The following is a 121,896-nucleotide window of genomic DNA, read 5'->3' as shown; positions in this document are numbered from 1 at the left end:
AAGGGCAGAAAGTTCCAGGTACCAAACCCAACCCCCGATGCCACTGGAAACAAAAAGCTTCCCAGCCCCCTTAGTCAGCAAACGCGTGGCCTTATGGTTACTAGGCCCCACGCACTCCTTGTATGCAGACCATAAACTTGGCACCTTCTGTTTCCCTTGCAATCAGTGTCCGTCTTATTTCAATCGGCTAATAAGACGAGAACCCGAGTGGCGTTCTGTTACAGTCCCACTTAATCATTGTATGTGAGCCACAAAGACTATGGCTAGAAAAGCCATATTAAGCAATTCGTTGCACCACAGGCCACCCCCTGGCTCTTTTGCCCATTGGCCCTTTCATGCTTGAAGGATTAACTTCTCCCTCCCAAACATTTTATCAGTCCAAAAACAGTCATTAACAATTAGTCCTTCAGTACAGCAAAGAGTCCTAAGATTGAGTAGCAGCCATTTGCGCCTGCTGCAGGTGTCCATCTGATCTGGTCAGGTTCTCCAAAAGTTATCTCGGCTTCACCCTTCCTGGTGTCTGATAAAATTTAACTGAGAGAATATTGATTATTCTCTTGTTTGAGCCTCATGAGGTATCAGCATAGCAAAACCTTTAGGGACTTTAGGTTTGGCCACTGTACTCCAGTCCAGCAGTGCCTCCCCTTTAGTCCACTCTTTCACAGTTACTGCTTCTACAATTACAGTTTTTACAATCACAGTTAACTCTGGTAACAATCATTACTCACAGCTGAATCATATAATCCTATCAGTATCTCCCCCCCACCCCCTTCCCAGACACACAGGAAAAGAGGAATCTATTCATTGAGGAGTTTCCTTGTCCCCCTTATTTAATGTAAGCACACTCATGAAAGCATGTAAGCCAGCCAGCCACTTCATGCGTTTAGCTTCCCCTGTTTTAGGTAGCCAATTTCTAAATTGCCCATTCCTATCAAACCAGTACTCTGAGGAGACCAGCATATTCCTTGGTCTTGAAGGATCTTCTGTTCCAGTTAGAACTTTGAGCATCTGCATCCATAAGCAAAGTCCAGACCAGAGCAAGCCAACAGACTGCAGTTTACACCAGCTCACGGTGTCAAACATCTTCCTCTTCAGTTGTGTTTTGGTCAGCTCATCTTTAGCCATTTAAGCTAGCTCACAATGGGTAGTAGGCTCTGGAGTTCACACACACTTCTCAGCACTTGAAGACCAGCCAGCCTCTCCTCTTTTTCTCACATCCCTACCTCCCTGGGCTGGGTCAACGGGTGCTAATGAAACATGTCAAATCTCAGCCTGTCTCATCATCACCGCACGCACTTCCCCCGCTTCAACTCATCTGGTGGCCCCAGGTGGTCACCTCAAGCCAGTTTATTAGGCTGTCTACTTGCCAGCTCCCTTTAACTTCTAGTCATGGAAAGGGATTTTTCTGATTGCGCTGATGTTTCCTGCCTGAATGCATCCAAAGGCCAACTGCTTGCTCAAAATTCAACAAACAAAATAGTCACTTTTTTTTTTTCCTGCAGGTCCTTCCTTTAAATGCAAATTTCTTCATCTTCCAACAGTTCTGGGTGGAACTGCATGTCTTTTCAAATGCGAATTATGGGTGGGGCTCAGGTTTAGGACCTAAGCCCCCACTCTATATGCAGGGCTACTGGCTCGAAACAAAAAGCTTATGTTTCTTCTGGCAAATACTAGTTCCTCTTTTAGCATATCCAATCAAGTATTGGCTGAAGGCAGAGTTATGTGCTCTCTGTAATCTATAATACCCAACATTCATTTCTATCATACATTTAGGTCTATTTTACAATACTACGTAGAAGAAACATTCACTATCCATAGCATTCAGATAAACACATAACCCTTTTTAAAAAAACATTCCAGTTGCATCTTTCCCACCTCTTGACTATCTTCCCATTCATATGCATATGGCCTCGGGTGAAACCAGTAGACCCTGGCCCTCCATCAATCATTCCATTTAACCAGGCTGGCCCTTGCCCTGAGCCACTCTAAATGCAGGTTTTCTCCCCTCAGGTCCAGCAAAACATCTCTTACTTTCCTTTCAGCCATCGCAGATAGCAATAACCAAAGTAATCACCCAAGAATCAGAAGTTTCACTTTCTAAGCCCTCTCAATCCTTCTCTTCCTAAATTCCATGCTTCCATGAGTATGGAGCCATTGCAATGATTCCCAGTCTTGATACCAACTGTAAAAATGGCCCGAGGGACAGTGTCTGACCTCCTTTAACTTCACAAGGGGGTGGGAGAATCAAGATCAACAGCCCAAGGCTGATTCCTATGAGCTGGAGGTCAGACGTGCTTCCACCCTCTAAGCTTTTCACCAATTCTCATAACAACCATCCCTCCCACGGCACTCTACTTTGCTGAGTTCAATAACTCATTGCAGTGGCCACACAGAATTCATAGACAATACTCATGATTATGGAGTTTAATTAGGGAAGTAACAGGTTACGATTCAGGTTCAGGAAAGCTCATGATACAGTTCTTGATCAGGACAGCCTCTTTTCAGCTGTGTCTGCAGACACACCTCTCTCTTGTCCTTGGACCTCAGTGGATCCTCAGCCCGGCCTCTGCCCTGCTCTGGCAAGTGTTATAAATCTTTTTCAGTTCTACTGATAAGTGCCCAGAAGCACCCCACTCCACCCATAAGCCTCAGCCCGAAGGTGCTCAACTGTAGCTGCGTGGGTTGAAAACCTAACTCTACTATGTGTCCAGAGGCATCCCACTCCACCAGCAAGACTCCTGCCCAAAGGTGCTTACGCTTCTCACTCCGTGGGCCTCTGCTGCCACCATTTCTCTGCCACCACTTCTCTCCATCTTCAGTGTTACAGCTCTCTCTCTTGGTCTCCTGGTTCCAGTAGCTTCCTAGCTTAGGAATCCTGGGTCTAAACAGCATGTTCCACTCCTGGTTCTTCTTTCTTGGTGGTGGTTAGAACTTCTCCTCCCACCTCTGGGATGGCTTATTTTAAGCCTAGTGGGAAGGAAAAACTGACCAATCCCTTTGTTAGGGTTCCATATACCTTATTTCCATAGTCCCACTCAATCATTACATGTGAGTTGCAAAGACTATGGCTAGAAGGGCCATATTAATTCATTATGCCGCAGTTGGTGATGTGTTCAGCTTCTTTTGGTATCTCCTTTTTGTGTCTGGTCTTCAGCACTATTTCTAAGGCATCTAGAATCGGAGTGTATGGTTCCAGGATTGTGCTTGTTGCTATAGCGTGCGCTTCTAATGTGTATCAGAAAGACATTTTAATACTCAATCATTGCCTAAATATGTTTTTAAGAACGGCCCATTGGAGAGTAAAGGCAGCAAAAAATATGTACAGGAACATGGACAGTAGAAAAAAAATCAGCTACTTCTGGATAACAATCTACTGTGTTACATCCTACAAGATTAAGTGAATGTGCAGTACATGGTATGAAAATAGCATATTCATTACATTCTAAAATTTTTTGTTGCATGCCTTTATAACACCCTGACATATTTGCGGCATTGTCATAGGACTGGCCTCTGCACTTAGAAAAATCAATTTTGCAAAGTTCACGTAAATAGTGAGGTAGTTGATTTGCAATTTCCTCATCAGTATGAGTTTTTAAGCTAGTAAATGAGATAACTCACTTGACAGGTTTTCCATCTGTTGGAGATACATGTCTAAAACACTACTTAGCTGACCTGTATGAGGAAGATCAGGAGTGAAATCTACAGACAAACTGAAATATCGAGCTATACTTGTTTCCAGAAACCCTGGTGGTGCAGTGGTTAAGAGCTATAGCTTCTAACCAAAAGGTCGGCAGTTCAAATCCGCCAAGTGCTCCTTGGAAGCCCTACGGGGCAGTTCTACTCAGTCCTTCGGGTCAAGTTGATGGCAACGGGCATTTTTTTTTTTTTTAATACTTGTTTCACTTATGTATCACTTATGAAGTTTATTAATTCTTCACACAATTTTTTAGATATACAAGTTTGGTTGCCCTTTCCTGTGTTACCATATTTGGAGATGTGACCTGCTAAAAATGGATCAAACTGAGCAACAACTTCAAATAAACAAAAAAAAATTCCATTTTCTGAGGGCCCAAACATTTCATTTCTTCCTTGAAAAAGATAGTTCACATTCAGCAATTGTTATGACAGCAACAACGTGTTGCAAAACAGCTTTCCAATACTGATGTCCTTCATTAACTTGTCTGTTTCCAGTTCATGAGTTAAGCCGAAATCATGTCTTCAGCTTAAATATGACAACATACAATTTGTGAATTGAACTATTTTCATGTTTATCAATCACATTCGAGTTGTGCCAATCACTAAATCCATCCCTAGCAAACTGAGAATTAGATTGTTCAGGACAGAATAATTTGCAAACAAAACAACACACAGAGCCAACTCATGGAGAATACAGTAGCCACTTCCTTTTATAATTTTCACCATTAGCTTTGCACCCTAGAAATATATTATGACTACAGAACCTTGTTTGTTTACCATTCAGAAATTTTTGACATGAATTTTCAAATGGTCCACTGTGATGTTGGCAATCACTTGGCCCTCTTTTGATCCAATAATGTACATCATTAGAACAAAAATTATCCACAAAGCAGGCTCTGTATTTCTGTTGTTTATGGTGTCTGCAGATGTGACAACTTCAGATTCTAAAATAGCTTCATTTTCTACACCATTATTAATTTTTTTTACTACAGCAAGAAATGGTTGCAGAATTTGGAATAAATTCTGTTATAATTGTATTGCTATTAGTAATTTCAGCACTATCAGTACCAGCACAATGATTTGTACCATTAAACTTGAGCGTTCAATAGAAGATACCTCTTCTGATTCATTATGTTTTAAAAAGGAAGTTAATTTTTGGATTATCATTAGGGATTTGCAAATCCTTTTCTTTTTATTTTCTTTGAGCTTTCATTTTTGCACTCCGCTTAGTTGTTGACATCTCATTGTACCTGAATATAAAACTATGTCACTTTTTAAATTTCGTTCTACTGTTGGAAATAAATTTGAACAATTGAAAATAAATAAAATTTACAAAATAGAATTTATATTCGAATTTGAATATTAACAAAGGTTTCTATTTGAAAATTAGTAAGTAAAAATAATTTGGAACATGTAATTTTGTTCTTCAGGTCTGAGATAGTCAAAAGAAACAGTACTTGCGAGGCAGTCAGAAATAATTTCATTCCTTTGTCATACGATGTTTATTGGCGGGCCCTTCTCAGCTCTCCACGAGTGTTTTTCATCTTGAAATAATACTTAAAACCTTACACACTCCTTTTCCATTCTTTGGATGCTGTATCTTCATAGTTCATTGGACTACTGCTGATACCCAACAGGGGTGAAAGCAATTGCAAAGAGCATGATACAAATACAAGGGTATGTTCAACCTGAAGATGAGTTTTGGTTTGCTTTGTGCAGAATAGGACCAGATGGGTCACGAGTCGTGTGACTATAGTGCCACTGGTGTGTTCTTATGTGGTCGATGATACTTGCTTGTAAGGTTATACCTGATTAGTCAGAAATGAAAAGGAAAATATAATTGTTATCATATACAAAATTTATAAAATGTACATCTTATTTCTTTGTGGAATTTTTCCACTCCTGTATTCGGAGATATGTGCATAATTGATGCAACAATAGCAGCACTTCTCGACAAGCAAGTTTGTTTTTCGAGTCATAACAATATTAATCAATTTCTCAAAAGAAAGTCAGTCTGAAGGGAAATGGAAAAGAAAATACATTTGTATAACTTTTATTATCTAAGTACCCATTTAATTTATTTCCTTGAGGAGTTGTTCAATTTTCTTATATAAAAATATGTAAGTATTCTGATAAAATATAAGTGTAATGCTTTGATAAATGCCTTTAGTTGCTTTCTTGGAAGACAAATTTAGAAACACATTGTTATGAAACAGAAACATATTTTGCACAACAAGTACTGACTTTTGCATCATTTTAATGTGCCTAATAACTTGTTTATTGGCATATATAGAATAATATCAAGCACTATGTCCTGTGCAAGACAATAAAAAATGAAACCCACTCGATACATAAATTAAACTTTTCATGTTAGATAAATATTAATATTTCCAGTATTTTTGGATGTTTGCCATGCTAGTATTATATTATTACCCATGTTGGTATAATATTAAATGTATGCTAGGTTGTGTCCATGTGTATGCCAAACATATTTTAAAGTTAAAGTTATAAATATTATTGTTTATAAAACTTAGGACATAACTCTGCACATAAATGCTGTATAGTTTAAAAGTAACTTGATTGAATTCATTACAATGGCCAATTTATTCAAGCTCCCTTGCTTTTAAATGTCATCTGGGACTTGAGTTCCCACTGGTTATTTCCCATGATGTGTGCAAGAGCATACCCTTGTGTTTGTATCATGGCAAAGAGCACTGCTGGTCCTCCTGGCTGGAGTTACTGGATCAGCAGACATGGATGTACCAGACAGTTCTCTTGAAATAGATTATAGACCTGTTATCTATTAATGTAATCTGTCCTTGACCAGTAACTGCTCATGTTAGATCCAGTTGCATATTAGGTGAATGTAGTAAGAGACTCGACAGCTCACCCCCACCTCTAGTTTATTCGAAAGAAATAGTATATTCCCAAGAGACCCACCTAGATAAGGAGTTTCAATTATACAAGAGGGGACTGTAGGAGACAGATATCAATAAGCATTGAAGTGGTAGGGGCCTCATAGCTTAATTAAACAACCTTGCACATGGGTGCCTTCATGATCTTGCATGAACTTTATTTCCAGTTGGCACATTCTCAGGTACTGGAGCTGGTATCAGTTTCATTTAGTGCCCTGCCAGTTCCCTTCCACTGTGGTGCTCACTTTTTCTTTGTGTTCTGTCTGCCTGGCATTTATGGGTCTTTGCTTTGGACAACTGGTGCACTTGTTTTGTTGATGCCCCAAGCATGTGCTTACCTTGCTTATTGGGTAATCCTTCCTGCTCCCATGGCACTACTTCTCTGCTGGGTTCAGTAATTCATTGCAATGGCCACACCGAACTCACAGACCATGCTGGCAGTTATACGGTTTATAGGGAAGTAATAGGTTACAATTCAGGATCAGGAATGACTCAGGATACAGTTCTTTGGTCAGGACAGCTTCTCAGCCATGTTGTAGGCAGGCCTCTTTCTTTTTTGGCTCTTAGCCCCTTGGCCCCTTGGCACAGCCTCTGCCCTGCTCAAGCAAGTGTTACAAAGCTCTTTAGCTCCACCAGTAAGTGCCTGGAGGGGTCCCATTCTGCCAGTAAGCGTCCTGCCCGAAGGCATTCAGCTCTCTCGCTCCATGGGTCAGCAAGCCCACTGTAGCCAACTTGCTCCGTGGGCCAGGAAGCCTACTGTGCCATTTTATACCAGTCTCCTGGTTCTGCTGCCACTGATTCTCTGCTGCTGCTTCTCACTGTCTCGTGCTATCTCTGGTGTTACAGCTCTCTCTTTCTGTCTCCTGGGTCTAGGAAGTTCTCAACACAGGGACCTTGGGTCCAAAGGACACACTCTATTCTCAGATCATCTTTCTTGGTGGTAGCGAGGTCCCCTCCCTGCTCTGGGATTGGCTGTCTTTTAAGCCTAGTGGATGGCAAAACTGACAAAATCCCTTTGTTAAGGTTCTATGCACCTTATTTGCATGGCCCCACCCCCACAGGGGTTCCATACATTTTATGTGCATTATTAGCAAGCTGTCCAATTCCTTTGATGGTCTACAAACACTTTTTTTGCATAGTCCCTACCCAATCATTGTGTAGGAGTCACAAGATCATGGCAAGAAAGGCCTTATAAAAGCAATTCATCATACTGTACTGCCCCGTAGGGCTTTCTAGGCTGTAATCTTTGTGGTATTCAACTGTGTTGATCATAACAAATTATGGATAACATTGCAAAGAATAGGAATTCCAGAACACTTAATCGTGTTCATGAGAAAACTGTGCATAGATCGAGAGGCAGTTGTTCGAACAGAACAAGGGGGTATGGCATGGCTTAAAGTCAGGAAAGGTGTGCGTCAGGGTTGTATCCTTTCACCATACCTATTCAGTCTGTATGCTGAGCAAATAATCTAAGAAACTGGACTATATGAAGAAGAACAGGCATCAGGATTGGAGGAAGATTCATTAACAACCTGCAATATGCAGATGACACAGTCTTGCTTGCTGAAAGTGAAGAGGGCTTGAAGCACTTACTGATGAATATCAAAGGCTACAGCCTTCAATATGAATTACACCTCAACATAAAGAAAACAAAAATCCTCACAACTGGACCAATAAGCCACATCATGTTAAACAGAGAAAAGATTGAGGTTGTCAAGGATTTCATTTTACTTGGATCCATAATCAACAGTCATGGAGGCAGCAGTCAAGAAATCAAAAGACACGTTGCATTGGGCAAACCTGCTGCAAAAGAGTGTTAAAAAGCAAAAATGTCACCTTGAAGACTAAGGTGCACCTGACCCAAGCCATAGTGTTTTCAATCACCTCTTATGCACGTGAAAGGTGGACGATGAATAAGGAAGACTGAAGAAGAATTGACGCTTTTGAATTGTTTGCGAAGAATATTGAATATACACCATGGACTGCCAAGAGAACAAACAAATCTGTCTTGGAAGAAGTACAACCAGAATGCTCCTTAGAAGCAAGGATGGCAAGACGATGTTTCATATACCTTGGACGTGTTGTCGGAGGGATCGGTGCCTGGAGAAGGACATCATGCTTGGTAAAGTAGAGGGTCAGCAAAAAAGAGGAAGACCCTCAATGAGATGGATTGGCACAGTGGCTGCAACAATGAGCTTAAGCATAACAATGATTGTGAGGATGGTGCAGGACCGGGCAGTGTTTTGTTCTGTTGTACACAAGGTTGCTATGAGTTGGAACTGACTCGATGGCACCTAAAAACAACAACTATCTTTGTGGGAGCAGATCACCAGATCTTTTTCCCATGGAACTACTGGGTTGGTTTGAATCACCAACTTTTGGGTTCGCAGTTGAGCGCTTAACCATTGAGCCACCAGTGCTCCTATTTTCTCCTTCTGCCACAGTAATAAAATCATTAACTGGACTGGTGCTTCCCAGAATAAAGAGCACTCTTCCCACATTTGTTGCATTTAAGCATGGCCATGCGGCATTAGCTCAATGGAGTTGTTTGCATGCAGGGAAAGAGACGAAGAAAGCACTTACAATTACAGTGAAACCTGTGAGAGCCAAACTCCACAGGACTGCCTTGTTTTTCAGGGTCTTGAAATTTTCAGCCTTTGACTGGGTGCAGTCTTACCACTTTTCTAGAGCTTGTTTTAGTGGAAAATATTAGAGTTTTCCTTCTCTGACTGGTTTCTGCCTTACACAGGTTCAGGCTTTCACAGGTTTTTCTGTACAAGATTTCTAAAGTAAATGCTGTAAGAGAGAGAAGGGGCGGAGGAAGTCTCTTTTCCTTTTTGCAGCAGGAAAAACTACATATACATATTTTTTGCTTTTCGATTTGTATTTACCCTTACACCAGCTATGAGTTTAAATGGCTCTCTAGAACCCATTACATCCAAAAAAGCTGGGCCCATTCTGCCTTACTCAAATCATAATCAAAAGTCTCACCTAATGACTTTTGTGCCTAATTATGGATGAAGATAGGATGATGATCTTAGGGGTTTTGTTATTGTTGTTCTTGGGGAGGGTTTTTTTTTTTCTTTTGAGGATCATAATGGGAGACAACATCTTTTCCCTTTTGGAGTCTCTTGAAGGTCTTAATCTCAGAATGGCCCTTGTGAAACTGGACCAACGGGTCCATGCCCAGTGTGCAAGAAGCCAAACTCTCAGACTCTGGTTTTGAGAGGGAGAATTTATTTTGCAGGCTAGAAAGTGGGAACTCTGAGGTATTGACCTCAGATTGACTTCCCTGATCCTTGTAAGCAATTTACAATTTATACTTACACATATTCATTTAAGAGTGGGGGAAAATGGTGGGCAGGATCAGAAAGTTTTAACTATTCACAGTTTCTACCGATTATTTATTATGAGGTGGGGCTAAGACTTGGGATGGAAGTGGCGGATGGACCCTCTGCTTTTGAAATGGGCTTGACTACTGCTGTTGATGTATTTCCAGTGATTTTGGTTTCTTGGCGTGAGTCTTTGGTTTCCTTGACATAAGCTCTCTTGCATTATTGAGCATGCATGGCAGCCTGAGGTCATCTGTCAGTCATCTTTGTCTGTTCTGTGCATGTCTGACCATTCTGCGCCCGTTAGATCTGAATTCATCCGGGGCTCTCTAGAGAGTCTGCAAAACAACTTGAGGGAAATGAGTGAGGTGGTGGAGGAGGTAACTAGAAGTGGTGAAGTACTAATTAGTTAGGTGTCTTCAGCCTGTAGGGTCCCTTAACACTTGGTTATCTCCTATTTTAAATAGCTTTCAACCTTCATACAAACACACACACTTTACCAGGATACTCTGCTTTATTGTCTTTATAGAAGCATATAGCACTCTCTGAGATAATTGTATATGTTTGTTTATTGCCTGTCCCTTAGCACAGAGGCTTCATGAGTACTGCTGTATCCCCAGAACCTAAAATGGTGCCTTGCCACCATTTGCATGTCTAAAAAAATTTTGTTGAATGAATGAACTTCAGAAGTAGGCAGCTAGGAACCTAGGAAGGAATGAAATGGGAGAAACAAAGGGAAATCATGGAGAAGCTAGAAATTTGCCCCTCTCCCCACCACCTCCACAACAAAATCTAAAAAGAGAATGATTTGAACTTTGATGGTGGCATATATAGTTGAGACATCAGCAGGAGACTTCCTGCCTCTCAGAAACGGGCTCAAATCCCTAATTACAGTGGGTCTATTCTCCCTGCCCATGTTTGTAAATTCTTAGGTGTTTCCTGCCCTAAGCCCTTCCACTACCATCACCTAGGCTCTTCATGTGCAAAAAACTATACCATTTAGCCTTAAGTCTCATATAAAAAGTGTTTTTTCTCCAATTTGTACCAAAGATCCAGTCTAAGCAATTTTTCTTTCTTTTTGGGGGGAGAATCTTTACTGAAGATGTGGGTTACAGGGAGTGCTCACTTCTTGAATTGGCCTTGCAATCTCCTTCTGCCAGGTGAATTCCTCTTCGGGTTTCCTGCAAGGCTGTTGTGTGGGCTTTCCCTGGGGCTCTGTCCCTTCACTCCAGCAGCATATCAAAGACGAATACCTTGTTTTCCCTAAAATAAATGCTGGTGAATAGTAATTACTTGAATGATCATGTCCCTTAGAGTAATAAGGCAAATATATGTAGGAAAAAAATTTTTGCTTCAGTGGAATGCTATGCATTGTTTAGTACACAACTTTCCAGAGTATTTGATTCTGATTCACTGCCTTTGAACTATTCTTCAACTCTGTACATTGTAGGTGACTGATAACAATGCAAATAATTATTGCCCATATACACGGGCAATAAACTCCCGTCAAATGGGAGGACAACTGTCCCCAGTGGTACCACCAAAGAAAAAAGCCAGTTTTTGCAGCCATTTGCAAATTCGTTTCAGTATTCCTGTTGTGTGTGTGTTTTACTTCTTTGAATTGATTGTAACCTCTTTTCTGGCTCCCTCATTTACCTAATGAGTTGAATAAAATTTTGCTAAGCACTCATTTTATATCTGCATGAGAGACATGATTTTACCTTTTTTCGAAAATCATCTTTTTTAAATGTGTAGGTCAGGGTTCTGGGGCAGAAATGGTAGCACACTCAAAGAAGAAATAAAGAATGTTTGATGAAGGGACTATTTACAGGGGTGTGGGCAGAATTCAGCAGCATGGGATGGTAAAGCACCCCATTAGCAACACAGGGAAACTGTTACCTGCTCCAGGGATCAGAGGGCAAAGGGAGGGAGCTGTTACTGGACCCTCGCAGGAGCCACACCTGTGGGAGAGGAGACCTTACTAGAACTGTGGCCACACTTGGAAGAACACAATCATGGCTTTTCCTCTCGTCCTGAACCGCATGAAGCCAGAGGGTGAGCAGATAGAGTGACACCATCCAACCTCCTGGGGCACAGACTCCGGCAAAGAAGAGAAGAGAATGTACTGATTTAGGAAATAACATTGGAGTCATTATTCTCTCCTTCAGCATAGAGAATGTGACCCAGCTAGAGCTGGATTCACAAGGACTCACAAGGAAACATCAACTGGGCCCTGAGATACAAAGACAATAGCTAGGACAATCTTGGAAAATATCTTTTAGTGAAACTTTCACAAAAACCAATCAAACAGAACACAAAAGACTTCCATTCTTATCTTTTTCTATTAGCATTTAGTGAATAGAAAATTTGTTGGACCAGTGAAGACCCTCCTGACTGTCATTACTGAAACCTGTAAATTAAGAAAGATGATTCAAAATGTAGAATCACGTTGATCTAACAGTTTTTAGCGAATCGGTGAAAAGGGAAATGTTCAATGATTTTACCAACTTGTGATGTTAATATATGCTGATGATTCTGTAACATTGGGGCAGATGTGGCTCTGGCAGCATGCTAGTCTGTCCTCCCACTTCTGCTTATTCTGTGACCTTACTTGGATTTGGGCAGACATTAGCTCTGGCAGCATGCTTGTTCCCTTCCCACTTTTGCCTTTTTGAATATATGTTGAATAGAACTTTCTTTTTTGTTTTACTAAACTTTGTGATTTTTTTTTCCTACAACAGTATCTAGAGGGGCAAATAGAGAGCAGCCAGCACAGCTAGCATAGACTCCTTGCTGTATCTAGTGTTAAAGAGAGGAACTGATAGCAGGTATCTTGCTTTGATTTTGAGGTTTTCTTTCTCACAAAGGAAACCCTCGTGGCGTAGTGGTTAAGTGCTACAGCTGCTAACCCAAGGGTCGGCAGTTCAAATCTGCCAGGCACTCCTTGGCAACTCTACAGGGCAGTTCTACTCTGTCCTATAGGGTCGCTATGAGTCGGAATCGACTCGATGGCACTAGGTTTTTGGTTTTTACTCACAAAACCAAATATTCACTTTAAAGAAATTCCTGACCAAAGTTAATTTGCCAGCAGCCTTTCTTTTACCCAGAGTTGCAAATCCTTCTTTCCTGTTCAAAGAAGCCAGGCTTACTAAACTTGAATTTCAAAAGACATGGGTGGGTGGAAGGGCAGAGACTATCTTGTGAACCATACCAACTGATCTCAGTAAAAGGAGGAGGGCAGGGTTCAACCAGTCACGTTAAGATTAGCAAATGGTTGATCTGCTATGTATTTTTTTCTCTCTCCTATTCTATTTATAAGCCTCATTGTACTTTAAGCCGTTTGCTTTTTCTGGAATCAAAATTGTCTCTCTATAAAACCAAAGCCAAACCTCTTGTCGTCAAGTCAAGTCCGACTCATAGCGACCCTTTAGGACAGAGTAGAGCTGCCCCATAGGGTTTCCAAGGGGTGGCTGGTGGATTTCAACTGCCGACCTTTTGGTTAGCAGCCATAGCTCTTGACCACTGCACCACTGGGGCTCTGGTCCTCCTATACGCATATTGAATAACTGCTCAGGATAAACTTTATGTTCAAATTCTGTTGAGTTTCGATTATTTTTAACACTAGCTTGTTCTCCATTGCTTTTCTTACTTTTTTTGGTCAGACCGGCCCAACATGGATCATGAATTCTCAGTGAATTTAGAGGTCTGGCTCAAGTATGCTATATAAAGACGCCTTTATAGAGCCTGAGAAACAGAGTTTTTAATTCTCCTGAAATCCAGATTTCTGGGGTTGGGGGAGTTGGGGTGTGTCGTAGGGAAAAAACATCACTAAGTTTAGTAAAGGAAAAAGAAAGTTTTATTCAATATATATTCAAAAAGGCAAAAGTGGGAAGTGGACAAGCATGCTGCCCGAGTCCAAGGAAATATTACAGAATAAGCAAGAATGCTCCTTAGAAGCAAGGATGGCAAGACTGTGTCTTACATACTTTGGACATGTTGTCAGGAGGGATCTGTCCCTGGGGAAGGACATCATGCTTGGTAAAGTACAGGGTCAGCGAAAAAGAGGAAGACCCTCAATGAGGTGGATTGACACAGTGGCTGCAACAATGGGCTCAGGCATAATGACGATTTTAAGGATGGCTCAGGACCAGGCAGCATTTCGTTCTGCTGTGCGTAGGGTTGCTATGAGTCAGAACCGACTAGACGGCACCTAAGAAGAACAAGAAGCAAGAATAGAAAAAGACAAGCATGCTGCCAGAGGGACTACATAGGATTATATACATCCCTACAGAAGCAGACTGTGACATCTTTCTTCTGCAGAGCTGCTCATGGTTTCGAGTCGCCAACCTTTCAGTTAACAGCCAATTGCTTTAACCACTTCGCCACCAGAGCTGTCAAATTACATCATCGCAAAACTGCTAAACCACTGAGAATCATAGCCCAGCCAAGGTGATACATAACCTTAACCATCACAGCCAGGGTTACTCTTACCTAACACCTCAGCATTTGTTACTGCCAAACGTATGTCGTTAACATGTAAAATAGTTGGATAGTAGATTTATTACTAGTGTTATGAATGTGAAATGCTGGATAACGAGATAATAAGTGAGGGGTAGGTGTAAGCTTCAAATCAATTTATATTATTGGCTTAATATTATTTGATTTAACAAGCCTTAGAATATGATTATACTTTATATCTACATAGTTAAATAATATATCCATTTAGTAAAATTGTCCATGGTTCTCTCCAACTTCTGGACTCTAAGCCTTTGACCAAGAAGCAAATAGTTGATGCCATTCTATACACGTATGTATCTACTCATTCTCTGCATATTGGGTGGAAACTCTGTGAATATATTTGGAGAAAAGAAAAAATACTTCATAAAACAACTGATTTACTAAAATAAATCTCAAGTTTTCTGTTGGGCCTTCATACTTCCACCCAAGTCACTGTTCAGCTGAGCACCTTGACATGTGTAGACTGTAGCAGAGATGCGAATAGAGGATGAAGGAGATGAATAATGCTGTACATAGCATTTATTGGGGAATAGAACAGCTATAGCTGGGCAGCACTAGATAAAAATACCAAGTGCTCTGAGGTACAAGCAGAGAGAGGGGTCTATATAGAGAGAGAACAAAGGAAAGGCAGTGGGTTAATGATTGATAAAATCAGCTTGGGTTTGAACTCCTTTAAAATGTAAATGTTGGGCACTTGGCTAGGAAGGGGTGGGTTACCACCTGGGTAAGTGGCACCAGCCAGTTTGATTATACACATTCTTCCTAGGAACAAATTGTTTACATCCTGACACACTCTTCCTATATGGTTTACATCCTGACCTTTTGTTTCCTGAGAAGGCACCTTGGCCCCATCATTCTTGGTCTGACATGAGCGCCTCCAGTTGGAAACTTTTCAGTTTACAAAGTGCTTTTTGCAGCCCATCCCAGCAACTACCTAGACTTTAGTTTCCAAGTGGTCAGTGTTTCCCCTTCAAACTAAACAGTTTGCCTGACTAATAAAGCCTAAAAAAGAATTTCATTCTTTCTACTTATAATATTTTTATACAACCCAAGACCTGGCCACCATACAAAATTGTTATCCTATACCAGTAACTGCTGGGCTTACATATATTCTTTATTTGATAAATTTCACACCCACCATTAAGTAATTTTTTTTCATCTGAGCCATACAAGGAAATCCCTGGATAGAGCAAATGGTTAAGTGCTTGACTACTAGCTGAAAGGTTGGCAGTTTGAACCTACCCAGAGGTGCCTTGGAAGACAGGCCTGGCAACTGCTTCCGAAAGGCCACAGCCTTGAAAATCCTATGAAGCAGTTGTACTCTGTGCTTATGGGGTTGCCATGAGTAGGAATCTACTCAAAGGCAACTAACGACAGACAAGACTTACCAAAGCACTGGGGCTGGGTACATGGGGGGAGCAGCATGTAGGACATATGGAAGGGACAGAAGTGGTTTTCACTATAGACTGTAGCCTTTGCAGCTCTGCCTTTGGGACTAATCAATATTAGAAATTGTCTTGTCCTGTGTTCACAACTTGGACCCCTGGCAGCACAGTGGTTAAGAGCTCAGCTGCTAAACAAAAGGTCGGTGGTTCTATTCCACCAGCCGCTCCTTGGAAACTCTATGAGGCAGTTCTACTCTGTCCTATAGGGTCCCTACGGGTCAGAATCGACTTGACACCAACAGGTTTGGTTTTTAGGTCTTGGTGTTCACTATTTAGAGGCCTGCCTGGAAGAAGTAGAGAGCCAGACTGTGTTCCTTAGCTAGTTAAAAGAGCAGGGCAGTTAAAGAAGAGGGATCCTTTAAACACATTGCTGACCATGCCAGGAATGCCTGCGGATAAAGCTTCCAGGTGGGCTGATCTCCTAGCACTGAAGTCGCTGTGATATTACTTAGGGCCACATCCCGCAGTGCTTATATACTATGGTTTGGCAAGGGTCGGCTCCTGAAGCTTTCTGGGTCTGTTTCTTCACCTATAAAATGTAGCGCTTGCAGCAGCGATAATGGTGCGTGAAAGGGGAGCGATGCTCTCTTCTTGAGCATTTTGGCTGCGGCTGGGAAGGCAGAGACAGCAAGAAGGTGGGATTTGTTACAAAAGGGCGTGGGAACGGGCGCACAACACCGTAAGTCAAGCGCCACGGCGACAGGCAGGCCTTCCGGCCTGGCGAATGAGAGGGGCCAGGGACCTGGCGAGGCTCCCGCCTCAGGCCTTAGTCCTCACGCGCGCCGGGTCCCTGCGGCCGGCCCAGCCCGGAGGAACCCGCCGCGGGCCGGGAAGCGGGCCGCCCTCGCGCGCGCCCTCCCTGCCTCCCTAGCTCACGGAGTCCGCCCCACAGGCAGGGGGCCGGGCTTCGGCGCAGGGGCGGTGCTTGCGCGCGCCCTCCCCGCCTATCTCCCCGCCTCCCTCGCTCACTGGTTCCCGCCCCGCGGGGCAGGGGGCTGGGCTCCGGCGAGGGGGCGGTGGCCGCGGAGGTGACAGCCGCTCCCCACCCCAGCAGCCCGCCACGTCCCTCACGTAGCGCGGGGCTGAGCTGCAGAGCGGCGACCTGGCTCCCAGGACTGCCGCTCCTCCAGCCGGCTCGGCATGCAGCTGGCGCGGCTGCTGCGGGGCGCCGCCTCGGCCGGGCCGGGACCCGGGCTGCGCGCCTCCCGGCCCAGAGCCAGCCGCAGCCTCACCTCGGACTCGGGCTCTGGCCCTGCGGCCGAAAGCAGCGTTCCGGGCCAAGTGGACTTCTATGCGCGCTTCTCGCCGTCCCCACTCTCCATGAAGCAGTTCCTAGACTTCGGTGAGTGCGGCCCGGGCCTCCGGCCTTTGTGCGCCGCCGGGGGCGGGGAGCTGCCGCCCCTGACCCCCTCTCGCCTTAGGCACACCCGTCCTCTGTCGTTTTCTCCCCTAGCGGAACCTTGGACGCTTCCTTCCTCCCTCGCGGAGCCGTAAGCTCAGGTGCAGGCCCTTGCTGCCCGGGTAAATAACTGGGGGTGTGTGGCTTTTACTGTGTATCGTTGAAAAACAAACCAGAAGGACCAAAGGCGGAATGACCTCCCGCCTTTCAGCGCAAGTGTACAGATGTGCGTACTGGGCCAGGCCCTTTCCGAAGAGCTGAGCTGCGGGGAGAGGCGAGTGCACGGACACCCCGGGAATCGTGTACGAAATCTGCAGAGCACCATACATGCTCAGTTTTGCATATGTGACTGCGTAAAATTAGCGTGATGATAGGGAATGCAGGTTATATAACTGGCCCTGTGTTTCATAAAATGTTTTTTTCAACAGTGTCTTAGGAGTGTTTCCACGAACAGCAGATTCATTTAATCAGCAATAAATAAGCCTTGAGCACGTGTAAAGTGCGTGAGTACAAGATGCAGTGGGGTTTACCACATATCACTCCTGTGAAAGCGACCCTGCTCAGATGGACGCTTTCTTATTTTCTCTAGAAAACATACAACGGATAGAGGAAGGAACTGCAAAGTTAGGCATTTAACGTTTGACTTTCCTTTTGGGGGCAGTGAACGTGGGTAGAAAAAAGTTGTGCACTGTGAGTACTGTTAGGTCACTGACCTATCACTAGAGGGCTTGAAAGATACTAGCAGGGCTGGCAACTTTATCTTAACAAACAAACCAACCAACCCATTGCCTCAATTCTGACTCATAGTGACCCTGTAGGACAGAACAGAATTGCCCCATAGGGTTACTGGGGCTGTAAATCTTTACGGAAGCAGACTGCCACATCTTTCTCCCTCAGAGTGGATGGTGGACGGAATCCAGGATATTTTGGTTAGTAGCTGAGTGCTTTAACCACTGTGCCACCAGGGCACCTTTATCTTAAAACTGGTTTACAGTGGCAGGCTTTTTAAGCTCAAAGCCCTTTGTTTTGTTTTTACTTTAAAATGGCACTAGTATGCTTAATGGGTGAATTTGACCTTGTTCACAAGTATGTGTTTACACTTGCCACAAGAAAATGTTTTACTTTAATACCATAATTGCCATCTCCAATCTAGTTTTTGCTAAGGGTACCCCTGCTGAAAGAGCAAAATTAAATTAGTGAGTTGAAGTGTATTATTGAAAGAATATGACTTTTCAGTTGACTTTAAATGGAGTTGCTTGCCCAAGGACGCTCTACAGATGTTCTGCTTAGAATCCTGATATGTGAATGGAAAAGGGCAGTCTGCTCTGCAGGAACCTGACAATTGAATTAGACCTGCTGGAGATTAGGTAGCTACAATCTTGAAAATGGTTGCTGAATAGGCCTTGATGTTTTTTGCTTTCTGTTACTTGAAAGGCCCTCTACCTTTACTCTCTGCTTGTGGTGATTTTGTTGTTTGATGTCGAGTGGATTCTCACTCATAGGGACCTTATAGGACAGAGTAGAATTGCCCCATAGGGTTTCCAAAGAGTGACAAGTGGATTTGAACTGCCAACCTTTTGGTTAGGAGCCATAGCTCTTAACCACTGTGCCACAACCTGGGAAACCCTATGGGGCAGTTCTACTCTGTCCTGTAGGGTAGCTATGAGCCAGAATTGACTCGACAGCAATTGTTTTTTTTAAACCTTTTCGGGAGTCAGGTCTTTTCTCTCGTGGACCTGCTGGTGGATTCAAACTGCCAACCTTTTGGTTAGCAGTTGAGCATTTAACCATTGTGCCAATAGAGGGGCTCCTTGGTGATTAATATAGGGGTTCCATATGGAAATGAATGAATCTTCCTATGCACATGTCAAAATTTTCTGGTTTCTTAGACATTTATTCACTTTTTATAAACCTGGAGTTAGGAAGCAGATTTTCAAAATGATAGCAGGTTATATAGGCTAGGCTTTTTGATGTTCTACTGTTAATTAGACTGAGCCTTGGTCAGACTTGCAATGGTTAGGGAGATATTTTAAGGATGCTCAAGAAGTAAAAGCAACAGGAAAGTGTCTTAATTGCTCTGTAGAGGCATTGGAATTCCAGAATTTGGAAGGTTCTTCTGGATACCTCAGAACTCTAAGGGCTGTTATCTTCTCTCCCTGCCTCCCCCTCCACCCCAGCAATGGGTACCTTTTGCCTCCTATTCTGTGCCCTATCATTATGATGATTCTGCCTCTCGGGCCCTGCCAGATAACTTCCTCTTTCTTTCTGCCCGCCTTGTGGCTTCAGCTGCCTGTTTTGACTTACTGCTTTTCCTACCATGTTTGGTTTCAGGATCTGTGGATGCTTGTGAAAAGACCTCATTTATGTTTCTGCGGCAAGAGTTGCCTGTTAGATTGGCAAACATAATGAAAGAAATAAGTCTCCTTCCAGATAATCTTCTCAGGACGCCATCAGTTCAATTAGTACAAAGCTGGTAAGAGTCCCATCTTGTGTTTGCAATTTCGATGGAATTGTGGGCTTTACTCAGCTTTAAAGCCAATGCTTTTTTACTCTACCAGTTGCCATCAAGTCAACTCTGACACACGGTGACCCCATGTGTGTCGGAGTAGAACCTGTGGTCCATGGGATTTTCAATGACTGACTTTTCTGAAGTAGATTGCCTGGCCTTTCTTCTGGGATGCCTCTGGGTGGACTCAAACACCTAACCTTTTGGTTAGCAGCTGAGTGTATTAGCCCTTTGCACCACCCAGGAACTCCTGAGTTTAAGTCATGGATTTGTCACTTCTTAGCGTGACCTGGGTATATTACACTGCTCTCTAGCCTCAGTTTCCTCTGCTCTAGAATGGGGACTAAGTATCTCTCTGTAAATACCAAATGAGCTCACGCATGCTTGGCCAATGTTGGGGTCCACCCTGACCTCTTCTCTTTTGCACCTCAGATTTGTGTGGTTTTCTCCTCACACATGCGCAAACCAGCTTTGATATCTTTCCCAAAAAGTGACTGAAGAGGTGTTAAGGGTGTGCCTGTGTATGTGGCAATCATTGTTATCAGTGGTAATGATATTAATTCAAAAGTGTTAGTTCTTTCAAGTACTGTAAATTTCAAATGAAAGAGTTGGGTAGAGTTAAGCCTTAAAAGGAAAAAATTTAGCTGCAAGGTATTTCTCAGTTATGAGTCTTGGAGCGCCTAGTTTTCCTTTTGTAGGCGTTATAGTTTATGAGAGAAACTGATCTTCTTTAAAATAAAAAGTGATATAAGGATGACTTCTGTATATATGATAATCAGATACTATCTAGTCCAAGTATGGAACAGTTATAAATTTAGTTTAAGTAAGAGGCATTTGTTTAAGAATAGTGGAATATAAAGGAGAAAATATACTTTTCTATGGAAGCGTATTTCTGTTTTTTAAAAAATTCTTCATTAATGAAGAACTGATGTGAACTGTGAACTTCCACTTAAAGCACAATAAAAAAAAATCTTCATTAAAAATAGAATATGCTACTTTTTGAAGTCTAGTCTGTGCCTACCTAGCACGTTAGAGATACTCAAGTGTGTCTTGAGTGTAGTGCAGTTTTTCTTGCCAATGAAGAGAAAATTAAGGGTTAACAATACCAGAATCACTTGTACTTAACTTTGGAGTGCAGTGAAGCATTTTGTTATTTAGGGACAGCCTTCTGCTCCAAAACAAGGATTTACAGATTTTTAAACACTTTCATCACCACCCGAACACAGTGGTTGAGTGCATTGTTGCCATCCGAAAGGTCAGTGGTTGGAATCTACCAGCTGCTCCTTGGGAGAAAGATGTGGCAGTCTGCTTCCGTAAAGATTACAGCCTTGGAAACCTTATGAGACGGTTCTCCTCTGCCCTATAGGGTTGCAATGGGTTGGAATCAACTCAATGGCAACGGGTTTGGTTGGTATTACCTCCTGGGTCCTGGATGGTTGCTAAGTTAGGGCAGTTGTAGATAAAGCACCAAAAGAAGAGCAGACCATGCACTGCTGATGAAGGTACCCGCTAACCCACTGCCGTCGAGTTGATTCCAACTCATAGCGACCCTACAGGACAGAGTAGGACTGCCCCTTAGAGTTTCCAAGGAGCACCTGGTGGATTAGAACCACTGACCTTTTGGTTAGCAGCCGTAGCTCTTACCCACTATGCCACCAGGGTTTCCACTGAATGATAGTGGGTGATTTTAGCCCAGGCCCTGCACTGCCGTTATACCTGGCTTCATTACCTTGAGAAAGTCATTTGGCCTCTCTTCCTCATTTTGGTCATTCCTTAACAGGTGCTTTGCTACCTTGAATTATTCAGTCAGTTAAAACCTACATTTTCATGCCTTTAGTTTTTGCACAGCTCTGTTTAAAAGAACGACATGGTAGATAGCAGACTTTCAGTAAATATTTGTTGATTAGACATAAACATCTAAAATTAAGATTTTAAAGCAAAGACATTTAAGTTAGCCTCCTAGAGCAGGGTAGGGTGTCTCCTTCTTTTACCAAGACTGAGACAGCTTAAGTCATTTGCCCAAGATCATTTGGATTTGGTGATAGATTCAGTTCTTACAATGCCTAGTACTCCTACTGTAATGTACAGGTATGACTAAAATAAAATTTAAAACTATTTTTGGGTATAGAACTTAAAAATAGGGTGATTTTTGACTCGTAGGGACCCCACGTGACAGAGTAGAGCTGCCTCCTAAGGTTTCTAGGCTGTAATCTGCACAGGGAGAAGCTCTAGTGGCAAATGGTGAGTGATTGGCTGCGAACCCAAAGGCCTAGTTTGAACCCACCTGAGGCTCTGTAGGAGAAAAGACCTGGCAATCAGCTCGCATAAAGATTACAGCCTAGGAAACCCTATGAGGCAGCTCTACTCTGTCCTGTAGGGTCGCTATGAGTAAGCATTGACTTGACGACACACAACAACAATGGTACACAGCAACAACAGATCTTTACAGGGACAGACAGGTCTTACTCCCATGGGGCCACTGGGTAGGTTCCAACTGCCAACCTTTTAGTTAGCAGCTGAATGCTTAACCATTGGACTGCCAGGGCTCCTTTAAAAAACAAGCAGTAGGACATCTTAAAATTCTTAAATCAAATTTGACGTATGCTTTGAAGAGAAAATATGCGCCTTCTGTGTGCCAGTCACTTTGCTGGAATGTGAGTGGGTATAAAAATCCTACATTAACCATAATTTGTAGCAGTATCCTAAATTAAGAAATGTTAAATAGATTTTCAACATTTTCACAATATCGAACTTGCAGGATGTAAAAGAGCAAACTTACCCTTTTGATTTACGTTTTAGGTATATCCAGAGTCTTCAGGAGCTTCTTGATTTTAAGGACAAAAGCGCTGAAGATGCTAAAACTATTTATGAGTAAGTACAATATTTTGACCCTATCCTGAAAAGAATTTTTATACCCATTAAATATCATGTAAAAAAAGTAAATGCAGTAAGCTTAAACCTACTTTTGCTTCACTTTAAGGAAATTGATTACCTTTTAGTTTCTCTCTACTCTAAAACATATGTTAGTATAAAACCAAACCCAAGCACATTGCAGTTGAGTTGATTCTGACTCACAGTGACCCTATAGGACAGAGTAGAACTGCCCCATAGAGTTTCCAAGGAGCAGCTGGTAGATTTGAACTGCCGACTTTTTGGTTAGCAGCCAAACGCTTAACCACTGCTCCACCAGGGCCTGTGTGGTGATATACATATCTATTAACAAACGGCTAGCACGGCCAAGGCAAGTAACGTGAATCAATAAGTTGGGCTGGGTATAAGAAATGCTTCATGTTCCTCTTTAAGAAAAAACACAGTTCAAGTGTGATAATCAGTGGAAATCTAGATGTGGCCTCTGTCACTTGGACAATAGGAGAATGGTGGGGACTGTTTACTTGGAGAGCTGCTGTCTTAGGTTTCTGTTACACGTTTCTTTCTTTCTTTAACTCTCTTTAAAGATGATAGCAGTACTTTTAAACATGATTAAATAAAAGTATCGGTTAGAAGATTTTGGTCTGGAAATAACACCATTCATCAAGAATTTACTCTGTGCCTAGGTATTGAGCAGACTACTTTTTATGAGCAATGTCATTTAGTCTTTAAAACAACTCTACTGAGATAATGTTGTTTGTGCACAAAGAGGTTAAGTAACTTAAGGTCCTGTAGCTAGCAGGTGGTAGAATCAGGATTTGACCCAAGCAGTCTTACTTAAAACTATACACTTTGCTTTAGAACCTTCTGAAAAGGGGTTAGTCATTCAGAGCTAAATCTAGAAAATAGGGTGAGCAATCAAGCTTTTTTGTTTTTAAAGAGATAAATAAAGGGGGTGACTGGAATGGTAAGTTACTTGTTTTTGAGGAGTTTTGTTGTTCGTAGTTTGGTCTAACAGTTTGCTTTTAAGGCTGATTACAAGCTAGGAATTTAAAAAGTGTTTGAAGCAGAGGAAGCATCCTTGAAATAAGTTAATAATACTCAAGGCGATTATTTTGAATGGGAAAGCACTCATTTGGAAGTGTAAATTCTGGTGGTTATGTTAGAAGATTGGTTTTGTTACTTCATAATTGAAACTCCTTTCCTCTTATATTTAACTGTCTAAATTAACCAGGCAACAATGTCTTTTAAATGATAGACATAGGAAGCCTGAATGATTTGAAAGTTTTCCTTTTAATACAACTGTCTACTTTTCCTCTCCCATTTTGTAAACCCATAGGATAAATGAAATCAGAGTTCTTTTCTAATTTTTCTCTTGAGTTCTCTCTTTGAACTCTAGGGAATAGTCCCAAAGGCAGACAGATTTTATTTGCTAATTCACTTTCATTCCTTACGGAACCTGTGTTCCCTGGAAGCAAGTGCGCTGTCTTCCCTTATGCTGAATGTCCCTGGAATACCATCCTCATAGTGCTCAGATGACCTGAGTTGATAGTCGTTAAGAAAACCCTTAACATATATTTTATGACCTGAAATATGTAAGTGTAGGAAAACATGAACTGATGCTTCTTTTGCTGAACTAGGAATTTCTTTGTCTTGTGTAGCTGGTTAAACTTATTTTTCAGTATTAAATTCACTTGTTAAAATATTTGGCCATTTTGACAGCCAGGTTTGTTTAGCTTTACAGACACTGTGATACGGATCAGGAACCGACACAATGACGTCATCCCCACAATGGCCCAGGGTGTGGTCGAGTATAAGGAGAGCTTCGGGGTGGATCCTGTCACCAGCCAGAATGTGCAGTACTTTCTGGATCGTTTCTACATGAGTCGTATTTCAATTAGAATGTTACTCAATCAGCACTGTAAGTGTCAGAGAGTCAAGAGAAGAACCTAAATAAAATGTGTTGGTACATTTTAAATTTATTTTTAAAACTTCTTTTTATGGGGAGTGTTTAGTTTTACTTTTTTTGCATGTTAGGAAAAGTAAATATCTATATATATGGTATTTTTATTGAATGTAAAATTCTATGTTTATGCATAAGGAAAATACTCTTTCTGCTATTTGGCACCATTCAGAGAAATAGTAGTCAAACCTGGAAAAGGGCGTTAGGTACCTAATTGCTTTTTATTTTTTGTTTTTTGATAGCTTTGTTGTTTGGTGGAAAAGGCAAAGGAAGTCCATCTCATCGAAAACACATTGGAAGCATAAATCCACACTGCAACGTAGTTGAAGTCATTAAAGGTAAACAGTTAAGTTTCTCCTTTCAGAAAGAATGCAAAAATTAAAATTAATTGTTATTTCTTGCTATTAAAATAACTATATCATGAGATAGAATGTTAAGAGTAAATATGTGGATTGTTTGAAAATAACTTTGTAACCTACCTGTGTGTTATACATAGGATGAAAGATTTTGATACAATATTTTGTTAGGCAGAGTATGGTGATACTGTCGAGGAGATCTTTTTCATTTTAGAAAGTTCAAGTCCCCCTTCTAGCTCCCTATGATAGGAGCCATAATTCATACCACTTTGTTGTGTTCTTCCACACAATTTTGTGTTTATACTGTAATACGCACATAATTTTTCTTGGTCTTTCATTGTTTTTATATAGTGGGATACTCTATGTGTATTTTCTGTAAGTTTACAGACATTGTACCATGGTAGTACACCTGGAGATATCCTGTCTTAGGCTAGGTTTTCTAGAGAAGTGTACCAGTGAAATGTGTGTGTGTGTACATACATATACACAGAGAGAGAGATTTGTCTCAAGGAAATAGCTCATGTGGGTGGTAGAGGCTGGCAAGTCCTAAGTCTGTGAATCACATGTCAGTCTGGAGGCTTCTCCTGACTCATGTAGCTTCAGGGGCTGATGAACCCAAGAGCAGCAGGTCAGACGGCAGATCGCTGGCTCACAGGCTGCAGGAGGCTGACAAATCCCAAGATCAGCAGTAAGCTTCTAGCTCAAGTCCCGAGAACAGGAGGTCAGATTGTGAGGAGCTGGATGCGGGATCCAGAGTGAGAGCCTTGCTGGAACATCCATTTATAAACTGGAGGCAGGCCACACCCTCGAGGAAACTCCCTTTCAACTGAGTGACTGCTCATTGCAGATCTCATCATGGAGTTGATTATATCATTATATAACTGCCAAATTACATCATAACTGCCATATCACTGAGAATCATGGCCCAGCCAAGTTGACATACGATCTTAACTGTCATAGCCCACTACTTGTCAACTTGGCACCTGTACACATCTCCTTAAACCATACATAATCTCTAAATAAAGAGAATTATAAAGTCATACTTGTGCTTAACATGATACAACTAACATGCTTATAACTGAAAATGCACTAGCCCCATTTACAACTTACATTTTATAAGTGAAGAAAACAAAAATATTTAATGCACACTGTAAAAATGGCATGGAGGCAGTGTCTGACCTCCTCTAACCCTACAAGGAGGAAGGAGAATCAAAATCAACAGCACAAGGCTTACTTCCATTAGGCAGAGGCCAGACAAGCTTCCACTCTCCGCTGTCTTTATTAATTCTGACAGCAACCGTTCCTCACATAGCACTCTACTTCTCTGCTGGGTCTGATAATTTGTTGCAATGGCCACACAGAACTCAAAGACCATACTCATGATTATGGGGTTTATTATAAGGAAAGTAACAGTTAAAATTCAGACTCAAGAATACTCAGGATATAGTTCTTTCATCAGGACAGCCTGTCCCCGAGCTGTGCTTGCAGGCATGCCTCTCCCTGGACCTCAGTCTCTGCTCAAAGGCACCTTCAGCTTTCTCTCTCCGTTGGCCAGGAAGCCCAAGATGCCATCTCCTGCTGCCAGGTCTTGGCTGTTGAGTCTCTCCTGCCACTGCTTCTCACTGTCTTCAAGCCTACAGCTTGTTCTCTCTCCTGGTTCCCTGCTTTTAGGAGCTTCTTAGCGCAGGGATCTCGGGTCCAAAGGACACAATTTCTGCTCCTGGCTGTTCTTCCTTGGTGGTGATAGGATCCTTCTCTCTGCCCTGGAATTGGCTGTCTTTTAAGGGAAAACTGGCCAGTGCCCTTGGTGGGTCACAGTTACCTTATCACACAGTTCCATCCAGTCACCTGAATGGGAGTTATAAGACTATAGCTAGAAAGGCCACACAAATGTAACTAATTGCACCACACAAACATATAACAAAGACACACACATAACAATGAGAGTCCTCGTTTCTGCAACTGGTCGTGTCATCAGAGCTGGTATTTAGAACTACCTTCTTCTACCACCCATTCCGTATTCCCTTTACCCTCAGCAAGTACCTCAGTTGGTCATGGTTCTTTGCCAGATGGGGTGACCCACACCTTTATTCCTGAAGGGTCTGGACCATTAGTAGTCATGTTGGAATTGAATTGCTATAGTTTTCCAATGACTTTAATCACAGGGTGTGGTAGTAGTAAGAGACACCCTAAGGGATCTCCTGTATCCCAGACATACTCTTCTTTACCTCCATTATGTAGTATCCATCCAATTTCCTCTTGATAATCAAGGTGAATCACACTAGCCAACGTGGTAGCTCCCTTCTTTGCCTGTTGATCCCGAGGCATGAGGAGCTGAAAGTGGCCAGGTGGCATTCTTAACTTGCAGTTACATGGAATCGGTGATGTGTGTCCAGATGGGAACATTCCTCCGTTTGGAACTAAGACCTCTAGACTCACAGAGCATAGGGTCTCAGGAACAAGAAGCAAAAATGTTGTGAGTAGGTCACTAGGGTAATAGTGAGTGGTGCCACTTCCATTGCTACCCCTTGATTCCTGGACCCATGAATCCTGGCTGTAGGAGAAACAGCACCATATATCGGATACAGGTTAAGAGCATATATAGCCTCCTGGAGAACACTGCCCCGACACTGTAAGGTATTGCCACCTAGCCAGTGCTGTAATTGTGTCTTTAGAAGGCCATTCCATCATTTTATCAAGCCAGCTGCTTCAGGATTACGGGGAACATGGTAAGACCAGTGAATTCCATGAATATAGGCCTATTGCCACACTTCCTTTGCCGTGAAGTGAGTCCCTTGATCCCAAGGAGATGATGTGTGGGACAACGTGATGGTGGATAAGGCATTCTCTGAGTCCACAATGATAGTTTTGCCGGAAGTATTGCATGCAGAAAAGGCAAATCCATATCCAGAGCAAGTGTCTGTCTCAGTAAGAATGAAACACTGCCCTTTCCATGATGGAAGCAGTCCAGTGTAATCAACTTGCCTCCAGGTTGCTGGCTGATCACCTCAAGGAATAGTGCCATATTGGGGACTCAGTGTTGGTCTCTGCTGCTGGCCATTTGGGCACTCAGCTGTAGCCAAGTTGGCCTTGGTGAGTGGAAGTCCATGTTGCTGAACTTATGCATAACCTCCATCCCTTCCACTGTTTCCACTTTGTTTATGAGCCCATTAGGCAATGACAGAATGGCTGGGTAAAGGATGACTGGTTTCCACAGAACTGTCATCCTATCCATTGATTGTTAAAATCCTCCTCTGCCGAGGTCACCCCTTGGTGAGCATTCACATGAGACACAAATATCTTCACTTCTTTGGTCCATTCAGAGAGGTCAGTCCACATACCTCTTTCCCATACCTCCTTTTCACCAATTTTTTAATTATGTTCCTTCAAAGTTCCTGACCATCCAGCCAAACCATTGGCCACAGCCCATGAATCTGAATACAGTCATACACCGCGCCATTTCTCCTTCCAAGCAAAGTGAACACCAGGTGCACTGCTCGAAGTTCTACCCATTGGGATGATTTCCCTTTACCACTGTCCTTCAGGGATGTCCCAGAAAAGGGTTGTAGTACTGCTGCTGTCTACCTTCTAGTGATGCCTGCATATCATGCAGAACCACCTGTAAACCAGGCATGAATTTTCTTTTCCTCAGTCAGCTGATCATAAGGCACTCCCCATGAGGCCATAGGTGCAGACTGAGAGAGGACGGGTAATGTGAGAGGAGACCATGGGCACTTGGGCCACTTCCTCATGCAACTTACTTGTGCCTTCAGGTCCTGCTTGGACCCGATCTTGTATATACTACTTACATTTAATAGCGGAGTGCTGCTGTGTATGTCCAAATTTATGACTCTGTGGGTTAGGCAACACTCAGTTCATGATGGGCTGTTCAGGCTGCATGGTGACTTGGGAGCCCATGGTTAAGCGTTCAGCCTCTACTAAGGCCCAGTAGCAAGTCAAGAGCTGTTTCTCAAAAGGAGAGTAGTTATCTGCAGAGGATGGTAGGGCTTTGCTCTAAATTCCTAAGGGTCTGTGTTGTGATTCACCAATAGGGGCCTGTCAAAGACTCCAGACAGCATCTCCATTTGCCACAGGCACATCAAGCACCATTGGATCAACTGGATCATATGGCCCAAGTGGCAGGGTGGCTTGCACAGCAGCCTGAACCTGTTGCAGAGCCTTTTCTTGTTCCGGGCTGCACTCAAAACTAGCAGCTTTTTGAGTCATTTGATAAATAGGCCAGAGTACCACAACCAAATGAGGAATATGCTACATTGAAAATCCTTTTTAGTTGTAGGAGGGGTCAGATGGAACAACTTAGAAGGAATATCTTGACATGCCCCATGCCACTGGACCCCTAGAAATTTCACTGAGGTGGAAGGTGCCTGAATTTTGTCAGGTTAATTTCCCACCCTCTAGCATACAAATGTCTTACCAATAAGTCTAGAGTCATTGATACTTCTTCCTTGCCAGGGCTAATCAGTATAATGTCATCAATGTAAGACCGGTGTGACATCTTGTGGAAGGGAAAGCAGTCAGTGTACCTGCGGACTAAATTATGATATAGGGTTGTAGAGTCGATATACCTCTGAGGTAGGACAGTATTGCTGGTCTTCCCAGCTGAAGGCAGATTGCTTCTGGTGGTCCTTTGAAAGAGGTATGGAGGAAAAGGCATTAGCCAGATCAATAGCTGCATACCACGTACCGGGAGATGTATTAATTTGCTCAGCAATGAGACTACATCTGGAACAGCAGCTGCAGTTGGGGTCACCACCTGGTTAAGTTTTCAATAACCCGCTGTCATTCTCCAGGAACCATTTGCTTTTTATGTATGCCACATAGGTGAGTTGAACGGGGATGTGGTGGGAATTACCACCCCTGCATCCTTCAAGTCCTTGATGGTAACAGTAATCTCTGTAATCCCTCCAGGACTGTGGTATTGCTTTTTGTTTACTATTTTCCTAGGTAGTGCAGGTTGTTCTCATGGCTTCCACTTGGTTTTTTCTACCGTAATAGCCAGTACTGCACATGTCAGAGATCCAATATGCGGGTTTTGCTAGTTGCTGAGTATGTCTATTCTAATTACGTATTCTGGAACTTGGGAAATCATTATAGGATGGATTCAGGGACTCACTGTAAGACAAGCATGACCTAAGACCCCATTAATAGCCTGACCTCCACATGCCTCCACTCTGACTGGTGGGCCACAGTGACATTTTGGGTCTCCTGGAATTAGCGTCACTTCAGAGCCATTATCCGGTAATCTCCGAAAAGTCTGATTATTTCCTTTTCCCCAGTGAATAGTCACTCTTGTAAAAGGCTGTAGATCCCTTTGGGAAGGCTGGGAGAAAGGTAGACAGTATAAATTTTTGGAAGTGCAGTGGGGTCTTTTCTCAAGGGGACCCAGGCCCCCGTTCATTCAAGGGGTCGTGAGTCTGGAAACTGGCTCAAGTCTGGGAATTGACTGAGGGGCCGTGACTATTCTGGCAATTCAAGCTAGACTGTCGTTCACTTGACCAGAATTCTTCCGCTTGTACAAATCAAGCAAGTATTTGGTAGATTTTCCATCTCTTTCACTCCTAGGGATACCATGAATAAGTAGCCAATGCCTAAGCCCATATGAGTCAGATTATTTTGATTACTGCCTTGACTCTGCTGCCCATTATGGTAACCATGCTCATCTTTGTTGATTAAGTGCTGCCGCTTGGCCCCTACCACCATGGGGTCCAATCAGCCCCATTGTAGTTAGGTGTCTTAATACAGTTAGGACTGTATTAAGTCAAATCTGACTTAAATATAAAATAACAACAATAGCAGTCTTTAAGGATCGTGAGGCTCCCTTCACAAGTTTGTTCCTTACAGTTGTGGTAAAAGGTGTGTCCACTGGGCACTGTGAGTCTGGGTCTGTGAGTCTAATCTGATAAATCCACCCTAACATGCCAATTTCCCTAAGCCTTGGAATACCTTCTACAGTATACAAAGGCAGGTCTGGCACTTCAACTTGATTTAGTGTAGGCCACTGCTTAATCTATGCTTTAACAAACCAATCAAATAAACTATTAGAGCATTTTCTAACCTCTTGAGTGGAAACATCAAATGAAGGATCTGTGCTTATTAGACCCTGTCATGGATTGAATTGTGTCCCCCCAAAATACGTGCCATGATTCCCAGTATTGTGTGGTTGTCCTCCATTTTGTGATTGTAAGTGTATGTTAAAGAGGATTAGAGTGTGATTGTAACACCTTTACAAAGGTCACATCTATGATCCAACGTGAAAGGCGTTTCCCTGGAGTGTGGCCCTACCACCTTTTATCTTACAAGAGATAGAAGGAAAGAGAAACAAGCAGAGGGGGGAACCTCATACCACCAAGAAAGCAGTGCTGGGTGCAGAGCACATCCTTTGAACCCAGAGTTCCTACACGGAGAAGCTCCTAGTCCAGGGGAAGATTGGTGAAAAGGACCTTCCTCCAGAGAAAGAAAGCCTTCCCCTGGAGCTGACTACCCTGAATTTAGACTTTTAGCCTATTAGACTGTGAGAAAATAAATTTCTCTTTGTTAAAGCCATCCACTTGTGGTATTTCTATTATAGCAGCACTAGATAACTAAGACAGGCCCATATCAGTAAACTCAGGCTGATCTAACTTTATCTTCTTTGTACCATTATCCCACACCCTTAATAGCCATTGCCTCACATCCCAGATTTCTCTTTGTTTATATTAGGAAAGTCAAGCAGTTCTTTTGGATTGTCATGGACCTCCTCCTGGGTCTAACTTTGTACTTTACCTTTTGGGGCTTACCCGGATTTAAGTCTGGTTATAGATCTGGAAGCAAAAATGGGTGGTGGAGATGTGATCTGAGAACATTCAGCATTGTCTTGTAAGGTGTCTGCCTTAGGCGATGCCCTAGGCAATGACTCAGGCAAAGGCTCTTCAGACATAGCTGGGTTAATCTCAGCTTAATCTCAGATGGGGATGGAGGGGGTGATGGTTTTACTGAGGAGGGCGGCTTAGCAGACAAAGGTGGAGTAAACTCTTCAGATGGGAGTGAAAGGGCTAGTTCTGTTGGCAAGAGTGCTTCAACAGAATTTAGGGGCTCAGTGTCCCCAACTTCCGGATTATCTGTCCATGTCACCATTCCAAGTTTCAGGATCTCATTCCTTCCCAATGGATGCCCTCACTTTAACTTAAGACAGCATTCAATGTTGGGAATTCAGTTGACATTATAATTCAGCCACTCTTATGATAAGACTCTGGGTTTGGTTTTTGGCAATATCAGCTCTGTTACTACAAGAAATAAGGCTTTCTTTCAAGGCACAAGTGGCAACTTTGAGGTCATTTATGTGCTGCTTGAGCTTTGACTCTGAAGCCCTGAGCTCATCTCTTTCTTTTACCGCTTTCTAGTGAAAGTAGGACCAACCAACCAGCTTCCTTATACTTGTCATAGCAAATCTCATCATGGAGTTGATTACATCATTATATAACTGCCAAATATCATTATAACCGCCAAATCACTGAGAATCATGGCCCAGCCAAGTTGACACATAACCTTAACCGTCACATATCCCAAGTTTTTGAATAGCTGTATATATCATAATGTATTAATCCATCCTCCCATTGATGCACACTTGGATTGTTTTAATTTTTTTCTATTAGTAACAAAACTGCAGTGAATATTCTTAGGTATGTGCTGACTTTGGCTTGTATTTTGGAATGCAAGATTCTTAGAAATTTAACATTTTAAATGCATTTAAAATTTTTTATACCTCCAAAAAAGCAACAAACAATGGATAAGAGTACTTGTTTCTTAAACCCTCACCAACTCTGAATGTTATCAATCACGTTTTTCCCAATCTGATTAAAAAAAAAAAAATCTGATAGAGAAGAAAAATCTGGTATCTTATTGTTTTGGTTTTCATTGCTTTGCATTTAATGAAATTGAGCAGCTTTTTACCTGTTTATTGGCCATATTTTTCCTTCTATTAGTTGCCTGTCACATCTTTTGCCTATTTCCTATTTGATTACCTGTCTACTTCTGTTTGATTTTATGGAAGCCCTCTTATAGTATGCATATTATGTTTTTTGTTACACATTGTAAATATTTTTTTCAGACTACTGTTTTTACTTTGTTTAAGGTACCCTTTTCTATACAGATGTTTTAAATTTTTTCTGTAGTCGTTATCTGTCATTCTTCCTCTAGGACTGTTGGGTTTTGTCGTGTCACACTTAGACCTCCCCCAAACCAAGGTTAATAAAATATGTTTTCTTCCATAGAGTTTAAAAATTCACTTGTCAATATTATTGCCATCATAATGGATGAAATGGAGCTAAATTTATTTAATGCTTTTTTTTTGATTCACACTAGACGGCTATGAAAATGCTAGGCGTCTATGTGATTTGTACTACATTAACTCTCCTGAACTGGAACTTGGTGAACTAAATGGTAAGCCTGATGTCATCTTTTTCTTAATGATTAGTGTTATTTTTAGCTGACAGGAAATGATAAGTTAGATTTGTTTTAATAGAAAACTTTTTTTTTTTTATTTATCAGTTTCTTTATTGGATATAAAGGTGGAAGGAGAGCAATCATGTAAAAATAAAATAACTCAGGTATTTAGCAGGATTCTTTCTGAAAAAAAAATTTAGCGTTTTTCTGCCTTATTTTATTTTTAATTGATAACTTTGATACTTTGCTTATTTTTTATTTTCTGGTTTGTCTTAGAAAAAAATGATGCCAAGAAAATTTCGTTTGACTTTAGTATGCATTTCAGTAATGTAAAGTTTACTGTTTAAAATTTCTACTTCCTGAGTAGTAAGTCATTTTTCACTGTTGAAGAAGTAAAAAGACTGGGAGTGTAAAAGAGGAAACATGCTCATTTACTTGAGAACCTCTGTTTCTCTCTGGTTTTCTTTTTACCCTGACCAGTACTTTTCAAACAAAAGGGCTTAGATGCCTTGGGAGGAGATTAATAAGTCCCCCTGTTTTCCCTAGAAGTAGTGCAGTTTGGTAGAGGGAAAACCATTTCCTAAGTTAAGAAGAAGTTGGGAAGAAAAAAATTAAATAGGCTGTTACTAAGGCTTATTTTAAGGAGCCCTGGTGGTACAGTGTAACCAGCGCTTGGCTATTAACTGAAAGGCCAGCTGTTTGAATCCACCAGCTGCTCCACGGGAAAAAGATGTGGCAGGCTACTTCTGTAAAAATTACAGCCCTGGAAACTTAGGGGGCAGTTCTACTCTGACGTATAGGATCGCTGTGAGTCAGAATCGACTCGACAGCAACAGATAATCCTTACTCTGGACTTTAGAGTGGGGAATCAGTGGACATGTCGTTATCCAATTGAAAATAGAATTGCTTGGTTTTTTTAAAAAACCATATTAACTCTTAATCCATGATGTTGCCATTCAGTAAATAAGAATCACAATGCACAGGTGGTAGTTTGGAAGCCTGAACTGCTGTGGGGCCGGCGGTTGGTCCATGTTCCCAAGGGGCAGTTGATGCAGGGTTGACTCTGATTTATTGGTTGAATTGGAATTCTAAGGCATGGTGAGTCTTAATTACTTTGCTCTACTAGAGGTTCTGTTGTGCTCCCATTAAATGTTTGAATGTAGAATTTATGCTCCTTGGTAAATTGATGCAAGCTCAAATTTTTAAATTCAGATCTGCAGCCATAGAAATGTCTGAAATAAAATAGACAAAGTTTTGCATGGGTGAAACATTTAGAAAATGTATTTTTTGAACTTATTTATTTGGGAGCTCTGCCAGTGCTTGACTGCTAACCCGAAAAGTTGGCAGTTTGAACCTATCCAGCGGCTCTGTGAGAGAAAGACCTGTCAATCTGCTTCCTATTGGGCAGTTTTACTCTGTCACATGGAGTCAAAAATCAACTTAATGGCACCCAACAACAACGACATGTAAACTGGTCTATGAATTGGTCTATGAAATTTAGAGACTTCCTTTAACATTTCCTTTTGAAAAGTAAAAGTCTGACTGTAAGATTGAGTGTCCTTTAAAAAAGAATCACCTGTGGTAGAGAAGCATGAAAGGAGTGGGTTGGTTAGACTGTTACGCAGGATTGCAAGAAATGACTGCAGTTTTCATGTTATCGCTGTCAGTTATAAATCTTTATGAGTGTGGGGTTCAAACACTAATACAGTGAAGAGTAAGTGGGGTGGCAGTTCTCCCCCAAACCATACAGTCCTCCATAGTAAATGTTTTCTTTTCATCACAACACAGTTTATTCTTAAAAATGCTTTAAGCACATCTCTCTGTTCTTTCATATTTTTCTCTTCTGCTCTGTAGCAAAATCACCAGGACAACCAATACAAGTGGTTTATGTACCATCCCATCTCTATCACATGGTGTTTGAACTTTTCAAGGTTTGTAAAATAGTATTACATAACCTTTACCAGTCCTTTCCCGAGGTTAGGAATCTGCTCTAAAAGCTGAATACGCCACTGGGTTCTCTGATTTCATTGAAAGATGACCATCGTTTCATGCGCAGTATCATGTCACATTGCTGGAGATCAGCCTTTTACCAGCCCTGATGGGTGGCTCAGAGTAGTGGTAAACTCAGACTTTGAAGTCCAAAAGACATGGGTTTGAATCTCAGCTGTGCCACTTACTAGCTGTGTGACCTTGGGCAAGTCACTCAACCTCTCTGAGCCTCTGTTTCCTCTTCTGTAAAATGAGGTTAATACCACCTAGGATTGTTAGGGAGATTGGGAATAACATACATGTGAATACATGACAGCATATTAAAGGTGCTCAATAAAGTTATAATTTATATTTTTATAAAAAAAAATATTTAGAAGAATGATTCTCAGCTTTCTGCTTTTAAAGAACCAGAGTCCCACTGTTATATGACACTTGATGGTAGACAGGGAAATGGGGGGTGAGAAGTGGTACTGGTCCACTCTGGCTGAAAACAGTTACTCTATGGTCTCTCTCCAGTAACTCTTTCTTCACCAAGCAGGAAGTTAGAAAAGAGGCAGCCCTCAGTCTAGTGATAAAGAAAAACAAACTAAAACAGAAAAACTGACTGAATATCTCAGAACAGCATATGAGTGATCCCATTTGTTAAGCAAGGGTTCAAAAATGCTTTTTTGTTCCAGGAGAGCCAGAATGTATGTAACAACTTAGGAATTTTTTTTTCTATCTGAATTGTTAAGTAAATAGTGCTTGGCACTTCAAGGAATCAAATGATTTTTTTCCTTGAAATTTCAGCCACATACAACATTTTGTGCCCTCTGATGCTTAAGAAAGAAGTATTACCATGTTATATAACATTTTATATAATATCAGTAATAATGGCTTTCCTTTAGAACCTAATCTTAAACCACCTTTTGGAGACACGGTGGGACCTCTTAGGGATAATCACCCCTGATTGGTGTGCCAGGGCCACAGACCCTTATTTCTAAATTCAGTCCTATCTTGCTTTTTTAGTTATATCTAGTCTTTATCAATTTCTTCTCCAATGCTACCTGTCATGTTGGTAAATAGCATTGTGTATCTTGTATCCTTTAGAAATTGATCAAAAGAGCTTTACAAAATAAATATCCTTTGTTTCAAACTAGTAGTAAATTTGATTAGTTACTACATGATAATAAGGCCATTGTTGTTAATAATATATGAAAAAAGATTTTCCTTAGAAATTAGTGACAATTAAAATGGTTTTTGTAAAGAGAAAAGAAACTGCTTTCGAAAGTAAGCCATGGTTTGCCCATTATCTCCTAAAACGGTCAAATGGTTTGGACCGAATTTTCTGCTCTGATGTAAAGTAGTTAAAGGTGTTGACAAGTCTGGTTTTTGAAAGTATGCATAAGTTAGTTAGAATCTTTAAATCAAAATATCTCCCAGATTCCTCATAATTGGCTCATTAATTTTTTTTTTAAAGTAACTCTTTAAATATGAGTTACTTAAAAAAAAAAAAGCGGGGGGGGGAAACCTTGGTGGTATAGTGGTTAAGTGCTGTGGCTGCTAACCAAAAGGTCAGCAGTTCGAATCTGCCAGGCGCTCCTTGGAAACTCTATGGGGCAGTTCTACTCTGTCCTGTAGGGTTGCTATGAGCGAGAATTGACTCGACAGCAGTGGGTTTGCTTTTTTCTTTAAATATGGTTATAAGAAGTGTGATTCTTTGGCATATTCCCAAAGCATTAGGAGTTTTAAAAAATTCAAACAGTGCATATCTACTTTTTGAAAGTATAATTAGTTTATCTTTTTTAATTTTTCTTATTCAAAGTTGTATTTTAAATGTAACCCTAATGTATTTCAGAATGCAATGAGAGCAACTATGGAGTACCATGCCGACAAAGGTGTTTACCCTCCTATTCAAGTTCTCGTCACACTTGGTAATGAGGATTTGACTGTGAAGGTAAATGCCTTTTTACAGAATTTATGTGTAGGCATGCAAGAATAACTGTGTACATAATTTCTAAAGGATGTAATAACTCCTTCAGGAAAGAAATCCTATAGCTATTAGGAAATAAGCACATGGCTTCATTTATCTGACAGATTATGGAATTCTCTTGAGTCTGTTTTTATTCTGGTCCTAATCCAGGGGATTCAAGTTTAAGTAATCCTGGAGATAGACAATTTAGTAGTAATTGTGAATATCCACTTTGATAAGATCTAAAATATTTTGGTACTTGCAGTGTTATGTAGATAATACATAATTTATGCCTGAATATTTTCTTCTTTTTGATGCTATTGTAAATGGAGTTGTTTTCTTAATTTCATTGTGGATTGTTTATTGCTAGGGTATAGAAAGACAGCTAGATTTTGTCTGTTGATTTTGTATCCTGCAACCTTGTTGAACTCCTTTAGTAACTCTCGTCATTTTTTTGTGGATTCCGTAGGATTTCCTACATACATTATGTCGCTGCAGATAGAAATAATTTTACTACTTCCTTTCTAATCTGGGTGCCTTTTTTATTTTTTCTTTTAATTGCCCTGGTTTGAACTCCAGTACAGTCTTGATTGGAAGTGACAAGGGCTGATATCCTTGCCGTTTTTCTGATCTTGGGGAAAGAACTTTCAGTCTTCCACCATTAAGTCTGACGTTAACCGTCATTTTTTCATTAGATACTCTTTATCAGGTTGAGAAGTTGCCATCTATTCCTAGATTGTTGAGGATTTTTATCATAAAAAAATGTTGGATTTTGTCAAATGCTTTTTCTGCATCTATTGAGATGGTCCTGTGGTTTTTGCCCTTTATTCTATTAATATGTAGTATTAAATTGATTCATTTTTGTGTGTTGAACCAACCTGACATCTTGTGATACATCTCACTTTTTATATGATTTATTTTTGTTTGTTGAGGATTTTTGCGTCTATATTCACAGGGGATATTAATTTGTGCTTTTCTTGTGATGTCTTTGTCTTGTTTGGTATCAGGGTATACTGGCTTCATATAGTGAGTTGGAAAATGTTCTCTCCTCTTCTGTTTTTGGAAGAGTTTGTGAAAGATTGTATTAATTCTTGTTTAAGCATTTGGTAAACTTTTCTAGTAAAGTTATCTGAGCCTGAGCTTTTCTTTGTGACAATTTTTTGATTTATAATTCAATTTCTTGATTTTTATAGGTCTTTTCAGATTGTCTGTTTCTTCCTGAGTCAGTTTCAGTAGTTGGTGTCTTTCAAGGAATTTAACCATTTCATCTCTGTGATGAAACTTGTTGGCATGTAATTGTCCACAGTATTTCTTATAAAGTTTATTATTTTTGTAAGGTTGGTGGTAATGTCCCATTTTATTTCCTGGTTTTAGTAATTTAGCCTTCTCTCTCCTTGGTCAGTGGCTAAAGGTTAGTTAATTTTGTTACATCATTTCAAAGAACAAACTTTTTTTTTTCCAGCAGTAAAGAGTGCTATAACTGATATTAATCACTGCCACAGATGCAGAAGGGAATTTTTTTGTTGGGCTTTAGGTGAAGGTTTACAGAACAAACTAGTTTCTCATTAAACAGTACAAATATTGTCTTATGACATTGGGTAACAATCCCACGACATGTCAACACTTCCCTTCTCAACCTTCGGTCCCCTTTTACCAGCTTTCCTGTCCCCTCCTGCCTTCTAGTCCTTGTCCCAGGGCTGGTGTGCTCCTTTAGCCTCATTTTGTTTTTGTCCAGTCTTTGGCGGAAGGGTGAACCTCAGGAGTGACTTCATTGCTGAACTGAAAGCATGTCTGGGGGCCGTACTTTCTGGGTTTCTCCAGTCTCTGTGAGGCCAGCAAGTCTGGTCTTTCTTCTTCTTTTTTTTTTTTTTTTAATAATTTTTATTGTGCTCTAAGTGAAAGTTTACAAATCAAGTCAGTCTCTCACACAAAAACCCGTATACACCTTGCTACACACTCCCAATTACTCTCTCCCTAATAAGACAGCCTGCTCTCTCCCTCTGCTCTCCGTTTTTGTGTCCTTTTCACCAGCTTCTAACCCCCTCCACCCTCTCATCTCCCCTCCAGGCAGGAGATGCTAACATAATCTCAAGTGTCCACCTGATCCAAGAAGCTCATTCCTCACCAGCATCCCTCTCCAACTCACTGTCCAGTCTAATCCATGTCTGAAGAGTTGGCTTCGGGAATGGTTCCTGTCCTGGGCCAACAGAAGGTCTGGTGGCCATGACCACTGGGATCCTTCCAGGCTCAGTCAGACCATCAAGTCTGGTCTTATGAGAATTTGGGGTCTGCATCCCACTGCTCTCCTGCTCCCTCAGGGGTTCCCTGTTGTGCTCCCTGTCAGGGCAGTCATCGGTTGTGGCCGGGCACCATCAAGTTCTTCTGGTCTCAGGATGATGTAGTCGCTGGTTCATGTGGCCCTTTCTGTCTCCTGGGCTCGTGATCACCTTGTGTCCTTGGTGAAAGAATAAACTTTTGATTTGAATTGATTTTTTTTCCCTCTTATTGTTTTCCTATTGTGTATTTCATTAATTTCCACTCTATATTATTTTCTTTCTTCTGCTTGCTTTGGGTTTACTTAGTTCTTTTTCTAATTTCTTAAGGTGAAGCTTAGATTATTGATTTGAAAAAAATTTTTAAATATAGATATTAAAAAAAAAATCTGTTGCTGTCAAGTCAATACTGACTCATAGAGACCCCATAGGACACAGTAGAACTGCCTCACAGGGCTTCCAAGGAGCGGCTGGTGGATTTGAACTGCCAATCTTTTTGGTTAGCAGCCAAACACTTAGCCACTGTGCAGTTATTTACAGCTATAAATTTTCCTCTAAGCACTGCTTTCTCTGTGTCCAATAAGTTTCATATGTTGTATTTTCTTTTTCATTCATCTCAAAGTATTTTCTAACTTACCTTGTGAATTCTTCTTTAACCCGTTAGTTATTCAGGATTGTGTTGTTTAATTCCCACATATTTGTGAATTTACCAAATTTCCATCAGTTACTGATTTCTAAGTTCACCTATTGTGGTTGTAGAACATACTTTGTATGATTTCAGTCCCTTTACTTTTATTAAGACTTATTTTATGGCCCAACGTATCATTTATTCTGGAGAGTGTTTCATGCATGCTTGAGTAAAGTGTATTCTGCTGTTGTTGGGTGGAGTGTTGTTAGGAGATAGCTGTTAGGTCTTGTGGGTTTATATTGTTGTTCGAGTCTCTGTTTTTTTTTTTTTCTTTGGATCTTCTGTCTCATCATATGCATTATATTTTCTTGAGGTATTGACCTTTTATCCTTATAAACTGTCCTTCATTGTCTCTAGTAACAATTTGATTTGCAGAATATTTTGTCTGGTACTAGTGAAACCACTTCAGCTTTCTTTTGATTTCTATTGTCATATTGTATCTTTTTCCATCCTTTTACCTTCAGCCTTTTTCTGTTCATCTCTTTTAGCTATTCATTTACAAGAATGAGGCATATGTAAATAAATATACAGTAATACCATCTGTTTGCTGAAGAAAACAATGTAAATGCTTTACTTTTTCAGCCCAGAGCCTAATGTTTGTTTTTTGGTTAGTTGTGTCAGCTATGACCCATTAAGGTTTACTTTATTCAAAGTAAGTCCTTATGCCTTCTGCTTTGGGATTTAAGTTGTGCTGTCACATGCTGGTCCGCAGCTGCTTTTGAAGACCTGAGGCCATCCATCATCAGCATGTGTATCAAGGTTCTCTGAGTAGAGATTCATTCTGTGTTCGTGGACATGCTTGGGTTAGTGCTAGGGGACTTCTCTATTTGATGTAAAGAAAGGGTGTTGAACAGAACTGTCTAGAAGTCTCAAAAAAAAATTGCTCCCTTTGTTAGGCTCTGCCCGTACCCTTTCATCTTCCTCTTCATGTCCGAAGTCCCGTGAATGTACCACCCTTGTTGTCTTTCTTTACATGTTAAATGCATACTTCACTGTTCTTCAGTAGAGCTTTCATCCCCGTCACTTATCCTATGCTTACAGGATCAAGGCCTGGATATTGTCCCGCGTTCTTTTAGCTTATTCAAATTATTGACTTTTTTTGTTTTGTTTCGTTTAACCTTTTGTCCCTCTTCTAAAAGAATCCTGTCAATGAGTTGTTTTTTCTGTCTAACAACTCTGCTGCTCTTTCAGATTTTGTGTTTGGTTTGTATGTAGTAAATAGCATTAGTCGATACAATTTTTTTTTTTTTTAAATCGAAATTTAAATGTTTTGGTTCAGTAGCTGTTGGTGACTTTGCAAACTTGATGGTGAAATAGCTGTGGGTGAGAGGCTTCAAGAATCCTGAGTGAGTACAGGGTTAGTAAATTCTTGGCTTCAGTGCTGTCATCAAGTAGTGGTTCCTTTTCCCAGGGCCTAAAATTAACACAGATTAGCCCAGAGAGTTCAGTGCTGTGGGGAACAGGAAGTTTGGGATGGCACATCTTGGTTGGGTGACATTAGGAAGTGGTGATCTTATGCACTAAAGAGAAAAATTCTGTTCTTCAGCCTTCCTTCTGACATTACTCCCCACCGCCCTACCTTTTTCATAATCTCTTTTCTTTTCCTTGACACAGGCTTTATGGTCTCATGATTCTAGATTACTTTACTCTCCAAATTCTCTTCATCAGATACTTCTTGTTTCATTTTCACATCTCTCTCAATCTATTTGTCATCAAGGGGCCATTCCTTTGGCTTTCTTCTTGAAATGTATATAGTTTTGGAAACTAAACTTCTATTACTTCCTTCTTTTGTTTTCCTAAATAACTCCTATCCTCTGGTGTAAGACCATTGGTTATAACTCTCTTGGAAACTCTTTTGACCACTTTACGAGTGCCTTTAAAATCCATCAATTCCATTTTTTGTATTTTTGGCTGCAAAGCGAAGGAAGTACCTTGATCAGTTTTTAACTGTATTCCTGTGGCTTAGTTGGCCCCTTCACCTGTTGTAAGATGATACTTCTCACAGTCCCTTCTGCTCAGTTCATCTGCTTTTCTTGTACTTGCCTGTGGCTGGAAATCTCTTCTTGTTTCATACTGCTGAATTGCTATAGTCTTTGTAGCTGAAAGGTTAAAACCAGGAAATATTTATTCATGTCTACCTTTTATCCTAATACCTATTCTAGTATGTTGATTACTTAATTAATGCTTACAGAACACCTACACTTCTTATCTGTTACCACCAAGTGTGCTGCAGAGCATTGAGTTAAAGGATGAATAATTAACAAGTTGACAGATCTCAGAAAATGGCCAAAACTCTGTTTATTCATCTTACTAAAATAAATGTTTTTACAGGACTTTGAATACAAAGCCAAGAACAATTTCAAGCATAATACTACATGTAATTTCTTAATAAAGTGCTTATATCCATATGTATGGAAACCCTGCTGGCTAAGTTAAGAGTTCGGCCGAAAGGTCAGCAGTTTGAATTCATCAGGCGCTCCTTGGAAACCCTGTGGGGCAGCTCTGCTCTGTCCTGTAGGGTCACTATGAATTGGAATTGATTCAATGGCAACGGGTTTGGTTTGGTTTTTGGTTTATACTTGTGTACTGCAATCACTTAATTGTAGATATAGTATAGGCAAGTCTTCAAATGGTATTTCAAAGCAGATTTTCATTTTCAAATGAAAATAACTATATAATTTCAACTATAAAAGTAATGATATATGCATACTGCAAAGATTTTTTAAGAATCTAAAAACAATTGTAAACCATTCAGCGTGTTGACTTGGTATAGTACATATCCGTCAGAGCTGCTTTTATCTATCTCTGAGTCTGTATTTATATGTTAAAAGCAGATTTGTTTGTATATGACTACTACACTAATGCTATAGATAGTAGCATCAATTTAGATTTTGTCACAAAGCAAAATGAATATAAAAATGTAAATAAGAATGTAAGCTATGCAGTAAAAAAAAAAAAAAATTTTTTTTTTTTTTTGGAAAATAAGTCCCTGTTAACTGTGAAGGAAAACAGAATAAAAATAATCTGTGAATAAAATACTAACTTTATTACTAAATCTACCATATGATTATTTAAATTGGAAAGTGACATAAGAAAAGTATAAAGTCTTAATATACCTCACAAGCTTACCAGAAAGTTGTCTGGGCATCAATGCTGTGAAATTGCTTGTAGATGAGACTGTAAAACACAATGAAATGGTCCTGTTTTCCTCCTTGAAAATGACAATTATACTGTTTTTTTTCCCTCCATAATTAATTGTGAAAAAAGTCTGAAAACTGAAAGAAAAGAAAATCACCCAAAATTCCATAGACGATGAAAGCATTTCAGACATTTTTTAAAAAATTTTTATTGAGCTTCAAGTGAACGTTTACAAATCAAGTCAGTCTGTCACATGTAAGTTTATATACACCTTACTCCATACTCCCACTTTCTCTCCCCCTAATGAGTCAGCCCTTCCAGTCTCTCCTTTCGTGACAATTTCGCCAGCTTCCAACCCTCTCTACCCTCCCATCCCCCCTCCAGACAGGAGATGCCAACACAGTCTCAAGTGTCCACCTGATACAAATAGCTCACTTCTCGTCAGCATCGCTCTCCTACCCACTGCCCAGTCCCTTCCATGTCTGATGAGTTGTCAGACATTTTTTAATGGTATAATTTTAATAAAATTAGAACATTGTAAATGCTTCTTTGTAACTTGCTTTTTGCTGCTTTGACGATATTTTGTGGCTGTCTCTCCTGCCAGTACATAAGTTCTATGTAATGTTTAATAGCAAAACAGCATTCTATTTTGGAGTTATTTAACGAATCCCTTTTTTATTTAGGTTGTTATCCAGGTTAGCTACTCTAAATAGTGCTGTGATGGATATTCTCTTGCACACTTTTCTGATTATTAGGATAAGTTTCTTGAAGTAAAATTGTTTAATCAAAGGGTGCATTTGAAATTTGATACTATTTGCCAAACTGACTACCAGAAGGAAAAACAATTGTTCCATCCAAGAGAGGCCTACTTGCTGACCGTGCTGTTCATGGAACTGCAGTCAATGGACAAAGGCCCAGCATTTAATTTGTGTTCCGATGGAGTTTACTGTATATTAGAATTCACATATGAAGGAGGTGTGTAAGATCTGTCAGTGAGAGGAAGTTTATGCTCGCAACTTGGATTGCACAGTACAGCTTTTACAGAACACTACTCTCTAGCTCTAGGTAATCCCTGAAGCTCTGCATATGCGTTCACTGCGTATGGGGCTTGGTCATAGTGACCATTGTTTCTTGCTTTAGATGAGTGATCGTGGAGGTGGTGTTCCCCTGAGGAAAATTGACAGACTCTTCAACTACATGTATTCAACTGCGCCCCGGCCTCGTGTCGAGACGTCCCGAGCAGTGCCGCTGGTACGTGATCAAGAAATAACCAAATGTGGAGGGGAGATAAGAGGGTAGAGGGGGTTAGAAGCTGGCGATATGGACACGAAAAGAGAGAGTGGAGGGAGGGAGCAGGCTGTCTCATTAGGGGGAGAGTAATTGGGAGTAGCAAGGCGTATATAAGTTTTTTTGTGAGAGACTGACTTGATTTGTAAACTTTCACTTAAAGCACAAAAAAAAAAAAAAAAGAAATAATCAAATATGTTTTTGTGAATTTTCTTCACTGAGATCTGGCTGCCAAACAGATCATTAAGCCATTGTGTAGGGTGGTCCACAAGGAAGAAGGAATCTATTAGAAACAACATTTCCTTCATTTAAAACAGCCTGTGGAAGATATATATATATATATATATTTTTTTTTTTTTTTAATTGAAAAGGGCACAAGACAAAAAGTATTTGTCTTGGAGTTCTTGTTGCCAGGCTTGATAGTGATATATCAGTGGTTTTCACGTAGTAAAGTACATTTTGATATGCTATTAATAATGTGAAGAAAAAGTCACAGGTTTTACTAGTATTTGGTTAACCCTGAATTAATTTTCCGTGTTGATTTTTTTCCCTTGAGTATTCGTAATTTAATTAGAAAGATCTCATATTCTAGATACTGAAAAAAGACTAGAGCTCTGAGCAGTTTAATCACCAGCTTGAAATGGCTCAAATTATTATCTTTTTGATTTTTTTTTAATTGATCTTAACCACTGTATCAGGTATAATTAGATCAGTTTCTGAATTGACCCTGTCTTTTATCCCACACCACCCAAAGAACACTTTGCCAAATCCCTGTCCTGTAATCCTGGACAGGATGTTGTCTTCTAGCCATACCAAGACTTTATCAGGGCAGTCCACTCTCATCAAGCCAGCTATTTTTGGCTTATGGGGCATGTAGTTAGATCAGTAAATTCTGTGGACATGAGTTCAATTTCCATTTCTTTTGCCACAGACTGTATCCTCTGGTTGTGAGCAATATGTATAGGATACTGGGGCACAGACACAGCATTCTGTAAGTCCATGAGTAGTGATACTGGCAGAAGTGCTACAGGCACGAAGGCAATTTCATCTTCAGAATATTTGTCTGTTGTTGGAGGACAAAGCACTGTCCCCTCTGATGGGAGTGGTGCAGCATAATCAGTCTTTTGCCAAGTAGCCGGCAGGTTCCTCTGGGAGTAGGTGCCATGTTGGGAGTTCAGCATTGGCCTCTGCTGTTGGCAGGTTGGGCACCTGGCCACGGTGGTAGCCAGATCAGCCTTAGTGAGGGTAAGACTGTTGTGGAGTTTTTGTGGAGACTCCTTCCTGCTGCCATGACCATTTTGTAAGTGTACTCAGTAAGCAAGCACTGGGATAACTAGAGGAAGGCTGCCTGACATCCACAGGAGTGATCATCTTGTCCACCTGATTATTGAGTGCTTCCAGGTGGATGCCTTCTGGTGGCCATTTACATGGGACAGAGTATCTTTACACTCTAAGCCCATTCAAAGCAGACTGACTATCCACATCTCTCCCAGATCTCCTTGTCATGTTACCCAGTTTTGCTCTTTCCAAGTCCCTGGCCAGTCAACATGTTTGCCCTGTCCATGAACGAGTATAGGTGTAATACCTCAGGTTCTGCCCACTAGCAGGGTTTACTTTCACCCCATCTTTCAGGCCAACTCCTGAGAGGTGTTGTGGAAGAGCAATCTACTTTTGTCTGGTGTGGCATACTGTATAGGTCCATCAGTGGACCAGGTCCATGCTGTTTTTCCTTCTCTGTTATTAGCCATAGGAGGATTCCCAAAGGTGTGGTTGAGGGAGAGCAGCGATAAAGTAGGTCAGGAGCCGTGGGGGCCCGAGCTACCTGCTTGTGCAGCTTTCTTGGGGCCACTTCTGGAACTGGTTAATCTATCAGGGTCCCAACAGGAAAGAAGTGGCTCACTCAAATTGTAATAATTCAAAAACAAACAAACAAACACGTTGCTATTGAGTCGATTTCGACTCATAGTGACCCTATAGGACAGAGTAGAACTGTCCTGTACAATTTCCAACGATCGCCTGGTGGATTTGAGCTGCCGACCTTTAGGTTAGCAGCTGTAGCTCTTAACCACTATGGCACTAGGGTTTCCAGGAGAAGGAGGAGAAGTTAGAATCCAGAAGAAAAGAAAGTTGTAAATCCCCTGCTTTCTCTCAGTGGGCCCACTTAGCCCAAGGCAACCTCCCAGGGAAGGAGCCAAGGGAACCAGTACCCTGACTTTCTCCCTCTCTCAGCTCCTGCTAGGCTCCATTGGCTGAACCCACTGGAAGAAGAGTGCATGATAATTCATTGATGTAATCCATTCAGGTTAGCTCCCTGGGCAGGGAGAAGTATGGAGAATAGGCAGTGGATTTGGAGGGACAAATGGCAACTCTGGTTAGAAAAGTCAAGTACTAAATGCTGGAGATTCGTCATGCCAAAGCCTGGATTTGAACCCTAGAACTCTGACTCCTGAGCCCATACAAGCTCTTAACTAACATGCTGTGTGCAATGTCTTTGAACATATACCTTGGTAATAAAAACCATTTTATATCTTGTCTAAACGCTTTGCTTAGTATTAAAGAAATGATAGGATTTGTACAGGTAAAGAAGGAAGCCATCCCAGATACTGGGGGAACAAGATAAACAAAGACACAGAAATAAGAAATAATACATGGTTGAGGAACTTAAAAGCAGCAGATTTAGTTCTGCTGAACTGAAAAGTAGGAGGTAGAGAGCAGATCTTGTAGGGCCTTGAAAGCCCTTGTTAGAAACATGGATTTTTATCTCCAAGGCAATGCATTGCAAGGGGGAAAAAGTGATACAGCTGTGCTCTGTAGGTATCTTCTTCCAGATTTAGGACGCAAGTGGAAATTCATGGTACGAAGCCATGAGATGTATTTGTTAGGCCACTACAAGTCTTTTCCACTCTTGCTCCTGAAAGAGTGAACATGTTTTATATAATATTGTTAAAAGCAGTATTGGGATAGTCTAGAACAGGCCATTGAGGAGAAGCAACATGCTTTTTCTAGAGCACCACAAGTCATTTATAGAAAACAGAAGAACGGAGAGTTCTGAATGACCACGGGAGAGACAATGAAGCTTCAGCTTCATTACTGGTGGGTCGGGCTGGAAAGGGGCAGTAATACTTAGATGTTAAGGGATCTCTTAGTTGTTGGCTCTGATAACCCTGGGACACTCACTGGCATTGGCTGAAAGTAGTGAAGTATCACAAAGTATGGTTTTCTGAATACAACTTTGTTTTTCTTATCAAACAGGCTGGTTTTGGTTATGGATTGCCCATCTCTCGTCTTTATGCACAGTACTTCCAAGGAGACCTAAAGCTGTATTCCCTTGAGGGCTATGGCACAGATGCAGTTATCTACATTAAGGTATGACGGTAGTCTTCTTGATTTCATGATTTTTCTTTTGATTATAGGAAAAGATGCCAGTGTTTAACAGTCAGTGAGAACTTACACCTACTTGATGCAATTTAAATATCAGAATATTACAGTTGCTTCACATATGATCTCATCTATTTTGACAGATGATCCCCATCAGTATGGGGAAACTTTCTTATCAGACGTGATCAGGACTATGGTTAATAGGAGGAAAAAATGAGTTAAAGGAGGGAATCATAAAGTTATATATCTTACAATTTTAATTTTAACATAAAACATAATTGAGCATTCATCCACCAATCTTTTGTGGTATCACCAAGGCCTTTCTTTGTATGTGGGTCTGCAGATTGGAGTTTCACATTGTCTTTCTTGCAGAAGCCATACTTACAATGCATCATGTATGGTTTCCAGTTTTGGTTTCTTTAAACACAAACAACCAAGCGCAGAGTTTGTGTTGAATATTTATACAACCCTTCACATATGTCTTCTGACTCTAATTTTATGCAGTTTTATATCAGTTTCCTTCATGAGTCTTTCCAAAGCACTCATCTTAGTTTCCATAGAATCAACACCTCCCCCCACACCCACTTTTTGTACTTTGTTTATGTAATATTTGGTGAAATTTTGTAATTACAATATTAGATTGCATAATTGCATAAACCGATTTAGGGACAAGCACAGGTGATTCTTGGTAAGCCTAAAGCTCACCTGGTGGGAGCAGAGGCACTTAACATGTTAGCCTGGAACATCTGGTGTGTTTTTTAGTGGTCGGTGCCTTTTAGAGAGATGGAGAACCACTGGGCCCCATCAATCCACTTTAGTTAAGTGGTGGGCTGTTCAGAGCTTCCACTGTTAGTGCCAGTATTTGGCGACTTTAGTTTCCTGTTTTGGCCACTAGATGGCACCTATTTTATAGTAAATGCTTAAGAATTTATACTGGAAAAATAAATTTATCTGAAAAGGCAATAAGTTCTTTCTAGATAAGTTTTTTTTCCCATATCAATTGTGAGGCACTTAGAAAGGGCAACATGGAGGCAGTGTTTTTACCACCAAATGTAACATTTTTTTTATTGAGTCTAGGTTGAAGGGTTCTGGAATATTTAAAGAGAATATATAGGTGAAAGTTTTTTAGTTCCATTTGGGAAAAATAGAAGACAAGAGGTCACAGAATCATTAAAATCGTCAGTATTGAAGACCGACCTTAGTATTATCAAAATGAAGTTTCTAGTTCAGCATTCCCTATGTCTTGGGACATGCTTGTGGCTTGAAGTTGAAAATTCTACTCAAAGAAAAGTCCTAACTTTAAGAAGATAATGGGAAACAATAGTTTATCTCTGGTAAATTGAAGGTTCCAGTCACTTATAGGAAACTGACATGAAAGAGTGAATTAATGGTAATGAAATGTTAGAAATAAAATTATGTATGATACAGAAATCAGAGGTGCTGTGACTGGAATGGGTAGCTTCCATAATAGGAGTAGACGACACAGGATCAAACCCGAGACCCAGAAGTGCTCATGCAGGAGCTAAGATGCCTTAGACGTAGTTTTGTATTTATTGATAATATTGTCATGATGAGTTTAAAGGAAGTACAGTGACTATACTGAAAAAAATTTTTTTTCTACCAAATAATTGAAATTATAGATTTCATTAAATGATTGCACAGTTATATATACTAAGGTGCATATGTCAATTTGTATAGTTCCACACTTTAGCAGACTTTTTCAGTTAATCAACCAGCTTTTGTTCTGGGTCAGGTTTTTTAAGAGTTGTCTACTATACCTATTTAGAAATTTCAATCCAGCAGCTTCCGGGCTGGCTGGGGAATTATTGCAAGCAATTACTCAGTCAACACATATACCAAGCAGTGCCATAGATTTAGTAAATAATGTGTTTCAAATGTGTATACTTCTTAAAAATGTAGGTAGATGCTGTTGTGATTAATGAAATACAAACCCAATGCATTATTATTTAATTTGTAGTAACTTTTGTGCCGCTGTGTATTTTCTCAAATAACGGATTTTTTTAAATGCCAAATTTAAGTCCTGCTCGTTTTTTCAGGCTCTGTCAACAGAATCAATAGAAAGACTCCCAGTGTACAACAAAGCTGCCTGGAAGCATTACAACACCAACCATGAGGCTGATGACTGGTGCGTTCCAAGCAGAGAACCGAAAGACATGACAACGTTTCGCAGTGCCTAGGTACATCTGGGACACCTGGAAAATCCAAACATGAATTTTGTACAAAATTTGGAAGGGATGGTGTTCAGAACTGCATTAGACCAAATACTTCACATGTCATTTGCATAATTAACTGTTTGGGTAGAGTAAATGGAAACTGAATTCCATTTATGCCTGTTAAACTTCCTAAAGGATAAAATTGTGCCTGTTTTACACTTATATTTTCACAGTTAGCTGAGCATATTTTTAAACAACTGTGTTTGGGCCCACTTTCCTCTTTATGGTTGACTTCAGAAGCATGGAAGTTTTTGGGTTTTTACAGGAAGCTATGTAGTTTTTAAAAATACTTTTCATGTATGTCTCCTACAAACATTTTCTTAATAAAACTGACTAGCTAGCCATTGTTCTGCGATTTGGAGGAGTTTTGCCAATGACAACTGTAATAAGATGGTCTTTATGGACCAGTGACTGACTATGAGTAAAGCAGAACACAGGTGCCCTGTAAGTGTAGAACCTGCTACCTTTCAGCGTCTGCACACACTGTCTTAGCTCTGAAGTTAATTTATCATCTCAAAAATTTTCTTGGAAAGAATTGTGATGAGTAAACTCTGTGGGACTAAGCCAAGGTCACAGGCAGTCTACTCCCAGTGTGCATGAGGTTAATGCAAGGGGACATTTTGATCTTAAAAACAAGCAAACTAGCAACTACTAAAATTCTAGAGATGGTATGGAGGATGGAGCAGTGAACCCTAAACAAATTGGTTATTGAAATTACCTGGGGGAACTTTTGAGAAACAGTTTTTTCCAGATCCTACCCCAGACGTACTGAGTTAGAGCCTCTAGGGCTGGAACCTGGGAATCCCAAGTTTTCAAAAGTTTCTTAGGTGAGCCTGATGCCTAGCTTAGTTAGGAAACTGTTCTTTTAAAGTAAATAGTGATACCGCGTTCACTAAAGTAACAGACAGTTGTTTGAGTTTTGGTTTCTGCCTATTTACAGGTCAGATTTCTAGACTAGAGGAGAAAGAATCTGAATCTCAGGACTGGTGCAATTAAAAGATAAAGCATCAGATTAGAAGGAGAACAAAATGACTGTAGGATAATAGATAACTGAAGGATCCGAACCATAAATGCTTACGCCCTGACATAAGAACATATATTTTATCAAAATATCCAGACTTAGCTACTAGGAAAAAGTCAACTTGGGTTCATCACAACAATCCTTTACATTTGTATGGTAATTTATAGTTTACAAATACTTTGATATATAGTAACTGTCTTGGTCTTCAAAACAATGAGAATCAGAGCAGGGGGTATTACCCTGGTTTTAAGACTCACAGTTTGGCCCAAAGTTGCGAGGAATCTGAGCTCGGGCCCAAGCTATGTCTGTGTACCACTTGATCAACTGCAGCGTCTGGGAGACTGTGGCGTTAGGAGACTGTTTTTAGTCATACCTCATCTTGTTTTAAGCGACAGGGACATTTAAAAGTTAAATCTTAAATGTTTAAAGTACAACTGCCACTTACACGGGAAAGCTTTATTAATCTGGAAAATGCATTAAGTTAGAACACCTCATTCTTGAAAAGATTATGTAAAATTAACAAATCTATATACATTTATGGAAACCCTGGTGGTATAGTGGTTAAGAGTTCGGCTCTTAACCAAAAGGTCGGCAGTTCGAATCCACTTAGGTGCTCCTTGGAAGCCCTGTGGGCAGCTCTGCTCTGTCCTGAAGGGTTGGCATGAGTTGGAATCAACTCAAAGGCAACAGGTTTGGTTTTTTATGGTTATATATGTTCGTAGGATGGAGGGGATGTGGAAGGGCAGTTGGTCCAGTGCCCTCATTTGATAGATGGGGATCCTGAGATGGTGGGTTATGTGGCTTGCCTGGGGCATTTTAGCTAGTCTGACCAAATGCCGGAAAAAGGGGTATCTTACCTAACCTATTCTTCCCTAATTGTTGATTTTGTGAATAATAATAGAATATGTTAATGGGTGATTTGTATTAGTTTAATGTGTTTCTATTTTTTAACTTTAAATTACACTTGTATTGACAAAATATTTTAGAATCCTTTGAATCAAAGTATTCACTTTTTTCATAAACGAGACATTTGTACAACTGACAGAAAATTGATGTTCTTACTTATGTAACACTCCCTCTCCCGCAAGATTTAAAAAATGTTTCCCCTTTATTTAAGAGCTAAGAAATGGTATTTTCAAAGGAAAAGTATTTCCTTTAGCTTCTTTTTAATGTATAATGGATTTTTTGTTATTATGGTAATGGACAGATTACACACAAAATATTTGGGGGAACTTTCTCCTAGTTGATTTTAAATCATTGTGCTACCTGAAAAGATTTTTAGGTTCTTATGTGAGCTCTTTTCTCCACCAGCATCAATCAATGCATCGAAGGATAAGAAGGATAAGAAATGGATACTAAGCGATTTTTATGATCTGAGCAGTTAATGTATGTGCCAACATTTTTTAGGAGGGGATAGCAAACACATTCTGCCCTATACTTAAAATACGATCTTTAGCTATTTTCACACTTAATACCGATAACTTTCTTGCACTGAAATTTTTACATGAAGATGTTGAAATGGAGTCCACAATGTTATTTGATAAAATGTTTTCTGTATGGCAATAAACTGAAAACACAGATCAACCCTTATTTTGAAAATAAATTGGATCAATTTAGGTTTTTTAAAAATATGTCTTTTAAATAAAAGTCTTTTCCATCATTAAGGCTCAACATTTTGTAAATATTCAAAAAGTTGTAGCTAGGTGGCTTGCACTAAATTTCACTACCTTCAATAGAGGAAGGATTTGGAACTTGGATTTTCACTGTGTCTATTCTAATGGTGAAAGCAAGAGGTGAAGTTTGTATGGTTTGACTTATTTTAGACGGTCATTATCCAAACACACCATAGATTATTTATTGCATAAATGAATATATTATGTTGTGTGATTTTGAAAGGTTATATTTAATGTACTCTTTTGAATAACTTCCCAGAATATAAATAGCTGTAGGAAAGGTCTTGAATCGACTCGAAGGGCAGTGGGTTTGGTTATTTTGGTTTTAGGAAAGGTCTTAATTGAACCATCATTAGCTTTTGCTTTTACTAGTTAAGTGTCAGAACTCAACTCCTCTAGCCAGAGGTAGACCCCATCCTATTTCTAATAGATGGGATATAGGCACCATAGCTTCCCTTCGTTGTTAAAGCCAACAAGTTCCATAACAGAACTCCAGAGGTAGAGAAATGGGGAAACAATTAGTGTTATGGACCTGCTGTGGCTCTGTGAATGGCTAATCAGAGAGGAAGCAAATCAGTCAACCTGTGTCTTTAGGCTGGGTTCTACACACGCACGCACACGCGCACACACACACATGCGAAGAGAGAGAGAGAGCATGGTATTTATATCAAGGAAATGGCTCACGTGGTTGTAAACACTGGAAAGTCCCCAGTCCATGGGTCAGGTGTCAGGCTGGAGGCTTCTCCTGACTCACATAGCTGCAGGAGCTGATGATCCAAGATTGGCAGGTCAGATGGCAGACTGTATAGGCTAAAGTCCCCAGAACTGGAGATCTGATAAAGATGAGCAAGATGCAGGATCCAGAGCAAGCAAACCCCGTGAGCTTTGCCGGAAAGTCCGTATATTTTGGAGGCAGGTGACACCACCCAGGAAACTCCCTTTCAACTGATTGGCTGCTCATAGCAGATCTCATCATGGAGATGATTACATCATGACATCACTGTGAAACTACATCGTAACTGCCAAACCACTGAGAATCATGGCCCAGCCAAGCTGACACAACCTTACCCATCAGAGCCAGTTTCAGTTTATGTCTTCAATTGCTGTGACAGATGTGAAATTTCAACAGATGGGTAATCAGGCTTGAGTTAGCTGGTTTGCAAACATGGCTTTTGCTGGAGGAATGTTTCACCATACGTGATTGGCTTCTGGCCCTGATAATTAATTTTCTTACAGTCAACCCTGTGCACTTGAAAAATGCTATAACTGATGCTGTGTGAAGGATTTTATGTACGTAAGAAAAAACAAAAACATCTTGCCACTGGTTTGCTTAGTTACTTAGTCACGTAGCTACTTAACCTAGAGACCCTGTGCTTATTTTGTTAGATTTGTATGTATTCCATTTTTGGTAACATTTATAAATATTCTTTTTAAAAATAAGTTTTGGTTGCCAGTAGAGTCTTTTGTTCTATTTACATGTGTGGAAAGAAAAATTAAACATATCCTACTGCCTGCTTTTTTACAGATTCTTCACATTTCTTTGGCAGTCGTGAAACAGATTTTTTAATAGTAAAAGACAAGATTGCCAGTTTTTGATGCAAAACTTAAGTCTTGATTTCAATTGGAAAAGCTGCTATTTATAGTGGGGAATAGTGACAGCTGTCTTTTACTTTGTTAAATTAGAGATTCTTGAGCAAACTCCCCCCCAGGAAGAAAAAAAAACCCTACAATTTCTACCCTAATAAGGAGCCCTGGTGGTGCAATGGCTGAGCGCTTGGATGCCAATTGGAATATCGACAGTTTGAACCCACCAGCTTCTTCGAGATCTGCTCCCATGAAGATTACAGCCTAGACACTACTGGGGTAGTTCTACTCTGTCCTGTGGGGTGGCTATGGGCCAGAAGCTACTCAGCACACAAGCATAACAATCACAATAAGATAAATCAGGAACTTCCTTCCGAGTGTTGTCTTCATTTAGGAGTTACTTTCTGAAAACCTGAGCGTGCACTTCCTGCAGCTGTCCCATAGAATATTGCCAGAAATTTCGTAGTTGTGAATTGAAGTGAAATGTTACCATGTGCTTACACTAAAGATGCTGACAATTTCCTTTAGGGAACATAGTTTATGAGACCAAAACAGTTCAAAGAATTTTAACTCAGATCAAGTCACAGTGTTCTTACCACGGTTTTGTACTTATGTGTCAGAGTATTGTATGAAAACATCTAATTATTTGTCCGAAATTTACTCCCCAAAATGGAGTTCAACAAAGTATATAGCTGAAGTAGAATGGGAGAGAAAAAATTAATGTCACTTATTTCACTGTATTACATTATAAAAATTATAGATAAAAAATCACCATATAAATATGAACTATTTATATTCACCTCTTTATTCTCAGTAATTCTCATAACTCTAGGAATATAATACACACATGTTCAGTAAATGAATAAGGAATTTAGTAACTGTCTTTTCTCAAATGATGTCTCAAACAAAAATGAATCAATACAATAAAGAAAACTGAATAGTAAACACAAGAAAAACTAGCAAAATAATAAAATACAGAAGAGAGAAGTTAAAGGAGTGGCAAAACAACTGTACTTTCAAGTATACAGAAAGAAAAGTGAACACTCGCTGTATTAGGGAAGAAGATGAAGAAAGCCACAGCGGGGGCAGCAAAAGCTGCGGCAGCTCTTCAAGGGAGTCTGTATAGTTTGAATCTGAAGAGATACTTCCAGACAAACCTTGAGCAAGACAAACCAGAAAAAAGGCTCGAATGAACAACGTTTAGATCAAAAAGGAGGCATAACTACAGACATTAAAAATAATCCTAAGAATACCACAAACTTCATGATAATTAATTTTATAAGTAGAAGAAATCGATAAATTTCTAGGAAAACAAGGATTACCAGTATTTAAGAGTTTGTGACCATTTAAGAGTTTTAAATGTGAACATCAAGAAATTAGATAATTCTTACCTTACAGAAGCTATTTCAGAGAATAGAAAAGACATTAAACTACCCCACCCATTTCATGAAGTTAGGAAAATCTTGAAGCTAAATCTGAGCAAGGATATTATGAAAAATTTATATACCAATCTCACAAATATAGATGAAAAATCACCAGTAAAATATTGGCAAATTGAATGTAACAGTGTAAAAACCCGGCAGGGTCTTTCCTAGGAATGTGAGAATGTTTTAATATCTGAAAAACATATATAATTTATTGTATTACAGACTAGAAAGAGAAACAGCATATGTTCACCTCAACAAAAAAACATATGATCGCCTTAACTTACTGTTTTGGAGTATACCAAACCCGTTGCTGTCAGGTCAATCCGGACTCATAGTGGCCCTATAGGACAGAGTAGAACTGCCCCAAAGCATTCTCAAGGAGCAGCTGGTGAATTTGAACTGCCGGCCTTTTGGTTAGCAGCTGAGCTCTTAACCACTGTGCCACCAGGGCTCCGTTTGGGGTATAGCTCAGTTGTAATTATAAGTGCTTAACTCACTGACCAACCAAACCATTGCTAGATGTTATAATAATCCTTGGACAGTGGCAGCCAGATGTAAGACATATATACTGGGATTGTCTGCTGCGTTGGGTCCAAGTCAGCACTGCCTTGGAAAATTTGAATAATACTATGTCCGGAGCTGAAGGAAGTTTCTCTTCACCATTTGCCACGTGTTGTAAAAATATCATTCCAGGTGAAAGTTACTAGCTTCCTGGAGATTCCTCTTTCTAACTCTGCTCCAATACTTTGAAACATTTATATCCTTAGTGTATGTAACAGTATCAGTTGCTGATTCAATTCTGGCTCGTGGTGATGCAGTGTGTGTCAGGGAAGAACGGTGCTTTATAGGGTTTCCAATGACTGATTTTTCAGAGGTAGATTGCCAGGTCTTTCTTCTGAGGTGCCTCTGGGCAGACTCCACCGAATTGGTAAAGCAGCTGGAGGAAAGGAACATCAAGAAATTGATAATTTCTATCTCAGAGAATAGAAAATAGGATAAAACACACAAACAAAAAACCTGTTGCTGTTGGGTCGATTCCGACTCGTGGGAGCCCTATAGGACGGAGTAGAACTGGCCCGCGGGGTTTCCAAGGAGTGCCTCGTGGATTCAAACTGCTGACCTTTTGCTTAGCAGCTGAACTCTTAACCACTGTGCCACCAGGGCCCCAGAAAAGAGGATACCAAAAAAAAAAAAACCAAACCCAGTGCCATCGAGTGGATTCCAACTCATAGCGACCCTAGAGGACAGAGTAGAACTGCCCCAAAGAGTTTCCAAGGAGCACCTGGCGGACTCGAACTGCCGACCCTTTGGTTAGCAGCTGTAGCACTTAACCACTACACCACCAGGGTTTCTCAGAAAAAAGGATAGGAAGGTCCAATGTCTTTGTGTTTGTGCATACATAAAAGGGCTTAATGTTTTTGACAAGTGCATTTGTTTGATAAAGTCTAGCTTTTGTTGCTGTGGACTGGCAAATCCTCTTCATCCTGGGGAGAAGATCCCTTTCTCACCAAAACCAACCCTCAGTGACCCATGAAAGCAACCAGCAGGGACAAATACCAATTAGGAGCCATTGGGTGATTGCTTATTTTCTGTGGTGCACAGCTGACTTTGATTGTTGCTCTTGGATCAGGATATGTCTTGACCAGGGGGAAGGTATGGTTTCCTTTTTTTTTTTCTCCACTTTTAAAAAAATTGAGATGGAATTTAAGCAGCATCAAATTAACCATTTTAAGGTGGCATTTAGCACAGTCACAATGTTGTACAACCACCACGTCTATCTTGTCCCAAAACTATCTCACCACCCGGAAAGGAAACCTGCACTCATTAAATACTGGTAGTTTCTTTATCATGCCAGTTTTGTACCATCGTGTGGCGTATTATTTCCGGGAACTTATCCTGGAGTCTTTTTTTCCAGTAATGTAATTATGTAAGGGTGATATTATAAACAGGAAAGTCTATAGAAACAGTTTGAGCCTAAATTAGCTTTTGGGTACACTGTCTTCAAAGAAATGTTTTAAACCAGCCAAAGATGAACATCAACATACTCATATTTTGAGTCCATTTATAATGAAAAATCTAAAATAGCAAGTGCTTTGGTTTTTTTTTTTCTGCCAGTTTGGAAATAGAATCAAGCAATAGTGACAGTATAATTGGATAAGTTATATACATAGTTCTTTCCCACATCCCTGCTGTTCACACTTGAAGACATAGTTCAAACCAGCCAAGGATCATGGCTTCAACGTGCCTACAGTTGTTCTGCCACTCCAGGCCCGGCCTCAGACCGAAATGAGACTTGCTGTTACCCCGAGACAAGCCAACTCTCACTGTGTTGGCAAAGCCACCACTGCAGCTCTGGGTGTCACATCCTGCCACAGTGTGTGTCCTTTCTCAGTACTGGGATGGAGTGGGATGGGCAGGGGCAGGTGTGTGATGGTGAGCCCGAAACTACAGCACCAGAAAGGTGGCTGGCCAAGCTCTGGGTGGAAGCCGATTCTGTGTCTGGCTGTAGCATGGCCGGCCCTAGGGGAGCAGGTCCTGCAGCAGCAGCAGCAGCAGGGGCCTCAAGGAATCAGCAGGCAGTGGGGGAAGGAATAGGAGCAGTGGGTGAGGGACCCTCCAGGAACACAACAATAAGTGACAACCGATTTGGAGTCTATAGCTTTCAGTTCAGAACAGCCCACCGCATCTAGTGTATTACACACTCCACTCTCAGGCAACTTTCCCACCCTTGATGTTTCTGCATATAACAATAGTGCTTTTCATAGCTTATTCTGGACAAAATCTAACCCCAACTCAAAATAGCCAGGGGTTCCTACTTTAGGATCTGATAGTGTTGACTCCACTCTCAGGCAACTTTCTCCGTCCTTCATATTCCTCCTTATAATAACAATGCTTTTCCCAGCTCATTTTGTGAAGTCCTGGGCCAGATTTTAAAAAACATACTTGAGTAGAGCTGGTATAAATCAAACACTGATTTTACCATATCGTAATTATCCAGGCCACAATTTTAAAAAATGCGCATTTTCTTACAGAGAAAAGAGTATTTTTCTAAATAGTGCAGTTGGAAAGTTCATAATGACTCCTATGGTATACATTTTACTGGACTAAACTAATAAGCATCATAACATTTCTGTTCAGAAGATCTACCATTATACATTAACATTTGAATGAATGCATTCATTACAGACTCAGGATAGCAATTTCCAGATTCAGAGCTAATGTGCTTCCTGGCTAAAGCTGAAACTCTTAAGAGCAATTAACTAACTCATAAATTAATGGTGTTTAGACATCAGCCTCTAGAACTAAAGGAGATAATGTATGTAAAACACTTAGCACATTTCCTGCCATATAGTAACTACTCAATAAATGATAGCCATTAGTAGTAGTAGTAGTATAAATTGATGTCATGAGGTTTTCTACATTAATTACTGCCATGAGTAAATTAAAAAAAAAAAAATGTTTTTAAACCATGAGTAAGGTTTCTTAAATCCAATCTTAAATCCAGGGTCCTAGGCCATGGAAATGTTTTCATACTGCCATAAATCCAGCCACAGCTCTACCAGTTCCATGCACGATTCAAAAATTTAGTAATAGTCTTTCTTCCTAGTGGAAAATAAAGGCTATAGCTTGTGTTTAAATAAAACCTTTGCTACAGGAACATTGTATCAATTGAGTCCTTCTGGAAGCAGATGCTGAGACAGATTTAGGAGTGCAAAAGTTTTATCGGGGGTGTCTTAGTTATCTGGTGCTGCTATAACAGAAATACCATAAGTGAAACAGAAATTTATTTTCTCACAGTTTAGGAGGCTACAAGTCCTAATTCAGGGCTCTGGTTCTAGGGGAAGACTTTCTCTTTGTGTCAGCCCTGCATGAAGGCCCTTGTCTCTTCTGAGTTTCTGCCCCTGGGTGATATTCATGTGGCTTGGCATTTCTCTTTCCCCATCTCTGCTTCTCTCACTTCCTTGCTTAATCTCTTTTATATTTCAAAAGAGATTGATTTAAGAAATACTCTACACTAATCCTGTCTCATTAACATAACAAAGACAACCTATTCCCAGATGGGATTATAACCACAGGCATACAAATTAGGATTTACGATAAGTATTTTTGGGGGCACAATTCAGTCCATAACATTCCATCCTTTGACACCCCAAAATTCATGTCCTTGCCACATACAAAACACATTCATCCCATCATATCATCCCAAAAGGCTTAAATCAACTCCAAATCCAAAATCTCATTTTCTGAATCATCTAATTCAAATATGGATGAGGCTTCAGGCCTATTCCACCCTGGGACAAAATTCCTCTTCATCTGTGAACCTGTGAAATCTAAAATAAAAGTTATCTGTTTCTAAAGCACAATGGTGGAATTGGAACAAGGTAGACATTTCCATTACACATGAAGAAAGTGGAAGGAAAGAAGGGATAACGGGCAACAAGCAACCCAGCAGAACAAATTACATTAGCTCTCAAGTCCTGAAGATAATCCTCTGTCCTCTGAGATCATCTGGGCAACGGCCCTGCCCTCCAGATTCTGAGTGTTAGCTATGCCCTTGGCCCTGGGTTTCAGCTCTGCCTTCCAGGCCTACTGGGAAGGCAACTCCACTCTCTTGACTTTGTGTGGCCCCATTCTCCTAGTCCATCTGAGTGGCAACCCCACCTCTCAGTCCTGGCAGGCTCCGTTCGTATGTCCCTTGGGCATGGCAGCCTGCCTCCTCAGCTTTGGATGGTGGCCCCATCCCCTTGGCACACCTTAACATCAGTCCTGCACTCTGGAATCGAGTTGGTGAAGATTCGACTCTTTGAAATCTAGGAGGCTGTGGCCTCACCGTTTGAGGTCCAGGAGACCATGTCCCCACCCTTTGAAATCGAGAAGGCCTGGCCTCCCATGCTCCTTCCAATTGTTCTGCTGTTCTCTGAGCTGCTCCAGGGATGGTCTTTTTCTTTTCTTGGAGGATAACAGATGTAGTTCCTTTGGCCTGTTTCCTGTCTGTGGTCCAAGAGGTGGACAGCATTCTTTCCTTTCGTTTTTTCTCTGTCCCCTTCAGTCTAAACTGATGGGTTTTCTTTGGTGATCGTTGGTTAGATCCAGCATTCCCAGGCTTAAATCTCTTTAACAAAAGATCGTGTAGCTACGTCCTTGGTAAAAATTATAGGACACATGTCCTTAGTTTGTACAAGAGAATTTTCCAAATCTTTAAGTTCTGTTTTTCTTTTGCACAGTTTGTTTTTTAAGTCCATCTCTTTCGTCTCGCATTTAACAATCAGTGGCAAGAAGAAACCATGTGGCCTCAAGTCCTACACTCCTCCAGAGCTGACAGAGAGAGAAAGCTTTTCCCTAGAGCCGGCACCCTGAATTCGGACTTGTAGCCTTCTAAACTGTGAGAAAATAAATTTCTGTTTTTTAAAGCCACCCACTTGTGGTATTTGTGTCATAGCAGCACCAGATAACCAAGACGGGGGTAACTAGAACAAAACCTAGAGATACAAGGGGGAAGAATTAGGACTGAGCAGAGAGATCCTCTAGGCTTTTGGTGATTCGGTGGTAGAATTCCTGCCTCTCACGTGAGAGACCTGGCTTTGATTTCCTGCCAGTGCGCCTCATGCACAGCCACCACCCATTTGTCAGTGCAGGCTTGTGGGCTGCTATGATGCTGAACAGGTGTCAACAGAGCTTTCAGACCAAGATGGGCTAGGAAGAAGGGCCTAGCAATCCACTTCTGAAAATCAGCCAATGAAAACTCTGTGGCTTACAATGGATCAACTGATTAATGGGGGTGACTCTGGACTGGGCAATGTTTTGTTCCATTGTGCATGGGGTTGCCATAAGTCGGGGGTGTCTTGTTTCAAGGGCAACAACAATGACAACAACAGGGAGAGCCTCAGACCATGATGTAGATTTAACAAAGTCTTGGCCAATCCAGTGAGGCATGAGAATTGCCCATGAGAATCTGCACTTGAGACAGAAGTGGCTGGTATCTTCACCAAGCTGTCATTGGCTGGGGCTACCCTGGAAGAGTGTGGCCGTGGGTGGAAAGTCGAAGCGTGGCCTGAAGGCACTAACAGCTGGAGGTTGTCAGATAATTGCCCTCTTTGTAGAGAAAGGGTAAATTCTTTTCTTGAAGGCAGATCTGAACAGCACACCTCTATGGTTTCTTTAGAAGAACTGCAGAAATAGAAATAAAAATTCCGAATTGACTTTTTTGCTATCAGTGACTTCTTTACCTACTGTCCTCCTATCTATTCTGTCTTACAGGGTTGCTATGAGTCAGAATGAATTCGAAGTCAGTGGGTTTGGTTTTTAAAAAAAAAAAAGGAAATGGGTTTTTAATGGTTTTAGACTCTTATGAGAAGTGTGGTTTTAGAATCATGCTTCTCTGGAACACCTACAAGCTAAAACTGTGTAATAATAATCTATTTATACTTTAGAAAATTTAGAAAAAATTTCATAAAGCTTTAGGTAATTTTCTTAATCTTGTTTTTTTTCCTATTAATTTTTCACAAATATTGTACCTGATACAACATATCTGCTTACAAGTGTTAGTAGACAGCGGTGACAGGAACACTCAGTGTGGTATTTACACTTTACTAGGAATCATTTCTGTTCTTGGACATGATTTGTGGATGTGATTTTTACTATATATTTGCAGTAGGGAGTCTCTGGGTAGTGCAGACAGTGAATGAGCTCAGTTTGAAGTTCAAGTCCATCCAGAGGCACTTTGGAAGAAGGGCCTGGTGATCTACCTCCAAAAAAATCAGCCATTGAAAAACCTGTGGGGTTAGAGCTGACTCATTGGCAACTATAAAAACAACAACAAAAGAAAAAACAAAACTTATAGCAGTCATTTGCTGTTAGAAAAAATTGTTGCTAATCTAGATAGGTCCAATATTTCACGTTGTTTTGAAAACTGTTAGCATTCTGAAAACAGTAGCACTATCTGAGTTATTCAACCACTAGAACAAAATTTAGAACGCTGCCGACATTAAAACTAAGTAACAGAAGCAGAGTACTGCTTCCCCAAAGATAACTAATATACAAAATCATCTTTAGGCTAATTACATGAATTTTTAAAAAATTAAATCAATCATGCAAAAGAATCATGATTTAGCTATCAATCATTTACACTAAAAAAAAAAAAAACTAAAGCAGCTATATAATGAAAATTTATTAAATGACAATGTTGGGAAAGTAGGGCTTGTGGTTTCCTTGTGGCTAAATATCTTTCATAAGTTAACAAGTCCATTCTCTTAAGTCTTATTTTGTTATATGAGGATTTACTCATTTATTCAACATTTATGGAGTATATACTCTGGAAGAGTCTCTGTGGGTATGCAGCTATGAACAGGCTTTTCTCAGAAGAAAAAAAATGTATATCCAAATCTCATATAAATAAGTGTATAACCTCCTTAGCAATAAAAAAAATGCAAATTATTATATACTCTATAATGCAAGCCCACATTATATATACTATTTTATATCCACTAGATTAAAAATCTAACAAAACCAATGGTACGAATGTGAATCAGTGTGAACTCTCCTATTTTATGGCACCTGTGTAAATTTTACAATCGCTTTCAAAACTGATTTGGTATTTTCTCATAAAGGTACACATTGACGTACCCTATGACTTAAAATTCCTGCATACATAACCTAAGTGTAAGAACGCTTATAGCAGCACTTTTTGTAATAGCAAAAACAACTGAAAATATCCCAAGAATTCAATGACAACAGATAAATTTTGATATAGTCTATTTATTATGTGAAATAATATACAGCCACAAAAATCACTGAAGTACAGCTACCAACAACATAATGTTGAATGAGAAAGCAGTTCCCAGAAGACTGCATGATACTGTCTCTGGAAACTCCAAATGAAACCAAACAATACTGTATGTGGTTTAGCCATGTGTAAAACTACTTTTTGTTAAAGTGAGGGGATGATGAATACAAAACTCAGGCTACTGGTTATACTGATGGGATAGAGAAGAGCACGTAGGTGGATGCAAATTATTGCTAAAGTTGAAGGTTTTGTGCTGGATGGCAGGTTACGGTTGTCCATCATATTATGCTACATAATTGCATATATGCCATATATATTAGTGTGTGCCTTCTTGGATAGCGTATTTCTGCGTCTACATTGGTTAATGGTAGAACTGACACCAGAGTACCATCTCCCAGGCTGGTGAGCTTGGAAAGTCCCCTTAAAAACAAGTGTATAGAGACCGAAGTTTATTAGTGTTTACCAAGAGTGGCAGGAGGGAGAGGGGGAAGGAGGACTCAACATTTAGGGTACAGTGAGCTTCTGTTAATGGTGATGCAAAAATCTGGAAACAGATAAGGGTGATGGTTCAACAACATGATGAATGTAAGTTAATGTCACTCAACTGTCGTGAAGAATGTTGAAATGGCAAATATTTTGCTACATATATATTTTCCACAATTAAAAAATGGCAATTTTTTTGTTATATATATTTTACTACAATAAAAAGTGATTAAAAAGTACAAAAAGAAAAGAAAAACAATACAATAAAAAACCCATTGCGGTCAAGTGGATTCCGACTCGTAGCGACCCTTTAGAACAGAGTAGAACTGCCCCACGGGGATTCCAAGGAGTGCCTGGTGGATTCGAACTGCCGATCTTTTTGTTAGCAGCCGTAGCTCTTAACCACTACACCACCAGTGTTTCATATACTATATTTTTCCCACTAAGGTTTTTTTTTCTTCTTTTTTAGTTAATAAAAATAATGCTTGGTTATTATAAAAATTCAAACAATACTGAAGGGTATTAAATAAAAATAAAAATTTCCCCTCTGCACTGCTCAAATTCCACAATTTTATTCTCCAGAAGTAACGGCTGTTAGTACTCATTTGTGCTTTATTCCTGGCAATTTCTATGTATGTAAAAACATATATATTTATATATACACACCAAACATAACATTTTAAAAAGAAAACACAAAACATATTTGCCTATACATATCCTTCAACAACTTATTCTTTTACTTAATAATGTTTTTTTTCATGTCAGTACTTAATACTTTTAGGGGTTAGTGGAGCCCTGGTGGTGCAGTGGTTAAGAGCATAGCTGCTAACCAAAAGGTTGGCAGTTTGAATCCACCATCCCCTCCTTGAAAACCCCATGGGGCAGTTACACTCTGGCCTGCAGGGTTGCTATGAGTCAGAATCAACTCGATGGCTGTTTTTTTTTTTTAATTATGGTTTTCCATTGTAATGGATATGTCATAATTTAACTTAAACAGTCACTTGATGACAGGTGTTTAGGTTACTGCCAGTACAACAGAACATTACTTGAGACTCTACATCAGTTTTAGCAGAGGCTTTCAAGTCTCAAACAAAAGGTGCCAACTACTCCTGCACTCTAAGGCGAGCTGCTAGAGAACTTAAAGTCAGACTTGCAAAGGAGGTTTCCATAAACTGGCTTGGGACCCTGGAACCACCGTCCATCTTAAGATGTAAAATTATTGTGGTTACAAGACTGAAAAACCCCCCCAAAACTAAAACCTCAGAGTGAGATGAGATTAGAAAAAAAAAAAAAAGCTGAAGACAAAGAGGTCCTTTTTAGTCTGCTCAAAAGAAGATGGCCAAGAAGATATTGGTCCAATGTTTGGGTAGGTGGAATGAGGGCAACAAATAATACAGTAGAGGTCAAAACACTCTATTCCTACTTTGCTTCACTTTCATAATCATTACCAGCCATGAAAAGGGCAGAAGTAAAATTGTTATGAGAGAACTGAAGCCGAAGATTAGTGAAGAAAAGTACAATCATGTTACCAAGAAGCTTTAAAATAATTTATCTCCAAACGTGGAAAAGTTATGTTTGAAGCAGAAGTGTGAATTCTCAAGCTACAAACTCAGATGTGCAAATACCTTCGACTGGAGTTCCTGGAAACAGACCCAAGTTGAGAAGTGAGTCAGAAAATGTACTGGGGAGAGCTCTCGGGAGATACACCTGGAAGGAACTGAGGAGGCAGGATTGGGCAAAGCAAGTGTGCGTATCCTGCAAATGTGGTTGCAACTGAGTTCTCAGCCAATCCTTCTGAGAGTTCTGGAACTGGGATGGACCTTCAGAGTTGTCTCATATTAAGGCAAAGAGGGCTGGACCATATTAACCCTCCATCAGCCGGTCATTGGACACAGGAGGGACATAACCTTGGGTGAAGCAGTTCCCTGTCTGCAGCTGCTAGTATTCCCAGCAGCTGTGGATTAGATACATTGACCCTAAAGAGGGAATCTGGGTGATGTACCACTGTATCCACTACAATGGGTAATGATTTTTTTTTTTCTTTCCAAAAAAAACTAGTTGAACTTGAATCTATTCCAACTCATGGTGACCTCAGAGTAGAACTGTGCTCTGTAGGGTTTTCACCAGGCCTTTCTTTGAAGATGCCTCTAGGTAGACTCGAACCTCCAACCTTTTGGTTAGCAGTCAAGTCCTTTAACCATTTGCACCACCCAGGAACTCCTTTTTCTTTCCAGTATTTATTAATTTCTGTTTTTAGCCCTCATCTTAGCATGACTTCCACCACTTTTGTGCTATTCGGGCTCATGGAAAACCATTTTTCTATTGCCTAAATTGCACTGGGGAAGAGTAGGGATTTGTGAGATTATTTTGGATTACCTAGATACATCATCTGGAGCCCTGGTGGCGCAATAGTTAAGCATCCGGCTGCTAACCTGTTCGAATCCACCAGATATATCATCTAGACACTTCTACTCATTCTGGACAGGAGAAAACCCTCAAGTCTTGCCTCTTTCCCACATCCTCTTCTATTCTTGAATTTCTAAGCATATCGAGGGTTTCATCTTTTTCCTCCCCGAATCTGAGTAAATTTATGTAGCTCAACAGACCAGGAGTGGAGATGAGGGGAAGCGAGGGGTATGACAGGATCAGGAAAAGCAGACTCTGTTAATAACATAGTTTTTCCTCATCTAATTTTTATGACCTGAGTTCTCTCTGGGCCCTGGTTTCTTAAGTACAAAGGCAAAACCTTAGAAACTTAAACAGCCTTTTCTTTGCTTTTCTGCTGTAAGAACCATTCCCTGAGGCAATGAATGCATTGACTAAATGAATAGTGGGCAGAGACTGAGTAAAAGAAATTCAGGGAATTAAATATTAGGTAATATCTTCAAATATTATCCTGCCACAATGACATCCAAGGATACACACAGGATTTGTGGATGAGATCAATGAAACTTTGTAATATTCTTTGATGGTTCATGGAGAAGGGAAATAAATCAGATGATCAAAGGGGAAAGTCTTAATTTTTTTTTTTTTTTTAAGCAGTAAGAAAGAGGATGCTGTGAACTGTAGACTGGCAACCTGATGTTCTGCATAGGGAACATTCCAGACAAAACTTATTGTCTTAGTAATTTAGTGCTGCTGTAACAGAAATAGCATAAGTGGATGGCTTTGTGGTGGTTGTTGTTAGGTGCTGTTGAGTCAGTTCTGACTCATAGTGACCCTATGTAGAACAGAACAAAACGCTGCCTGGTCCTGAGCCATCCTCCCAATTGTTGTTATACTTGAGCCCGTTCTTGCAGCCACTGTGTCAGTCCATCTCATTGAGATTCTTCCTCTTTTTCACTGACCCTCTACTATACCAAGCATGATGCCTTTCCCTATGGACTGGTCTCTCCTGAAAACATGTCCGAAGTATGTGAGATGAAGTCTTGCCATCCTTCTAAGGAGCATTCTTTGTGTACTTCTTCCAAGACGGATTTGTTTGTTCTGCTGGCAATCTGTAGTATATTCAATATTCTTCACCAACACCATAATTCAAAGGCATCAATTCTTCTTTATTGTTCAGCTTTCGCATGCATATGCACTGATTGAAAACACTATGGCTTGGATCAGGTACACTTTAGTCCTCAAGGTGACATCCTTGCTTTTTAATACTTTAAAGAGGCCTTTAATCTTCATCAATAAGTGCTTCAAGTCCTCTTCACTTTCTGCAAGCAAGATTGTGACATCTGCATATTGCAGGTTGTTAATGGGTCTTTCTCCAACCCTGATGCCATGTTCTTCTTCGTATAGTCCAGCTTCTCTGATTATTTACTCAGCAAACAGATTGAATAAGTATGGTGAAATGATACTACACCTCACACGCTTTTCCTGATTTTAAACTACGCAGTATCCCCTTGTTCTGCTTGAACAACTGCCTCCTTGGTCTGTGTATATACACGTTCCACATGAGCACAATGAAGTGTTCTGGAATTCCTATTCTTAGGAAATGTTATCCATAATTTGTTATGATCCACACAGTCGAATGTCTTTGCACAGTCAATAAAACACAGGTAAACATCTTTCTGGTATTCTCTGCTTTCAGCCAAGAACCATCTGACATCAGCAATGATATCCCTGGTTCCAAGACCTGTTCTGAATCTGGCTTTAATCTCTGTCAGCTCCTTGTCGATGTACTGCTGCAACCGCTTTTGAATGATCTTCAGCAAAATTTTACTTGTGTGTGACATTAATGATATTGGTCAATAATTTCCACATTTAACAAACAGGGATTTATTCTCCCACAGTGTAGGAGGTTAGAAGTCCAAATTCAGAGTGCTGGCTCTAGGGGAAGGCTTTCTTTCTCTGCTGGCTCTGGGGGCAGGTCCTTGTTCCTTGGCTCCTTGGTGTCTTCATGTGGCATGGCATCTATCTTCTATCTCTGCTTGCTAGCTTACCTTTAATCTCTTTTATATCTCAAAAGAGATTGACTCAAGACATATGCCACACTAAACCTGCCACATTAAGATAGCAAAGACAATCTGTTTCCAAATGGGATTATAACCACAGGCACAGGTTAGGATTTACAACACATATTTTTGGAGGACACAATTCAATCCATAACATTTATCTTATTTCTTTTTTCAGTACTTTGCCTTGTATAGGTAAAGTCTGTTGAAATAGTTTATCTGGGGTTTCAGCAAATAATTTGACAATCCCCTGAGTTATCATTATAAATAAGATGCAAAAATGGGGACTATAAAACAGACAGGCTGGTAGATTTGTAACTGAACGAACAACTATGTCCAAAGAACTCTGGTTAATGGTTGACCAATGATTGCCTGGAATGCAACCAAAGTAAAGTGGTCAAGATAGAGGTGGGTATGGAAACTATGACACACAAGGCAAGTTGGACCAAATGAGAACATAAAGTCTGAAGAAGAAGAGTCTCAGGCAAACCATTTTAATCTGAAAATTGTAGGCTGATTCTGCATGGCTCAATGGAAAAAACAAACAAAAAACCTAGGACAAATTTCTGATAATTAGAATTTGTCTCAAAGCAAACATTAAAAAAAAAAAAAAAGAAATATTGTGGGCAATAATAAATTGTTTTGGGTTTTAGATTTATTCAAACTGAGCCTGGAGAACTATGTAGTGGGTGTGTGGTGTCAGGAAGGAGATGCATCCATTCAGCGAACACGTATTGAGTGCTTACGCTGCACTCACAGAGAAATAGAGAGCGAGACTAGATGACTTCTGAGAGCTCCTGCAGTGCTGAGCAGCTAGGGTTCTACTCTTAAAGAATGCAAGTGCTAAACCAAAACCAAATGAGTTGTCACTTTTTTTCCTATAAAGGTAGCTTATATGATTTACAGAAAAACTAGTGATTCAGAAGGAGTTTTATAGAAGCCTGTGAACATACTCAGTCAATTTTATGGCTCATGACTGGTAATATTAATGGAAGCACTAATAAAACTTACGACTCGTTGTACTAAAACACCTAAGCATGGACTCATAAATCGTATTTCAACAGGATTTGTTAAGGGAGGCTTTTTTTTTTTTCTTTGTGATTTAACACAGAGTAGATTTTATATTAACTTTCCCACAGGAAACCTGTAAACCTCAGTATAGTCCGAAGACTGACGTTTAACCATGCTGTTTCAAAGATGGGGACAGCGTAGTGCAATGGTGAAGCGTTTGGCTGCTAACCAAAATGTCGGCCGCTTGAATCCACTAGCTGTGCCTCGGAAACCCAGTTCTGCCCTGTCCTGCAGGGCTGCTATGAGTTGGAGTTGACTCGATGGCAATGGGTTCTTTTTTTTTTTGTTTGAAAGATAAAAAATTACAAAAGTGGGAAAAAATGTAACATCGTAGATTTATATCCACTTGGTGGCATAAGCCTACAGAAAGCTGTTCATCAGGTACTCCCAATTTAAGGTTAAGCAGATTGATTTTTTTCCCTTTCAACTCTACCAAGATTCTAGACCAAAGTTTGATGAGGAATTAAAACTCATACTAGCTTTGGTGGCAACTGTTGTTTTGCCAGCTTCACTACTTTCTCCTGCTTTCTGGTGTTAGAGCCCTTCTGTTCCACTCAGCAACTACTCCTTCCATTACCTGATGGAGCTGTCAATCATAAGACCCCCCGCCCTCCGCCCGCTGCTACTACCACCATCAGTGGGGTGTGATTCAGGCTGGTCAATCAGAGTCTCTCATCCTTCCGAACAGTGACTGACCAGGGTGAGCATCTGACCCGCACAGATCCAGAATTCTGTTTCAGGAATTATTGGAGATGCAGGCAGGCAATATTTCCTTCTGTTATACATAAGGGGGCTGTAAGTCAGAGCAGGCTCGATAGGAACTAACAACAAGAAGGTTGGGGAAGGAGCTTACCTCCTGTGATCACAGGCTGTGAAGGCCGTTTGAGGAGAATCCACCAGGCGCTCCTTGGAAACCAAATGGGGCAGTTCTACTCTGTCCTATAAGGTGGCTGTGAGTTGGAATCGACTGGATGGCAAAGGGTTTGTTTGTTTGTTTTTGGTGGCCCAAAGGGTTAAGTGATTCATTGCTAACTGAGAGGCTGGAAGTTAAAACCCACCAGTGGCTTCTCAGGAAAAAGACTGGTTATCAGCTTGTGTAAAGATTACAACCTAGAAAATTTTATGGTGCAGTTCTACTTTGTCACTTGGGGTTGCTATGAGTTGAAACCATGGCACCCAACAACAACTATAAAACCTATTTAAACCTGGTGATGCTGGAGTCCCATTCTTCCCACCCCAAGCAGAAAGCATCCCTGGGAGTAAACCAGTACAGAGGAAAGCAGAGCCAAGGAATGGAAAGCGAGAGACAGAGTCCTGATGACACCCTTTGAGTCCCAGGATCCTGCTGTACTGGATCCGTCTGAAGCCCTGGACATTGTAGATTCATGGACAACGAATTCCTCTCTTAAACTGCTTTGAGTTCAATTCTGTCACTTGTACCCCCAAAAGTCCTAATTAATTAGCCATGCAGAGTTAATTTTATGTTGTAAATAAAATAGCTTAACCCTACTATATTTTCTGATCATTATTGTCAAAAAGCTAGTAAACCAGTATAAGAAGTCTCTCTCTCTTTTTTTTAAATAAATTATTTATTTTATTTTGTGTTGTTGAGAATATACACAGAGAATATAAAACATACCAATTTAAGTTTCTACGTGTACATTTCAGTGACATTGATTACATTCTAAGAGGTCTTTTTATTGGCAGTTTAGAAAGAACTGAACATTTAGTTACTGGTTTCATTTACTTATTTTAGAAAAACAACCTATTCAAACAGACTGCTTAGAAAAGTACAATGTTGAGCACCAAAGCTGTCCTGGGATTTGAGCTTCTTTTCTAAGTTAAAATGAGTTGGTCATCGCGACAGATCGCATTTTTTGAAAATGGTTGCACCAATATATTTATCCTATCACATATACTCTTTATGTACTCTAACACTCCTACCAAGAGACGGAATCTAGATTCTCTTTCCTTGAATCTGGACGGGGGCTGTGACAGCCCGAATCAGTGGGGTGTGGTGGGAGTGATGCTATGTGACTTCTGAGGTCAGGTTATAAATAGGACACAGGTTCAGCCTGGCTTTCTCCGGATACTTGTCCTTGGAACCAGCTACAACATGGTGTGTAAATTCCAACTAGCCCACATGGAAAGAAGTGACCACATGGAGAGGTTCCTGTGTAGAGGAACTGAGGGCCCCCTCTGACAGCCAGCATCAACCTCCAGACACGTGAGTGAACAAGCCTTCAGTTGGTTTCATCTTGAGCCTTTGTGTCTTCCAGCTGAGGCCCCAGCGACAAGCCATTCCCTCTGTACCTTGCCTGAATTTCTATGATGGTTACTTTTATGTGTCAATTTGGCAGAGCAACAGTGCCCAGTTGATAAATTAAACACTAATTAGGTGTTGCTGTGAAGCAGGTGTGGACCATCCAATAGGCAAGGAAACCCAGTGCTTACCTTGCTTACCAGATCATCTGTAGTGAACAATTTCATATTTTTTTTAACCATATCAAAGATTCTGCTTCCAGATATGGCGGGTGTCTGTCTCTCTCCCAACCCCACAGTACCTTCCTACAGAATCAAAGCCTCTTTTCAAACTTACAATCCCTAACAGGGGCTGATGACCCAGTAAGCAAGGTAAGCATGGGCTTACTTGTGCTTACTGACATGTACTGAACAATTTTTTTTTTATTGTACATTAGATGAAGGTTTACAGAACAAACTAGATTCTCATTAAATAGTATACATATGGTTTTATGACATTGGTTAATAACCCCACAACATGTCAACACTCTCCCTTCTCGACCTTGGGTTTCCTATTACCAGCTTTCCTGTCTTCTCCTGCATTCTAGTCCTTGCCCCTGGGCTGGTGTGTCCCTTTAGTCTCGTTTTGTTTCATGGGCCTCTCTAATCTTTAGATGGAGGGTGAATGTCAGGAGTAACTTTATTACTAAGCTAAATTGGTGTCCAGGGACCACACTCTCAGGGTTTCTCCAGTCTCTGTCAGGCCAGTAAGTTTGGTCTTTTTTTGTGAGTTAGAATTTTTTTCTACATTTTTCTCCAGCTCTGTCCAGGACCCTCTATTGTGATCCCTGTCAGAGCAGTCAGTGGTGGTAGCTGGGTACCATCTAGTTGTACTGGACTCAGTCTGGTTGAAGCTGTGGTAGATGTGGTCCATTAGTCCTTTGGACTAATCTCTCCCTTATGTCTTTAGTTTTCTTCATTCTCTCTTGCTCTCTAAGAGGTGAGACCAGTGGAATATCTTGGATAGCCACTCACAGGCTTTTAAGACCCCAGATGCTACACACCAAAGTAGAATGTAGAACATTTTCTTTATAAGCTGTGTTATGCCAGTTGAGCTAGATGTTCCCCAAGACCATCCCTACAACCCTCAGCCTGGCAATTCGGTCCCTCAGGGAGTTTGGATGTGTCTGTGGAGCTTCCATAACCTTGCCTTGTACAAGTTGTGCTGGCTTCCCCAGTATTGTGCACTGTCTTATCCTTCACGAAAGTTACCACTTGTCTATTTAGTGTTTTTCCATCCCTACCCCTCCCCTCCCTTGTAACCACCAAAGGTTGTTTCTGTTTGTGTGTAAACCTTTCATGGATTTTTATAGTACTGGTCTCATACAATATTTGTCCTTTGTGATTGATTGATTTCACTCAGCATGATGCCCTCCAGATTCATCCATGTTGTGAGATGCTTCGCAGATTCATCATTTTTCTTTATCGTTGCATTGCACTCCATTACGTGTATGCACCATAGTTTGTTTATCCATCCATCTGTTGATGGGCATCTAGGTTGTTTCCATCATTTTGTTATTGTGAACAATGCTGCAACAAACATGGGTGTGTATATGTCTATTCATGTGACGACTCTTATTTCTCGAGAATATATTCCTAGGAGTAGGATTGCAGGATCTTAAGGTATTTATATTTCTAGCTTTCTAAGGAAGCAACCATATCGTTTTTCAAAATGGCTGTATCATTTTGCATTCCCACCAGCAGTGCATAAGAGATCCAATCTTCCCACAGCCTCTCCAACATTTGTTATTTTCTGTTTTTTTGATTCATGCCAGTAATGCTGGGGTGAGATGGTATCTCATTGTGGTTTTGATTTGCATTTCTCTAATGGCTAGTGATGGAGCATTTCCTCATGTGTCTGTTGGCTGCTTGAATGTCTTCTTTGGTCAAGTGTCTGTTCATTTCCTTTGCCCATTTTTTAATTGTATTATTTGTTTTTTTGTTGTGGAGGTGTTGGATTTTCTTGTAGATTTTAGAGATTAGACCTTTGTCTGATTTGTAATAGTCAAAATTTTTTTTCCCAGTCTGTAATTTCTCTTTTTACTCTTTTGGTGAAGTCTTTTGATGAGCATGTTGTTGTTGTTGTTAGGTGCCATCGAGTGGTTCTGACTCATGGTGACCCTATGCACAACGGAACAAAACATTGCCCGGTCCTGCCCCATCCTCACAATCGTTGCTATGCTTGAGCCCATTGTTGCAGCCACTGTGTCAATCCATCTCATTGAGGGTCTTCCTCTTTTTTGCTGACCCTCTACTTTACCAAGCATGATGTCCTTCTCCAGGGATGGATCCCTCCTGACAATATGTCCAAAGTATGTGAGATGTAATCTCACCATTCTTGTACCTAAGGAGCACTCTCGTTGCACTACTTGTAAGACAGATTTGTTTGTTCTTTTGGCAATCCATGGTATAGCCAATATTCTTCGCCAACACCACAATTCAAAGGCGTCAATTCTTCTTTGGTCTTCCTTATTCACTGCCCAGCTTTCGCATGTACATGAGGCGATTGAAAACACCACGGTTTGGGTCAGGGGCACCTTAGTCCTCAAGGTGACATCTGTTTTTTTAACACTTTAAAGAGAGATCTTGCTGCCGATTTGCCCAATGCAATATGCCAATGATGAGTGTGTTTAATTTTTAGAAGATCCTGGTTATCTAGCTTATCTTCTGGAGTTTGTGTGTTGTTAGTTATGATTTATATCCTGTTAATGCAATGCTGTTTATTAGGGCCTTTAGTGTTGATCCTATTTTTTTCTTCTGTGATCTTTATAGTTTTTGGCTTTATATATAAATCTTTGATCCATTTTGAATTAGTTTTTTTGTATGGTGTGAGGTATGGGTCCTGTTCATTTTTTTGCAGATGGACATCCAGTTTTGCCAGCACCATTTGTTAAAAAGCCTGTCTTTTCCCCATTTGATAGACTTTGGGCCCTTACTGAAGATCAGGTGACTGTAGGTGGATGAATTTACATCTGGGTTTTCAATTCTGTTCCATCGGTCAATGTGTCTGTCATTGTACCAGTACCAGGCTGTTTTGACTACCGTACCTGTATAGTATGTTCTGAGGTTAGGTAGTGTGAGTCCTCCTACTTTATTCTTCTTCAATAGTGCTTTACTTATCCAGGGCTTCTTCCGTTTCCACATAAAGTTAAAGATTAGTTTTTCCATGTCTTTAAAGAATGCTGTTGGTATTTGGATCAGGATTGCACTGTATTTGTAAATTGCTTTGGGTAGAATTGTCATTTTCACAATGTTGAGTCTACCTATCCATGAGCATGGTATATTTTTCCATTTATGTAGATCTCTTTTGGTTTCTTGCAGTAGTGTTTCATAGTTCTCTTTGTATAGGTCTTTTGTACCCCTGGTTAGATTTTTTCCTAAGTATTTTATTTTTTTAGGAGCTATTGTAAATGGTTTGTTTTCCTGACTTCCTTTTCATCTTTCTCTATTGGCCTATAGGAATCCAACTGGTTTTTCTATGTTTATCTTGTATCCCGCTACTCTGCTGAATCTTTCTATTAGTTCCAGTAGTGTTCTTGTGGAGTCTTTTGGGTTTTTTGTGTGTACTACCATATCCTCTGCAAATAGGGACAGTTTTACTTCTTCCTTACCAATTTGGATGCCCTTTATTTCTCTTTCTTGCCTTATTGCTCTACCTAGGACTTCCAGTATAATGTTACATAGGAGTGGTGATAAAGGGCATCCTTGTCTTGTTCTTGTTCTCAAGGGGAATATTTTCAGGTTCTTTCCATTAAGAATGATGTTGGCTCTTAGTTTTGTATAAAAAAAAAAAATTGTATAGATGCCCTTTATTATGTTGAGGAATTTCCCTTCTATACCTATTTTATTGAGAGTTTTTTATCAGGAATGTGTGTTGGATTTTGTCAAATGCCTTTTCTTCATCAATTGAGATGATCATGTGATTCTTTTATTTATGTGATGGATTACGTTGACTGATTTTCTAATGTTGAAGCATCCTTGCATACCTGGTATGAATCCTACTTGGTTGTGGTGTATTATATTTTTGACATGATGCTGAATTCTATTGGCTGGAATTTTGTTGAGAATTTTTGTATTTATATTCATGAGAGATATTCATCTGTAATTTTTTTCTTCTTGTGGTATCTTTGTCTGGTTTTGGTATCAGGGTTATGCTGGCTTCATAGAGTGAATTCGGAGGTATCACTTCCTTTTCTATGTACTGGTGTAAGTTTTTCTCTGAATGTTTGGTAGAATTCTCCAGTGAAGCCAACTGGGCTGGAGCTTTTTTTTTTTTTAATTACCTTTTCAATCTCTTTTCTTGTTATGGATCTGCTCAGATTTTCAACATCAGCTTGTGTTAATTTGGGTAGGTAGTGTGTTTCTAGAAATTTGTCCATTTCCTCTAGTTTTTCAAATTTGTTGGAGTAAAGTTTTTCATAACACTCTGTTATGATCCTTTTTATTTAATTTGTGTCTGTTGTAATGTCCCCCAATTCATTTCTTATTTGGGTTATTTGTGTCCTCTCCTGTTTTTCTTTTGTTGATTTGGCCCAGTGGTTTGTCAATTTTGTTGATCCTTTCAAAGAACCAACTTTTGGTTTTGTTGATTCTTTCTGCTGTTTTTCTAGTCTCTATTTCATTTACTTCTGCTCTGATCCTTATTATTTCCTTTCTTCTGGTGGCTGTTAGCTTCTTTTGCTCTTCTCTTTCTATTTGTTCAAGTTATGTAGCTAAATGTTTTGATTTTGTCCCTTTCTTTTTTTTTGATGTGTGCATGTGCTGCTATAAATTGACCTCCTAGCACTGTCATTGCTGTGTTCCAAAGGTTTTGGTATGACGTATTTTCATTCTTGGAATTTTTTTATTCCATCTCTTATTTTTTCTTTTACCCAGTGTTTTTTAAGCAGGATGCTATTCGGTTTCCATGTAATTGATTTTTTTTCTTACTCTTCCTGTTGTTAATTTCCACTTTGATGATGTTGTGTATTATCTCAATGTTTTGGATTTTGTTGAGGGTGGCTTTGTGGTCTAGGATGTGGTCTATTCTGGAGAACATTCCAAGTGTGTTGGAAAAGAATGTGTACTTTGTAGCCGTTGGGTGGAGTGTCCTATATATGTTTATGAGTTCAAGTTGGCTGATTGCATCCTTTAGATTTTTTGTGTCTTTGCTGAGTTCCTTTATAGATGCTCTGTCCTTTACTGAGAGTGGTGTGTTGAAGCCTCCTACTCTTAAGTTAGAACTATCAATTTCTCTTTTGTGTTGTTACAGTTTGTTTTATGCATTTTAGAGCCCTGTCATTGGGTTCATAGATATTTATTATGGTTATGTCTTCACGATGGATCGTCCCCTTAATCATTATATAGTGCCCTTCTTTGTCTTTCATGGTGGATTTTGTTTTAAAGCCTATTTTATCTGAGATCAGTATTGCCATTCCTGCTCTTTTTTGGTAGCTGTTTGCTTGATGTATTTCTTTTTCTATCCTTTGATTTTTAATAAATTTATGTCTTTGTTTCTAAGATGAGTCTCTTGTAGACAGCATATTGATGGGTCCTGTTTTTTATTCATTCTGTCACTCTCTGTCTCTTTATGTGTGCATTTAGGCCATTTACATTCAGTGCAATTATTGATAGGTGTGAGTTTATTGCTGTCATTTTGTAGCGCTTTTTTCTGTGTGTGGCACAGACGTTTTCTTTGTTCCTCTTACTCCCCGGGCTGAATTCCTTTTGTTTGCGGGTTTTTTTTAATTTCTTTTGTTTTTGTAGATTTTGTTTTTACTGAGACTTTATGTTTTTCTTCTTTATTTTGATGAGTAGGTTTATTAACTTTATTTGCGGTTACCTTGAAATTTACCCTTATCTTCCTAGGTTTGAACTAGTCTATTTTTACTTGGTATCATCTTGCCTTCCTCCCCATTAGAAAGTTCTATACCTATACTGTGTAGTGAACAATTTTTAATGTGAAATTTTTCACTAAAGATGATCTGGTAAGCAAGGTAGGCACGGTGCCTATCGGATAATCTACCCCTGCTATGAAGTATTTAGCAAATATGGTTAACATCTACATTCAGTTGACTTTAATTAAAGGAAATTATCTTCATAATCTGGGTAAGTGCAGTGTAATAGCTTGCTTTTATATGGCCTTTGTAGCCATGGTCTTATAACTACCACTAAATGATTGGGTGAGGCTGTGAAAATAAGGTGCTCGTGACCCACCAAGGGGATTGGACAGATTGTTAATAATGCAAATAAGGTACATGGCACCTCTGTGGGGGTGGGACCATACGAATAAGGTGTATGGACCCCTAATGATGGGATTGGTCAATTTTGGCATCCAGCTAGGCTAAAATGAGCCATCCCAGAGGTGGAAAGGGGGGACCTCATTACAACCAAGAAGAAGAGATGGGAGTGTAGCATGTCCTTTGAACCTGGGATCTATATGCTGAGAACCTCCTAGACCCGTAAGACAGTGAGAGAGATCTGTAGCACTGGAGACAGCACAAGACAGCAAGAAGTGGTGGCAGAGGAAAAACACTGGTAGCAGAACCAGGAGACCAGTGTGAGACGGCACAGTGGGCTTCCTGGCCCAGGGGGCAAGGTTGTTACACTGGATGTGCTGACTCACGAAGAGAGAGAGCTGAGCACCTTTGAGCCGAGGCTTGCTGGTGGAGTGGGGTGCCTCTGGGCACTTGCTGGCGGAGCTAAAGAGATTTGTAACATGGCAGAGGCTGGCCCAAGGGGCCAAGAGTCAGAGATAGTCCTGCCTGAAGGTGTGGACTGAGAAGAGGCTGTCCTGATCGAAGAATGGTGTCCTGAGTTCTTGATCCTCGATTGTAACCTGTTATTTCCCTAATAAGTGCCATAACTGTCAGTATGGTCTGTGAGTTCTGTGTGGCCATTGCAATGAATTACCTAACCCAGCAGAGACGTAGAGAGTGCTGTAGGAGGACGGCTGGTGTCAGAATTGGGACAAAGTTTGGAGGGTGCAGGTACATCTGACCTCCGCCTCATAGAAATCAGCCTTGGATGTTGCTGCTGATAATGACTCTCCTCGTGATGTTAAATGAGGAGGTCTCACCCCTCCCTCACAACCTGTTCTTACAATAAGCCTCATCCAATCAATCAGTTGAAAGGCCTGAAGAGCAAAACTGAGGTTTCTTTGTGGAAGAAGAAATTCTGTCTCAAGATCGTAACATCAGCTCCAGCCTGCTGGCTTACCTGGATTTCAGACTTGCCAGTCCCTAAAACTGTGTAAACCAATTCCTTGAAATAAATACCTTAAAAAATGTATATATATGTGTATATATATATATACGTATAACCCATTGTCATCGAGTCGATTCCAACTCATAAAAATAAAAAAAAATTAAAAAATTAAAAAAACTCATAGCAACCCTATATATATCCCTGAAATATAAGTGCTTATAAATTTCCACCAGCCTAAATCAAGTGTGTGCTAGATTTCAATTCTATTGTTTTGGAGGTAGGGTGCTAACTGGAAATAATGGGGGTGATGAGTAAAAAGAAATAATTTTCACATGCAAAATATATCTATATTGCCACTATTCAAGAGGCATTATTATTCTGGAGAAGAGGAAAGCTTTACAAAGAATGAACTAAAGTAACTACTCTTATGTGTGTAATTTGGAAATACATATAGATATGAACTTCCATTATTTTAAAGGCAGTTTTTTGAAATTGAAGTGTCACACTTTATTTCCTGGGCAGTCATTAATTTATTTAAGTAATCAATAAAAATAAAAAAAGCCAAGCCAGGAGGGAAATTGATTTACAGAGAGATTGTGATAATGCCTTTGGGAAGGTACAATAAAATACAACAGTGTCCAGTCACTTTCTGTCTCAGGTCTGAACACTTTTCAATTTATTTTAATTTATGAAAGATTTACAAGATTAACTTGTAATCCACTCCTGCAAAATTCTAAGAGAGAGAGAGCAAGAGAGAATGCATGCATCAGAAAAAACATCAAAATTTCCATAGGAATTAAATCCCAGGCCCAGTCACATGATTATGCAAATCCTCTCAGACACAGAGGATTAAATGATACACGTAGAAGAGAACCTCGTTTGAGAGAACAGTATTTAAACCTGCTCCCCAGAGCAGCCTCCGCAACCGCCTGTGGATGGTCACAGGCCCTGTTCTTCTCTTGTCCCTTTCCCTCTGCAGTTCTTGTAGTTACACGTCAACATTCAGACATTTTCTGCAATACAGGTGTCACAAAGCATTATGTTCTTTCAGGAAGTACTGGAGTGGAACATAAAATAGTATGTTGGGCAAAAGCAAAAGCAGCTGGTGGAGTTTATAGAAAGCAGCAGAGCCCAATATAATGAGTCATAAACATGCTTGTGTTTAAAGCAAGCACTGTCACAAAAGAGGCAACAGAACACAGATGAAGCTTCTGTTTAGCTCATAAAATATGTATGATACCAAGCAAACCATAGACGGTGACTAGAGGATCTAGAAAATTCAGGTACCAGGCTGCATTTTGCTCCTCCTTTCCCTTTAGACATCAGGGGCAGAGGGTTAAGACGACCGTATTTTTTTCCTTTATGGCATCTCATCACACAATTGTTTGCAGCAACACTTTCATTTTTCTCCTTCATCTTTGCTCCCTGCTTCCCTTACACTCTCTCCCTCATAGGCACCAACTGTAATACACTTGGTATGTTGTTATTGTAGGAACCCTGGTGGCACAGTGGTTAAAGTGCTTGGCTGCTAACTGAAAGATCAGTGGTTTGAACCTACCAGCTGCTCGGTGGGAGAAAGGTGTGGCAGTCTGCTTCTTTAAAGATTTACAGCCTTGGAAACCCTATGGGATAGTTTTTCTCTGTCCTGTAGGGTCACTCATTATGAGTTGGAATTGACTTGATGGCAATGGGTTTGGTTTGGTTTTTGGTTGTTATTGTGCCATTAAGTCGATTCTGACTTATATCAAACCCATGGTTGTCAGAGTAGAATTGTGCCCTTAGGAATTTCAATGCTGTGACCTTTTGGAAGCAGATCTCTAAATCTGTCTACTGAGATGCCTTTGGGTGGGTTCGAATTGCCAACTTTTTGGCTAGTAGTCAAGCGTGTAACTGTTGGACTCCCATTGTTTGGTATAAGTCCTTAGCTATGTTAGCATCTTTGAATAATATAGTATTGTTTTTATTGATATGTTATGTTGAAGTATACATTAATGGGATACTGTTGCCTGATTAGGGTCTGTGCCCTGGAGCAGTCAAGCCAATGAAATGTACTCGAAGCCAGGAAGAGAGAGAAAGTTTATAAGGAGGTGACACCAATGGTAGATCCAGCAGCAACTCAGGCTGTCTTTATGGAGTCCCAAAAAGCAATTTCTACCTCAGAGCTTATATATCATTTTTGCAAGGATTACCTAGTATCTTCAAGTACGAAGCTCACAGATGGTCAAATGAAAATACATCAAAAAACAACTACAAGAAACTCTTTATCAGACTAAAAGTATGCATTCTGGATATCTGGACCCAGCTAGTGGAACTGGCCTGCCAAGTTTACTCTGAGATAAGGAGCAAGAATAAAGTTACAGACCAAAAGCGTCAGGCAACCTTCCCAGCTGCCACCTTACAGGCTGAAGGCATCTCCAAAGAGAACAAAGAAGAGAAGACCAAGGCCACAAGGGCCAAGAAGACCCCACACGCCTTTGGAAACACAGCAGTGCAGCTGGTGTAATAAAAAATGATATTGAAAGTGACAGTGTACAAAATGCCAAGAAAAAAAACCTTAGAGGTTACTTACAGTATCATTATGGAGTTAGTTATGTTCAACTCTCTATCGCCCATTTTGAAAAGGAGAAAACATGTTGTGAAGTATTGGATCACAACACTTCAATCTGTTTCTTACCTTTTCACCAAACACTAGCTCTATCCATGTTGCTACGTGTAGTTCTGGTTCGTTATTTTTGACTGTAACAGAGGATTTTATAGTATGCCTCCACTGCATTTTTCTTATCCATTTCCGCCATGATTAGCTTATGTTGCCTCTAAATCTCCGCTCCCACATACAATTGTGAGCTTGTAGTTAGGTACCGTTGAGTCAGTTTTGACTCATAGCAACCCCATGTGGCAGAGTAGAACTGCCTTATAAGGGTTTCTTGGCTGTAATTTTTACTGAAGCCATTTCCAGGTTTTTCTCCTGTGGAATGGCTGAATGGGTTCTAACTGCCAATCTTTCGGTTAGCAGCTGAGCGCTTAACCATTTGCACCACTAGGGCTCCTTAACATTATGATGGATATCCGTATATAGAAGCCTTGTTGATGACCTCTGTGTTAGATATTCTAGGGTAGGTGAGTTAGAGTGATTGGCTATTTAATATTAAATAAAATTTAATTTCACCAGATTGTTTTCCAAAATGGAAAACATCAGCAGTAAATGAGGATCGCTCTTTCCTACATCCTGACCAACACTTGGTATTATGTGACTTTCTAACTTTCAGCAATACTTTCTTATAGTTTTAATTTGCATTTCTCTAGTTATTTGTGAATTTGGATTTTTTCATATAATTGCTAGCTATTTTGGCTTCCCTTTCTACCAGCCTATTTACATTCTTGACCTATTTTTCTATTGGAAAAGCTTGTATTCTTCTTGCTGATTTGCTGGAATTCTTTGAATACTCTAGTTCTACACTGTCCAACAGGTAGCTACTAGTCATATGTGATTATTTAAATTAATTAAAATTAAAAATTCAGTTCTTCAGTTGTAGTAGCCCTATTTCAAGTGTTCAATAACCAGATGTGGGTAGTGGCTGTCATATTGGACAGCACTGTTAGATATGAATCCCTTGTCAATTTTTAATATTGCCAACATCTTCTCTCATATAGTCACCCAACTGTTAAACCTTACCTATTATGTCCTTCATTGAATAAAGATTCTTAATTTCGATGTAATCATATCCATCTATTTTTTTAATGTTATTTCTCATAGGATATTAAGTCCTTCCTTACGCCAGTAGTCACAAAAATATTCTGCTACATATTCTGCTGTTCACTTTATAGCTTTATTTTCATATTTAAGTCTTTTATCCATTTAGAAGTTATCTTTATATATGGGTTGACATAAGGTTCCAACTTTGTTTTTCTCTGTACTGTGTATCAGTTTCTAAACATCATCTATTCAGCAATCCATTGCTTTTCTACTGACTTGTCAGGCTACCTTTATCAAACAACAAGTTCCCATATATTCAAGGGTATATTTTGAGCTTTTTATTCTATTTCAAGTGAATTTGTTTCACTTGTGTCAGAAGTACAGTTTCTTTGTTCCTTGCCCAAAGATTAAGTGCTCCTTTATAGCCAACTCTCTAATTACATATTCGATGTCCATTCTCCCTTTCATTTTTACTAACAGAACTCCAATTTTGTTTGGGACAGTAATGTGCCCAGTTAAAAATATTTGAGGTAGATTAGAGTGGACTGTAAGACATAAAATGATACTTGTGAAGAGTGTGCTTATTAGTTCAAGTAGATACATGAAACTAAATGGGCAGCTCCTGTCTGGAGCCAAGTTGAGAAGGCGGAAAGGGACAGGAGCTGGTTAAATGGACACAGGATATCCAGATTGGAAAGGAGTGTGCTGTCATCTTATAGAGAGTAACTAGTGTCACATAACAATGTGTGTATAAATTTTTGTACAAGAAACTGACTTGAGCTGTAAACTTTCACTTAAAGCACAATAAAATTAAAAAAAAAGTGGACACCTTTAAAAAATAAAATAAAAATATTTGTGGTGCAGTTATCAATACTGAGATGGAGACAAAATTCCCTAAGGAGGGCTGCCTTTCCCAAGAAAAAAGGATCACCATGAGAAAGCCAGTCATCATTTCCCACTCTCCTGTTTTTCTTGGCTAGAATGTACATAGATATGAAGCCTAAAGATACAATACTGCTTCACAACTATGAGGTCACAAGCATGGGAACGAAGGCCTACATACTAAGGATGACAGGACAAGAAAACCGAAAGAGCCTGGGTCACTGATGGCACTGTTTAACTGTCAATATCAGGCCTAGACTGCCTGTCTCTGGGTCTGTTGCTTCAGTCAAATCATTCTCCTTGTAGGCACCTATAGTAGGGTTTTCTGATGTTTGTAGCTGAATGCGTTTCTTACCCTTATAGCCTCTTTTTCCCTGTCTTTCTGAAATTGCTTTACCTAGACTTTTATTTTTCCATATGAGCTTTAGAATAAGTTTTTCAACTTCTTTAAAAAAACTTTCCTTGAACTTTAATTGGAATTGCACTAAACTGATAGATTAATATGAGGAGGAGAGCAATCTTTACATTATCAGGTCATCCCAACTACAAATACGGTGTATCTCTCCATTTATTTAGATTTTCTTTTGTGGAAGAGTTTTAGCAGATTTTGTAAAGTTTTCCTGTAAAGGTCTTGTGCATTTTTTATTGGGTTAATTTGTGGCGGAAGATCCAGAGCGTTAGCTGATTATATTTTGACAATTCTAAAGTGCATTTCGTTTTGCTTTACCTTTGAACATTTCTACACTCTGTATTCCTCTGTAGGTCAATATCTAATAACCCTGATTGGCATTGTTTCCCTCTGTCCTGACCCTTGATGGAACATAAAGTGACGGTGCATCAGATCATTGATGGTTTCTCATTCAAAGTAAAACAGTGGTCTTTTTATTTAAAATTTTTTTATTTGTTGCTTTTCTCTTCCTTTGATTTCTTTTGTCCACTCTTGAAACTTCCAACTGATCAAAATTAAAACTGAGGTGGGGCCAAGATGGCGGACTAGGTGGACGCTACCGCGGATCCCTCTTGGAACAAAGACTCGGAAAAACAAGTGAATCGATCACATACATAACAATCTACGAACTCTGAACAACAAACACAGACTTAGAGACGGAGAACGAACAAATACGGGCAGACAGCAATCGTTTTCAGAACTAGGAGCCAGCGTACCAGGCAGGTGACCTTCGGAGCCCGATCTGGGGCAGAGCCCGGGGGACAGACGGCACAGACAAGGGGCACAGACAAGGGGCCCAGCCCTACCCCCTGAACCCATCCCGGGAGGGAGTCGGCTCCATTAACATCCGAATACCCTGAGCCAGAGGGAGAATTCAGATAGGGATCTGACTGCATTTTTTTTAGCTGATTGCCTGGAAAAACTAGTTTCCCAGTGATGGCTCGGAGACAGCAGTCCATATCAAACCACAGAAAGAAACAGACCATGACAGCTTCTCCAACCCCCCAAACAAAAGAATCAAAATCTTTCCCAAATGAAGATACAATCCTGGAATTATCAGATACAGAATATAAAAAACTAATTTACAGAATGCTTAAAGATATCACAAATGAAATTAGGATAAGTGCAGAAAAAGCCAAGGAACACACTGATAAAACTGTTGAAGAACTCAAAAAGATTATTCAAGAACATAGTGGAAAAATTAATAAGTTGCAAGAATCCATAGAGAGACAGCATGTAGAAATCCAAAAGATTAACAATAAAAATACAGAATTAGACAATGCAATAGGAAGTCAGAGGAGCAGACTCGAGCAATTAGAATGTAGACTGGGACTTCTGGTCAGGGAATCAACACCAAAATAGCTGAAAAAAAATCAGATAAAAGAATTAAAAAAAATGAAGAAACCCTAAGAATCATGTGGGACTCTATCAAGAAGGATAACTTGCGAGTGATTGGAGTCCCAGAACAGGGAGGGGGGACAGAAAACACAGAGAAAATAGTTGAAGAACTCCTGACACAAAACTTCCCTGAAATCATGAAAGACGAAAGGATATCTATCCAAGATGCTCATCGAACCCCATTTAAGATTGATCCAAAAAGAAAAACACCAAGACATAATATCATCAAACTTGCCAAAACCAAAGACAAACAGAAAATTTTAAAAGCAGCCAGGGAGAAAAGAAAGGTTTCCTTCAAGGGAGAATCAATAAGAATAAGTTCAGACTACTCAGCAGAAACCATGCAGGCAAGAAGGGAATGGGAGGACGTATACAGAGCACTGAAGGAGAAAAACTGCCAGCCAAAGATCACATATCCAGCAAAACTCTCTCTGAAATATGAAGGAGAAATTAACATATTTACAGATAAACACAAGTTTAGAGAATTTGCAAAAACTAAACCAAGACTGCAAGAAATGCTAAAGGAGATTGTTTGGCCTGACGACCAATAATATCAGGTTCCAGCACAATACAAGGTCACAAAACAGAACGTCCTGATATCAACGCAACTCAAATAGGGAAAGCACAAAAACAAACAAATTAAGATTAATTCTAAAAAATAAATAAATAAACAAAATAATACACATAACAGGGAATCATGGAAATCAATAGATAAACGATCACAATAATCAAAAAGAGGGACTAAATATAGGAGGCATTGAACTGCCAGATGGAGAGTGATACAAGGCGATATAGAATGATACATGTTAGGTTTTTACTTAGAAAAATAGGGGTAAATAATAAGGTAACCACAAAAAGGAATATCAATTCCATAACTCAAGAAAAAAGCCAAGAAAAACGTAACGACTCAACTAACATAAAGTTAAACATTATGAAAATGAGGATCTCATTTTCTACTAAGAAAAACGTCTCAGCACAAAAAAGTAAGTGGAAAAATGAAATGGTCAACAACACACATGAAAAGGCATCAAAATGACAGCACTAATAATTTATTTATCTATAATTACGCTGAATGTAAATGGACTAAATGCACCAATAAAGAGACAGAGAGTCTCGGACTGGATAAAGAAACACGATCTGTCTATATGCTGCCTACAAGAGACACACCTTAGACTTAGAGACACAAACAAACTAAAACTCAAAGGATGGAAAAAAATATATCAAGGAAATAATAAGCAAAAAAGAAGAGGAGTAGCAATATTAATTTCTGACAAAATAGACTTTAGACTTAAATCCACCACAAAGGATAAAGCAGGACACTATATAATGATAAAAGGGACAATTGATCAGGAAGACATAACCATATTAAATATTTATGCACCCAATGACAGGGCTGCAAGATACATAAATCAAATTTTAACAGAATTGAAAAGTGAGATAGACACCTCCACATTTATAGTAGGAGACTTCAACACACCACTTTCGGAGAAGGACAGGACATCCAGTAAGAAGCTCAATAGAGACACGGAAGACCTACTTACAACAATCAATCAACTTGACCTCATTGACTTATACAGAACTCTCCACCCAACTGCTGCAAAAGATACTTTTTTTTCTAGCGCACATGGAACATTCTCTAGAATAGACCACATATTAGGTCATAAAACAAATCTTTGCAGAATCCAAAACATCGAAATATTACAAAACATCTTCTCAGACCACAAGGCAATGAAGCTAGAAATCAATAACAGAAAAACTAGGGAAAAGAAATCAAATACTTGGAAACTGAACAATACCCTCCTGAAAAAAGACTGGGTTATAGAAGACATCAAGGAGGGAATAAGGAAATTCACAGAAAGCAACGAGAATGAAAATACTTCCTATCAAAACCTCTGGGACACAGCAAAAGCAGTGCTCAGAGCCCAATTTATATCGATAAATGCACACATACAAAAAGAAGAAAGAGCCAAAATCAGAGAACTGTCCCTACAACTTGAACAAATAGAAAGTGAGCAACAAAAGAACCCATCAGGCACCAGAAGAAAACAAATAATAAAAATTAGAGCTGAACTAAATGAATTAGAGAACAGAAAAACAATTGAAAAAATTAACAAAACCAAAAGCTGGTTCTTTGAAAAAATTAACAAAATTGATAAACCATTGGCTAGACTGACTAAAGAAAAACAGGAAAGCAAACAAATAACCCGAATAAGAAACGAGAAGGACCACATCACAACAGAGCCAAATGAAATTAAAAGAATCATTTCAGATTACTACGTAAAATTGTACTCTAACAAATTTGAAAACCTAGAAGAAATGGATAAATTCTTGGAAAAATACTACCTACCTAAACTAACACATTCAGAAGTAGAACAACTAAATAGACCCATAACAAAAAAAGAGATTGAAACGGTAATCAAAAAACTTCCAACAAAGAAAAGTCCTGGCCCAGACGGCTTCACTGCAGAGTTCTACCAAACCTTGAGAGAAGACTTAACACCACTACTACTGAAGGTATTTCAAAGCATAGAAAAAGACGGAATACTACCTAACTCATTCTATGAAGCTACCATCTCCCTGATACCAAAACCAGGTAAAGACATTACAAAAAAAGAAAATTATAGACCTATATCCCTCATGAACATAGATGCAAAAATCCTCAACAAAATTCTAGCCAATAGAATCCAACAACACATCAAAAAAATAATTCACCCTGATCAAGTGGAATTTATACCAGGTATGCAAGGCTGGTTTAATATCAGAAAAACCATTAATGTAATCCATCACATAAATAAAACAAAAGACAAAAACCACATGATCTTATCAATTGATGCAGAAAAGGCATTTGACAAAGTCCAACACCCATTTATGATAAAAACTCTTACCAAAATAGGAATTGAAGGAAAATTCCTCAACATAATAAAGGGCATCTATGCAAAGCCAACAGCCAATATCACTCTAAATGGAGAGAACCTGAAAGCATTTCCCTTGAGAACGGGAACCAGACAAGGATGCCCTTTATCACCGCTCTTATTCAACATCGTACTTGAAGTCCTAGCCAGGGCAATTAGGCTAGACAAAGAAATAAAGGGCATCCAGATTGGCAAGGAGGAAGTAAAGCTATCACTATTTGCAGATGACATGATCGTATACATGGAAAACCCTAAGGAATCCTCCAGAAAACTACTGAAACTAATAGAAGAGTTTGGAAGAGTCTCAGGTTATAAAATAAACATACAAAAATCACTTGGATTCCTCTACATCAACAAAAAGAACACCGAAGAGGAAATAACCAAATCAATACCATTCACAGTAGCCCCCAAGAAGATAAAATACTTAGGAATAAATCTTACCAAGGATGTAAAAGACCTATACAAAGAAAACTATAAAACTCTACTACAAGAAATTCAAAAGGACATACTTAAGTGGAAAAACATACCCTGCTCATGGATAGGAAGACAACATAGTAAAAATGTCTAGTCTACCAAAAACCATCTATACATATAACGCACTTCCAATCCAAATACCAATGTCATATTTTAAGGGGATAGAGAAACAAATCACTAATTTCATATGGAAGGGAAAGAACCCCCGGATAAGCAAAACATTACTGAAAAAGAAGAAGAAAGTGGGAGGCCTCACTCTACCTGATTTCAGAACCTACTATACAGTACAGTAGTCAAAACAGCCTGGTACTGGTACAACCATAGGCACAGAGACCAATGGAACAGAATTGAGAACCCAGATATAAATCCATCCATGTATGAGCAGCTGATATTTGACAAAGGACCAGTGTCAGTTAATTGGGGAAATGATAGTCTTTTTAACAAATGGTGCTGGCATAACTGGATGTCCATCTCCAAAAAAAATGAAACAGGACCCATACCTCACACCATGCACAAAAACTAACTCCAAGTGGATCAAAGACCTAAACATAAAGACTAAAACGATAAAGATCATGGAAGAAAAAATAGGGACAACCCTAGGAGCCCTAATACAGGGCATAAACAGAATACAAAACATTACCAAAAATGACGAAGAGAAACCAGATAACTGGGAGCTCCTAAAAATCAAACACCTATGCTCATCTAAAGACTTCTCCAAAAGAGTAAAAAGACCACCTACAGATTGGGAAAGAATATTCAGCTATGACATCTCAGACCAGCGCCTGATCTCTAAAATCTACATGATTCTGTCAAAACTCAATCACAAAAAGACAAACAACCCAATCAAGAAGTGGGCAAAGGATATGAACACACACTTCACTAAAGAAGATATTCAGGCAGCTAACAGATACATGAGAAAATGCTCTCGATCATTAGCCATTAGAGAAATGCAAATTAAAACTACGATGAGATTCCATCTCACACCAACTAGACTGGCATTAATCCAAAAAACACAAAATAATAAATGTTGGAGAGGCTGCGGAGAGATTGGAACTCTCATACACTGCTGGTGGGATTGTAAAATGGTACAACCACTTTGGAAATCCATCTGGCGTTATCTTAAACAGTTAGAAATAGAACTACCATACAACTCAGAAATCCCACTCCTGGGAATATACCCTAGAGATACAAGAGCCTTCACACAAACAGATATATGCACACCCATGTTTATTGCAGCTCTGTTTACAATAGCAAAAAGCTGGAAGCAACCAAGATGTCCGTCAACAGATGAATGGGTAAATAAATTGTGGTATATTCACACAATGGAATACTACGCATCGATAAAGAACAGTGACGAATCTCTGAAACATCTCATAACATGGAGGAATCTGGAAGGCATTATGCTGAGCGAAATGAGTCAGAGGCAAAAGGACAAATATTGTATAAGACCACTATTATAAGATCTTGAGAAATAGAAAAAACGGAGAAGAACACATACTTTTGTGGTTACAAAGGGGGGAGGGAGGGAGGGAAGGAGAGGGTTTTTTATTGATCAATCAGTAGATAAGAACTGCTTTGGGCGAAGGGAAAGACAACACTCAATACAAGGAAGGTCAGCCTAATTGGACTGGACTAAAAGCAAAGAGGTTTCTGGGATAAAATGAAAGCTTCAAAGGTCAGCGGAGCAGGGGCTGGGGTCTGGGGAACATGGTTTGAGGGGACTTCTAAGTCAATGGGCAAAATAATTCTAGTATGAAAACATTCTGCATCCCACTTTGAATTGTGGCGTCTGGGGTCCTAAATGCCAACAAGCGGCCATCTAAGATACATCAATTGGTCTCAACCCACCTGGAGCAAAGGCAAAGGAGGAACACCAAGGTCACACGACAACTAAGAACCCAAGAGACAGAAAGGGCCACATGAACCAGAGACCTACATTATCCTGAGACCAGAACAACTAGTTGGTGCCCGGCCACAATCGATGTCTGCCCTGTCAGGGAGCACAACAGACAACTCCTGAGGGAGCAGGAGACCAATGGGATACAGACCCCAATTTCTCATAAAAAGACCATACCTAATGGTATGACTGCGACTAGAGGAATCCCAGAGACAATGCTCCCCAGAACTTCTGATGGTACAGGACAGGAACCATCCCCGAAGACAACTCATCAGGCATGAAAAGGACTGGTTAGTGGGGGGGAGAGAGATGCTGATAAAGAGGGAGCTAATTAAATCAGGTGGACACTGGAGAGTGTGTTGGCAACTCTTGACTGGAGGGGGGATGGGAAGATAGAGAGAGAGGGAAGATGGCAAAATTGGCACGAAACGAGAGACTGAAAGGGCTGACTCAATAGGGGGAGAGCAACTGGGAGAAGGGAGTAAGATGTATGTAAACTTACATGTGACAGACTGATTGGAATGGTAAATGTTCACTTGAAGCTTAATAAAAATTAATTAAAAAAAAAAAGAACAATTACAAGAAAAAAAATTAAAACTGACCACTGGAAAGACTCATTAACTTTTTCAATTATTGTGCGTACTATTTAGTCAAATAATTTACAATACTGAGCTCATTTCTACTTTTTTTTTGTAGATAGAGCCAATCTATTTTCTTATTCTGCTTATGATTTTTTAATTAGTTTTTAAAAAAACTATAGTACATAATATAACAAGCCCCCATGCCAACCTCCCAAATGAATGAATTCTGTCATTTTATCTTATTTGCTTCAATTCTATTATCATCTTTTATTTTTAACAAAATATGTTACAGATAAAATTATCAAGATAAAATTAAAGTTCCCTGTTTTTCCCTTTCCACACTCATTTCCTACCCTCCCCGCAGCAGCTATTCTTTTGAATTTGAGTGTAGACAATTCACATTTTATTTAATTTTATAACATACAGCTAGATGCATAGATAATATACAGTATTGTTTTGTGGATTTTAAAATTTTACCTGTACGACATCCATAGTACATGGCTTCTCTATAACTTTTCATTCAACATTATGATTTTTTAGTTCCTGAGGTGTAAGTAGGATTTATAGATTTAATCTATTTATTTTAACTTCTGGATAGTATTTCACTTTATAAATTCCTTTATTGGGAGACATCTGGGTTGTTTCTATTAATGCTTTATTACAATCAGTGCTGCAATGAACTTTGAATGTGTTTCCTTGTTCATGTGCAAAGAATTCCTTAACCTTATCTTCTATTTCCTCAGTAAAGGCAATCTATTCTTTCAAAGAAAAAAAAAAATGGTAAGTTCTTTTACTCAAAAGATATAGTTGATAAATTTCTAAGGACATCTTTTCTCCTCTTTGTATGAAATAAGGGTAGTATATTGGTGCATTATAATGAAAAAGATGGTCATTGTAATTACATTCCATGAAAGGGCTCTTATCAGAATGTCAACTTTCTTTATTCTATTGGAAACTATTTTAGTAAAAAATTTCCTATGTGTTTAAAAAAAAAAAAAAAAGTAAGCACAATCTAACCATTTTCCATACAGTTCCTTTGGCAAATGAAGACTTGCATAACTATTTCATTAGAAATATTGAAATTCTCATTATATACCCTTATGTTTACAATACCACTGCATTGGCCAATATGTAAATTTAGTATTTATCTGAACATTTATACTGGACCTATTTCTATAGCCACAGGGTGGGAGTTACAAAATTGTACATGTATTTCACAGTAATACTTGTTATGGTGGTGTGCTGTCAAGTTTATTCTAACTCATAGTGACCCTATAGGATACAGTAGAGCTGCCCCATAGGATTTCCTAGGCTGTAATCTTTCCTGGAGCAGATCGCCAGGTTTTTTCTCCCGTGGAGAGGCTGTTGGGTTCAAACCACTGACCTTTCAGTCAGCAGCCTAGTGCTTAACTGTTGTGCCACCAGGGCTCCTGATACTTAATTGCACAGAAATATTATTACATTTCTATCATTTACAGAAGATCTATTGCAATATCTCCCTCAATCACATTCTTTTAATTCTGAAAATAAAAAGTTCACATAGAAAAAAATTAAACTGCACCAAAGGGTAAAGAGTAAAAAGTTTCCTTCCCATTCCAGACCTTAAGTTCCCCAGAATACTTGGCTTTGTTTCTAGCATATGAACTCTCTACGTAACAGTTTACGGTATCACAGGATTTCAGTAACAGTCACTGGAAGAAACAGTCTAGGATGGGTTAATATATCTGAAAACAGACTTGACTCAACTGATTTCTATATAAGGCAACTCTGCAGATAATTAAAAAAAAAATAGTTGCTGTTTCCAAACACTCCTGGTACCCTTTCTGACCAGTTACAGAGCGGTTTTCATCCATCAGCAGTTCAGTCCATCTTCCGGAACACACTATCTAATGAAAAGTTTCCTCGTCACTACGTTGGAACATCTCATGGTTCTTATACCTGAACTTGCCAACTGAGGATTTATTTTGCCTATTTCTTTTTTTTTATATATGCATTTAATTAAAAAAAATATTTTATTGTACATTTGGTGAAAGTTCACCAGCAAATTAGGTTCCCATTTAACAATTTCTACACATTTGTTCAGTGACATTGGTTACATTTTACACAGCGCGTCAACTTTTTAGTTATTTCCATTCTGGTTGTTCCCTTTCTAGTAATCTAGTTTCCCTGCCCCCTTGGCTTCTCATCTTTACTTAGAGTAAGTGTTGATCATTTGATCCCATATAGATGATTTTTTAAAGGAACATAGTATTCTTGGGTGATATTGTTTATTTTATAAGCCCATCTGTTATTTAGCTAAAAGATGACCTCATGGAATAGTTTTGGTTCAAGGTTTAAAAAGTATCTCAGGGTTCTTAGTCTCGGGGAGTCCTCCAGTCTCAACTGGTCCAGTAAGTCTGGATTTTTTAAGAATTTGAGTTCTGTTCCACATTTTGCTCCCATTGTATCACAATTTATTGTGGTAAACATATAAAATTTGCCATTTTAACCATTTTTAAGTGTAAATTCAGTGACATTAATTACATTCACAATATTGTTCAACCATTGCCACTATTCCCCAAATTTTTCATCACCCCAAATCAAAACTCAATATCCCTTAAGCAATAACTCCCGGTCTTAGGCTGGGTTTTCCAGAGAAGCAAAACCAGTAAAGTGTATAAATATATAGAGAGAGATTTATATCAAGGGAACAGTTCACAAGACTGTAGGGGTTGGAATGTCCCAAATCCTTGGATCAGGATAGAGGCCTTTCCCAATTCACGGAGCCACAGAAGCTGGTGAACCCAAGATGAGCAGGTCAGATAAACAGGGCTACTGCTCATAGGCTGTGATGGTTGAGGAATCCCCGAGGTTGGCAGGCAAGACTGCAAGGTTTCTCCTGAGTCACCTAGCTGCAGGGGCTGGCGAACCCAAGATAGGCAGGTGCAGGAGCAGGGCTCTTGCTCGCAGGCCGTGAAGATCCACGAATCCCAAGATGGACAGGTAAGCTGCTAGCTCAAGTCCCAAGAACCAGAGGTCAGACAAGAGACAGCTTCTGGATCCAGAACAAGCCAACAACATTTGTAAGGTGAGTAGGAAGGAAGTAGTTGGTGGAAGGCTGAGAGTTGAAGGCTGAGGGTGCGGTGAGCGGCCACAGGTCCCACCCCTGCCAATACCACTCAGTAGATTCCATCATGCGGGTGATCACATATCAAATTTCAACAGGGAAATGATCACAACATTATACAACTGCCAAAACACTGAGAATCATGGCCCAGCCAAGTTGACACACAATCTTAACCATCACACTCCCCATCATTCTATTCCCTTGTACCCGTCGAGTGGATTCCAACTCATAGCGACCCTATAGGACAGGGTAGAACTGCCCCGTAGAGTTTCCAAGAAGCACCTGGTGGATTAGAACTGCTGACCTTTTGGTTAGCAGCCATAGCATTTAACCACTATGCCACCAGGGTTTCTATCCTCTAGCCCCTGGCAATCCAACCTTCTACTTTGGTTTCTATGCATGTGCGGATTCTAGATATTTTATATAAATGTGATCATATAATATTTGTTCTTTTGTGTCTGACTCATTTCACTTAGCATAATGTTTTCCAGGTTCATCCATGTGGTAGGATGTATCTGAACTTCATTTCTCTTTATGACTGAATTATATTCCATTGTATAATACCACATTTTGTTTATCCATTCATCTGTTGATGACACTTGGGTTGTTTCCTATTGGCTGTTCTTTTAACACCCTGAGTTTACCCTATACTTGATACACCATAACTCACTGAAAGTTTATTCTTTGTCAAGAATAATAGTTGGAATTATTTGGTCTAGGGAATTCTTGATTATTCCTCAGGATGGTTTGAAATGGTATCAATCAATATTGTTTTTTGTTTTTCCCCTACTTTAATCCACTTCTCTGACTTTATACATTTAAATTTAACTAGTTCAATGTAACTTAATTGATTTTAATTAAGTAATTACATTAATTAGTTATTTAAATAATACAGGGAATTAACTTATTTTTCCATTCTTATCTGCTTCCTTTTCTACTTCCTCCTTTATCAAGAGCCTGCAATTATTCCTTAAAACAAATTTTAAAAAAGGGCTGCTGAAATTAGCATTAGGTTAAAGAAAAGAATTCCTTCGTACTTGATAGGATTTTATAATTTTTTTTTATTGTACTTTAAATGAAGATTTATAGAGCAAACTACTTTCTTACCAAACAATACACACATTGTTGTTTGACATTGGTTAATAACCCTACGACATGTCAACACTCTCCCTTCTCAACCCTGGGTTTCCTATTACTAGCTTTCCTGTTCCCTCCTGCCTTCCAGTCCCTGCCCCAGGGACGGTGCACCCCTTTAGTTTTGTTTTGTTCCATGAGCCTGTTCAATCTTTATCTGAAGGGTGAACCTCAGGAGTGACCTCATTACCGAGCTGAAAGGGTGTCCGGCGGCCATACTCTCAGGGCTTCTCCAGTCTCTGTCAGACCAGCAAGTCTGGTCTTTCTTTTTAGATTTTTATAATTTTTAATTGGATAGAAACAGTCCCACAAGGAACGGAACTGGTGGCCAACCAACATTCCCACGCATAGTCCCAAGAAAGCAACACCATGGACTTGGCCATGGTCAGAGATTGCATTTTTATTAAAAAATGAATTCACGAAGAAAATAACATTTCAAAATTTTACCATGGATTGCCTTGGGCAATGTCAGTCATTACTACAAACCAAAAATAAACAAATTAATAGTAAATGAAACAAATAAAAACCAACCCTTAGCTACCATTTTGTGTTCTTGCTCACTTATATTTCCAAAATCAAAATCCTCCCTCCTATGAAGTAGGTGGGAAGAAAAAACTTTTTGGAAAATTACTAACTGAATCCCAGCAGGGCTATTACTAGCACGGAAAGAGTATTATTTCTTTAGTGGAATTAATCAAAGACAAAATTTATATAATAGTTTTTATCCACAAAAGAACTCATATTCAGTATGATATGTAACCTAAAACTAGAAAATACCCATGCTTAAATCTTTTAAATAAAACTTTGAGTGACTCTTTGATTTTTAGCTGTAATGTGCCTACATTCCTATTTTCAATTACCTATTGTCCATTTTAGTTTTTTTTCTTCAGTCATTCACTTGTAGATTGAAAAACCATTGTCTGAGGACAGATGAAATAATTTCAAACTTCTGAATTCTATTCATGTGCTTTTAATTCTACTCATGTTCTACCCCACTCCCTTTGTCCCATCTCAGGGTTGGCCTGGCATGAAAAACTCTGCCCAGACAAAGACTATCATCATCTCTCTTCAGTAGTTCAGGTGGAAATGTAGAGAGAATCGGTTAGTTGGCAGTAGGAGAAGAAATTAGAAGAAATACAGAGAAGGGACCATGAAAGACCATGAATAAGTTGAAGTTAGGACTATGAGAGAAGTTCTTGGTGGCACAAATGGTACAAATCCATCCGAAGGTATCTTGGAAGATAAAGCCTGGTGATCTACTTCCGAAAGGTCGCAGCCATTGAAAACCCCATGGACCAAGGCATAACAGTTGGTCTCTATTCACCCAGAGCAACACAGGAAGGAGAGTCAGGAATAGGAGGAAAAAATGGAATGTGTGGCTAATTGCCACCATGAACAACTGCCTCCTTTACCGTGAGATCAGAAGAACTGGGTGGTGCTCTGCTACCATTACTGAACATTTTGATCAAAGATTCCATAGAAGAATCCTGATCAAAAGATGGAAAATGTAGAATAGAATTTCAAATTCTCATGGACTCTAGACTTTCTGGAGCCGTGGAGGGTGAATGAATCCCTGAAATCATTGCCCTGAGATAATCTTTAAACCTTAAACCAAAAATATTCCCTGAGGAACAAGAAAGCTGGTAATAGGGAATCCATGTTGACATGTTGTGGGGTTAGTAACCACTGTCACAAAGCTATGTGTGTACTAATTGTTTAACAAGAAGCTAGTTTGTTCTGTAAACCTTCATCAAAAGTACAATAATAAAAACAAAACAAAAATATCCCCTGAAGTCTTCTTAAACCAAGCAATAGTTTAGCTTAACTAGTAAAGAATGTCTGCCTTGAGCATTGTGCTCTTTTAAGATCTATCTACATGGTATTCAACTGACAACAGCAACAGGAAAGATTAGACAGGAACCTTAACGGGCAGTGAGTTTATGTTAATGTGGGAGAGAGAGTTCAGAAAAGGAAGGTGAGAATGGTTGTACAAGTTGAAGAATATAATTAATGTCACTAAATTCTACATGTAGAAATGGTTGAATTGCTGTACGTTTTGCTGTGTATATTCTTAACAACAAAAGAAATAAGATTTGGAAAAATAAAACATAACAAAACCCACAGAGCACAGTTCTACTCTGACACACACAGGGTCCCCATGAGTCAGAACTGACTTGATGGCAAGGGGTTTGGTTTTTTTTATTGTTGTTGTGCTTGAAAAACATGATCTTATGCTCACAGTCGACAACATAAGACAGTGCTCTTTCACATGGAGAGGTAAACTGTTTTTGTTAGAGGTGCTAATAGGTTGAAAATAGAAACAGGAAGGATTTAAATAACATCACAAGTAACAGATCGAGAGGAAAGTTAGAGGTGTTGGGGTTATTTAGTATTTTTGGAGATTAAAGAAACCAGTTGTCACGGAGTCAGTTCTGACTTGTGGTGATCATGTGTGTCACATTAGAACTGTGCTCCATAAGGTTTTCAGTGGCTGAATTTTCAGAAGTAGATCACCGGGCCTTTCTTCCTAGGCATCTTTGGGTGAGCTCAAACCTCCAACGTTTTGGTTAGCTGCTCAGTGTCTGTTTGCACTACCCAGAGACTCTTTAGAGTTCCACAAAACATCTCCCAGCATTGCCGTCAGGAAGGATACAGGGCTAAATGGAGCATCCATGATCTTGTTTGTACTGTAGCAAAAACGCAAGCTGTTACTATCTTCAAGACCTTTTGGATTTACCATTAACCTGAAAAAGCGCATGGACTTGGTAGGTTTTCTTTTTAGTGTGAAAATTGCTTATGTTGTTGATTTTAGTCTCCTATATAGTTTGCTATGAGTTGGAATTGACTCCACGGCAAAGGGTATGTATAAGAGTGTATGAGTACTTGGTGTGAAAAAGGGCTATCAATTATGTAATTAAGCAAGTGCGAGGTGGTGCAGCTGTGGAGGGAAGACACAGTTGAATACAGCTCAGAAGCGGCTGTAAAAACCCAGGGGAAATGGTTCTCAAAGTGGGGTCCCCAGACGAGCAGCATCAGCATCCACTGGGAACTTGTTAGAAAATCAGAATCTCAGGCCCTACCCCAGACTACTGAATCAGAGTATCCCAGGGAGGGGCCCAGCATCCTGCATCTTAACAAGCCTTCTAGTTTGATATACTAGAAAGTTTGAGAACTTCAACCTAGAGAGTACAGCAAGCTGGGCCTGGTATCCCTCATGAACACCTCTGTCTTAATCACCTAGTGCTGCTATAACAAATACCACAGGTGGACGGCTTCAACAAACAGAAATTTATTCCCTCACAGTCTAGTTGGCTAAAAGTCTGAGTTACAGGGCGTCAGCTCCAGGGGAAGGCTTCCTCCATCTGTCAACTCTGGAAGAAGGTCTTTGTCATCCATCTTCCCCTGGTCTAGGAGTTTCTCAGATGCAGGAGCCCTGGGGCCAAAAGACATGCTCTGCTCCTGGCACTATTTTTTTGGTGGTATGATGTCCCCATGTTTCTCTGCTCACTTCTCTCTTTTATATCTCAAAAGAGATTGGTTTAAGGCACAACCTTAAGCCAATTATAGATTGAATCCTGCTTCATTAACATAACTGCCCCTAATCCCACCTCATTAACATCATAGAGGTAGGATTTACAACACGCAGGAAAATCACATCAGATGACAAAATGGTGGACAATCACACAATACTGGGAATTATGGTCTAGCCAAGTCAATATACATATTTTTGGGGGACACAATTCAATCCATGACAACTTCCCAACACAGTGGGTGGAGCCCTCCTCAGGTGTTTCCTGGGCTCCCTACCTCGGGCACTATGTGTCTGCCAGGGCATTGACTTTAAGAGGATTTTCTTACTGCTGCAGTTTAGAAAACGTAAGTGTCAAACCTTTAATCTTAGGACATCATCCCCTTTCACACTCAGGGAACTAAAATAAAGTAAATTATTCAAAGAATTTGCATATGCAAGAGAGGAGCTTTGGAAGGAGGCAGTGTTGAATAACTCAGACTATATGCAGGAGAAAGCATTGGAGAGTCTTCCCTTCATTTAAAATAAAGCTATTTTTGAATATCATAATGATCATTAATTAAACAAAAAAAAGTTTTGATTCTGTTTAATGTTCATTAGTTCATTATAAGCAGTTGATCAAACTTGATTAAATTGCATTAAGTTTCACATTGGTTTTTTTTTTTTAAATTGTGATTTAGGTGAAAGTTTACAGATCAAATTAGTTTCTCGTTAAACAGTTAATACGCAAATTGTTTTGTGATATTGGTTGCCAACCCCGCAATGTGTCAACACTCTCCGCTTCTCCACCCCAGGTTCCCTGTTTCCATTTGTCCAGTTTTCCTTCCTGCCCTCTCATCTTTGCTTTTGGGCCAGTGTGCCCATTAGTCTCACATGCATGATTGAACTATGAAGCACGTCCCTCATATTGTTGGTCCTATTGACCATTGACCTGTCTAATCTTAGGCTGAAGGGTATACCTCAGGAGTGACTTCAGTATTGAATTAAAAGGGTGTCTGAGGGCCATACTCATGGGTTTCTCCAGCCTCTGTCAGACCAGCAAGCTTGGTCATTTTTGTGAATTTGAATTTCATTCTACATTTTTCTCCTGCTCTGTCTGAGACCCTCTGTTATGATCCCTGCCAGAGCAGTCGGTGGGGGTAGTCAGGTACCAGCTAGTTGTTCTGGGCTCAGTCTGGTGGAGGCTGTGGTAGTTATGGTCCATCACATTGGTCTTCTTGACATCAGAAGCTGAAAAGGTAACTTTTAGCCATTGGCATGAAACTATCACCTCATCAATGATGGCAATTTTAGAAATAGTGGATTGCTTCCCCATGTAGCTTCACCTATTTGTCAAATACTGGAGTCATCCAAATTAACAGCCAAAGGGTCAAATTTGTGCTCCAAGAAGATCATATTCATGGCTCCTACCATTAGTACCAATCTAGATCTAGGCAAGAGTGGCCTCTCCTCTGAGCCCTACACTTTATGGGGCTGTGCTTAGGCCCTCCTCCAGTCTCAGGACCTTCCTTCTAGCCCCAGCACTCCAAAATTGCCTGCCCAAACACCCTGAGCTCACAAGCCTCCTCTTAGGGTCTGCCTTCCTGGAGGTAGACCACAGCTCCAGTGTGTGCATCCTTGGACCCAAAGGATGGCCAATAAACAATTGTTTTGTTGGGGAGGAGAGCCTAGGTCAGATGTGTGGGCTGGGGTGTCCACATACACGTGTGTAAGGACAGAGCCAGGGTGGGAAGAAAAGGGGATCAGGGGCCAATTCTCCTTGCCCAACACTAGGAACTCTGACAAGTTCAACCATTCTAAATTCAAACCTGGCCTTCTAGGGCATTATGAAGAACAGAATACACTTTAACAGTTTTCTAACTTGATTTATAATGTCTAAATATTTAGACAAATGGTACGTGGGTCTTCATTATCATTCTTGCCCTAGGCCCTGAGAATGTTAGGGGTGGGCTTGCCACCCACAGTGACTTGTCCTTTGTCCTAGACCAATTATCATTCTCATTCTTGAGTTCTATGAAAATTGTTAATGTAAAATAGTGTGAGACAGTGACGTCATTAGCGTTGGTGTCACCCAGTGTGGAAACTCATGGTGTCACCCCCCTATGCTAATTACCACAATATTGTAGCTAAAACACTGGAAAATTTGACAAAACTGCCACTATAAAAACACTGGCAGCAACAAAAACAACAGAGCGTGCTTGTAGCTTGTGCAGACAAAACCACCTGATTCAACGCATTATTGTAATTGGGTGATAATGACAGCTCTGACTTGAGCCAATTAAAACTAAAGCAAACCAAAACCTGTTATGGTCGAGTTGATTCTGACTCATAGAGACCCTATAGGGCAGAGAAGAACTGCCCCATAGGGTTTCCAAGGAGCTGCTAGTGGATTCGAACTGCCAACCTTTTGGTTAGCAACCAAGTACTTAATCAGTGCTCCACCAGGGCCCCGTCAGCGCATTAGAAGTTTCAAAAATTAAATTAGCATACAGTTTAAGCCTTGAAGGTATATTGATACATGTAAGCTGGGCTTATGAAAAAAATTTTTGTTGTTATAACTGACTAGAGGGATATTTTAATAAAAAATAATAAATTTATGCTGAAACGCTGCACAAAAATTTTATAGACGGTCATTTCGGTGTCACCGCCCTGACAGTGTCACCTGGTCCATCCCCGGCACCCCCCTAGTTATGTCACTGGTGAGAGAGATTTCTAGAAAGGAAGACTTGGAGTACAGCCCTGAGGTAATGAGGAGGCATCTCAGTTCCTCTGTTCAGAGTGTTTTTGGTAAGACAGAGGGAGGAAACTATGAACAGGACAGGAAAAGGGATTTTAAAAATGTGCTAGAAGACAGCAGTCAATATCAAACCACATAAAGAAGCAGACCATGACAGCTTCTACAACCCCCCAAACAAAAGAATCAAAATCTTTCCCAAATGAAGATACAATCCTGGAATTATCAGGTACAGAATATAAAAAACTAATTTACAGAATGCTTCAAGATATCAGGGATGACCTCAGAAATGAAATAAGGCAAACTGCAGAAAAAGCCAAGGAACACACTGATAAAACAGTTGAAGAACTCAAAAAGATTATTCAAAAACATAGTGGAAAAATTAATAAGTTGCAAGAATCCATAGAGAGACAGCATGTAGAAATCCAAAAGACTAACAATAAAATTACAGAATTAGACAACGCAATAGGAAGTCAGAGGAGCAGACTCGAGCAATTAGAATGCAGAGTGGGACATCTGGAGGACCAGGGAATTAACACCAACATAGCTGAAAAAAAAATCAGATAAAAGAATTAAAAAAAATGAAGAAACCCTAAGAATCATGTGGGACTCTATCAAGAAGGATAACTTGCGTGTGATTGGAGTCCCAGAACAGCGAGGGGGGACAGAAAACACAGAGAAAATAGTTGAAGATCTCCTGACAGAAAACTTCCCTGACATCATGAAAGACGAAAGGATATCTATCCAAGATGCTCATCGAACCCCATTTAAGATTGATCCAAAAGGAAAAACACCAAGACATATTATCATCAAACTTGCCAAAACCAAAGATAAAGAGAAAATTTTAAAAGCAGCCAGGGAGAAAAGAAAGGTCTCCTTCAAGGGAGAATCAATAAGTTCAGACTATTCAGCAGAAACCATGCAGGCAAGAAGGCAATGGGATGACACATATAGAGCACTGAAGGAGAAAAACTGCCAGCCAAGGATCATATATCCAGCAAAACTCTCTCTGAAATACAAAGGCGAAATTAAGATATTTAGAGATAAACACAAACTTAGAGAATTTGCAAAAACCAAACCAAAGCTACAAGAAATACTAAAGGAAATTGGTCAGAAAACTAATAGTATCAGATACCAGCACAACACAAGGTCACAGAACAGAACATCCTGATATCAACTCAAATAAAAAAAAATAGAGAAATCACAAAACCAAATTAAGATTAATTAAAAAAAAAAAAAAGCTCAAAACAGGGAATCATTGAAGTCAGTACATAAAAGATCACAATAATCAAAAAGAGGGACTAAATACAGGTGGCATAGAACTGCCACATGGAGAGGGATACAGGGTGATATAGAACAATACAAGTTAGGTTTTTAATTAGAAAAATAGGGGTAAATATTAAGGTAACCACAAAGAGGTATAACCACTCCATAACCCAAAATAAAAGCCAAGAAAAACGTAACGACTCAACAAACATAAAGTCAAACACTACGAAAATGAGGGTCTCACAATTTACGAAGAAAAACGTCTCAGCACAAAAAAGTAAGTGGAAAAATGAAATCGTCAACAACACGCATAAAAAGGCATCAAAATGATAACACTAAACACTTACTTATCTATAATTATGCTGAATGTAAATGGACTAAATGCACCAATAAAGAGACAGAGAGTCTCGGACTGGATAAAGAAACACGATCCGTCTATATGCTGCCTACAAGAGACACACCTTAGACTTAGAGACACAAACAAACTAAAACTCAAAGGATGGAAAAAAATATATCAAGCAAACAATAAGCAAAAAAGAAGAGGAGTAGCAATATTAATTTCTGACAAAATAGACTTTAAACTTAAATCCACCACAAAGGATAAGGAAAGACACTACATAATGATAAAAGGGACAATTGATCAGGAAGACATAACCATATTAAATATTTATGCACCCAGTGACAGGGCTGCAAGATACATAAATCAAATTTTAACAGAACTGAAAAGTGAGATAGATACCTCCACAATTATAGTAGACTTCAACACACCACTTTCGGAGAAGGACAGGACATCCAATAAGAAGCTCAATAGAGACATGGAAGACCTAATTACAACAATCAACGAACTTGACCTCATTGACTTATACAGAACTCTCCACCCAACTGCTGCAAAAGATACTTTTTTTCCTAGCGCACATGGAACATTCTCTAGAATAGACCACATATTAGGTCATAAAACAAACCTTTGCAGAATCCAAAACATCGAAATATTACAAAGCATCTTCTCAGACCACAAGGCAATAAAACTAGAGATCAATAACAGAAAAACTAGGGAAAAGAAATCAAATACTTGGAAAATGAACAATACCCTCCTGAAAAAAAGACTGGGTTATAGAAGACATCAAGGAGGGAATAAGGAAATTCATAGAATGCAACGAGAATGAAAATACTTCCTATCAAAACCTCTGGGACACAGCAAAAGCAGTGCTCAGAGGCCAATTTATATCGATAAATGCACACATACAAAAAGAAGAAAGAGCCAAAATCAGAGAACTGTCCCTACAACTTGAACAAATAGACACTGAGCAACAAAAGAATCCATCAGGCTCCAGAAGAAAACAAATAATAAAAATTAGAGCTGAACTAAATGAATTAGAGAACAGAAAAACAATTGAAAGAATTAACAAAGCCAAAAGCTGGTTCTTTGAAAAAATTAACAAAATTGATAAACCATTGGCTAGACTGACTAAAGAAATACAGGAAAGGAAACAAATAACCCGAATAAGAAACGAGAAGGACCATATCACAACAGAACCAAATGAAATTAAAAGAATCATTTCAGATTATTATGAAAAATTGTACTCTAACAAATTTGAAAACCTAGAAGAAATGGATGAATTTCTGGAAAAACACTACCTACCTAAACTAACACATTCAGAAGTAGAACAACTAAATAGACCCATAACAAAAAAAGAGATTGAAACGGTAATCAAAAAACTCCCAACAAAAAAAAGCCCTGGCCCAGATGGCTATACTGCAGAGTTCTACCAAACTTTCAGAGAAGAGATAACACCGCTACTACTAAAGGTATTTCAAAGCACAGAAAATGACGGAATACTACCCAACTCATTCTATGAAGCCACCATCTCCCTGATACCAAAACCAGGTAAAAACACATCACAAAAAAAGAAAGTTACAGACCTATATCCCTCATGAACATAGATGCAAAAATCCTCAACAAAATTCTAGCCAATAGAATTCAACAACACATCAAAAAAATAATTCACCACGACCAAGTGGGATTTATACCAGGTATGCAAGGCTGGTTTAATATTAGAAAAACCATTAATGTAATCCACCATATAAATAAAACAAAAGACAAAAACCACATGATCTTATCAATTGATGCAGAAAAGGCATTTGACAAAGTCCAACACCCATTTATGATAAAAACTCTCACCAAAATAGGAATTGAAGGAAAATTCCTCAACATAATAAAGGGCATCTATGCAAAGCCAACAGCCAACATCACTCTAAATGGAGAGAACCTGAAAGCATTTCCCTTGAGAACGGGAACCAGACAAGGATGCCCTTTACGACCGCTCTTATTCAACGTTGTGCTAGAAGTCCTAGCCAGAGCAATTAGGCTAGACAAAGAAATAAAGGGCATCCGGATTGGCAAAGAGGAAGTAAAATTATCTCTATTTGCAGATGACATGATCTTATACACAGAAAACCCTAAGGAATCCTCCAGAAAACTACTGAAACTAATAGAAGAGTCTGGCAGAGTCTCAGGTTATAAGATAAACATACAAAAATCACTTGGATTCCTCTACATCAACAAAAAGAACACCCAAGAGGAAATAACCAAATCAATACCATTCACAGCAGCCTCCAAGAAGATAAGATACTTAGGAATAAATCTTACCAAGGATGTAAAAGACCTATACAAAGAAAACTACAAAGCTCTACTACAAGAAATTCAAAAGGACATACTTAAGTGGAAAAACATACCTTGCTCATGCATAGGAAGACTTAACATAGTAAAAATGTCTATTCTACCAAAAGCCATCTATACATACAATGCACTTCCGATGCAAATTCCAATGTCATTTTTTAAGGTGAAAGAGAAACAAATCACCAACTTCATATGGAAGGGAAAGAAGCCTCGGATAAGCAAAGCATTACTGAAAAAGAAGAAGAAAGTGGGAGGCCTCACTCTACCTGATTTCAGAACCTATTATACAGCCACAGTAGTCAAAACAGCCTGGTACTGGTACAAAAACAGGCACATATACTAGTGGAACAGAATTGAGAACCCAGATATACATCCATCCACATATGAGCAGCTGATATTTGACAAAGGCCCAGTGTCAGTAAATTGGGGAAAAGATAGTCTTTTTAACAAATGGTGCTGGCATAACTGGATATCCATCTCCAAAAAAAATGAAACAGGACCCATACCTCACACCACGCACAAAAACTAACTCCAAGTGGATCAAAGACCTAAACATCAAGACTAAAACAATTAAGATCATGGAAGAAAAAATTGGGACAACCTTAGGAGCCCTAATACAGGGCATAAACAGAATACAAAACATTACCAAAAATGACGAAGAGAAACCAGATAACTGGGAGCTCCTAAAAATCAAACACCTATGCTCATCTAAAGACTTCTCCAAAAGAGTAAAAAGACCACCTACAGATTGGGAAAGAATATTCAGCTATGACATCTCAGACCAGCGCCTGATCTCTAAAATCTACATGATTCTGTCAAAACTCAATCACAAAAAGACAAACAACCCAATCAAGAAGTGAGCAAAGGATATGAACACACACTTCACTAAAGAAGATATTCAGGCAGCTAACAGATACATGAGAAAATGCTCTCGATCATTAGCCATTAGAGAAATGCAAATTAAAACTACGATGAGATTGCATCTCACTCCAACAAGGCTGGCATTAATCCAAAAAAACACAAACTAATAAATGTTGGAGAGGCTGCGGAGAGATTGGAACTCTTATACACTGCTGGTAGGAATGTAAAATGGTACAACCACTTTGGAAATCTATCTGGCGTTATCTTAAACAGTTAGAAATAGAACCAGCATACAACCCAGAAATCCCACTCCTCGGAATATACCCTAGAGAAACAAGAGCCTTCACACAAACAGATATATGCACACCCATGTTTATTGCAGCTCTGTTTACAATAGCAAAAAGCTGGAAGCAACCAAGGTGTCCAACAACGGATGAATGGGTAAATAAATTGTGGTATATTCACACAATGGAATACTACGCATCGATAAAGAACAGTGACGAATCTGTGAAACATTTCATAACATGGAGGAACCTAGAAGGCATTATGCTGAGCGAAATGAGTCAGAGGCAAAAGGACAAATATTGTATAAGACCACTATTATAAGATCTTGAGAAATAGTATAAACTGAGAAGAACAGATACTTTTGTGGTTACGAGGGGGGGAGGGAGGGAGGGTGGGAGAGGGTTTTTTACTGATTAATTAGTAGATAAGAACTGCTTTAGGTGAAGGGAAGGACAATACTCAATACATGGAAGGTCAGCTCAACTGGACTGGACCAAAAGCAAAGAAGTTTCCGGGATAAAATGAATGCTTCAAAGGTCAGCGGAGCAAGGGCGGGGGTTTGGAAACCATGGTTTAGGGGGACTTCTAAGTCAATTGGCAAAATAATTCCATTATGAAAACATTCTGCATCCCACTTTGAAATGTGGCATCTGGGGTCTTAAATGCTAACAAGCGGCCATCTAAGATGCATCAATTGGTCTCAACCCACCTGGAGCAAAGGAGAATGAAGAACACCAAGGTCACATGATAACTAAGAGCCCAAGAGACAGAAAGGGCCACATGAACCAGAGACCTACATCATCCTGAGACCAGAAGAACTAGCTGGTGCCCGGCCACAATCGATGATTGCCCTGACAGGGAGCACAACAGAGAACCCCTGAGGGAGCAGGAGATCAGTGGGATGCAGACCCCAAATTCTCATAAAAAGACCATACTTAATGGTCTGACTGAGACTAGAGGAATCCTGGCGGTCATGGTCCCCAAACCTTCTGTTGGCCCAGGACAGGAACCATTCCCAAAGACAACTCATCAGACATGAAAGGGACTGGACAGTGGGTAGGAGAGAGATGCTGATGAAGTGTGAGCTAATTATATCAGGTAGACACTTGAGACTGTGTTGGCATCTCCTGACTGGAGGAGGGATGGCAGGATAGAGTGAGTTGGAAGCTGGGAAAATTGTCACGAAAGGAGACTGACTCATTAGGGGGAGAGCAAGTGGGAGTACGGAGTAAGGTGTATATAAACTTATATGTGACAGTCTGACTTGATTTGTAAACGTTCACTTGAAGCTCAATAAAAGTTAATAAAAAAAAATGTGCTAGAAAACAACTCCAGGAGTACAACATGGAGTTGAGCTGCCAGGATATAAGATCAGCCAGCACCTTGGTGTGTAGTATTTAATACATAAACCAAACCCACTGCTGTTGAGTTGATTCTGACTCATAGTGACCCTATAAGACAGAGTAGAGCTGCCCCCATAGGGTTTCCAGTGCTGTAAATCTTTTTGGAAATAGACTCCCACATCTTTCTCCCACAGAGCAGCTGGTGGGTTTGAACTACCATCCTTTAACCATTGCACCACTAAGGGTCCTTATATGGTATCCAGGGACTGAATAAGATAATGGTTAAGAGTTAAGGCTCTAAAAGCATATGCCTGGAGGTTGGATCTGATCATTATTAGCTATGTGACCTTAAGCAATTTTTTTTTACTAACACACTCTGTTCCTTAGTTTCCTATAAGTGAAATGGGGATAATAATAGTGCCTATCTCATAGAGTGTTCTGAAGTTTAAATGAAATGAAACATGTAGAGCGTAGAGTGCCTGGCACATGTATAAAGTGTTCAGTAAATGATAGCTGCTGTTATATTATCATTAGTCCTCACGGGAAATGTTTGCCTTTACGGTAATAGGTAAAGTTGCAAGTGAACGGCCAACTCTTCAATAAATGGATTCAGCCCTGAGTCACAGGATAAATACAATATGAACTCAAGAAGGTAAAGGTCATGAAGCCAAGAGGACAATGGCTTCAACTTCTAATGTGAAGGATATCAAAACCTAAAATGCTGTGGTTCATCTAGAAAGAGTCAAACAGGAATTTTAGTAACTTTTTGTTTTACTCTATATTTGTAATGGAGTATTATGACGGTCCGTGTGATGTAATACTGGCTACAGCTTCAGAGAGTGACATTTACTGTATGCCCTGAACAAGCTGCTTAACTTCTTTATGTCTTATTTTTCTTACCTGCAACATAAAGGTAATAATAGTAGTACAACAATAACAACACTACTACTATCACATAGGCTTCTTGTGAGGATTGCATTCACTGGTGTGCTGGAGCCAGCTTGTAATGGCTGGGGAGAGCTGACGGTTAACTTTCCAGGTTTCTGCAAGCCAGTTGTTAAACCATATTCATTGCCGTTGAATTGATTCCAACCCACAGCAACTCTGTAAGACAGAGTGAACTGTCCCATAGAGTTTCCAAGGCTGTAATCTTTATGGAAGGAGCCTGCCACATCTTTCTCCCTTGGAGGAGAGGGTGGGTTCAAACCACCGACCTTTTGGTTAGCAGTTGATTGCTTAACCACTGTGCCACCAAGTCACCTTTGTTAAACAAAAAAAAAAAAACAACAAAAAACAACTGTTACTGTCGAGTTGATTCTGACTCGTAGTGACCCTAGAGGATAGAGTAGAACTGCCCCCATAGAGTTTCCAAGGAGTGCCTGGTGAATTCAAACTGCTGACCTTTTGGTTAACAGCGGTGGCGCTTCACCACTATACCATAAGGGTTTCCTTTGTTAAGCCATAGGTAGCTTGAAGTGGTCATGGTGGGAGTATTTACACCCTGGAAATTGGCAAAAGTTACAAATCAGATCCTTTTTCTTGGACAACCATTTACCAGCACAGCATTGATTATATTTAGCAAAAATTTAAAAGGCTGAACACCTTACATGGCACAAATTAAGAACTAAAAATAAGTTAACAATTTTTAATTGTATACTGAGCTTTTAAGATTCATTTCCATCTATTTTAGGCACTGTATAACTCCACTACTAGAAGAGGATAGGTTGTGAACATAGTGCTAAAAGAGAGAACAGATTTTACTATGCCTGCATGACAGGACGAATAATGAGTTTGTCACCGCAGACATTAAGACTGGAGCAGAGGTTACTGCAATCTTCTTCATCTTTACCACACTGTTTAATTCATCTTTATTTCCCCAGGACTTAGCAAAATGGCAGAATGGATGTTTGTTGGCTAAATAATCGAAAAATAATTTTGGTCATTGTTATGGGTTGAATTGTGCCCCCCAAAATGTGTGTCAACTTGGCTAGGCCACGATTCTCAGTATTGTGTGGTTGTCCTCCATTTTGTAATCTGATGTGATTATCCGATGTGTTGTAAATCCTAACTCTATGGTGTTAATGAGGCAGGATTAGAGACAGTTATGTTAATGAAGCAAGACACAATCTACAGGATTAGGTTGTATCTTGAGTCAACCTCTTTTGAGACATAAAAGAGAGAATCGAGCAGAAAAGAGAGGGACCTGACTATCACCAAGAAAAAATTGCTGGGAGTGGAGCAGGTCTGGGGTCCTTGCACTGAGAACCTCCCAGACGCATGTGGGAAGGGGAAGACTGATGCCAAGGCACATACAGAGCTCCAAGGATCACTGGGCCCAGAGATGTTGTAAGGAGGCAAGGACTTTCCTCTAGAGCCAATGGAGAGAAAAAGGCTTCTCCTAGAGCCGGTGCTCTGAATTAGGAGACTTCTAGCCTCCTAAACTGTGAAAGAATAAATTTCTGTTAAAGCCATCCACTTGTGGTATTTCTGTTATAGCAGCACCAGATAACTAAGACAGTCATGCAGTAATAAAATAATGTGAGTGTTCATTACTAAAAGTAATTTTGGAAGGATTTAACTATCTGGCTGATTGATTCAAGCTATTGTGGGTAAACTTACCCAAAATACCCTTTATTATCCTTTCCTTTCTTTTAAGCATGCACATTTAACAATGAAGTAAATAACATCTAATTTTAAAATACTAAATAAAATAGCATAATTTCACAGTGTGTACTGCCTCAAATGGATTATTATAATTTATCACGGGGTTTGTCATGGAGGGATAGTATTGTACACAATTGCTAAATTAAGACATAAGAGGAAAGAAGAGTTCTTATAGATGACTGTTGGAGAGTGATTCTCATCGTACAAAAACAGTTTAAAGTAAATGACAACTTAATTCACATGTACACTACTTCTTTCTCCCCATTGTTCCCTTTGTGAGAACAACACTAGAAATCAGAAGAAAAAGGAAGGGACACGCTCCAATTTAGAATTTCTATATCACTCTTTGCAAAGAGTTTTTTTCCTCTGTAATCTGACTGCTTTATAGAGGCTGGTGTGTCTCTAAGTGAACTGTTTGAACAGTCTGAATGATACCTGAGCAAAGGAGAGTGTCGGATTATGGAAATCTTCAGGCATAGCACATTCCAGAAAAAAACTGCGAACTTGGAACATTCCTTCAGGTAGGATTTAGACCAGAGAATCGAATTCTGTCATTCTGCCTGTGATTATTATTATTATTTTTTTTTATAACTTTTATTAAGCTTCAAGTGAACGTTTACAAATCCAATCAGTCTGTCACATATAAGTTTACATACATCTCACTCCCTACTTCCACTTGCTCTCCCCCTCTTGAGTCAGCCCTTTCAGTCTCTCCTTTCTTGACAATTTTGCCGGCTTCCCTCTCTCTCTATCCTCCCATCCCCCCTCCAGACAAGAGTTGCCAACACAATTTCAAGTGTCCACCTGATATAATTAGCTCACTCTTCATCAGCGTCTCTCTCCCATCCGCTGACCAGTCCCTTTCATGTCTGATGAGTTGTCTTCGGGGATGGTTCCTGTCTTGTGCCAACAGAAGGTCTGGGGACCATGGCTGCCAGGATTCCTCTAGTCTCAGTCAGACCATTAAGTTTGGTCTTTTTATGAGAATTTGGGGTCTGCATCCCACTGATCTCCTGCTCCCTCAGGGGTCCTCTGCTGTGCTCCCTGTCAGGGCAGTCATCGATTGTGGCCGGGCACCAACTAGTTCTTCTGGTCTCAGGATGATGTAGGTCTCTGGTTCATGTGGCCCCTTCTGTCTCTTGGGCTCTTAGTTGTCGTGTGGCCTTGGTGCTCTTCATTTTCCTTTGCTCCAGGTGGGTTGAGACCAATTGATGCATCTTAGATGGCCGCTTGTTAGCATTTAAGACCCCAGACGCCACATTTCAAAGTGGGATGCAGAATGTTTTCATAATAGAATTATTTTGCCAATTGACTTAGAAGTCCCTGCAAACCATGTTCCCCAGACCCCCGCCCTTGCTCCGCTGACCTTTGAAGCATTCATTTTATCCCGGAAACTTCTTTGCTTTTGGTCCTGTCCAATTGAGCTGACCTTCCATGTATTGAGTGTTGTCTTTCCCTTCACCTAAAGCAGTTCTTATCTACTGATTAATCAATAAAAAACCCACTCCCACCCTCCCTTCCTCCCCCCCTCGCAACCACAAAAGTATCTGTTCTTCTCAGGTTTACTATTTCTCAAGATTTTATAATAGTGGTCTTATACAATATTTGTCCTTTTGCCTCTGACTCATTTCGCTCAGCATAATGCCTTCCAGGTTCCTCCATGTTATGAAATGTTTCAGAGATTTGTCACTGTTCTTTATCGATGCGTAGTATTCCATTGTGTGAATATACCACAATTTATTTACCCATTCATCCGTTGATGGACACCTTGGTTGCTTCCAACTTTTTGCTATTGTAAACAGAGCTGCAATAAACATGGGTGTGCATATATCTGTTTGTATGAAGGCTCTTGTATCTCTAGGGTATATTCCGAGGAGTGGGATTTCTGGGTTGTATGCTGGTTCTATTTCTAACTGTTTAAGATAACGCCAGATAGATTTCCAAAGTGGTTGTACCATTTTACATTCCCACCACAGTGTATGAGAGTTCCAATCTCTCCACAGCCTCTCCAACATTTATTATTTTGTGTTTTTTGGATTAATGCCGGCCTTGCTGGTGTGAGATGAAATCTCATCGTAGTTTTAATTTGCATTTCTCTAATGGCTAATGATCGAGAGCATTTTCTCATGTATCTGTTGGCTGCCTGAATATCTTCTTTAGTGAAATGTGTGTTCATATCCTTTGCCCACTTCTTGATTGGGTTGTTTGTCTTTTTGTGATTGAGTTTTGACAGAATCATGTAGATTTTAGAGATCAGGCGCTGGTCTGAGATGTCATAGCTGAAAATTCTTTCCCAATCTGTAGGTGGTCTTTTTACTCTTTTGGAGAAGTCTTTAGATGAGCATAGGTGTTTGATTTTTAGGAGCTCCCAGTTATCGGGTTTCTCTTCATCATTTTTGGTAATGTTTTGTATTCTGTTTATACTTTGTATTAGGGCTCCTAGGGTTGTCCCAATTTTTTCTTCCATGATCTTAATCGTTTTAGTCTTGATGTTTAGGTCTTTGATCCACTTGGAGTTAGTTTTTGTGCGTGGTGTGAGGTATGGGTCCTGTTTCATTTTTTTTGGAGATGGATATCCAGTTATGCCAGCACCATTTGTTAAAAAGGCTATCTTTTCCCCAATTAATTGACACTGGTCCTTTGTCAAATATCAGCTGCTCATACGTGGATGGATCTATGTCTGGGTTCTCAATTCTGTTCCATTGGTCTATGTGCCTGTTGTTGTACCAGTACCAGGCTGTTTTGACTACTGTGGCTGTATAATAGGTTCTGAAGTCAGGTAAAGTGAGGCCTCCCACTTTCTTCTTCTTTTTCAGTAGTGCTTTGCTTATCCGGGGCTTCTTTCCCTTCCATATGAAATTGGTGATTTGTTTCTCTATCCCCTTAAAATATGACATTGGAATTTGGATCGGAAGTGCATTAAATGTATAGATGGCTTTTGGTAGAATAGACATTTTTACTATGTTAAGTCTTCCTATGCATGAGCAAGGTATGTTTTTCCACTTAAGTATGTCCTTTTGAATTTCTTGTAGTAGAGCTTTGTAGTTTTCTTTGTATAGGTCTTTTACATCTTTGGTAAGATTTATTCCTAAGTATCTTATCTTCTTGGGGGCTGCTGTGAATGGTATTGATTTGGTTATTTCCTCTTGGGTGTTCTTTTTGTTGATGTAGAGGAATCCAAGTGATTTTTGTATGTTTATTTTATAACCTGAGACTCTGCCAAACTCTTCTATTAGTTTCAGTAGTTTTCTGGAGGATTCCTTAGCGTTTTCTGTGTATATAATCATGTCATCTGCAAATAGTGATAACTTTACTTCTTCCTTGCCAATCCGGATACCTTTTATTTCTTTGTCTAGCCTAATTGCCCTGGCTAGAACTTCCAGCACGATGTTGAATAAGAGCGGTGATAAAGGGCATCCTTGTCTGGTTCCCGTTCTCAAGGGAAATGCTTTCAGGTTCTCTCCATTTAGAGTGATATTGGCTATTGGCTTTACATAAAAAAAAAAAAAAAAAAGATGCCCTTTATTATGTTGAGGAATTTTCCTTCAATTCCTATTTTGGTAAGAGTTTTTATCATAAATGGGTGTTGGACTTTGTCAAATGCCTTTTCTGCATCAATTGATAAGATCATGTGGTTTTTGTCTTTTGTTTTATTTATGTGATGGATTACATTAATGGTTTTTCTGATATTAAACCAGCCTTGCATACCTGGTATAAATCCCACTTGATCAGGGTGAATTATTTTTTTGATGTGTTGTTGGATTCTATTGGCTAGAATTTTGTTGAGGATTTTTGCATCAATGTTCATGAGGGATATAGGTCTATAATTTTCTTTTTTTGTAATGTCTTTACCTGGTTTTGGTATCAGGGAGATGGTAGCTTCATAGAATGAGTTGGGTAGTATTCCGTCATTTTCTATGCTTTGGAATACCTTCAGAAGTAGTGGTGTTAACTCTTCTCTGAAAGTTTGGTAGAACTCTGCAGTGAAGCTGTCCGGGCCAGGGCTTTTTTCTGTTGGGAGTTTTTTGATTACCGTTTCAATCTCTTTTTTTGTTATGGGTCTATTCAGTTGCTCTACTTCTGAATGTGTTAGTTTAGGTAGGTAGTGTTTTTCCAGGAATTCATCCATTTCTTCTAGGTTTTCAAATTTGTTAGAGTACAATTTTTCATAATAATCTGAAATGATTCTTTTAATTTCATTTGGTTCTGTTGTGATATGGTCCTTCTCGTTTCTTATTCGGGTTATTTGTTTCCTTTCCTGTATTTCTTTAGTCAGTCTAGCCAATGGTTTATCAATTTTGTTAATTTTTTCAAAGAACCAGCTTTTGGCTTTGTTAATTCTTTCAATTGTTTTTCTGTTCTCTAATTCATTTAGTTCAGCTCTAATTTTTATTATTTGTTTTCTTCTGGAGCCTGATGGATTCTTTTGTTGCTCAGTGTCTATTTGTTCAAGTTGTAGGGACAGTTCTCTGATTTTGGCTCTTTCTTCTTTTTGTATGTGTGCATTTATCGATATAAATTGGCCTCTGAGCACTGCTTTTGCTGTGTCCCAGAGGTTTTGATAGGAAGTATTTTCATTCTCGTTGCATTCTATGAATTTCCTTATTCCCTCCTTGATGTCTTCTATAACCCAGTCTTTTTTTCAGGAGGGTATTGTTCATTTTCCAAGTATTTGATTTCTTTTCCCTAGTTTTTCTGTTATTGATCTCTAGTTTTATTGCCTTGTGGTCTGAGAAGATGCTTTGTAATATTTCGATGTTTTGGACTCTGCAAAGGTTTGTTTTATGACCTAATATGTGGTCTATTCTAGAGAATGTTCCATGTGCGCTAGGAAAAAAAGTATCTTTTGCAGCAGTTGGGTGGAGAGTTCTGTATAAGTCAATGAGGTCAAGTTCGTTGATTGTTGTAATTAGATCTTCCGTGTCTCTATTGAGCTTCTTACTGGATGTCCTGTCCTTCTCCGAAAGTGGTGTGTTGAAGTCTACTATAATTGTGGAGGTGTCTATCTCACTTTTCAATTCTGTTAAAATTTGATTTATGTATCTTGCAGCCCTGTCATTGGGTGCATATATATTTAATATGGTTATGTCTTCCTGATCAATTGTCCCTTTTATCATTATATAGTGACCTTCTTTATCCTTTGTGGTGGATTTAAGTCTAAAGTCTATTTTGTCAGAAATTAATATTGCTACTCCTCTTCTTTTTTGCTTATTGTTTGCTTGATATACTTTTTTCCATCCTTTGAGTTTTAGTTTGTTTGTGTCTCTAAGTCTAAGGTGTGTCTCTTGTAGGCAGCATATAGATGGATCGTGTTTCTTTATCCAGTCTGTGACTCTCTGTCTCTTTATTGGTGCATTTAGTCCATTTACATTCAGGGTAATTATAGATAAATAAGTTTTTAGTGCTGTCATTTTGATGCCTTTTTATGTGTGTTGTTGACAATTTCATTTTTCCACATACTTTTTTGTGCTGAGACGTTTTTCTTAGTAAATTGTGAGATCCTCATTTTCATAGTGTTTGACTTTATGTTAGTTGAGTCATTACGTTTTTCTTGGCTTTTATCTTGAGTTATAGAGTTGTTATACCTTTTTGTGGTTACCTTATTATTTACCCCTATTTTTCTAAGTAAAAACCTAACTTGTATTGTTCTATATCGCCTTGTATCACTCTCCATATGGCAGTTCAATGCCTCCTGTATTTAGTCCCTCTTTTTGATTACTGTGATCTTTTACCTATTGACTTCCATGATTCCCTGTTATGTGTATTTTTTTTTTTAATTAATCTTAATTTGTTTGTTTTTGTGATTTCCCTATTTGAGTTGATATCAGGACGTTCTGTTTTGTGACCTTGTGTTGTGCTGATATCTGATATTATTGGTTCTCTGACCAAACAATATCCTTTAGTATTTCTTGTAGCTTTGGTTTGGTTTTTGTAAATTCTCTAAACTTGTGTTTGTCTGTAAATATCTTAATTTCGCCTTCATATTTCAGAGAGAGTTTTGCTGGATATATGATCCTTGGCTGGCAGTTTTTCTCCTTCAGTGCTCTGTATATGTCGTCCCATTCCCTTCTTGCCTGCATGGTTTCTGCTGAGTAGTCTGAACTTATTCTTATTGATTCTCCCTTGAAGGAAACCTTTCTTTTCTCCCTGGCTGCTTTTAAAATTTTCTGTTTATCTTTGGTTTTGGTGAGTTTGATGACAATATGTCTTGGTGTTTTTCTTTTTGGATCAATCTTAAATGGGGTTCGATGAGCATCTTGGATAGATATCCTTTCATCTTTCATGATGTCAGGGAAGTTTTCTGTCAGGAGTTCTTCAACTATTTTCTCTGTGTTTTCTGTCTCCCCTCCCTGTTCTGGGACTCCAATCACCCGCAGGTTATCCTTCTTGATAGAGTCCCACATTATTCTTAGGGTTTCTTCATTTTTTTAAATTCTTTTATCTGATTTTTTTTCAGCTATGTTGGTGTTGATTCCCTGGTCCTCCAGATGTCCCAGTCTGCATTCTAATTGCTCGAGTCTGCTCCTCTGACTTCCTATTGCGTTGTCTAATTCTGTAATTTTATTGTTAATCTTTTGGATTTCTACATGTTGTCTCTCTATGGATTCTTGCAACTTATTAATTTTTCCACTATGTTCTTGAATAATTTTTTTGAGTTCTTCAACTGTTTTATCAGTGTGTTCCTTGGCTTTTTCTGCAGTTATCCTAATTTCATTTGTGATATCTTGAAGCATTCTGTAAATTAGTTTTTTATATTCTGTATCTGATAATTCCAGGATTGTATCTTCATTTGGGAAAGATTTTGATTCTTTTGTTTGGGGGGTTGGAGAAGCTGTCATGGTCTGCTTCTTTAAGTGGTTTGATATGGATTGTTGTCTCCGAGCCATCACTGGGAAACTAGTTTTTCCAGAAAATCCGCTAAAAAAAAAATGCAGTCAGATCCCTATTAGAGTTCTCCCTCTGGCTCAGGCTATTCGGATGTTAATGAAGCCGCCTGGGGAGGGTGGGGGAGGGAACAGAGAGATAGGAGAGTAGCACCTCAGAATATAGCCAGAGTTGCTTGTCTTGCTTGGAATGACTATTGTATCTGAGATTCCCGTGGGGTACGTCGCCTATGTGTGCTGGCTGTGTGGAGATTGCCCCCGGGGGGTCTGGCCCGCTGGAGTCATGGTCAGATCCTCCGCTTCCAGCCCCATGCCCAGCGTCAAGGCTCCCCTACTGGGACGGTGCACTCTCGACTCCAAAATCAGTCGCTGCTTCCCGGGGACTTCTCGTCCCTCCAGCCGCGTTACCATGCCGCCTCCGCGAACCAGGTGGGCCGCCTCCCGGGGTTAGTTCAGGTGGGTGGAGCAGCTCCCCGTGCTTTTGCCGTGACCAAGTGTCCCAGCTGGGACGCTGTTCTCCCCGCTCCAATACCAGTCGCTGCCTCCCGGGGACTTCTCCTATCGGCTGCGTCCCACTCCACCCACGTGACCCGGCTGGGCCCCTTCCCGGGGTTAGTTCAGGGGGGTGGAGCAGCTCTCCGTGTTTATGCCGCACCTGCGTCCAGTCCAAATCCTGGCGGGATGGTTCCCCGGCTGGGACGCTGCTCTTCCTGCTCCAAGAGCAGTCACTGCCTCCCAGGGACTTCTCCTACCGGCTGCGTCCCACGTCGCCCGCGGAACCGGCTGGTCCCCCTCCCGGGGTTAGTTCAGGGGGGTGGAGCAGGTCTCTGTGCTTGTGCCGTACCTGACTGGTACGCTGGCTCCAGGCTCTGGAAACAATCGCTGCTTCCCCGTATTAGTTCGTTCTCCGTCTCTAAATCTGTGTTTGTTGTTCAGGGTTCATAGATTGTTATGTATGTGATCGATTCACTTGTTTTTCCACGTCTTTGTTGTAAGAGGGATCCAAGGTAGTGTCTGCCTAGTCCGCCATCTTGGCTCCGCCTCCTGTGATTATTTTTAAGGAACTCTGGTGGCATAACAGTTAAGGGCTTGGCTGCCAACCATGAGGTTGGTGGTTCAAACCCACCCAGTTGCTCCGTGGGAGAAAGACATAGCGATCTGTACCCATAAAGATTACAGCCTAGAAAACCTTATGGGGCGGTTCTACTCTGTCATATGAAGTTGCTATGAATCGGTATTAACTTGACAGCACCTAACAACAGGCCTGTCATTTTTACCAACAACAGTATACTACAGTCATGTACCATATAACATCTGTTCAGGCAATGTTGGAAGGCATATGCATCCATGGTCCCATAAGGTTATAACAAAGTTCAGAAAGCCCCGTCAGAGAATGCGACATAGCAGATTTTGGCATGCTGCACTCGAGGATCATGACGGTCCTCAAAAACAAAAAACTTTCTCAGCAGTTAAAGAATCGGCTCCACTGGAATCTACAAGGCTAACGAAAATTCAAGAGGGACCTAATTCAGATATAGAGAAATTTCTAATGACCAGGGTCAGACTATCCAATAGACAAGGTAAGCACGGTGATTATCTTGCTTACCAGTTCATCTGGACCCATGTGCACTTTATTTGTATAAATGATCTGGTGGGGGTGGTGTTACTTAGAGTAGAAAAGGAAACAAACTGAATGAAGGGCCAGGTCTCAATAAGACAAAATTTAGTTATGCCCTGTTTTAGATCCCAAGTGACAAACTTCCTCTTGTTAACTTGTTTCACTAAGACTGTCTTTACATTTCTGTTGGGCAAACTTTAGCCTGTAGCTTGAGAGACTTGCTGGAAGTCATTAAACACATTTTTGGTAGAAAATAGTGGTGCTCATGAGGTTTATGTCTGATTCATTCCTTAAGTTGTAATTATACCAGCTGTGTTGTGGGGTGGTGGGTTTTTGTTTGTACATTTTTGTTTGTACTTTTTGTTTGTACTCTATTGAAAAGCTCAGAGTGAAGAAAAATTTATTGAATCTGTTTTTCTCCCTGCAATCATATTTTTTACATTTTTTTCTTTTTATTTATTTTATTATTGTACTTTAGATGAAGGTTTACAAAACAAACTAGCTTCTCATTAAACAATTAGTACACATATTGTTTTGTGACATTGTTTACCAACCCCACAACATGTCAACACTCCCCCTTCTCCACCTTGGGTTCCCTATTACCAGCTTTCCTGTCCCCTCCTGCCTTCTAGTCCTTGCCCCTGGGCTGATGTGACCCTTCAGTCTCATTTTATTTTATAGGCCTGTCTAATCTTTGGCTGAAGGGTGAACCTCGGGAGTGACTTCATTACTGAGCTAAAAAGGTGTCCTGGGGACATTTCTCCAGTCTCTGTCAGGCCAGTAAGTCTGGTCTTTTTTTGTGACTTAGAATTTTGTTCTACATTTTTCTCCAGCTCTGTCCGGGACTCTCTATAGTGATCTCTGTCAGAGAAGTCAGTGGTGGTAGCTGGGCACCCTCTAGTTGCGCTGGACTCAGTCTGGTGGAGGCTGTAGTAGTTGTGGTCCATTAATCCTTTGTACTAATCTTTCCCTTGTGTCTTTGGTTTTCTTCATTCTTACCATTTTTTTTTTTTTAGACAGTAAAGAAGTGGCTCTGGTTTGTTTTTGATTCAGATCCAACAAATACCTTGCTGGGTGAGGCCTGGCCCTGGCCCTGGCCGAATCAGGCACTTAGCTTTAGATCCACAGACACTTTGAACTTCCGCTTTGATTCCTGAGACAGCCTTTCTTTCCCTAGGCACTGTCTTTTGGTTCCCCTTTGTCCCATAACCTACAGGGCAGGGTCTCTACCTTGCTGCCTTCAACAAGCCCAAACCAGAGTTTCAGCCCGCACTCACCTGCCTGGAATGGGAGGCAGGACAGGAACGCTATGCTTCGTCAGCTCTGTAGATAATAGTGACGTAAGTGGACTTGTTTGGGGGGTTGGTACAGAGCTGATAATGATGTAATCCTACCAGATAAGATCAAGAACTGAAGTTGCCATTTTGTCAGCAATGTTCCACCCTTTTGGTCCGCAACTAGGGTTGGGGCCTCATGGTTTTCTGTTTGCTGTAGCTGCGCTATTGCTGGGTCTACCCTCTTCCAATAAACCTCTAGGCAGTGGTGTGCTGGAGCCTGCTGTACCAGTTCCCCAGACCCAATGGTTAAATTTTGGGGAGTTTTACAAAAATTATTAAATTTTTAATAAATTATTAATTTTTAAAACTAAAATTACATCTGATTATTGTATAAACCATATACAAATTATTATATGCAAATTATATTGTAATATATGATATGTAAATACATTAACTTATCTATAATTAACTAAATTATATTAAAAACAAAGGTAATAAATACTCAAAAGCCATCACTTCCTAATTCTTTTACTGCGTCTTACTACTACTCTTGGGGCGATTTTGTACCCGTGTGGAGGAGGTGCATATCCTGGTGCTGCTGTGCCTCGCTTCTCAGCACCTCACATTGAGAGCCTGAAACTGGCCATGGTTGGAGTATCTAAACTCGTTGCAAGAGTTGACTCCACCTCATGGCCACCCCATGTGGGGCAGAGTAGAACTACTCCATAAGGTTGCTGGTGGCTGATTTTTCAGAAGTAGGTTGCCAGGCCTGTCTTCTGAGGTGCCTCTGGATGGACGTGCGCCTCCAACCTTTCACTTAGTGAGCAGTGAGTGCATTAACTGTTTGCACCACACCAGTAAATGCTACAGATCACAAC

General features: G+C 39.8%; 1 protein-coding gene across 2 annotated transcripts; it reads left to right on the top strand.

Annotated features, from left to right (window-relative positions):
* The first annotated feature begins 17,031 nt into the window (after window positions 1-17,031).
* Window positions 17,032-77,256, top strand: PDK1 (pyruvate dehydrogenase kinase 1). 2 transcript variants are annotated; one of them, XM_010602823.3, is made up of 11 exons: window positions 17,032-17,248; window positions 19,637-19,778; window positions 22,611-22,682; window positions 24,416-24,600; window positions 24,885-24,980; window positions 33,360-33,437; window positions 35,295-35,371; window positions 37,267-37,365; window positions 44,620-44,730; window positions 48,019-48,132; window positions 50,202-77,256. In XM_010602823.3, the coding sequence occupies exons 1-11, from the start codon at window positions 17,047-17,049 to the stop codon at window positions 50,340-50,342; spliced, it is 1,317 nt and encodes a 438-aa protein (XP_010601125.2). In that variant the 5' UTR covers window positions 17,032-17,046; the 3' UTR covers window positions 50,343-77,256. The 2 variants fall into 2 exon arrangements, with proteins under 2 accessions (XP_010601125.2, XP_010601126.1); XM_010602824.3 differs by lacking the exon at window positions 19,637-19,778 and having other exon boundaries at window positions 17,079-17,248.
* The last annotated feature ends 44,640 nt before the right edge of the window (window positions 77,257-121,896 follow it).

Source organism: Loxodonta africana, chromosome 6 (genome assembly GCF_030014295.1).
Source record: "Loxodonta africana isolate mLoxAfr1 chromosome 6, mLoxAfr1.hap2, whole genome shotgun sequence".
NCBI classification, from domain to species: domain Eukaryota; kingdom Metazoa; phylum Chordata; class Mammalia; order Proboscidea; family Elephantidae; genus Loxodonta; species Loxodonta africana.
This window is presented reverse-complemented; position numbering and strand designations above follow the sequence as displayed.

Excerpts from the sequence above, each read along its gene's own strand:
- PDK1 (XM_010602823.3), top strand. The coding sequence starts at position 17,047 with ATGCAGCTGGCGCGGCTGCTGCGGGGCGCCGCCTCGGCCGGGCCGGGA. Across the intron at positions 17,249-19,636 it reads GAAGCAGTTCCTAGACTTCG|GATCTGTGGATGCTTGTGAA; the intron begins GTGAGTGCGGCC and ends GTTTGGTTTCAG. Across the intron at positions 48,133-50,201 it reads ATGCAGTTATCTACATTAAG|GCTCTGTCAACAGAATCAAT; the intron begins GTATGACGGTAG and ends TCGTTTTTTCAG.